The following is a 131134-nucleotide window of genomic DNA, read 5'->3' on the forward strand; positions in this document are numbered from 1 at the left end:
CATAGACCAATTACCCAGTATAGAGTTAGTTTCTTATATAAAACTCTCATAAAATCATATTTGGAATATTGTTCCAAGAGGGCTGCAAGGCTTCTCTGGTGCTTAGAAAGTCTGTTTTACAAGAATAAGCTGATTATTTTCAGCTTTGGAAAAGAGGGTTGGGGGAAGGACACTTGATTGCAGGGTGTGTTTAAAAGTGTTATTCCAGGACCTTGGGAAAGTCCTGTTCAAATTACAAAGGGTCAAGCTCAAAACAAGAGGTCAAGCTCTGAAGTTGGTAAAGGACAAGTTTAAAACTAATATCAGACGAGTTTCTTCTCCAACAGTCTTCAGTGACTGGAGCAGGCAGTACAGTTGTGTTCAAAAATAGACAGACTTGTACTTAGTGCAATTGTGCTACATATATTATGGAAGTGACCAAAGGCCCCAGCCAAGATCAAAACCCCATTGTGCTAGTCACTATACAAATATATACTAGAAGACGTCTTTGCTCCCTCCCCACACCAAAATAATTGCCATCTAAAAAGCCAAGACAGACAAAGAATGGGAGGGGAAACATGATTAGCCCAAGGTCGCACAGCGAGTCAGTGACAGAGCTCAGATTAGAATCTAGGTATCCTGAGCCCTAATGTAGGACCTAGATACTGGGCCATGCTGCTATTCTACTAGGGCTTTCCTGATGTGAGAACACAGCAGATGAACCAACTATTCTCCCTGTCCTTAGATTTCTGTGTATATATACACTCTGGAGACAATTCTCAGGCCCAGATCAGGCCAGCCCCAATGGGCTAGTCCCTCAAATGGACTTGCTCCCCTAGCAGCAGAGTTGTTTCCAAGCAGGCATACCAACCCATTGTGTCCTGCTTGATCTATGAAGTCAGAATGAACTGAGTATTAATACTTCTCTTGTGTTACTCAGCTCACTCTGCTAGACTCCAGAGGTGTAAGCCCACAGACTGAGTGCCTCTCCATGAGAAAGGGAAAGGAGAGATGTTCTTTATTCTCCTCTAAGGAGAGGAAGAGCGGATCTTTGCTGCCCAGCTCCTTTTCCCTTTGTGGAGAAGGGAGGAAGAAGAATTGTACAGTAGTACTCTTCCCAGGCAAGCGAGGAGTTCCCCACCTGCAGTTCCCTTCCTCTTGCCTTTGGAGAGAGGGGGGAAATGCTGGTGCTGTACTGACTGCACTCATAGGCACCAACTTCTCCTGGCGCCAATGGGTGCCCGCGCCCCCCCACCCCTGGCCCCGGCCCAACTCCACCCCTGCTCCGCCCCTGTCCCACCCCCATTCCAACCCCTTCCCCAAGGTACTCTGCCCCATCCCTGCCCCTATTGGACTCCTTCCCCAAATCCCCGCCCTAGTCCCACCTCTTCCCCACCTTCTTCCCTGAGCGTGCTGCATTCCCGCTCCTCCCTCCTCCCTCCCACTGCTTGTTATGCTGCGAAACAGCTGGGAGGAGAAGCAGGGAAGGCGCACTCAGGGGAGGAGGTGGAGGCGGAGGTGAGTTAGGGTGGGGAGGCAGAGCAGGGAGCTGCTGGTGGGTGCAGAGCACCCACCAATTTTTCCCCGTGGGTGCTCCAGCCCCGGAGCACCCACAGAGTCGATGCCATGACTGCACTGGCCAAGGCACTTAGGATAAGGTCTGCCTCAACGTGCCAGCTACCTTCCACCAACAGGGCTCTATAAGAATAAGGTCACCAGATAGCCACTGTGAAAAAATGGGACGGGGGTGGGGGATAATAAGCACCCATATCAGAAAAAGTCCCCAAAACCGTGACTGTCCCTTTAAAAATGGGACATCTGGTCACCCTACATAAGAATCCCAACTGCATGTTACAGCTGCCTTCCCTTGACAGACCCCCCATGGGAGAAGGGGAACAGGGCAAATGCTGTCTGCCTCCCATGGGGGTGAATCTTCTGTTGAAATCAGCCCCTCCCTGATTCAGGGGCTGCAGTCTGCAACACCAACAGCGGGGAATTCAAGCCCTCTGCATTCTCAACAAAACATCTCATAAGCATTATTCTAATGAGACTAAAAATGTATGCAATGCTTTAATTAATGGTGCCTGCCACAGTCTGAGTACTATAGCTGCCATTACCAAAAATAAAAAAGGGAAAATAAATTAATAAGAAAGCTGGAACAAGTCTGATGTTAGCAACTTTCATATATAAAATAATCTACAAATATCAGGTTTTCAGTGTAGAAAAAGAAGAGTGCCGTACCTGCCATATTAAATTACTCTCGGTCATGTTTTGATTCCTCCTCTCCCCCCTGGGATTTTAAAAATCTTGAAGAAATATGTGTGCACTCTTCAAATATTTCCTGAAGTCAGTGGATTCCATATGTTCTTAGGAAACAAATTGTTCTTTCTGATGGTCATTCTTGATGACATTTAGTTTTTTTAACCAGTACACTTAGGCACTGTGCCGTTTGCTTTTTCTTGGACTCAATAATAGAGACTTTTCCCCTCTAAAATATATTGGACAGCAGTACATTGTACATTTTAAGGGCAGGACAAAAGAAATACAGTATTTTTCTTAAACTAAGGGGGAGGGATGGCTCAGTGGTTTGAGCATTGGCCTGCTAAACCCAGGGTTGAGTTCAATCCTTGCGGGGGCCATTTAGAGATCTGGAGCAAAAATCTGTCTCGGGATTGGTCCTGCTTTGAGCAGGGGGTTGGACTAGATAACCTCCTGAGGTCCCTGGCATTCTATGATTCTATGAAATTGCTTGATATTACTTGTACTAGTGATTACATACATGATTTCTAAATTTAAGAGTCAATCATTCTCAAGGTAAAAATGATACTTTAAAAAATCATTGTCTTACCTATGGTGGTATTTCTGCATTAGAACACTAAAACAGAAAACATTTTCAAAATCTAATTTATGCTGTTAGTGGCTGTCCCCCTCTACCCCCACCCCCACCACCAGCCCCAAAAGCCCTCCTGCAACCAGCTAAAAGAGCACTTCTTTAGCTTTCAGTGGCAGATGAATGTGTTTGTGGTGCTGAAGGACGAAAGTTGCAGTCCTAGCTCCCCAACACTGTGTGATTGATTATGTCTGTTATAAATATATACAATGCCCAGTCCTGTACTGAGAACTGTGAAAACACACCCTTTTACCCATGTAGAGCCCCATTTAAGTCAAGTCTCATGCCGGACCTTTGCAGGGTTGCCAACTTTCTAATCGCACAAAACTGAACACCTTTGCCCGCCCTTCTCTGAGGCCCCACCCCCACTCACTCCGCCACCTCTCCCTCCGTCGCTCGCTCTCCCCCATCCTCACTCACATTCACTGGGCTGGGGATGAGGGTGTGGGAGGGGGTGCAGGGTCCTTGCGGTGCAGGAGTGGGCTTAGGGCTGGGGTAAGGGGTTGGGATGCGGGAGGGGGTGCGGGCTGTGGGAGGGGGCTCAGGACTGGGGCGGTGGGATGGGGTGCGGGCTCTGGAAGGGAGTTAGGGTGTGGGAGGGGGCTCAGGGAGGGAGTTAGGTTGTGGGAGGGGGTTCTGAGCTGGGGCCAGGGGTTGAGGTACATGACGGGGGGTTGGGTGCGGGCTCCAGCCAGGTGGTGCTTACCTCAGATGGCTCCCAGTTGGTGGTGCAGCGGGGCTAAGGCGAGCTCCCTGCCTGCCCTCGGCCCCACCCCCAGCCCGGAGCCCCCTCCTGCATTGCAAACCCCTCATCCCTGGCCCCACCCAGAGCCCGCATAGCCAGCCAGAGATTTCACCCCCTCCCACACCCCAACCCCTGCCCCAGCCCAGTGAAATTGAGCAAGTGAGCAAGGGTAAGGGAGAGTGAGCAATGGGGTGGGGGTAGAGTGAGTGGGGACAGGGCCTGGGGAAGGGGCGGGGCCTTGGGGAAGGCGCGGAGCAGGGAGCAGGGCAAGGGTGTTCAGTTTTCTGCAGACAGAAAGTTGGCAACCGTAGCATTCTGGGATATCTTTTTCCAAACCAGGAATTGTGAGAAGATTTTTAGAGAGGAATGTGATTTTTTTAAAAAGCAGCCTAAACTTATTTCATAGAATCATAGAATATCAGGGTTGGAAGGCACCTCAGGAGGTCATCTAGTCCAATCCCCTGCTCAAAGCAGGACCAATTCCCAACTAAATCATCCCAGTCAGGGCTTTGTCAAGCCTGACCTTAAAAACCTCTAAGGAAGGAGATTATTCCACCTCCCTAGGTAACCCATTCCAGTGCTTCACCACCCTCCTAGTGAAACAGTGTTTCCTAATATCCAACCTAACCCTCCCCACTGCAACTTGAGACCATTACTTGTTGTTCTGTCATCTGGAACCACTGAGAACAGTCTAAGATCCATCCTCTTTGGAACCCTCTTTCAGGTAGTTGAAAGCAACTATCAAATCCCCCCCTCATTCTTCTCTTCTGCAGACTAAATAATCCCAGTTCCCTCAGCATCTCCTCGTAAATCATGTGCTCCAGTCCCCTACTCATTTTTGTTGCCCTCTGCTGGACTCTTTCCAATTTTTCCACATCCTTCTTGTAGTGTGGGGCCCAAACTGGACACAGTACTCCAGATGAGGCCTCACCAACACCAAATAAAGGGAATGATCACGTCCCTCAATCTGCTGGCAATGATCCTACTTATACAGCCCAAAATGCTGTTAGTCTTCTTGGCAACAAGGGCACACTGTTGACTCATATCCAGCTTGTCGTCCACTGTAACCCGTAGATACTTTTCTGGAGAACTGCTGCCTAGCCACTCGGTCCCTAGTCTATAGAAGTGCATGGGATCCTTCTGTCCTAAGTGCAGGACTCTGCACTAGTCCTCGTTGAAACTCATCAGATTTCTTGTGGCCCAATCCTCTAATTTGTCTAGGCTAGGTCCCTCTGTATCCTATCCCTACCACTCCTACCACAGCATATCTACCACTCCTCCCAGTTTCGTGTCACCTGCAGACTTGCTGAAGGTGCCATCCACACCACCCTCCAGATCACTAATGAAGATATTGAACAAAACCAGCCACAGGACCGACCCTTGGGGCACTCTGCTTGATACTGGCTACCAACTAGACATGGAGTCATTGATCACTACCCGTTGAGCCCGGTGATCTAGCCAGCTTTCTATCCACCTTATAGTCCGTTCATCCGGCCCATATTTCTTTAACTTGCTGGCAAGAATACTGTGGGAGACCATATCAAAAGCTTTGCTAAAGTCAAGAAAAAATATCTCTTCATACACAGAGCCAGTTATCGCATCATAGAAGGGAATTAGGTTAGTCAGACATGACTTGCCTTTGGTGAATCCATGCTGACTGTTCCTGATCACTTTCCTCTCCTCTAAGTGCTTCAAAATTGATTCCTTGAGGACCTGCTCCATGATTTTTCCAGGGACTGAGGTGAGGCTGACTGGCCTGTAGTTCCCCAGATCCTCCTTCTTCCCTTTTTAAAAGATGGGCACTTCATTAGCCTTTTTTCAGTCATCCGGGTCCTCCCCCAGTCGCCATGAGTTTTCAAAGATAATGGCCAATGGCTCTGCAGTCACATCTGCCAACTCCTTTAGCACTCTCGGATGCAGCGCATCTGGCCCCGTGGACTTGTGCTCATCCAGCTTTTCTAAATAGTCCCGAACCACTTCTTTCTCCACAGAGTGTTGGTCACCTTCTCCCCATGCTGTGCTGTCCAGTGCAGTAGTCTGGGAGCTGACCTTGTTCGTGAAGACAGAGGTAAAAAAAGCATTGAGTACATTAGCTTTTTCCACATCCTCTGTCACTAGGTTGCCTCCCCCATTCAGTAAGGGGCCCACACTTTCAGTTCCAAGTTTCTCCCACAGCCTAGTTAGCAGGGTTTTCAGCATATATTTTTGGGCTTAATGTAATTTTCAATTTAGCTTTGTAATTCATCTTTACAGCTGTTGCATTTGAAACAGCATAGAAAAGCCACCTGATTTTAAGCTTGATCGACTACATTGCTCATTAGCATCACAGCCTGCATCTACAGAAGATGTATTAATTTTTTTAAATGAGTAGCACCTCTTCATATTGGAGAGCTGGATGGAAATCTCCAAAACAATGGAGTTCACTGAACAAACACTTCATTTAACATTTTTTAGTATAGCAGCTATTCAAAGGAAACTGTTAGGAATGAGAACAGAGCTGTAAAAATGAAAAATTATTTTGCAACCTTGTCCATTTTGTTCAGTATTCTAAAAATTCCCCTGGTGAAAAACATTTCTTGCAATGTATGGAACACAAGGGGGCTAGATTCACAAAGGTGACTGTGTATAAATACTTAAATATTCATTGGGCTGGCAAGTGACTGGTAATGACTATGTAGCCTAGTGGTTAGGGCACCCATCAAGAAGAGCTGGGTTCAAATCCCTACTCCCCATCATACAGAGGAGGGATTGGGCCCTGGTCTCCCACATCGTAGGTAAATACTGTCATGACTCTGCTATTAGGTAAAAGAGGGATGGTATAGCCACCCCTGTTTTATGTGAAGGGTTAGGCATGCTCTGAGCATGTCACCTGGCTCATGCCCTGCAGGTGAGATTGCGGGGGAGGGGGAATGCCTACTTTGTGAACCTCACTGGAGTTAGGTGTGAATGAGGGGCACAGCTGCTCAGTGGTGTCATGACTCTGAGATAGCTGGGAATGTGCCCAGCCACTAAAATGGGGACATTATTGGTGGAAACTTTGGTGCCTATGGACTTTGGGCACCTCCAGGGCTAGGCAACAGCTGAGTGGGGGGGGGGGGGGTTTGTAAATGCCAGTGGTGCCTAATTGTTGGACTTTGCCCCTTAAGTAGCAGTCAGGCACCTCCATCACCTTTGTGAATGTAGCCAAATCTGGGTTTGAAAATGTAGATTTGTTTTACTTATATTGCCATTTCTGAAGCTCTTGTTGTTGTTGTTTATCTGTATTGCAGTAACCCATAGAGGTCCCCTCCCCACTGCCCCGGGCCCAACTAGCCATTGCCCTGGGGGCTGTGCAAATACATAGCTAGAGCCAGTCCCTGCCACAAAGTGACTACAGTCTAAATAGGAAAATCGAGTGGAGTGTAGGAGGGGAAATGGAGGCACAGACTGGGGAGGTGACTTACCCTAGTCACACAGCAGGTCACACTGCTTTCCGTAAAAGCCCTGTTTGATAACTACCATCTTGTTGAAGAGCAATGATGTTGACAGAAGGGGAGACAAATGCTAGTGAATGAAAACCAGTCTGCTATGTTTACATTGAATTTTCAATATATAACAGAAATAAAGATAGGCCCACATTACAAAGTTCACAGCTAGATTCACAGCTCTGGGTTCAAGCGCTCCCACATTCAGAGGTATTTTCATTTGAGATTTTAGTGCTGGCTCATATCTAAACAAAGATTGGTATTAAGGAAAGTGACATAACGAGTTTTATTGCAATAAGTAAATGTATAAAAACGAGAATGATACTGAGGGCCTGATTGCAGCATATGATTACAACCTAGTGATTGGGGCAGAGCAGAAGTGCCCGACCCCTGTAGAAACACAAGGAAGCACTGTGCCTAAAGTAGGCACAATATCTCCTAGCTCTGTGGACAACAAAGGGAGAACTTTGGTGGGAGACTTATATGCATAACCAAGGACAGTATTTAGCTCTAAGTGTCTACATAAAGTGTGTTTTGTCAAGAGATTATATTCGGAAAAAATGTGCACAGAGAGTTTCTGCGAGTTGTTTAAAGCAATTGTCACATTGTCTACACAAATCATCACCAGTTACTCCAGCTAATCTTTGCAAACTATTTAAGCTTTCGATTCAAACACATCACACATGTTTATGTTCAGATCAGAAGCATTATTCAGAATTTTCAACAGGATATGAAAAAATGTCAATAAATCTGGAAGTTTGTGGGCTGACAATTCCTTCTACTCGAAGTGAAGACATGTCAGCTGAACAGACTATAATAACACAAAGAGCTGTTGAGATGCCTTCCAAAACAATAAGAAATAACGCCACCCTATAAAAGTAAACTGGGCTATTACTCAAAGGTATAACTGGGCTAGGATCAAACTGGTCTAACCCCAGGGCTGTCTCTCTTTATACAAAGCAGAGGTGTTTGTTTTTAAACTTCATTGTAAAACAAAATGACTTTGGCCCAGATTCTACAGTTGTTACTCAAGCAAAATGCCCATTGACATTAATGAGAGTTTTGCTTACGTACAACAATTAAAGAATTTGGTATTTTAATATTTGTATTGCCTTTTCTTTGTCTTATTTCACCTTTTTCATTCCATGCCCTTGTGTATTTTTTTTCTTTTTTCACAAAAGAGGACCTTTCATACCAGGAGGCTCTCTCATAGTTACAGATGTTTCCAGGCCAAAACCAAGGATCTGAAGTTCCTTCAAATCTGAGCAAGTTTGAATATGGATGCAGATTCAAATCCATGCTGTTTCTTTCTACATCCTTGTTCTATTTGTTTTATTATCCTTGAAATGTTACTTCTATGTCTTTTAAAACTTTCTTTCCATTTTTCTAAAAAAAACCACCTGCATTCAAAGATATGATGCACAGCAAATGTTTTCCTTACCTCACTTACTCTCAAATATAAAGGCCTTGGGATAGTCATCTTAAATATAAATTTCACACATAATAGTGTCCAAATGAAATAACTTGATTTCACCAGTTTCATTTATTACAAGTTTTTCTTCTTGTAAAATATCTTTTTATTTAAAAAACATCTGCAATAAATACAAGGTACCAGATCCTGCTCTGAGTTACACTGCTGTAAATCCAGAGTAACTCAACTGATACGAATGAAGTTACACTGGTATAAATCTGGAGTAAGTCAGATCAGACTCTGACCATGCTCTCTGGGTAGAGGTGCCAGAATTTAATTTTGTCATGAGGATGACAGGTTCTCCTTTTGTTTGCTTTATATTTTTTTGCTGAGCGGGGTTGAATTTGGAGCTTTGTTCTGACAATGAAGGACTGATAATATTAAGGCCATTTCCAAACAGCTCTGTCAGTGCGTCTCATTTCTAGCCCACAACACCCTATCCTGAACTTCTCCTGAACAGATTCTGCCAATCATCATAAATTGTGCAAAATTTGTGATGGATTTGTGATGCAGAAAAAAAGTCCACAAGGGACTAATTTGGCACCATCAAACTCAATTTCCCTTTATTACCCTAAGGCAAGATTTAAACTAGTTTCCAGAGGTTAGAGGTCAGTACATTAACCCACGATGCTTGCCCCAGCAGGATTCTACTTATACAGTCTTGAGCACTTTTAAAGTGCGCTTCACTACACACTTCCTCTTGCTTTCTACATCCTTTTTTTTAGTTTTATTGTAGGGTTACTGGTCTAGTCTTCTTTTTTTTTTTTTCTACCCCCTCCTGTTATATTAGTACCTAACTTTCTTAGGGCCCAATTCTGCAACCCATTTCTCATACAAGGCGGCCCACTGAGTTTGGCTTATTTACTTCAGTGGCACTATTACTGATGTAAATGGTACTCAACATGAGTCAGTGTGGCAGAATCAGGCCCACAATGATTTAGGACCTCCTCCCATTAAAGTCAACTGTAAAACTCTCAATAGCTTCAATCAGACTCGCTCTGGTAAGATAACTCAGGTTGGACACACACTCATCCCTCTTCTGAGTAGGCTTTGCAGTGGGCTAGTTTAGTTCATTGTCCTTGCGTTTTTATTTTGTTCATAAGGATTGACTATTTTTCAGCAACTATACACATGATATAGAGTTTGCTGCAATATAAGAATTGAAAGAGGAGATAACTAGAATAAACCACCTAGCAATGACAGGTGAGGTGTTACTTGTATGACATTTTGTAGTGGAAGTCTAAGTATTTCCAGGTTTCAGAGTAGCAGCCGGGTTAGTCTGTATCCGCAAAAAGAACAGGAGTACTTGTGGCACCTTAAAGACTAACAAATTTATTTTAGCATGAGCTTTCGTGAGCTCATGCTAAAGTATTTCCAGTGACTAGTAAGACCATGGCTCAATGCCATTTGGGGAGGTAATATTACTATGTTGCTAGAATGGGGGATTATCTCAGCGGGAGACAATTGTGAGTGTAGACACATGCATAAATAGGTTAAAGCCTTTAGTTTACAGAGTTTTGTCAACAAAAGGCAGCTTTTGTCAACAAAACAGTGAATGCATACACACTGTGATGTGACTTTTGGCGCAAAAATTCCCTGTTTTGGCGACAAAATAAAACCACCCCAATGAGAGACATAAGGCTTTTTGTACAAAGTTTTTGTCTACAAAGTGCCAGTGCAGACACCACCATGGGAGGTGTGTGAACCATCAGCTGGGGGAGGCTAGCCCCCAGCCCTGCCCATTCCATGCCCCAATTGGAGCCCAGAGCCCCCCCCGCATCGCAGCTGCCAGGCCCTGCCCCAGGCTAGAGCCCCCAGCCCTGGAGCACCGGGAGGGTGGGTGATGTGGTCCAAGCAGCTGCAGTGCAGAGCGAAGATAAAGGAGCTGAGGCAGGCGTGCAATAAGGCGAGGGAGGCAAACCATTGCTCTGGTGCTGCATCTAAGATCTGCTGGTTCTACAAGGAGCTGGACGCTCTCCTCAGTGATGACCCCACATCCATCATCAAGAGCCCAGTGGATACTTCGGTGGGCCTGGAGGTGGAGGATGAAGGACCTAACCCAAGGACAAAGTCCACCTGGATGAAGAGGTGGAGTTAGATGACAATGTGGAGCTCCCAAAAGGGTCGCCCGGTGGGGCAGGCAGTCAGAAACCGTTCACCACTCCAGAGGTGTCTAGCCAGTCTCAGCAGTTGCTCTCCGATGAGCAAGAAGCAGGAGAGGAGATGCCTGATAAATGGCTGTGGTTTGTGTAGTGCGGAGTTGGGTTCTGGGTATAGAAATATAGAAGGCTGGCTGTGTTTCTGTGTGCTGGACATTCCCCTATGCAGCTAATCAGTACAGCGGAACAGGGTCTTGATGCATGCTGAGATCTCATGAGAATCCTCCAGAGAGATCTCCAGGAAAGTTTCCTGGAGGTACTTGGCAATCTTCTGCCGAAGGTTCCTTGGCAGAGCAGCTTTGTTTCTTCTTCCATTGTAGGAAACTTTCCCATGCCATTAGGCAATCACTTGTGCAGGGACAAAAGCGGCACACGGGTGAGTAGCATAGGGACCCGGGCGGAAGCCACAAGTGTGTAGTAGGCTTGCCCTTGCTTCTCTGCTTATTTTCAGCAGTGAGATATCTGCTAGAATGACCCCCACCTGTGGAAAAGTGTTGGAGAATTTTAATTTTTTTTCCCCTAGTCGGTTGCAATGCAACCCTTGCGAGTGATCTTTTCCCCAAGTGGAACGTCCCCCACCACCCTCCGCAAACGCTCACCATGCTTTGGGTGTTCACAGAGATGTATGGTTGCTATGGGTCAGTGAGAAAGTGATTAAGTTACCAGAGATGTATTTTACTGAAATGTTTCAGTGCTTCATGTGAATTTAACAATCATGCTTCTGTGCATTGTTCCTTGTGCTTCAGCAGATGTGGCCTCGAGGAACACCCCACATACGCCAGCTGAGCGTCTCCACCAGATAAGAAAGTGCCCAAGATGGAGCAAGGAAGACATTGGAGGTACTGCACTCCTCCAATGCAGAGAAAAAGGAAAGCAAGGAGTGGTGGGAAGCTGAAAGGCAGGACAGAAAAGAAAACAAAGAGTTTGTTAAGGACACTACCGAACAATGGTTAAAGTCATGAAGGAGCAAACGCAGCTGCTGAAGTCCTTAATAATGCTGCAGCCTGAGCAGATGCATGCCTGCCCTCCCCTGCAGCACATTCAGAACTTTTTTCCATGCTCCACCTCAAACTCCACCCGCACAGTCCTTTCCGCTTTCCAGGACTTCTCCATTTCCCCTTCACTCCACCCCCTCGGACAACTTTCAAAATGATAGCTGGACCTACACATAGCTCTGAAAGTCTGCCCTTCCCTGGTACCTTCTTTCCCACCAAGCGTCTTCGTGTGTGTTGTTTCTTGTGCAATAAAAGCAAAGTTTTTGAACCATAACTCATCTTTATCTGTTTCCTACAAATTGAGATAGCAGGCACTACCAATACATACACAGGCAGTTTATTCATGTGCTTGCTGGAATGTCAGGCCCCAGATTTCACCATTGCTTCTTAGGAAAACTACATGTAATGTAACATTGCAGCACCAATCACAGACAGATATTCATTACTGGTTCTCATTTTCAAAGCGTTGCCTCAAAGCCTCCCTGATTTGACTTACCTCCTTCTGGGCCCCTCTGATGGCTCTGGTATTTGGATGCTCAAAATCAGCACCAAGCAGTCTGCCTCAGCACTCCACCCCATAGCAAACCTTTTGCTTCACAAAGATTATGCAATGTACAACATGCGGCTATGACCATAGGAATATTATCTTTACTGAGGTCTAGCTTGCCATAAAGGCATCACCAGCGTGGCTTTAATCTGCCAAAGGCACATTCCACTGTCATCCAGCACCTACTCAGCCTGTCGTTGAATTGCTGTTTACTGCTGTCCAGGTTTCCCATGTAAGGTTTCATCAGCCATGGCTGTAAGGGGTACACCAAGTCTCCCAGTAACACTATGGGGATTTCAACATCCCCCACTGTAATCTTCTGGTCTGGAAAGAAAGTCCCTGCTTGTAGCTTTCTATACAGGCCGATATCGCTGAAGATGCATGTGTCATACACCTTCCCAGTCCACCCCACATTGATGTCAGTGAAATGCCCACGGTGATCCACAAGCTCCTGCAACACCATGGCGAAGTACCCCTTCCTATTGATGTACTCCGTCCCAAGGTAGTCTGGTGCCAAAACTAGAGCATGTGTGCCATCTATTGCCCTCCACAGTTAGGGAAACCCATTTCTGCAAAGCCGTCCACTATTTCATGCACATTTCCCAGAGTCACGGTCCTTCATAGCAGAATGTGAGTAATTGCCCTAGACACTTGCATTAACGCAGCTCCAACGGTCAACTTCCCAACTCCAAATTGATTTGCAACCAACCCGTAGCAGTGTGGAGTTGCCAGCTTCCACACAATGATTGCTAAGCTCTTCTCCACTGATAGGGCTGCTCTCATTCTAGTGTCCTCATGCCACAGTGCTGGGGTGAGCTCTGCACATAGTTCCAGGAAGGTGGTTTTCTGCATCCGAAAGTTCTGTAGCCACTGCTCGTCAACCCAGACCTGCATGCTGATACAATCCCACCAGTCTGTGCTTGTTTCCCGAGCCCAAAAGTGATGGTCCACTGTCTGCAGCTGTTCCATGAACACCAAAAGCAATCTAAAGTTGCTTCTATCCATATCACACAGCATGTCAGGTGACTGGGAGTCTTCTTCAGTTAGGAACTTCATGATTAACTGCACTGCCATCTGAGATGTCTTCATGCCAGTTATCAGAGCATAGGAGAGCAGTGCGGGATCCATCCCTTCACACAGAGATGGTGGGGTGAACAGCAAAAAAGGCCCATTGAAAAATGCCGTGAAAGAAAGCTGGAAGCCCATGGAATGCTGGGACAGAAAACAATGCATTCTGGGACATTGAGCCACATCCCAAGATGCACTGTGATCTGCTCTGCCTTCCCACAAGACCTAGCGGCAGAAGGTGTCAAGCTGGACTGTGGCATAGGTACCCACAGTGCATTGCTCATACTGTCGATGATAGTGCCCCACCTGTAGACATGCTCTGCCATCAGAGGGAGCGAGTGTGAACATGGAATACCAATTTTTATTATAGCGCTTTTTGAGTGGCAACATCACTTTTGTCAACGACGAAGGACGAGGCCTAAATAGAGATAATGTTTGTGTGGGGTTCTGTGAGAAGTAATTAGTTAATGTTTGTAAAAGTTGTTCGAAGATTAAAAGTGCTAAGAGTTAAGACCTGAGGGTAGTTACATCTAGGGGAGCAGCCAGCCATCTAAATCAAATAAAGTGCCTTGTCACAGTGTTCTAAAGATGCTATTTCTTGGCTGTAGAAGAGGGCACATGCAGTCCATAATTTACACATGATAACACACACAGACTTCAAAGCATTAGTTGTTCTTGGACTTTCAGAAACCTAATTTATCATTTTTAATAAAAAAGGTCTTTACAAAAATACTTGCTGATCATATTTGCTGTTGGATTTAGGGAAATGCTTCATATTAGCCCAAACCTGCTCTCCACCACTATCAATGCTGATTATTTTGCAAGGCACATATATGGTCTTTCCAGTAGTCATAAGGCCTGTCTTGTTCCTCAGTAAAACTCAGTATCGTGACTAGAAGGAGTTAAGAAGCCAAGTTCACTTAAGACTGTAACTAGTTCCCTAAATCTCTAGGTATAAGAGGTGGGGGGACAAGAGCTGGTCGTCTTCCATTCCCACCACCCTCATCCAAAGGCGAGACCAAACCTGATTAAATGGTCAGCATAAACAGGCTCTGTTTCCAGAATCACATTAGGATTAATTTCTCCAAGAGTGCAAACAGTTTGGTGACCTCCTTACCCAATATACACCACTAGTAATAAAAATGTCCAGCCCATAATCACTGGTATATAAATGTCTCATTTAATTATTTTAATAACTTTTATATTTCTTATACTTTAGTGCAACATTTCTCAAACTGAGGTCCTACTCCAGGGGGTCTGCGGGCCCCACTGTTCAACTCTTCTGCATCCCTCCCTCAACTCCTTCCCCTCCCTCTCAGTGCCTCCTGCATGCCAGGGAACAGCTGTTCAGCAGCATGCAAGAAGTGCTGGGAGGGACAGGCAGGAATGGGGATGAGGCGCACTCGGGGGAGGGGGAGGAAAGAAGTGGGGAAAAGTAGGGGTGGGGCCTCAGGGAAAGGGGTAGGGCCTGGGGCTGAGCATGAGGATTGGGGGTCTTCAAAAAAAATTAAATCAAAATGAGGGTCCTCGGGTTTCTAAAGTCTGAGAACCACTGCTTTAGTGCATCTACTTTAGATTACTAGTCTCTTCCCAATGGCACTTGTATAATTGTCTTGGTAAGATAATTTTTGAGGATTTGTTTTTTTTTATATAACATTTCATACTCATCATATTTTGCTTTACAAAAGAAATAGGTAGATGCTAATGCAGTGACTGTGGTGCAAACATGGGGCCTGATCATATCCCTGAAATCCACGCAAGGAGTTTCTCCTCCCTGTAGAGATACCTGTCACCTACACAGAATGAGGGCTCAGACACTTCTGTGGCCTCCTCCTCACCCGCCTTAGACTCAGAGTGTGTCAGAGGACCCATGTGTCTGGCAATGGGGCAGGATGAAAAAGAGGCTGTGAGGGACATTCATTATTCCCCTGCAGCTCTAAAGAGATCAGAGAAAAAATGTAACACAGACTAGGGCTGTATTATTGTTCTCTGGCTCTCCCTCTGTGGAGAAGATCCTTTCTGGGAGGAGTCCACAGATATCCACCGGCTGCAGAAGCCCTGTGCTTGGAGCTCTGTTAGAACCATGGAGCTAAGGGAATCTATAGAGTTTCTGTGGGTTGATCATACAGTCTGTTCCACAGGCTGCCAAGCCCTATTTCCTCAGTGACTTGGGAGAAATCTCCATAAGGAGAACCTATGAGCATTGCCTGCCTTTAGTTCCCTGCTAATGAGCTTTTCTGCTGGATGAAAAATTGAGCCCGTAATTGTTGTTAGAGACGGTTATTTCCTACTGTTGTTGAAGTCTTTAACTTCCACCTGCACAGCTACTAAACAGAAGCATAAAAGATTCCAGTCTAGTGCCAGATGGTGTGGGTGTGCAAAGTGGGGAAAGCACAAGGAGCCATGGCTCTGCCCTCTCTGAGTCACATTCCCTCCTAAAGCTCCATCTAAGATGGTGCAGTTCTTCATCAACTCCCGCATGGGCGTGAGTCTTAAAAACACAGTAAGGTGATCAATGTCTCATCCAGAAGCAGAAACATCTAATGGTGCTGAGCCACTCTAGTATGATCAGCATTAGTTACCAAGCCATGTTCTAAAACAGGACTGGAATCCATAGCTTCTGTTCAAGAGGCAAGTGTGTTTACTGATATGATAATGTTGCCAGTTTCTATCCAATGGTAAATTAGTATTACAAATGATTTGGCATGTAATAGCTTGAGTAAATCGTAACATGGCCCTACATGGTTACATGATGCCAGAGATTAATTTAGGCTTTGTCTACACTACCACTTTTGTCAGTAAAACTTTTGTCAGTCAGGGGTGTGAACCCTCCTTCCCTGACCAACATAGATTTCACCAACAAAAGTGCTCGTGTGGACATCGCTATGTCGGCAAGAGAGGCTCCCTTGCTAACATAGCTAGTGCTGCTCATTGGGGTTGGTTTCATCATTCTAGCAGAAGAGCTCTCTCCTGACAGCAAAGAGCAGCTACACTGGAGACCTTACTGCAGCACAGCTGTAGAGGTACATCTGAGCTGCTGTAAGGTCCATAGTGTAAGACAGGGATCAGCAACCTCTGGCATGTGGCTCGCCAGGGTAAGCACTCTGGTGGGCTGGGCCAGTTTGTTTACCTGCCGCGTCCGCAGGTTCGGCCGATCGCGGCTCCCACTGGCCACAGTTCACTGCTCCAGGCCAATGGGGGCTGCAGGAAGTGGCACAGGTCGCAGGATGTGCTGGCCGCCGCTTCCCACAGCCCCCGTTGGCCTGGAGCGGCGAACCGCGGCCAGTGGGAGCCGAGATTGGCCGAACCTGCAGATGTGCCAGATAAACAAACCAGCCCAGCCCACCAAGGTGCTTACCCTGGTGGGCAGCATGCCAAGGGTTGCCAATCCCTGGTGTAAGACATAGCCTGAGTGTCATCAGGGGACAATATAGTGACTGTTTCTACCTCAGGATTAGATGCACATGAATCAGTTTAGGGGGAAATATTTTTTTTAACTTTTATTATTTTTTAGGCTCTGTAAAACTTACCCAAAGTCTCCTCAAAAGCACCTGAAAGTCTATGGCTCAATGCTTCTCAGATACTAGAGGCGTACAAAGCACTCAAGGAAATGATCTGACTCAGAAACAAGCTCTTTCTCAGTCTGTTTAGTTTATAAAACTTTAAATTTACTTTCGTTTCTTTTTTAGTCGCCAGGGTTCTGTTTAGTTAAAAGTTAAAACTGATACTTGCTGGTTTCAAAGAATATTTATTCTTAAGACAGTGACATATGTTAAATAATGCTTTCTAAGTGCCATTAGCACACATATGATCTGAAAATGTACAAATATATACAAACAAAAGCTCTATATTAATAGGCATGCCTAAAATAGATAAACAGGAAGCAAATAGAATGTTTCCAAAGAAGAAACAATGATTGAAATGTATTAAACATAAATAAGCTTTCTTAGATTTGACTCCCTCTAGAGTATTTTTAAGGAAAAGACTTGATAACAGAGATTTCTTTTCTATTACAGAAACCCTCGCACATCAGTCCACAACAATGCAGTTCTTTCTAAATGCAATCTTTTTATGGTGAATAGATTCTCTTACACAGAACGTTCCTCTCAGCACCATTCAAAGTCAGCCTCCTGCAGGACTCAGAGCAAACAACACAGGAGCAAAAAATGAAAATAAAGCAATGTTTATTTTGAATAAAAATGTGGAATAACAGCAATGGTATATGTACCCATATTTACCAGCCAGGTAGGCCTAAGCCTGCTTGTCTCAATCATGTAAGTGGTCCTACTGAAGTCAGCGGGCTGCTTCCATGAGGAAAGGGAGTAGCATTTGGCTGATAATGACTGCATTAGAATATAAAGGACGAGTTCTTATCAGTTCTTTATGTGCAAAACCCTCACTGACTTAAATGAGAGTGCCCTGGTAGAATTAGCTCCTGAAGCAACCTTTACCTAATCTTGGACAATAAAATGTTCCCAGTGGTTTCCATTCATGGTGCCTGACTTGTCAATTGTTAGGCAATGGTGCCCAACTTGTTAAACCACCAAAAAGGCCACTAGCTCTTCATGTAAATGCTAACAGGTAGCCTCTCACTTTTCAAGGACCATCTGTTCAGGACATGTTTACATGACACAGTGATAAAAATGTCATCGGCTAGTGGCACGTTGTCTTTTTAATGCTGCTATTGTTGGTACCATTGGTGGAGCTGCCATGGATATGAGCAATGGTAGCACATTTATCAGAAAAAGGCTAGTGTAGAAAAAGCCATTGATGTTGGGAAGTGGTGTTTAGCAAGGTGAGTTTTCTGTAGAATTCCTCTTTTTGTTTTTTTGGGTAGCAAAAAAAGACTAGCGTAAACAAGGTGTAGGGTCTTTCAAGGTAGATTATATCTTAATTTATAATGTAAAAACAAGCAGAATAATACGCGACACTCTTGTCAAACTTCATACAGAAGCTAAAGAGGGCACAATTTATTCACACCCCTACTCCTTGGCAGGTCACTTTGAAATGCAGTTAGGAAGGTACCCCGAGAAAAAATGCAAACATGCTATAGCTGTCTGGGTACTGAAATAAGAAATAGGATTTGAATGATGGAACGTAAGCACAATTGGTGCATGATTCACTGATTACTCCCCATCATAGGATGGATCCTCAGCTACTACTTCCTTGAGATTGGTTAACACCCAGTCTTTGAGCACTAAAGCTCCTTTTAAGGAAACACTGGGAATTTCTAGACTGCCAGACAAATGATTACTTACAGGGATGTGTAGATAGATTAATTTCTGCTGCAACTGCATTGACTTCACGGTAGTCACTCCAGGAATAAATTTGGGCCATTATGCCTCAGTATCCAAAAGGTCAACATGACATATTGCATATCTCCCTACATTAAAAAAAAATCCTTAATGAAGTATTTAAGTGCTCCTTTGTTCCCCTTTCATGTTATAGTTTCTTATGAAATATTTCAGTGGGTGATTTTGGCGGGTTTGCCATGTTTTGTGAAATCTATGTATGAATGTTTTGTTGAATAGAAGACAAGCTCTATGAGAGAAACCCTTTATAAACTGTATCTATTTTCATATAATACTTGAAATGAAACTGATTTTGTTAAAAAACTTCACATCTTGGTGTATGCTGACACAGAACTGTTATGCTTGTTAAAATGTAAAACAAATTCAATAGAAATATAAACCAAGCATTTAAACATAATCAATAAATAATAAATAAATAAATTATTGCGTACTTGTTTTATAATAGCATTAAAATACTATTATTTGATGAGCAGTCATGTGCCTCTCAGATGTGTCTTAGGTGTTTAATTCATCTAGTCTATCTGTACCTGATGGGTAGCAGCCCTTCAGATCACTGTTATTTAATTATTAACCTGACTGAGTAGCATCCCACAGTACCACTGCAGAAATGCATGAAGATGATAATGGTGTGTGAGATTATTTTTTTTTTAAATCATGAATAAAACAAATGTTTCACATTTAAACAGTTCTGACGTCAGTTGGAGATTTTTGAGCAGATTATATCTTTTGCAGGTTTATTGAGAAAACACAACTCTTGTTTCCCACAAATTGCAAAATGTGACAGCTAATCTGAATGCTATTGCAGTGGATGGGTCCGTGTGATGTCTGCTAATGGACCCTTCCTATCCCACAAACTGGAGTTACTTGCCTTTTTGTTTATTTAAATGACACTGTTGTTTGAAAGGATGGGGGCTTCTTATCCTCTTGAGTCATGCATTCTTTGTCTGGGATCCTCTGTTTAGGCACTTTTAGCACCTCATTAATTACTAACTACAACAAAGTCATGCTGTTTTGCAACTCTAGTGCCCTTGTTAAGAAATCACAGTCCTGTGTTAAAATGTGAAAGGAGACTGTTAACTGCCATATACCCTGTGTGACTCCATATTCCAAAGTAGACCTCTAGTTCCTGTAAATGTGCATACATCTACACTATATAGTAATTTAGTATATTCTACTTGGGTTAAATAGCTTGCCAAGAGCATGAGGCGAAAACAAGATTCAATACTTTGATTCCAGACATTATGAATAATGTTGTATCATAAGGATATAATTTCTTGACGACTATCCTGCAGTTCCATTATAGAACACACTCTTGTTGCCTTGTCATGAATCTGTGACCATCGAGACCCTCCCATTTAGTGAATTATTTACAGATTAAATACCTGGAGACATAATTTCAGTTTCAAAAGCAGTTTTAGACGATAATATGACCTAAGAAACTGAGAGGCCCTTCAGCTCTATGTCTCGGGTAGTAGTAGTATTTTTGTATCTATTTTGTTTTGCTCCATGAGTATGTTAGGTTGGTAGTAACTAAACGTTGTAACTGTCTGATGACTGTGTTGTGGCATTTGTGAAATTAGTTTACTGATGTCAATGCAGCCCCAGTAGGTAGGTACAGGGGCGGCTCCAGGCCCCAGCACGCCAAGCGCATGCTTGGGGCGGCAAGCCACGGGGGGCGCTCTGCCAGCACCGCGAGGGCAGCAGGCAGGTTGCCCTCGGCAGTTTGCCTGCGGAGGGTCCGCTGGTCCCGCGGCTTCAGTGGACCTCCCGCAGGCACGGCGCAGAAGGCAGCCTGCCTGCTGTGCTTGGGGTTGCAAAATTCCTAGAGCCACCCCTGGGTAGGTATCAAACTCACAAAATGCTTCATCACCATTGGCAGGCTCAGAGGAAAGGCCAAGGACTGAATGAATGTGGAATATGAGTAACTCCTCTCCACATTAGAGGGGTTCCCGCCAAGTCATAAATTAAGGATCATGGGTAGGGAGTAGTGTCATAAAACTTCAATAGGACATGCTGAGCACTCCTCTACACTTAACATTTAGATTAACCTAGCTATGTCCCTGAGGGGTGTGAAAAATTTACACCCTTGAGTACTGTTGTTAAACCAACCTAACCCCTGTTGTAGATGCAGCCAAGTCAATGGATATGCAGCCAAGTCAATTCTTCTATTAACCTAGCTACTGCTGCTTGGGGAAGTGGAGTAACTACATCAATGGAAAAAAACCCTTGTGTTGATGTAAGAGCTATCTACACCACAGCGGCATAACAGCTACAGCACTGCAGCTGTGCCACGTAGCACCCATAGTGTAGACATGCAGTGAAATTTATAACATCTTTAAGGCCCTGATTCAGGAAAGCATCCCTGTCTAGGACGCCACAAAGCACATACTTAAATCCCATTGACCTCAATGTGCTTAAATGCTATCCAGCATAAGGATGGACTTAAGCAAGGGGTGCTTTCTTCAATAAGACCAAAGGGCTTTGCTGGATCAGGACTAAGCATCAGAGCAACTCTTCAGATCTGCTATTCCAGAGTCTTTCAGGACCTTCAATTTACACCTTTAAAATAATGAAAAGGGCCAGTTTAGTAAAATAAGTGTTAATTGATTATTAAAGGTATTCACTGAGGTATGCCATATCCATTGTATAATTACTAATGACTCTATGGGTAGTGATCAATGGCTCGATGTCTAGTTGGCAGTCGGTATCAACCGGAGTGCCCCAGGGGTCAGTCCTGGGTTTGGTTTTGTTCAACATCTTTATTAATGATCTGGATGATGGGATGAATTGCACCCTCAGCAAGTTTGCAGATGACACTAAGCTGGGGGGAGAGGTAGATATGCTGGAGGGTAGGGATAGGGATTAGAGTGATCTAGACAAATTGGAGGATTGGGCCAAAAGAAATCTGATGAGGTTCAACAAGGACAAGTGCAGAGTCCTGCATTTAGGAAGGAAGAATCCCATGCACTGCTACAGACTGGGGACCGACTGGCTAAGCAGCAGTTCTGCAGAAAAAGACCTGTGGATTATAGTGGATGAGAAGCTGGATATGAGTCAGCACTGTGCCCTTGTTGCCAAGAAGGCCAATGGCATATTAGGCTGTATTAATAGGAGCATTGCCAGCAGATTGAGGGGAGTGATTATTCCCCTCTATTTGGCACTGGTGAGGTCACACCTGGAGTACTGTGTCCGGTTTTGGTTCCCCCACTACAAAAGGGATGTGGACAAATTGGAGAGAGACCAGCCAAGAGCAACGAAAATGATTAGGGGGCTGGGGCACATGACTTATGAGGAGAGGCTGAGGGAACTGGGGTTATTTAGTCTGCAGAAGAGAAGAGTGAGGGAGTATTTGATAGCAGCCTTCAACTACCTGAAAGGGGGTTCCAAAGTAGATGAAGCTTGGCTGTTCTTAGTGGTGGCAGATGACAGAACAAGGAGCAATGGTCTCAAGTTGCAGTGGGGGAGGTCTAGGTTGGATATTAGGAAACACTATTTCACTAGGAGGGTGGCAAAGCACTGGAATGGGTTACCTAGGGAGATGGTGGAATCTCCATCCTTATAGGTTTTTAAGGCCCATCTTAAAGACAAAGCCCTGGCTGGGATGATTTAGTTCGTGTTGATCCTGCTTTGAGCAGGGGGTTGGACTAGATGACCTGCTGAGGTCTCTTCCAACCCTAATATTCTATGATTCTATGATTTATCTAAATTTAACAAAGCATCATCCCTCATGACATTATAATAGTCATCTTCATTTAGCAATCAACACTATTTTACAAAATCCTAATTAAGGGCCAGATTGTGGCAGAGACCTTCCAGTGTCCCTTTAAGTAGGGACCAGCCAGTGTGTCTACAGAAAGGAGCCACTCTTACATTCTACTGTTGGCAGTAGAAAAGAATGGGGTGATGGTGGGATTATGGCATCAACACCCATGCATCAGTGAGCACAGCTTGCCGAGCAGAGGGTGGGAATGCATGCTACACTTGTTTAAAGAGCGGTGGAGTTGCTTTTGCAGTATGTGCTTATAAGAAACCCAGCAGGAATTCTGGCTGACTCAGCCAGAATTCTTGTTGAGGGCTCCCATTGCAGCACAGCTGCTCTAGCATGGGACATTGCTGAAAAGCCACAGTCTTGCCCTCTGTGTGCAGTTGAGTGCATTTAGGGACACAATTCCAAGTGTGACCCATACATTTAGATGATCCAAAAAACAGAGATGCCAACTTTCTGCTAAATGCTAAAGCATTTTGTCTACAGGCACTCAAATACTACGAGTGCTATAGAAAAGCAAATAAATAAGCAAACAGAGTCAGAGCCTGGGGTCCCCATGAAAACCTTTGCTCTATGTTAACCATATCCTGCAATCTTACTCCTTCAAAACTCCCACTACCTTGGGGGCTTGCCAACATGGGAAAGTTATACTGGTATATAGCAAGGTGTGAATTTAATGCAGTCAAAGTATACTGGTGTGTCTCCCTGCATGGTCACACTTATTCTGGTATAAGAATGCCTTTTTTTGGTCTAGCTTATATAGTTTGGAAGGGATTTAAGAAAAGCCACACACTCACAAAAAACCTGACTCTTGTTCTGGGATGTGTCCACGCAGGGAATTATAGTAGTATCATTACATCAGTTTATTTATTATTTATTATTTGTGTTATTGTAGCAACTGGGGGCCCCAGTCTGGTCCATGACTGGGGCCCCCAGTTGCTACAATAACACAAATAATAAACACAGAAACAAACAAACAAAGTCCCTGCTCCAAAAGAGTTTGCATCTAAGCATAAGAGGAGGCAGATGAGATACAGACAGATGGGGGAATACAAGGAAACAATGACTTAGCAATGGTTTAATCAGGGTAATTATACAGATATAACTAGTAAAACTTTCCCATGCAGACAAGCCCTCAGTTTTATTTAGGTACTGATAATGAGAGCTCACCTGCTTGCACTTTCTTAACTGGGCTGCTTACTAAGCATTCGTACTACAGAATCTGCCCACATTTCCTACAAATACTCTTTTATTCTTACATACCATAAAATAGAAAGTCAGCTAATTTCCAATAGCATCTAGATGGCCTGACCCCAAACCCACTGACACTGATGGAAAGACTTGCACTAACTTTAATGGGCTTTGGATCGGGCCCAAAGTGAGGGACACTCTGAGCTAACTTGCTAATTTAGGGCCCAGGGCTCCAGATTTTACACAGGCAAAACTGCCTTTGGCTTCAATGGGCTTTTATTACAATGACAGAATTGCAGACATTAGAGATGGGAAAAACCAATTAGGTCATCTAGTCTGTCTCCTGCCAATGTAGGATTGTTCCCTATTGTACATTTTTACTAATACCCTGTCATTACATCTGTTAAAATGTCTAAAGTATAAGTTGCTTCTCAAAGACTGCAGCACTGGAGTTTAAGGAACCAGTTAATTTTAAAAAGTGCAGCAAACAAACCATTGTAGCTCAAACTTACTTCAAGTAAATCATTTCTCATCACTCATTTCTTCCAGTTTATTTAAACTATGAGATCATAATTCCCTATTTGTGATATTAACAGCTATTGAGAATGCTTGCAATGTTACAGTAGATTAAACTCCTAAATTGAACATGACTCAGGAACAAATGGGTTATTTTAGGAAGCACACACACACACACACACACACACAATCCTAGTTATTCCCTTCTGTGTGCTTCCCAGCAGCATGTCCACGGAGGCTGCTCTGTGTCTGTCTTGTTTAGTTTGTAAAAAATCTGGGACAAGGACTGTTGATATTTTGGGTCTTGTGTCACCAAGCATATCGTCAGTGCTTAACAAATAGTAATAGTAGATGTGCTGGGTTGTGACTGGGAACTTACCCAAGGTGTCCTGCAGCCCTTTCTCTCTTTGGTGAGCATTGCTCACTAAAGTAGATGTGGTAATTCTGGGAGTAAATGCTCACCAATGTGAGTGTGGGTTGCACAGTCTTAGTGCAGTGAGCACACCTGAAAAGGAAAGAAGATGATGGTTCATACAGTAGGTTTTATTCCCCTTGGGACTAAGCATCAAAATTACTCTAACTCCTTCATTTCTTGTGCTCTCTTCTTCTAAAAGAAAAGATAGTTGATGATCCTTTTGTTCACTTTTAGGCAAACTGTCTATTTCCAGTGTGGCAAGGAATGACAGAGGGTCCGAATTCAGCAACCCTTGTTCAAGTGGGTAGTTTTTGACCAAATTATTTTTAAAATGCAAAATATCAATTAGTAATGGATTTTTAAAAGAATATCATGATTTTAAATTCTTATTTTGGATGTAATCTGAAATTCTTGATACTGGCTCCTTTTTATTCCAAGATAATTTGAAAATCTAATCATGCCAATATTACATAAAATGGAGCAGTTAACTGTTTTTAAGTCTAAATTTTAAATTTGTTTTATATCAATAGAAAATTCTTAAATAAATGTACAGTAATATTTGCAATTTGGAAACCAGGATGCTATTCCTCTTTTGATTACAAGATTTATTTTCATTAAAAAAAACAAAAACAAAAAAACCTACAATGCACAGCTGATGTTGGAATCCACTGCTGCTGGTGTTAATGATAGATCTATAACACAGCAAGCTAAGAAATCTTTCACTTTCCTGAAGCAATAGAGGTCCTCAGTCATTTTTTTTCTTTAATAAAGTCAAATGTACACACACACACACACACCCTAGGAACTGCATCAGTTGGTTTCAGTTGCAAAGAAATATTACATTCAACTCTCTTTGCTGTGTATTCTTCTGGCTCTTCATTACATAGGACCCTGGCAATAGCAGCCTTTTAAAAATGATTGCCTCCATGCCTGCACCCCACCGGCTCTGATTCCTGTAGGCACCCTGTACGGCTGCATAGCTGAGCACCCAGGCCGTGCATGTTGGATTTGTGATAGAATTGATGTCCGCATGAACTTTGCCATTGATAGCTTATCATGATGAGTGACATTAAGGTAAAATCTCATGCCAGACTTTCCCTCTGGCACAAACTCCTTCCACACGCGACAGCCTGACACTAGCAATATACATCTTCTCATTTTAGCACAAAACTGCAGCAACCAGTAAAAATAGTCCGTCAGAGGAGTTGGTTTGAAGCGGTAACCTGGCTCTCTGCACATTGCCCACTAGTTCAGCTTCCCTGTCGCCTGGACTCCGGGCGGTCTTTGCAAATCCCATTTCTTTTCAAGTTAAGACCCAGCTTTTTCTCGCTGCTCTGTGACTCCGAGCCTCTTTTCCCACGGCCAATCATCAGACCTTGCTCCCTGCGACTCCTGGTTTACCTCTGATCACTCGTTCTCCCCGAAACTAACCACTGAACCTCCCTTCTCTTTGGCCCTACGACTACACATGAGGATGTTGAGTCTTGCTCTGCGTCCATTTGCACCTACGGAGTGTGGTCCGCTGGGTAGGACTGTGGGATGCTTTGGCGTGACACGTACAGTATCTGGGAAATAAAGGGGAAGGGTGAATAGTCTGGTAAATCTGTGTAATGCTTCTTCCACCGTATAAGAGGGGCAGATGAGGGAATCGGCTTGAGGCAGACGAGCTCTGGTGAAAGAAGTTACTCTGACTGTCAGAGGAGAGCGGGAATGTACTCCCTGGTTGTTTAATGTTTTCCTTATGTTTCCTCGAGGATCGTTTATTTCTTGACATGCTTTCTCTGCCCGGTGGCACTAACGCTTCGGGAGTGGAGCTGTTCCTCTGGCTGCAGGTTGGCTCGAACGCGCATCCCCTCAATTCTTCCCAGGCGTGTTTACTTACATCGCACATCCCACCCGTCTGGCTCGTCCGGAGGGTTACACGCACACGAAAGCTTGTATCACAAACAAACCACAGCCGAACAAAAAGCGAAGGCCCCTTTCTTCATGTGAGTGTATGTATCCCCGAGGCTGTCCATTGAATTGCTTTTTTTTTTTATTTTATGTCTCTCTGGCAATCTCATCCTATCCGGCTCAAGTATCCTGGATTAGAAAGACTTTCCCTGGAGTCCTTTTCAAAGGGAGCCTCCCACAGAGCTTGAAATCCCCCACATTTTATGGGACAGATATTTAACAACTCTGTGAGCGGGGCAAAGGCAGACGGAGAAAAATCAGTTAAAAATGGGACTTTTATAAAGATCCCTGATTGAATCAAGTTGTTGTAACTGGTTCTCCTTTTCAGAGACCTACAAATAGATAATCTGCAAAGCGAGCAAGGGAGTGGTATGTTTCAGCCTTTCACAGCCCTGACCTCACAGAAAAAATAATTCCCTGCAGTAGAAAGTAGATATTATTCTGCTAAATAATAAAATGAGGTTTTAAAAAGATCTGTATAATCTTGGTTATGGTTGGACTTTTAGCCATCTAGTAAAGGTCCCAGCATATCTGATTGAAAGGCAAACAGGATACAAACATGCATGTTTAGTGGGAAATGGTCATAGGTATGCAAAAAATAAGCAGAGAGTAACATGTTTTCCCGTTGAGAATGCTTGCATCAAACCCTACATATTCCATGTGTTCTGTTTCCCCCCCCCCAAGCTAGCAGTCAGTCCCAGCGCGTTCCCACTGGGTTCAGACGTTGAGTGCCAGGTTATACCAATCGGTTAAATGGGCACATGAGGTTTTTAATGATGATTGTTTATTGGACTAAACCTCAACATCATTAATAAGAAAGGCTCTTAAAGGGGCGAGAGCTAAAAAAAAAACTATTCCTAAAAAAAACCCAACCAAGCAACCAACCAGTTACCTTTCCTAATCCTAAAAGACCTCTGTTTTCGAGGCGGAGAAAACTGAGTGTGTGAATCAAGTCCCTTCTTTAAAGGGCCCTCTGGGGGAAAAAAGTCTAATCCAATGTAAACTCAGTCGGATGGGAAGAGGCAGAAAATAACACTTAAATCTTGAAGGACATTTCTCTGCTACTGAAATCCTGCCAATGGGGTGCTCTGTTTTGTCGCTCTGCCAGTGTCCTCCTGGAACTGACAAAGCCAGACGCTCAGTATTTCCAGAGAGGGAAAAGTGGCATCTCTATTGCCCCCTTCCCCCGCCCCAATTATCTTCGTTTTGGGGCATCTTCTGAGGCAGGCTGTGGTGAGGGCTGGTCGCTCTGGGGAAGGAGGCAAGACACAATGGCATTTCCAACGAGAGGGTGCTGGGCGCACACCCACACCCGCGCGCATCTCTCCCTCCCTCTCTAATCTCAGGCAGAGCAGCCAGGCGGCGATTGGAGGCTCCGCTTAGGACTGCCCCACGGCCTATTGGAGTCCGCTTTCCACGCTCCATGTGGGCTTGAAAAATCCCACCGCGGAAGGGGGGGCGAGAGAGGGAGGCAGAGAGATTGCAGTCAGCCAGCCCAGCAGTGCTGCCAGGAAGGAGGCTGCAAGCAGGGCGAGTTCCCCTCACGGTGCAGCAAAGGGAGGAATTGCTGAGGCGAGCTGCAGCTGTTGCCTTTTGAACCCAGAGCCGCTGAAACGACCCAGGTTGTCCAGATCCTTCAACCCCACTGTGCTCTGGGCGGGCAGTCCCGGAGCGCTCCTCATCCTCGCACCCCAGCCTGCGGCTGCTTCAGTTCCCTATTGCGCTCGCCCTCGCCTGCCCCTGGAAGATGCTTCTGGTGCAGACTCCTCTGTGAGAGCCATAGGGGAATCCTTGACTCCATCCTCCGATCTGCGTGGCTTATTCACTCCCGCCCCCCGACAGTTGTCCTGCACGGAACCCCCGCAGCCTGTGCCACTCCCCCCGGGAGAACTTCAGCAGACTCAACCAGCAGCTCCTGCATGAGGCGCGGGGGGTTCAGTGGCAGCCAGGAGAAACGGCGGGTCCCCACCCCACCTGCCCATGGAGGCTGTAGCCGAGGTACTGAATGTGAGCTAAGCAATCCTTGGCCGTAGCGGAGTTTGAGTCCCCCCGCCTTTTCCCCCCTCGACGCCGCACCCCCTAGAACCCTGCAACATGCTGCCTGCCTTTGCAACAGCATGGACCCTCGCCGCTGCTTCAAGGCTCCTTCTCCTCGGTGACATCCCTCTGAAATTTGCAGAAGACAATTGTTCGGACAATTTGAAAGTGCAATAGAGGAGGAAGGACCTGGATGTCAGTGGGAGACATCAGTGCAGGTATCTCTACTGCGGTGTTATTCCCCACCCCCCAAAAAAGAAGAGAAGGCGAACTATCCCGGGGTTACTATGCAATTGCGACTAATTTCTTGGTTTTTTATCACTTTGAACTTGATGGAATACATTGGAACCCAGCACGCCTCCAGGGTACGGCGACAGGGAAGAAGTAAGTGCGCAGAGATTTATACCTGCTAACTTCTAGTCCCTTCCTCTGCTAGTCACCTGTTCGGTAGCCTCCTGTCTCCCCAGATCCTGCTGCCCTGGCAAAAGATATAGACAGGAACAGGAATTAAACTAACCCTCAGGTATTTCAACAGTTAGATTTACTGAGACTGTAGTCCTTTCCTGTAGCTCATTATCATTATTATTGTTAATTATTATTAATTAAGGCTGGTCGGGGAGGTGATGTAACACGTTGGAATGTTTTCTTTCTAAAGGGGGAAAAATCCCCCGAATATCCTCCCTTATTACAAGTGGATCAGATTAGCTCAGAATTAAATTGCAGTTACCTTTCTGGAGCGATCGCATTACCCCACCCCCTGCCATCACTCAGGGATGAGGAAAAGGACATTTTTCACTCCCGATATGGACTAACCCTGTTGCCTTCTCAGGCATCTTTAACACCACCGGTCCAACGGTGAGTCACTGGTGCTGGGCTGCTGATACTTGTCCTTAGTCATCGAGATTTTTCACCTGAGTTCTTGCGAGTCCTGCCGAGAAAGGCCCTAGGGGGTTTTGCACCACGATTTTTTCCTAGAGTACTGAGGAGACCCCTGGTTCTAGTGTTAAGCTCGCTATTGTGAAAACCCCTGGAATGAAGAAAGTTAATTTCTGCCTTCTTATCCCGACCCGTAACAAATCAAACAGGAGCCACATGGCCTTGGGGTGGGGTGCGGTAGATCTACAGGGAAAGTCATGGAAGAAACGCGGCTGACGAGAGTGAGTGCGCACTGCGCCGAGAGAGGATGGGTTTGCAATGCTGGGCGCAAGCAGGCGGATTTTGAGCGCTGCATTGTTCGCCCGTCCAGGTTAAACTGTTCTCTTCATTTGGTTTGGCCAGTAAGGAGCAGAGCAATTCGGGGTCAGAATCCAGACTCAAGCCAGAAAAAAACTAACCACCCAATCAACCAGAAAACCCCTAAGAAAGCAGCTTGCAAAGAGGGGCCTGCCCAAATCTTGGGCAGTGGTGGGGAGTTTTATAGTTTTCTTGGATAGTCATCTGGGCCAGGCTTCTCCCCGTCTACACAGTAGGGGCGTTAGGATCTGATCCAGAATCAAGGGGAGCCTTTCGACTGACTTCTGTGGGCTTTGGATCAAGTGTCTGATTCCCCTCAGAATAAACTCCCACGAGAGGGGGAAGGAGGGCGTGACTGACAAGTCTGGAAAGGACGATGATCGCAGAAGAGAGTCAATTAGGGTAGTAAGGACCGTTCCTCTTGCTCATTTCTGCCCAGGCTCCCTGATCTAGAGCGAACCCGGCTTCCTTTGACACTTTCTAGCCACGCTGCTTGAAAAGGGGCTGTTTATTTCTGTCTGCCCCGACAGCTCCTGATACCAGGGGGGAAGTGTCCGAACACAACGGCCGCCTGTATTTCATCAAACAGTACACGGGGTTATTTCCTAGCTTTTGCTCCGCTTTCCCCTCTCCACCTTGGCATAACTGGTCCTTGAAAGCTTCCATTGTATCACTGGCCTCTTGAATGCGAGCTTTGATTCACCTAAAGTGCCCTTGAAACGTAGCTCCGGAGTGACAGCCCCGGGGGCTGAAGTCTGCCCAGTCCCCAAGGCCGCTCAGCAAGGGAGCAGGGCGGGCAAAGTAAAACACATCGGGACGCCCGATTTATTATCCTTGGCGAGGGAACGGCTCGTGTTCTGATAACTCCCCACCCGCTCCTGGAGCTCCTAGCGGGCGCAGTCCCAAAAGGAGAGGCTGCCCTCCACAAATCAACCAGCTTCAGGCCCGAAGCAGCCTCCCTCTGCCCCGCCAGACGAGAAGGGGGCAGGAGCGATCGGTTTAGGCTGGGGTGGAAGGGGGAGGCGGAACACCCGCCCAGCTCAAACTGCCCCGACGGGCTCAAACCCCGGGATCTCACCCTGGCAAGCTCCCACGGAAACAAGCACTAACTCAGGGAAGCCCTCGGGATTTGGCCTGTGAACACCCAACACTTGGTCCTTAGCACTGTCTCCTCGGCTCCGTGCATTTGAGCCTCCTGTGGGTCACTCGCTCTGTGCCAGCAGCTGTCAAGTGGGTGGGAGGCTGTGTGCAGGTGGGAACCTCCCTGAGGCTTAGACTGTAGCTGAGTCCTTAAACTCTCCGCGGGGAGGCCTGGCCTGGCAGGGGTGGGGTCGGCTGATGAGCACAGGGCACCACAGCCGGTTCTCTTTGCATGCACTCGCTACACCGTGTCCCCCTTTGTGAGGAATGGGGGTGCTTAGGGGGCTGTCCCACAGAACTGAGGATCCGGGCTCATAGTTTCTTTCTCCTTTTGGGGTGGGGTGGGGGGGAGAAGGTTGAAGGTGGGGGCAGTAACCACCGGGCCAGTCCCAAGTGTCTTTGCCTTTCTCCCTCTCTGTGCACCTTGTCTGCGTTTTCAGGCACTCGTGTTAAGCTCCAATGCCGGGGGAGGTGCGACCCCTTGTGTCCTCTGCAGAGACAGACCCTCTGCAGGTGCAGTTTTGAGCATGGGGCGTGGGGCCAGGTCTCGGCTATCGCCCCGCAGGCTGCTGGCTCAAGAGCTACCGAACTGGGAGGCGGTAGTGTCCACAGAGCGGCCCCAGTTCAAGGGCCCGATTCTGCTCCCATTGAAGTGTTGCTGCTGATTGCAATGGGGGCAGGATGGGTCCCTAAGTGCTTGTCTCTGGAAAGAATAAAGAGGAGTAAAACGATCAGGTGAAGCAGAACAGCTGTTTACACCACATGGTGGAGATTCATTTCTTATCCTTTGGACAAACTAATCAGGGAAAGCAAATTGGGCAAAGGATTTACATCAAAGGTGGCCAAGCCCACTGGGTCTTTGTGTTTCAGTAAGGGCCCAATATTCACCAAGACCCAAAGCCATAATTTTCAAAATCAAGTGCCTAAATTAGGCTACTAAATCTCTGCTTAGGTACCTAAGTTGGAGTGGGCTTCTTTATCAAGCACCTGTAACTCCAAAGGGATTTGTGGGTGCTCAACACTGTTGAAAATTGGGCCATTTTTATTAGGAGTCTATGACAGATTCAGCTGCCTAACTAGGTAGCCAGGTTTGAAAATGTTGGTTCAGATGTTTAACTGACAGTAAAATGCAAATTATTTTTTTTAAAGAATAGATTCATTTCTGTAATTTTTCATAGGTCTAAAATACCATAGTTAAACTAGAGACATGCTAGAGAGCTCTTTAACATAGCATAAAAAGATCAGATTGGTGGAAGTTGAAGCTAGAAAAATTAATGCCAGAAAAAAGGCATACATTTTTGATAGTGAAGATAATTACCCATTGGAAGAGCTTACCTAAGGGATTCTCATTCCCTTGAAGTCTCTAAATCAAGACTGAGCATCTCTCTGAAAAATCTGGTCTAGTTTCACGACCAATTATTGTGTATAAAGGAGGAGCTACTGGGTGAATTTATAATGTATGTATTATGCAGGAGATCAGACAGGATGATCACAATAGTTACTAGCCTTAAGACCTATGGTTTGACACCAGTGAATCTTTGAACTCTAAAATGATAAGTGTGGATAAGGAAAACAACTGAAAAACCAATCTTTTTAGTCCACATAAGATTTGCTCTAGACTTGTCATCTGCTTTACACTTCAGGGAAGCCTGATCTTTAAACCTGTTATTAGGAAAGCACTTTCAAAATTCACTTTATATTTTTTTTAACAAAGGACAGAATACTTACAAACTATCAATCAAACAATCAGTATTTTCTCCTTTTATTAAATATCCAGACCACTTTATTAATTACATTTTAGATTTGCACTTTTTGAAAAACAGATAATTCAAAATATGTTCGGCCAGCTCCTCAGTTGGTATAAATTGGTGTAGCGCCACCGGTGGCAACTGAGCTATGCTGCTTTATAAACAGCAAGATCTGGCCCTGAAACTCTAACTTATTTTATTTAGTAATACAAAGCTCTGTAAAGTGTTTTTACCAACACAAAAGCTTGATCCTGCATTCCTTGCACAAGTAAAACTCCCACTGAAGTTAATGGAAATTGAGAGTGTTCAGTCTATTTCATGATCAAGTTAAATGTCCCGTCCTGCAGGCTGTAGAAAGACAAAACTCCCATTGAAGTCAGCAACAGAGTGTGGACAAGGGGCCGGGTCCTAATTCAGACATATGGCACACAATGGATAACAGTTCAAACCCGAAGACACAGTTAGCAAAGGGATCAGTTGTTTTTATTCTGATAAGAACACTAACGGTTAACAAATTAAGTTGTTTATTCAGGCTCTGCAAGAGACATTAACTTGATCAGAGTGTAGACTGACATAGATAATAAAATAACATTATAAACATGGCAGTAGATACAGAATTTGCACAAAAAAGAATAGGATTAGGCAAAGTGAGTTATAAATTCAATGATTGTTCCACCGACCCTACATATGGGACCAGGGATATTTGTTCTGTGTATAAGAGGCAGATAATGATGCACAACTGACATGCAGGTGTGGATTAGTGGGACATCCCTCCTGCTTCCTTTTTTTCTTCACTGGTGTGATTGTATGTTCCCAACAGCTAGTGATCATGTAGAATTATAGATCTCCCTTCAGCGGACCATAGTAACCATTGTTAATTGAGGCCTCAGTCCTGCAAACATGTATGCAAACGCTTAACTTTAAGTACATGAGTAGTCCCACTGAAATTAATGGTGCAAAGCACATACATTAAGGGTTGGCAGGAGCAGAGCACAGCTGCATTTCTACACCAATAACAAAATGGTGACACATAAAGGAATTGCCATTTAAAACACTCCAGCATTTTGTTGTGTATCTGCATTTTTAACTCCCTTACTAGAGGACACCATTCATGTGGAAGTAAAATGTACATTTTATGTTTTTGACAAGAAAAGACACAGCTTCTACAAAGCACAGTGATAAAAAAATGTGCAATTGCACATTGGAAGATTAATTTATTTGAATAGCTATTTCCACCCACCAAATATTGAAATACATTTAAAAAAAAAAAAGCCAGAACGTATTGCAGTTGACATGGAAATTTGACATGGCCTTCACAGCTGTAATATGCCACAGGTTCACTATGCCATAGGTGCTGTCATCATAGACGCTTTATGCTTATTAAAGAAAGAAAATAAAGGTTGTTACACCATCATTTTTAAACAGCCATTTGATGAGCAAACAGCCATCAGGCAAGCTGAATCTGTCCTTGAGTGGGATTAAATTATCCATTGTGCATTTTCTTTCAAAATATACTTTGTGTGCTCACCTGATGATGTTTTCTCCCTGAGGATTGTACCATTATATTGGCAGAGTAAATGATTTGCTGATGACAAGTCCATTTTTTTTTTTTGTGAAAGTACATTCCACATTTTGGGGGGTCAGATCCTGTTCCTCTTGAGGCAGACAACAGAATACCCATTGTGTTCATTAGAAGCAAAAGCCAACCCTCTGTGAAAGACCCATAGCAATGTTTCATCATACTTTCATGAATCACAGCCATCTTCAGCAACAGCCCCATTTAAAACAATAGAATATATTGCTGAAGTCAATAGAAGTATTTCTTCCCCAACATTCTAAGCATGATTTCTTTGGCTTGATTAGTTTCCTGTTTTATGTATATACATATATAAATAAGTTTTTAATATAGTTACACGTCATGAAATTATATGCATTATAATACTGCTGCTTTTTAAATACCAATATTTGCCCAATATTTGAGTAAATTGCCTTATCTTGGCCTTGAAATAAATTATAAAAATGTAATAGGCTGGTTAAAGATATCAAATAGCCGATAAAAGAAAAATTTATCTCATTTGCAATTTTGGAATGAGAATGAAACAGCATCGTTTTGCCATCTTTGTACCCATATTATTCATAACAAAATGCTCTTATCAGATAACAGGAGGCAGCTGAAACCATACACAGTTATATTAAAGTCTGTCTGCCTGCTGTTACCACAAGGAATGCCTCAGAAAAAAATTATTCTGAAGAAATTCCACCATGCAAAAACAGTCCACTTTTCCAAGAAATGCTTTGTAGATCATTTAAAAAGTTGGACTTTTGGCAATGGGAAAACTTTTAATCCTGGGCATTGAAAATAATTAATTAATTATTAGACACTTTGTCAAAGTAGAAAATTCCAACAGGATTTATTTAAGATTCCCTTAACAACAACATTTTTGTAGCAAATAGTAATCAGAGTCATATATAGCGCTGTTGCTCAAAAATAAATAAATAAATAAATAGAGAGAGAGAGAAACTTAATTGTATTCTATGACAAACTGGTTAATATATATATTTTTAGCTGGTGCATTTCATTACTAATTTTTGTGATTAAAAATAACACACATCGAACTAAGGAGCCTCATCATTTAAGCCCCTCCAGTCATGCAGAACAATATCACTACTAAGGAGACTGAGACTGCAGCACCAATGAAGTTAATCAGAATTTTGCTTTTGACTTTGGTTGAATGAACCCATCCTGGTCTCCACAGTAGCATTATGTTACCTTGGTATGTTACAGACTCACTGAACAAAATAATGATTGGTGACAACAGAAAAAAGTATATATTTATATTTAAAAAATGAAAATAAAACCCTGAAAGATGTGTCTAAACTAAATAATGTTAACATATAGCTATAAACTTCACCCTCCCACCACCCAGCCTCACCCTGTTGTTTGTCACCATCACCCCTTGTCATGATTTATATTTAGACTTGAAAGATCTCTAAGACAGGGGCCATGACTCTTGACATATTCTATGCGTGCATGGAAGATTCTTGGGCACTGTAAAATAAAATAGCTTATAGGTTTGGTCTAGACTAGTGATGGGTGAATCCCTTCGGTCTACAAATTGGGCTGGAAATCTCATGAATACAGACTCATGATTTCTGTGGCTTCCCAGCATATGCCAGGTTAGAAACACCTAGAGAATAGATCTCTCTAGGGTGTGGGGACTAGTGACTAAGGAAAGCTGTAGTAATCTTCCACTGAGGCAGCTGCTGAGGACAGGAAAATGCTGGATGAGGATGTGACAAACACAAGGTAGGAACTTTGAGAACAGCACAAATCCTTTGTCAAGACATAGGGCATGTCTACACTGCAATTAAAAACCTGTGGCTGGCTCATGCTAGCTGACTCTAGCTTGCGTGGCTCAGGCTAAGGGGCTGTTTAATTCCAGTGTAGTTGTTTGGGCTTGTACTACAGTCTGGCCCCTAGGATCTTGCGAGGTGGGAGTATCCCAGAGCTTGGGCTGCAGCCTGAGCTGGAACATCTACACCTCAATTAAATAGGCCCACAGAGTCCAAGTCGGCTAGCATGGGCCAGCCACAGTTGCAGTGCAGACATACCCTAAAAGTCTTTCTTTCATTTGCCCCTCTGTCACCAGGGCCGGCTCTACAGTTTTCGCCACCCCAAGCAGCACACCGAATTGCCCCGCGGGTGGGGCAGTCCGTGTGCGCGCGCATTTCCGCGGCGGTGGCAATTCCGCAGCAGCTTCTATATTTAGCTGAAGCCCCCGCGGACAGCTAAACATAGAAGCTGCTGCTGCCGAATTGCTGCCGCCGCGGAAACGCGCCTGCCGCCCTAAGGGCACACGGACTGCCCCCCACCCCCGCCCATGGCGGCAATTCGGCGCTGCTTGGGGGCAAAACAGGGACTGCCGCCCCTTGCAGATTGCCGCCCCAAGCACTAGCTTGGAATGCTGGTGCCTGGAGCCGGCCCTGTCTGTCACCCACACAAGGCCTTGCAAGCTTCATTATCATAATTCACCAGTGGTGCAGCTCTACTGGTGGTAGCAATGATGGGAAGCTGCAATATTGGTAGGACTGAAACATTTTTACAACAGTGTCATCTAAGCCAACCCTGCAAGATCAGGCCCTGTTTTAAGTGTATAGCTGTAAGTGGATGAAAATGCAAACCAGAGATGTAGGAGTAACCAGCTGGTATAGCAATACTTGTAATACATCTCTTGATGCTCACATAAAATATCAACACAAAACAAAACTGGTAAAACATGACACATTAATACTTTTATAAAGTTTATGTCTGTTATCGGCACACCCAGTAATCCCAACCAGATTGATGATAGCTTACTTTAATAACAACATTTTTGATTCATACCAGTTCAGCCAAACAGAGGGAGGAAAATCAGCCAGTGTCTGCACAGTGTGCCTCCCACACACACTTCACTGCGTTATTGCATTGCTTGTTCACTGCGGTTACAAAGATCAGTACTGGCATGTAGTTCCTTAACTTTTTCTAGGCTAGTGAAGAAAGGAGGTTTACTTATTTTTTTTCATCTTACATTGCTGAATAGAATATAAATCTACATACTCAATATAGAACTAAATGAGACCACAAGATATTCATTTCACATGAGAGTTGGAGGGAAATATTTGTATATGCATTTGCTAAACAGCAGCATTACTAGATCAGCGCAACTATTGCAATAAATATTAATATTAGAGTAGCACCTAGAGGCCACAACTGAGATCATCCCTCTTTGTGCTAAGTGCTGTACATGCTCATATTAAGAGACTGTCCCCATCCTGAAAAACTTAAGATCTAAATAAACAAGACTGACAAAGGATGGGAAGGGAAACAAAGACTGTTTCTGCAAACATTTGCTTGCAATTTGAAATGAATTGGCTTTGTCTTTAGTCATGCCGGCTTTGTGTTTGTGTTCCATTAATGTTCTAGCAAGCTAGCTTTGCTAGTGTTAATACTTGTGAAAAGTGAATTTTAAGCTCAGATGCTCCAATACAATCAGAAGTGAATATAGAATTCTATGTTGTAAAATTTGTAATTCATGCTGTGTTACGGCCGAGTGTGTGTGAGACCTGGGGCCCTGGTTAGATATGTTACTTAAGTCATCCATATAGGGAACTAAAACAATACCACATGGTGTAAGTAATTAACCAATATGATGCACTTTTTAAATATTTGCAGCAAACCATTCATGAAGGATTTGCAGGCCACGAATGATTTGCTAAAGAAAGTGACAAACAATTTTGGCTAAAGAATAAATTAAGCAAATTGCTAACTATTCCTCAACAGAAAATGTCACAGGATAAATTGTCCATTCTGAATCATTCACCCAACTGTAATCATACATTCAACGTATTATATAATGTTGCTCTCTCTGTAGGAGTCACTACAATTACACTTTCAATTACATTATTCTTCTAGAGAAAACACTAAGGGTCCAACACTGCTAAATGCTGAGTGACCTCATTTCCCAGTAAAATTAATGGGATTTGAGAGTATTTGACCCCTTCATTTCAGTTTATCATAGAGAAGTGTCCCTTTACATTTTTTTCTTAAATATTGAATATCTCAAAACAACATACATTGTAACATAACAAAATGGATGAGCTGGGATCTCAGCCAATAATGCAACAGAGACCCAAAATATATTTGAGTATTTCACAGTTGTGTGACCTCTTCAAGGGCCAGATTGTGTCTGATCCCTTCATGGATGCAAAAGGTAGGAAGGAGGTCTCAGCGATTCTCCCTTCCTGTATCTCCTCCCTAGGCAAGGATTGGTCACACAAGATGAGCACAAAAGTAACTAGAGTTGAAGGCCTGCACAAGTGGGCACGGTGTGGCAGGGAAAAGATAGTCCTGTTCCCATTTGTGTCGGCAGTGTTAGCCGGCCATCTGTCAAGATGTGGTGCAAAGACCAACACATCTCTTCCTGAAGCACAGTTCTTACCCTGGCTCCCACTGGAGCAGGACTACTCACACCAGCCTCAATGTAAGCCACAACAGAGCCCAAATTAAGTAGATTAATCTGAGATTCCTTTTTGTTTTCTTCATTTCTGTGGTTCATTTGTTACATAAAAGAGGCAGCTAACCAAAGAGAGAACCACCACCAAAGACCACAGCAGATCATGAATGTCCAGAGTCATTTCACAAACCATCAGTAAGTTATTGAAAAGGAGGCTGCAAGCCTTCCTTGATGAGTCTTCCAAGCTAATCCTACAGTTGTCTGTAGTTGCTGCTGCATGCCATTCCTGCCAAACCGGTGCTTTCTAAGTTGAACAATTTATGACTGCCTGTTTTAGTACCATTTGCCAGTAAGTATTATATTGTTTATCCAGGAGACATTGAGGTCTGCCTTTTCCAGGGAGTAGTCCTCTCCAGAAGAGGTCGGTCATAGAAATTGCAGAAATGCCCCCAGGGAGGAGAGCTTATGCAGAATGAACTCTGTCAGCCCATACCCAATAACTCCTAATTCTCTGGGCTATCTGTCTCTTTCAACCCCTAGGACCACTCCATTGACTTTCAAAGGGACTGGATCAGGATGAATTACTTCACAAAGCTGAAGAGCCTGATGCTGCTCTCAGATACACTTGAGTCCAGAAGCATCTAGCTCCACTGAAATCCATGGAGCTTTACCAGTAAAAAAAACCTGTGTGAGATTAGTGTCCTGCCCAAGTGTTCATACATTACCAATGACATGCACCCTCATAAATTAAAAAGCATGGTCGTTGCTGGGGGATTTTTGTTCACAGTCAGTGGTGGGAAGACCAGCAATGTATTCAATCTGTATTTCCTTTGAGAAAGGTGCCAGTAAAGGGAGGAAGGGTATCCACTCACAACAATTGTTTGTAAATAAGACATCTGCAAATTGTCATTAAACAGGGTGGGAGCAACACTTGTTTTGCTTTCCTCCTGCTATAGTTTCTCACCTTCCCCACACAGCACAGTGTCGATGACTACAGCACTCTCTGATCTCTCACACCTTCTCACTGTGCCACCTTCCCAGTCCTAATTAGCATCCAGCCTTTCTGCTGCCCCCAGGAATTCACGTGTTGAATTTGGTGACTGTTTCAGAGAGTGCTGATGTTCCCAGAGCAAGAAAAATCTTTTGACCTCTTGCCCTGGGATCTCCAAGCAGCCAAGTGTGTAAAGTTGCTCATGTGCATGTTTGATGGATGAGGCTGACTAAAGGACAAGGTGCAATGAGTGAATGTATCAAACAGGAGAAGTGGGGAGGGTGGGAGGGTGGGGGCAGCAATAATAGCATCACGCTGATACTTAGGCTAAATAATAATGTGTTCAGCTTGAGAGTTTTTGTTCCTTTAAACATTTTAAATTATTAAAAAAATTCCCTATCAAACCACCATTCTTTCTTAAATACCCATTACCGCCATCCTCCCAGAACAAGTGATCCTGAGTTCGCTGCTGATTAGTTTCTATTAACTAATATCCATTAGTGCCCTTCCCTCTGAGGTATTGTCCCATCATGGAGCGCCATTCCACTGAGCCCAGAAGGGATCACTGAGACAGAGACTACTGTCTCTGTTGCTGTCCAGGAGCAGGATGGAACATCCGTTGATTAATTATGGAGCACATGCACTGTAACTCAGAGCTCTGAAAATTGTCTCTAGGCCTGCCCACTCCATAACCACTCCAAATTCCTGCACCTTCCCCCGCAAGTGCCACAGAACACCTCAGTGCCCAGAACTGCTGACCTCAATGTAGGTAGCCATCTTTTTTCCACGCTTTGTGCACATCTCTATTCTCTATCATGACTGCAACTGAATAGCGTCCATTAAAGGAAAAAGCTACCTCCACTTCTTGGCCTGCTATGGAGCAGTAAAATATAACATAGTCAGTGCATGTGAATTTACTGGAGAAATGTGTTAGTTTGAAGCCACTGAAATAGTGGTTCACTAGTTCTCAGCAGGAAGTACTGTATTCAGTATATTCTGGCCAGTGTTTCTCCACTTTCTTCTAGGTAGCCTGTACTGATGAGGGGGTAGTTGAGACTCCAACCCATTCAGTCTTTGTCCTCTTGCTGAGGTAGCCAGCAAGATTGCCAGTTCTCAGAGCAGTTTTTATAGTGTGGACACATCCAAACAAATATCAGATGACAGAAATCTTAAGTCAAAACCAACCAGGGCTGGATTTCAATTGGTGATTTATTGGCAAAAGTCATCAGCTCCTATTACCTGTTCACTGAGTCATCTGGTCCTTTGGCTTCCAACAATTATAGGGAGTATTTTTGTTCCTATTGGCGTTTTGTTGCTGGCTACAGTGGGAGCTGGGGAAGGCCTTTAGCTTTCCAACTTTCTGTCCATGTGCATCCAGGTTTCCATGAGTGTCTGTGGTTCTCCTTTTAAAGTAAGTTAGACATTAACAAATTGTCTGGGCCCACACCTTTGGATATAAAAAACTGCAATTCTGATTCTGCTCTCGCTTACACCAGTCTTTTTGGCTTCAGTGGAGTTACTCCTGATTTACACTGGCCAGAGCAAGAGCAGAACCAGGTCCAATATTACTTATGCCTGTGTCATTGCTGCAGAACCCTGAGAGCATTCATGCCATCCCAGCATACATATGGATATATTGGAATTGTCTGGATGCTTTTAAGTTATTAACCATTGAAACAGACTTCAAAATTTCAAATTCTAAAGTTGAAATAACAAAGAAAAAGAAGGGCGGGGGGAGAGAAGGGAGCCAGCTGCCAGGTGAACCACCATTTTCATCAGTTCATGGGAATCTCTTGTACATATTTTACTACCTCTTGTGCACTTTCTTTGCTTCTTCAATAAATATATTCCCCATGATGTAAATGAATTGCCTGCAAGCACAGTAAAGTTAATATAGAAGAATAAATCTCAACTACCTAATGTCAGGTCAGAAATATAAATCTTATCTAATATGCCAGGTCAGAAAGGAAGAATACTTTCAGCTGAAAATAGCAAATACTTTCCAGTACAGAGCACTAACTTTTTTTCCTCTAAAAAATGTGCTGCTACTAATAAGACAAGTTGAACAGTCTCCTTTTAGAACCTCCAAAAGAAAAATAAACATGCAGAACAGAGTTAATTTATAAAATGCTCCAACATTTATCTTGGCAGCACAGTTTCAGGCAGTGAGATTTCTCTCTCTCACACATGCACACGCATGCATACACACACACACACACACACACATTTGCATACACTTCTTATAACAAGGGCAAATCCTACAAATAATGGATATTTGAGCAGGGCTCTCCTCTGCTTTGAGTTAACAGGACAAATCCCCAGATCCTTATTCAAGCAAAACTCCCAGTTTGAAATTAATGAAAATTTTACCCAAGAAAGACCCTGACCCCGCAAATACTTTTGCAAGGGACTGATCCAAAATCCACTGAAGTCTTTGTTTTGACTTCAGTGGGCTTTGTGTGTATCTTTACTCAGGCGAGTAGTCCCAATGACTCTCTGAGACTGTTCCTGGGAATAAAGTGAAACGTGCATAACTGTGTGCAGGATCGAGGCCAAAGACCCAAGGGCCCAATCCTGCAAAGTAGCAAGCACCATGGTAAATTCAGGGCACTAAGCACCTTGCAGGCCTGGGCCCTAAGTAAACATCCACAATTGTCTGGAGTTCTCCCATCTCTTGCAGCAGCTGCCTTCCTTACATACAGTTTATTTACTCCAGGGTCTGCAAAACAAACAATCACTTCCCTTAAGATTAGCAGTGAGAGCAAAGTTTTTACAAGGGTAAGATACAAAAGTGGTTCTCAACCACTGTACGTGAATGACTCTTATTCTAGAAGTACCTTTTTGTTATGCAATCCCATCGTGTTACAGAAGGCAGACCCTGAAATATTAAGATCAACATAAGAGTGTAGCAACAAAGCCGTATTTTTCCCCTTCCTTTTTTTTCCCTCTGGGAAAATGCCAGCAATTTCCAGCACTCATTCTGACAACTGTTCTGCTGTAAATATTTAGAAGAATCCTTTCCATTAGAGATTAAACAAAGTGTAAGTAACTGTTCCTAAGTGATAGCTCTTATTAATGTTTGTAGCCGTAGGCACTGTACAAACTTATATGTGGTGTACCTCAACACTCCACACAGAAAAAGACAAGATAGAAGGCAGGAGCCAGAACGAAGTGTAATTTGAGCTTCACTCTGTTATCATTATAAATAATCAGTGCAGAGACAGCATTCTGTAATGTGTGCACACGATGTTTGGAGATCTTCCTAGATAGTAACTGGCAGATCATGCTAAGGAAGTACACCAACCAGTACATTCTAAAATGATATATATCAAGCTGAAAATATACTCCTGTACAAAGATCTCACAGTCCCGGGTTGAATTTTTTCTTTATATGGTCAGCATCTGTGAAAAATAAAGGGCAAAAAAAGTCTTTGCATGAACAAAAATACCATATCTTAATGTCACACATTAAACCATAAAACAATTACTCTATCAGCAAGGTCTGTGCCTTAGGAGCACTAATCTGGTGGAATTCATTACGTGTACCATATTCCATGCTTTCCTGTTTGAACAGTGTTTGAAGTGTTTAAGGTGTGCTCTAATATCATAGACGGTGAAGTGGTAAATGGCATAAGTGGCCTCAGGATGCAAGTGAGGCACTGTAGTAGTAACATTTACAGGGTCTTCACCACACTGGAGCCAATTCGGAGGTGAGGGGAAAGACTTATTTACAGTGAGTGATTTGGCATTTGTGAAGATCCATAGGCCCATTACACTGGGGAATTTCGTAGGTGAAAATATACACAGGGCTCTGTGAAGAGGATGAACATCATGCATATTATATTTCTATCATTGCAGAATTTAGTTACCCCAAACAGTGAAAGGTTTTGATCTCGATTCTGTGGTCTTTACTCAGTTTCTTACCTCAGTTTGAAAACAATGAGAGATTGCCTAAGTAAAGACTAAGTAAAACACTGCATAAAGAAGGACGGTAGGGATTGGGCCCCAGGTTTACAGTATTGCACTCCTCACTAGATGGTTTTAGTTTTCATTGGGAACCTCCCCTTTCTCAGTTCCTTGCACTGTGTGACACTGCCATTCACTATTGGGTCATAATTTTCTCGGTAGTGCTCCAGTCAGAGGAGACGTGTGTAGTAAAGCTTGCAGAAGGTGCAAGTGCTATGTACAGAGTCTCAGGTCCCCAAGGCTGGAAGGCCTGCAGCTGATCTAGGCTATCTGCTTTTCGAGGTCAGGTATGCAGGAATCATCCATGTAAGGTATTTCTAGTGCTCATATCATCATAGTTTGTAGGTGTCAAAGAGGCAGGCTGCTCTCTCTTTTCATGAGACTCCTCTCTTTCTTAAGGAAATGTTCTTAAATATCCTTAGCAGGTCAAAACTCAAAGGTGGGCTTTCAAAAGAAGTCCCTTGCCCTCCTCTCTGACGGAAGAAGGATGTCAAGAGGGTGTCAGGCAGTGGGGGCGAAGAGGAATACAACGGTTACTTCAGTTTTGTCTATGCTGGGCACTTAGTAAATGGGGCTAATGGGGCAAAAAAACCCACCAGTGAAGGACCTGCAGCAAGTTGCTTAAGCATGTGCTTGACTTTAAGCATGTGAGTAATCTGACTTTATTGAAACCATTCACATGTTTAAAGATAGGCATGTGCTGTAAGTATCTTGTTGAATCAGGGCTGATGTCACAACTATGAAATGTGGCTGAGGTATTGCAGGGTGCAATACCACCTGCTGCCATTGAGGGAATGCCTGGTGGGATTGGAGCTACTTCTGGTGGGACTTCTGGCCCAGCCATTCCCAGACTTTAGGTGGCAGAAGGAAGAGGTCTACAGTAGCAAGGGTTTCTGTAGGGCCAGCTCCACATAGGAAGAGCATAGGGTTGTTTGATATGTTTCCTGCTGCCTCTGCTCCTGTATTATCATACCCAGCAACAAGTAAGGGAGATTTCTGAGCCTCATGGCAGTGGTGGGTATCAGGTAGGAGGGGAACAGTTTTGAGCTTGGAGATAGGTTTTCTAAGCTGGGTGGCCTATATGTGGGTGGGTGGTGTATTTGGGGTCTGTGAGTGTCAGGCAGGAAGGGTACAGAGCCCAGGTAGTGGTTCTGAATGTGAAGAAGTTACATGGGAAGAGGATGGGTTCTCAATCTGGGGAATAGATACATTGGTGGGGATTGGGTTGAAAAATGCTAAGGAGAATTAGGGTCACAGATAGCTAGTCAAAAAATGTCAACATTAAAAATGTTGGTGCAATTTTTGGCCAAAATTTTGGATTGTTGTCAGTGGAAATAGTTTCCTGTCTGAACTAGTGATCCAATGGAAATAAGGCGTATGTTTTTAACAGTAAGAGTAATTATCCGTTGGAACAATTTATGAGGGGTCATGGTGGATTCTCCCTCAGTGACTATTTTAAAATCAAGATTGGATGTTTTTCTAAAAGATCTGCTCTACGAATGATTTGGGGAAGTTCTATGGTCTGTGTTATCCAGGAGGTCAGACTGGATGATCAGAATGGTCCCTTCTGGCCTGGGAATCTATCAAACTAAGGTGATCTTCCAGCAGCAAGTTAGGCAAAGACTACATCATTCTAGAGAGATGTATTTTTTTTAATATATTATTTTTTGTAGCATAGTCAAATTAATGTATTATTTAAGGTTGAATTTGGTAACACAAACATCCTCAGTGTTACCAGTAGTTTTATAATTTATAAAAATAATTTATAACAATAATTGGTACATATGTAGCATTTTATCTTTTCAAAATATCCTGTCCAAATATCAATTAATTATTTCTCTAATTATACTCATGGCAGATTGGTAAGAAGATATTATTGCCGTTTGACAGATGGGGAAACTGAGGCAGGGAAGTTAACATCTAAGACCAACATTTACCAATGAGAGTGGCCTAATTTTCAGAGATGCTGAGTACTTACAATCCTTGCTGAAGTTAAGAAGAGCTGTAGTGCTCAGTGCCTCTGAGAATCAATGGTTTACAGATGTGACTAAGGGCCTGTCTACACTGGCACTTTACAGCGCTGCAACTTTCTCGCTCAGGGGTTTGAAAAAACAGCCCCCTGAGTGCTGCAAGTTTCAGCGCTGTGAAGTGCCAGTGCAGGTGGGTTTTTTAGAATGCTGGGAGAGCTCTCTCCCAGCGCTGTGCCATGACTACACAAGCCACATGAAAGTGCTGCCGTGGCAATGCTTTAACATTGTCAGTGAAGACGTGCGCCTAGGAACAAATTCACTATTGCTGTAATTTGGTGCGACTCCATTGACTTCAATGGAATTGTTCCAGTTTACACCATTGACTAATTTGGCCCTAATTATGGATTTAGGGCCCTAAAGTTGAAAATATGGGCCTAAGCAACTTGCTTAAGGTCCCAAAGTAAGGAAGAGGCAGAGAGGGGGTTTGAATTCTGGAGCACCTAATTCCCGGATGCTTGCCACTCAAGTTTGGCCCATCTGCCCCTCTGTAAATTGAAACAGAGGGGCAGATGAGCCACACTTGAGTGGCACTGCACCCGCAATTGACTTGGGCACCCTCTCAAATGAGGAAGCCTGGGGCAAACTGCCTTTCCCTCCCACCCCCTGGGCAGCCCTTAATGCGAGAAATGTTCTGCTGCAACAAAGATAGGGGACTTGGGGGGTCAGAGTAGGATAGTCCCATGAAATGCAAGACTGTTGGGAGGTCTGTAATACTCATTCCTGCATTCATTCCTTTAGATCTTAAACCTTCTGATCATGTGGACCACATTTTAGTAGAGATTATCTGGTGGACCAGTACCCCTACCAGTCATGATTCTGCAGTGAAAACTGAAGGGATTTTTTTCAGTGATTTTCTCTATCTCTGCCTTTTATCTTGTGCTTTTATTTACAATAGGTCAGAATGGTAGCCCTTTGCACAGGTGTAAATGACTTTGCACAGGTGCAAATGACTACACAAGGAACAGGGTAGCGAAGAATCCAGCCCTGCATTTCCATTACACTAGCAATAGCCTGAAAGAAATGCAAAAAACTCTATTAAAAGAAAGTCCAGAAAAGGACTAAAGGTAAAAAATCCATTACAATCTACATACCACACAGACTATGCTGACAGATTGTGCCACACACTCTCAAAGAAACTGCGAAACCACCTGATCAACATCCTATACAGCAAACAGGGGAAGATTAAGACTGAACTCTCTAAACTAGATATTCTGATGAAAAACCAACCTTCTACACAAACTTCCTCATGGACAAACTTTACAAAAACTAGACAAGCCATTTACAACAAAAACTTTGCTTCTCTACAAAAGAAAAAGGACACTAAACTGTCTAAACTGCTACATGGCACAAGGAGCCACAACAATAGCTCCCTTAACCCACCCAACAATATTGTTAATCTTTCCAGCTATTCTCTTAGCCCAGCAGAAGAATCTGTCCTATCTCGGGGACTCTCTTTTTGTCCTTCCAGATCCACGAATATGATACAGTTTTGCGGTGACCTAGAATCCTACTTTCGCCGTCTCCGACTCAAAGAATACTTCCAACACACCTCTGAACTACATACTCACCCACAGAATCCTTCCTACCACCGCTATAATAAAAAGGATTCTGCATGGACTCCTCCAGAGGGTCGAAACAACAGACTAGACTTCTACATAGATTGCTTCCATCACCGTGCACGGGCTGAAATTGTGGAAAAGCAACATCACTTGCCCCATAACCTAAGCCGTGCTGAACACAATGCCATCAACAGCCTCAAGAACAACTCTGACATCATAATCAAACAGGCTGACAAAGGAGGTGCTGTCGTCATCATGAATAGGTCGGAATATGAACAAGAGGCTGCCAGGCAACTCTCTAACTCCACATTCTACAAGCCATTACCCTCTGATCCCACTGATGATTACCAAAAGAAACTACACCATCTGCTCAAAAAACTCCCTGAGAAAGCACAGGAACAGATCTATACAGACACATGCCTGGAACCCCGACCAGGTGTATTCTATTTACTACCCAAGATCCATAAACCTGGAAATCCTGGACGCCCCATCATCTCAAGCATTGGTACTTTAACAGCAGGATTGTCTGGCTATGTGGACTCTCTCCTCAGGCCCTATGCTACCAGCACTCCCAGCTATCTTCGAGACACCACTGACTTCCTGAGGAAACTACAATCCATCAGTGATCTTCCAGAAAACACCATTCTGGCCACTATGGATGTGGAAGCCCTCTACACTAACATTCCACACGAAGATGGACTACAAGCCATCAGGAACAGTATCCCCGATAATATCACGGCTAACCTGGTGGCTGAACTTTGTGACTTTGTCCTCACCCACAACTATTTCACATTTGGGGACAATATATATCTTCAAGTCAGTGGCACTGCTATGGGTACCTGCATGGCCCCTCAGTATGCCAACATCTTTATGGCTGACTTAGAACAACGCTTCCTTAACTCTCGTTCCCTAACACCCCTACTCTACTTGCGCTACATTGATGACATCTTCATCATCTGGACTCATGGAAAAGAAGCCCTCGAGGAATTCCACCGAGATTTTAACAATTTCCATCCCACCATCAACCTCAGCCTAGACCAATCCACACAAGCGGTCCATTTCCTAGACACTACTGTGCTAATAAACGATGGTCACATAAATACCACCCTATACCAGAAACCCACTGACCGCTATACTTACTTACATGCCTCCAGCTTCCATCCCGGACACACCACACGATCCATTGTCTACAGCCAAGCTCTAAGATACAACCGTATTTGCTCCAATCCCTCAGACAGAGATAAACACCTACAAGATCTCTATCAAGCATTCTTAAACCTACAATACCCACCTGCTGAAGTGAAAAAACAGATTGACAGAGCCAGAAGAGTACCCAGAAGCCACCTACTACAGGACAGGCCTAAAAAAGAAAATAACAGAACACCACTAGCCATCACCTACAGCCCCCAACTAAAACCTCTCCAGCGCATCATCAAAGATTTACAACCTATCCTTAAAGATGATCCCTCACTCTCACAGATCTTGGGAGACAGGCCAGTCCTCGCTTATAGACAGCCTCCCAACCTGAAGCAAATACTCACCAGCAACCGCACACCATACAACATAAACACTAACCCAGGAACCTATCCTTGCAATAAAGCCCGATGCCAGCTCTGTCCACATATCCATTCAAGTGACACCATCACAGGACCTAATCACATCAGACACACCATCAGGGGCTCGTACACCTGCACATCTACCAACGTGATATATGCCATCATGTGCCAGCAATGCTCCTCTGCCATATACATTGGCCAAACCGGACAGTCTCTACGCAAAAGAATAAATGGACACAAATCTGACATCAGGAATCATAACATTCAAAAACCAGTGGGAGAACACTTCAACCTCTCTAACCACTCAGTGACAGACTTGAAGGTGGCAATTTTGCAACAAAAAAACTTCAAAAACAGACTCCAAAGAGAAACTGCTGAACTTAAATTAATATGCAAACTAGATACTATTAACTGTGGTCTAAACAAAGACTGGGAATGGTTGGGTCATTACACCAATTGAATCTATTTCCCTATGTTAAGTTCTCCTCACACCTTCTATGGGCCATCTTAATTATCACTTCAAAAAGTTTTTTTTCCTCCTGCTAACGATAGCTCATCTCAATTGATTAGACTCTGCCTGTTGGTATGCATACTTCCACCTTTTCATGTTCTCTGTATGTATAAATATCTCCTGTCTGTGTGTTCCATTCTATGCATCCGAAGAAGTGAGCTTTAGCTCACGAAAGCTCATGCTAAAATAAATGTGTTAGTCTTTAAGGTGCCACAAGTACTCCTGTTTTTTTTGCAGAAAATTGAAGTTAGACCCACTGAAGGGATATGCTGATTTCTTGTTTGGATAAGTCAGCTGTGCATCAAACTCACTAAACCTTTTCCCTACGCAGACACTACTTAGAAGAAAAAGATTTCTAGTGCCAAGGTGAAAAGGAACAACATACATGTGACTCAGAGAAGAAGGGATATATGTGAAAGATGTATGGCTTTTAGGCTCTTAACTAGAAAAAGTTGTTCCTTCTGCCTTTTGAAAGGACAGGAGGACTTTCGCTGTTTCCATTCCACCTATACAAAGCAGCTTTACATTCCCTCAGATAAGACACTCATTAATTAATGCAGCAAACTTACATGGTTTGAAAAAGGAGCAAACGGCAGCACAGATGTGTGATACTGAACAACTGTCTGGACAGATGTTCGGTATCTGGAAAAAATATGTAGTTTTCATTTTTCTTTCATTGTGCCAATAATTTCATGCAACAGGAAGGAAAATCTGTTGAATTGCTTCAGAGCAGTTGGTTAGACACAACGAGAAAAATTACATGAAATCAAAAGGATGGTTTCTAATCTAATTTTTGAGATTCCCCCCTTGTTCTACACTAATGTATTGTGATAAAATCAACAAGCACCTTACCATCAGTTTGCCTATACTGAGTTTCAATCAGTGGGTATGCTACATTAAAACCCTTTGAGACATGAAGATCCAATTTTGTTCATAAGGTAACAAATGTGGAGTTGGTTTTAAAGAAACTGGAGTTTATTTATGACAGAAAACTCCTGTGAAGCAAGCAGTTCTCAAATTGCAGAGAAAATAGTGAATCATTATGCCATAGTAAAAGCATTAATTTTTTTGTATTTGCTTTTATCCACAATTATTTCTTTCTCTCTTTTCTATTGATCTTCAGAGTGAGACTGATGAGCATCATAAAGCTCACTGTTAGTGACGAGTCCATAATACTGCTGATGGTATCCTATGAAAAGTGCTAATGCCATCCACTGACTCAACAGTGTATACTAGCTCCAGCCAAATGAATTATGTTGGGGAACAACATCTAACTATGTCTGAAGGGACCATAAGGATTATGTTACTGAAAACAGAAATAACCCCATTGCTTTCAATGTCTCCAAGTTATTCTGCATAGTGTCAAAGAGCTCATAGTTGTTCTATATATTTCATACATTTTAAGGCCCAAAGAGATCACTGTGATCATCTGGTCTGAACTCCTGCATAACACAGGCCATAGGACCTCACCCAATGATTCTTGCATCTAGCTCAATAATTTATGGTTAAACTACAGCATACTTTTAGAAAGACATCCAGTCTTGAGTTAGAGACTCCAGGTGGTTGAGAAGTTACTGCTTCCCTTGGTAATCTGTTTCAATGATTAATAACCCTCACTATTCAAAATTTGTATCTTATATACATTTTGAACTTTGCTCACTCCAACTTCTGAACATTAGATTTTGTTATGCATTTTTTTGCTTGATTGAATAGCCTTCTAGTAACCTATGTTTTCTTCTTGTGTAGGTACTTATAGACCTTGAGTTTTACACTGCCTAGAGTATAATAGGTTTAATGGCAAAGGAAAGGATGTGTGCAAGGGTTCATTTCATACTGGAATTGATTTTGGAGAAAACACAGAATATTAAACTGGGTCCACATTTTAATGTGATCTACTTTTTTGGTACACATGGGGTATGAAGACAATTGACTTTAATGGAGTTGTTTCTGATACTGGTATAATTTAGAAAATAATCAGGCTTATATTGTTTACACATAGAAGAAACTAATCCCAGCATTTTCAAAGTATTGTGAGGCCTATCAGCCAAACAGTTACGTCTGATATAAATGGAACGTGCATGGCTCCCTGCTTTGGAAACATAGAAAAAACAGCCTATTCTAACTTTCCAGCACACTTCTATCATCCTAATGGCTATGCCACCTGCTGTTAGGTTCTCACATGTTAAGCAGGACCATACTGTGTCAATACTCAGATGGAAGATCTTCAATGAATGTCAATGTGCTGAAAACAGTGATGCTGGTGATTCCATAGGTGGCAATTACTCTTCTGAGACGGGTCTTTAACTAGAAACACTGCTGTAACAGTTCACTATCACCATTCACAAAAGCAACGAGAGGGGTTATCCCATAGCTATAGTTAATCCCCCTTCCTGAGAGGCTGTGGCTACATCAATTGAAGAATTCTTCTATCAACTTAGCTGCATCTAGACAGGGGGGATGGGTCGACCTGACTACAGCACTCAGAGCACAAAATTTTTCACAGCTCCACCCCAACAACGTAAGTGGGTCGACTTAACTTTTTAGTGTACACCGGGCCTTAATACTGATGTAATGTCTCTGCATGGGGCATTGTCCTGCTGGAGGTCTGTCTTTCAGGCCTGGTCTATACTGGGGGGGTCGATCGAATTACTTACCTGTCCTCACGGCGCGGGATCGATGTCCGCAGCTCCCCCGTCGACTCCACTACCGCCACTCGCTCCGGTGGAGTTCCGGAGTCGACGGGAGCGTGTTCGGGGTTCGATATATCGTGTCTAGATGAGACACGATATATCAAACTCCGAGAAATCGATTGCTACCCGCCGATCCGGCGGGTAGTGAAGACGTACCCTCAGTTGAGCTGTAAAAGTGAGTGATCACTGAGTGATCAAAGCCTGATCACTTGTGGATGTTAACAATCCCATCATTTTTTAAATAAGAGTAGGAGTATTGGCAGGGCTGGTGCAAGGATATTTTGCGCCCTCCCTCCCCACACCTCTGCACATCGGTTCATTGAGGGGCAAATCCCAATGAGCCTTTATAGACCCCAGGGGCCAGTCGTGCCCAGGGGCTGCTCCCCAGACCAGATTCCCCCCTCCCCGCCCCCTGAACTCCCCTGGAGGGTGCACAGGCCCCCCCACGAGCCCTCCCCACCCCACCCCGGCAGCCCCCGTCCTGAGTCCACTCACTGGGTTTGCCAGGCTTGGGCCGTTGCAGCAGCTCGGCAGGGAGGAGCCATCTTCAGGAGGTACCAGAGAGCCAGAGTGTCCTGCTTGCGGCAGCAGTGAGCCCCATCCATGGAGGAGCCGGTGCGGTGCAGGGGGGCAGCAGCCCTGCAAAGGCGGCAACGTGGCTAGCGGGGAGCAGCAGCGCCCCCTACCCTTCCTGCCTGGCACCACCCCCTGGGGCTCCTGCAGGCTGCAGCAGATGCATGCAGGCGCCGACCTCCCATGCACCCCCCGGCTGCCCCCTCACCATGCTCAGGCTCTGCAGCTCCCGGGAGTGTGAGCCACCACCACTGCCCCTCCCGAAGCAGGCTCAGGGCACCATGCCCCAGCAGCTCACATGCCCGGGAGCCGTAGAGCCTGAGCGTGGTGAGGGGGGAGCCGGAGGCACACAGGAGCTGGGGGGCACATGCATCTGCTGCAGCCTGCAGGAGCCCCCGGGGCGGAGGTGCCAGACCGCAGCCTGGGCAGGAGGGGCAGGGGGCGCGGGTGGTCCCTGCTAGCCATGCCACCACCTTTGCAGGGCTGCTGCCCCCCTGTACCGTGCTGGCTCCTCCATGGGTGGGGCTTGCCGCCCCCGCAAGCTGACACTCTGGCTCTCTGGTGCCTCCGGAAGGCGGTTCCTCCCTGCCGAGCCAGGGCACTGCTTTTTTAGGGTTACCATATTTCAACAATCAAAAAAGAGCGTGGGGAGAGAGCCCCACCCAAGCCCTGCCCCCATCCCTCCACTTCCTGCCCCCCTCAAAACCCCCAACCCCCCCACTCCTTGTCCCCAACTGCCTCCTCCTGGGACCCCTGCCTCTAACTGCCCCCCAGGTCCCTATCCCCCACCTAAGCCTCCCTGTTCCTTGTCCCCTGACTGTCCCCTCCTGAGACCCCTCCACCCTAACTGCCCCCCTAGGACCCTACCCCCTACCTGCCCCATCCACACCCCCGCCCCCAGACAGACCCCCAGGACTCCTACTCCCCATCCAACCCTCCCCCTGCTCCCTGTCCCATGACTGCTCCGATCCCTCACCACACCCCCTCCCCCTGACAGGCCCCCCCAACCCATCCAACCATCCCCTTGCTCACCTCCCGGGACTCCCCTTACCACCATGCTGCTCCAGCTGCTGGCTCCACATGGAGCCAAACTAAACAGGCTGCGGAGCACACAGCCCCCCCCCGCAGAGTGCTGGTGATGCCACGCTGAGGCAGGGGGAGCAGGGGAGGGACTCTGCCTGCTGGAGGCCAATGGGAGCAGCTAAATCAGGCCCAGGTGCCCAATCAGCCGTGCCACACTCTGCATGAGGGGAAGGAAGGGGAGGGAGGAAAAATCCTGGACGCCCCCAACCACTTGGCACCCTAGGTAGGGTGACCAGACAGCAAATGTGAAAAATCGGGACGGGGGTGGGGGGTAATAGGAGCCTATATAAGAAAAAGATTAAAAAATCAGGACTGTTCCTATAAAATCGGGACATCTGGTCACCCTAACCCTAGGTGACCGCCTAGTTCGCCTAGTGGTTGCACCGGCCCTGAGTATTGGCCACAATGGGCTGTGCAAAGTTCAATTCAATCTGGTTGCACTCGTTCTCCCTAAAATTCCACCTGCAGTTTCAGCTGCATTCAGAGTTTACTTCCTCTCACAACCTAGTGTACTGTTAAAGAGCTCATGCATTCACCCAAGAAGTAAGAGATACTTCACCTACCTCTTGGGTGAATGCAATAGGTCTTTAACAGTACACAAATTTGGGAGAGGAAGCACTTTGCAATGATGAATTATGCATCCCAACTCTAAACTTAATTGATCATTATAAAGTGCTTTGAAAACCTCCGCTAAAGGGTCCTATAGATTTGCACATTTTATCTGGAGTATTATTACTATTATTGGGTTATACCAGGGGTTGGCAACCTTTTAGAAGTGGTGTGCCAAGTCTTCATTTATTCACTCTAATTTAAGGTTTCGTGTGCCGTTAATACATTTGAATGTTTTTAGAAGGTCTCTTTCTATAAGATATAACTACACTATTGTTGTATGTAAAGTAAATAAGGTTTTTAAAAATTTTAAGAAGCTTTATTTAAAATTAAATTAAAATGCAGAGCTCTCGGACGGGTGGCCAGGACCCGGGCCTGTGAGTGCCGCTGAAAATCAGCTCGCATGCTGCCTTCGGCACCCGTGCCATAGGTTGCCTACCCCTGGGTTATACTGTACTGTAAATTTTTAAGCAGACTTTAGGTCACAATATGGATTATGATTATTAGACTCTTTTTCTTCAACTGAGAATTTAAAATATCTTCACGTAAATTATTTAGCCTCAAATCTGTTTGATTTTCATTTAATCTGTGTTGTTAATTTTCAGCCACCTTGTTGTTATCATGGGGAAAAAGCAAGATGATTGCCTCTGAAAATATTAATAAACAGTAAACACCAGTTATAAGGTAGAAGAGATAGTTCAGGGATGGTTCTAGGTCACCAGTTTGATTCTCGCTGAAATTGTGAGTAATCAAATTCTTTACCCCTCTGAAGGTTGTTCAGTAACCCTTTAGTGAAATTAATTAGTTGTTTCAAGTAGGAAAGAATTTTGGTGTGTTTTTATGATATAAATAATCACCTGTGCTGTCTGTTCAGCAATGAGGCCCAGGCATCAGTATCACCAAACCGAAGCATTAAAAAAATTAAGAGTCAAGCCCTGACCCTCTGCAACGAGTAAGACTAGAAACCTATATTTATAAAAAAGAAAGAAAGCTGAGATTTCCACATGGGAATCACATGGTTGGCTCTTACCACTGCTGGGTTCCAGCCTTTGGCCTGAACAGGGGGCAGGGCCTCCAGGGGAAGAAGAGGAGCAGGGGCGGGGCCACGGAGGGGTCAGGGCTCCTGCATGTGTCCCCTTTTAGCATTTTAAAAAGATGGTCATTCTGCACAAAGCCCTTTTAAAAAATACATTGTAATTGGTCTTTGAACTAGTTACAGGGCTTGGATATTGTTTTTACATTTATATGCAGGCAAATTCAATGTAAGGATTTTTGTTTGTTTGTTTGTTTTACAGTTTAAGAAAATGTGTTGGTTTTAAGGACAGGGGCCCTTATTCAGGAAAGCACCTAGGCATGTGGTTAATTGTAAGCAAATATTTAAGTCTCATGGAAATCAAGGGACTAGAACACATGCATGAAGTTAACCATATACTGAAGTACTTTTCTGAATAGGGATGGGTTTAAACATGTCTGAATTGGGGCCAGAGTGAGTACTGGTAAATGTAAAAGGGAGAGTAGACATAAGGAAGTTTTTCATGATAACCCAGTAACTACAGCATAAATTAATACTGGGCTGGCTAATGTTGGTGCTCAACATAGGAAATGAGAGGGACCTTTTGATTATAAATTCCTACCTCTATCCCTGAAATTTCTGACCCTTTTTGTTATTTTTCTTCTTCCTTGCTGCTCTTGGCTCACCAACCACAGTTCTAGTTTGCTGGAGACAATTCCCAAAGGGTACATTCCTTGTTGGAGTAATTCATCCATCCTTTTTGCTTAATTTACAGGAAATGCAGCACCCCTTGCAGAGGGCAGAACAGATTCCTTTGTCTGTATGCCCAGTCATAACAACCTCTTTTCCAATAGTGTAATCCAGTGGTTCTCAATCTTTCCAGACTACTGTACTCCTTTCAGGAGCCTGAAGTCCGAGTCACGTCACCTGAGACTGAAGCATGTAATTCAGCTTTGTGGGGTCCCCTATGGCATGGGGTCCCAGGCAATTGCCCGCTTACCACCCCCTCATGCATGTGAAAAATAGTGTGCGCCAAATTAGAGGCCACTTTTTGAAAATTTGGGTCAACATTTTCAAATGAGGCAGCCTAAAATTAAGCACCCAAATCCATATTGTAAACATTAGTGTATTAAGCATCACAACATTTGTATGAGACAGGTGTTATTCCTATTCTGAAGATGAAAAAATCAAAGCACTGAGAAGATAAGGCCAAAATTTTCAATATTGGGTGCCTGAAGTTAGGCACCTAATCTCATAGAGCAACCAAGAGGGAATGCCCACATAGCCAGGCACAATTCAACTTTTCCTCTGTTTCTTTCCTCTTTCTTGTTCTTGGAGCTGACTGTGTCATCTAAACACAACTCGACTGCGGCAGCCCAGTGTTAGGAGTGGCGATGTTGCGGTCATTTCAAATACAAGCTCTGGTTCATGGCAGCCCAATGTACTGCCGCAAGCCACTGGCCACCATTCAAGCTGCCAAACATTAATCATGTTGGACATTTTAAAAATAGTTGCTGTGATTTAATGTTTTTCTAATATCTGGGGGGTGGTTGGTCTTCACCAAAGCCCTATTTAATTGTTAATTAAATTATATTGGACATGATTCTAATACTCTGTGTGGTATACTTCTATCATTCATTCTGCATTCTCTGAAATTAATTATTTGCAGCACGACAAATGTGCCAATTTTTCCAATACCATTGCTACTGGAAAAAATGCTCCTCCACAGAGCCCAGTTAGGATACTTCTGAAGTGCCAAGAATATTTTGTAAGTTGGCTGAGTATTATGTCAACTGAAAAGTCGTTATCTCATGCTATGAAATATCCAATGTACCATTCCATCAGACGTGTTTTGGGCAGGGAGAGATGTTTTTGAAATGTGCACTTACCTAAATGAGCACTGTTAGATTATAACTCTCTGTTCTTAGTGACATTGGTGTAATTCTGGATAAATTATTTGACAAATATTGTAATTATTGGTCAAATAATGTATTAAATGAATAGTTTTTAGCCAGCTAGTTAAATTGGCAAGAAAATTATTTGTCACATATATTATTCAGTGTATAACAGCAATATTCATTAGAGTATCTAACAAATAAAATTCAACCACCTTTAGGAAACCATGAGCTTAATGCATAGAACAATGATCATGGTAGTTAAGTGTTTATGGTCTGATTAACTTAAATTGATTTTTAAAGACACAATAGCTTTTTTCCCCTATTTTTCCTCCTCGTGGTGTTACTATAAAGCAAAGTTAAGGTTATTTGGATGCCTTAACTGTGCATTTCTTACCTTAAAATATTTTGATGTCTTCAAGTATAATCTTAACTCTGAATTTCCTGGGTTTGTAATGCTTGATTGTAGTATGATTACAATATCCTTGTAATTTTTTTTTAACCTCTGAGTTACCAATGAATACTCTCAACCTTAACTCCATTTTAATTTTTTTTCTTCTTTGACTTTCCTTGTTTTTTAAAAAAGAATCACTGAAAATGTTATACATGAACTCTAAACGAGGACCCCAAGGAGAATTCTAGCTTGTGATACTTCTAATGATTTGAAGATACATCTCTACCCTGATATAACACTGTCCTCAGGAGCCAAAAAATCTGACCACATTATAGGTGAAACCATGTTATATCGAACTTGCTTTGATCCGCCTGAGTGCGCAGCCCCCCCCACCGAAGCACTGCTTTACCGCGTTATATCCGAATTTGTGTTATATCGGGTCACGTTATATTGGGGTAGAGTTGTATGTATTATCAATTTAAATCATGTAAAAAAATTTAATTAGAGCTGATCAGAGAAATTTTGATGGAACCATATTTCATCAGAATATACGTTGGAGTAGGGTCAATTTTTCCAGAATTTCATTTTGGAAGAAAAACCGAAAGAATTCTGACAATATCAAAATGAATTTTTTTCATTTTGAAAAGACTTTTTGTTTCATTTTTCTTATGCATTATATATTATTACACAAATTTTCAAAAAGGTAGATAATCAAAACCAGAATATTTCAATCAACCTCAAACATTTTAAACAAAAATTCCTTCATAGAGAATTTGTAAAATTTTGGTTTGTTATAATTCAGAATAAAGCAAGATTTCAAAATCTCAGAATCCTTTGTGAACTGAAATGTCCATCCTCTGCACAGCTTTACTGTTCCCTCTTAAGGTCAGACTTAACCAATATACCAGAGTAGTGCAAAGCGACCAAAGCACACTAACCAATTACATTGTATTTGCAGTTGCTTCATATTGCCAGAGTCGCACAAAAAACCTGAAGTATACTGGAGAATCTGGTTCTTAGTTTGTAGCTGATGTTGGTTCAGAGAGCTGGGCTTAAAGGGTAGGGGGAGGAGCCCCATCTGAGTGTATGCTCCTCCTTCAGTTCCCCTGGCAGTGCTGCCACTGAGCCATCAAAAGTCAAGGAGTCTGTCAAGTACCAATGCCCAAGCTGGCATGCTGCCACAAAACCTTTGAAGAATAATGACAGTTGGGTTCAGTAGTCTACTAATGAGAATTTTTGATACTTGGGTCCACTGACTCACTACAACCAACAGAATTGTTGCATGCAAATTAACTTTAAAGGAAGAGTGGTGGTGTAATTAGTAATCTCTGATGTTATAATGGCCCCACTTAAGAGATGCCTGAGCTGTTTACTTGACTCTGTTGTCTCAATAATAATAATAATTAGATATAATAGTCATTAATAATTTAGTTTAATTGCAACTTAATTTCTCCTAATATAGCTTATGAATAATATTTCAATTAATGTTAACTACATTGAAAATTTGATGTCACCATCATTCTTTTATTAAGATCATTCAGAACAAAGAAAGAAGGACACAGCTGTTGAATTTCTTAAGACTCATTTTAAATCATTTTCATTAATAAACTAAATAAACAGAATTGATTATGAATTTTCAGAGCGATGATTCTGGGCTCAAAGAGTAAATGCCATAAGTTTGGGGAGGGCATGCTGTAATTTTCATACAAAACAAAGGATTTCAATCCTTGCCTTCAGTGCAAAATGGAACCCAGCTTTAACTATGGAATTGCAACTAGCGCCTCCAGAATTCAGCTCTGTTGAAAATGAATGTATTCCAAGTGGTGTGTTTTAGCATGATTGTAAACCATCTGGCATGGTTTTGTGCAGTGATAGATGTGTTACAATCATTTATGGAGAAATAAATGGTACTTCATGTACTAAATTTCTCTCATGTAGAGAATCTCACTTCTTCAGAAGCTCTTTACACCAATATTCCACATGAGGATGGACTACAAGCTGTGAAGAACAGTATCCCTGATAAGGCCATGGCACACCTGGTGGCTGAGCTTTGTGACTTTGTCCTCACCCACAACCATTTCAGATTTGGAGACAACTTATACTTTCAAGTCAGCAGCACTGCTATGGCTACCCGCATGGCCCCACAGTATGCTAACATTTTATGGCTGACTTAGAACAACGCATCCTCAGCTCTCGTCCCCTAGCGCCCCTCCTCTACTTGCTCTACATTGATGACATCTTCATCATATGGACCCACAGAAAGGAGGCCCTTGAAGAATTCCACCTGGATTTCAACAATTTCCCCCCCACCATCAATCTCAGCCTGGACCAGTCCACACAAGAGATCCACTTCCTGGACACTACAGTGCAAATAAGTGATGGTCACATAAACATCACCCTATACCAGAAACCTACTGACCGCTATACTTACCTACATGCCTCCAGCTTCCATCCAGGACACATCACACGATCCATTGTCTACAGCCAAGCTCTAAGATACAACCGAATTTGCTCCAATCCCTCAGACAGAGACAAACACCTACAAGATCTTTATCAAGCGTTCTTAAAACTACAATACCACCTGGGGAAGTGAGGAAACAGATTGACAGAGCGAGATGGGTACCCAGAAATCACCTACTACAGGACAGGCCCAACACGGAAAATAACAGAACACCACTGGCCATCACGTACAGACCCCAGCTAAAACCTCTCCAGCACATTATCAACGATCTACAACCTATCCTAGAAAACAATCCCGCACTCTCACAGACCTTGGGAGGCAGGCCAGTCCTCACTTACAGACAGCTCCCCAACCTGAAGCAAATACTCTCCAGCAACTACACACTACACCACAGAAACACTAACCCAGCAACCAATCCCTGTAGCAAACCTTGTTGCCTACTCTGTCCCCATATCTACTCTAGCGACACCATCAGAGGACCCAACCACATCAGCCACACCATCAAGGGCTCATTCACCTGCATGTCTACTAATGTTATATATGCCATCATGTGCCAGCAATGCCCCTCTGCCATGTACATTGGCCAAACCGGACAGTCCCTACATAAAAGAATAAATGGACACAAATCGGACATCAGGAATGGTAACATACAAAAGCCAGTAGGGAGAACACTTCAATCTCCCTGGAATAAATTCTATAACAGATTTAAAAGTAGCTGTACTTGAACAAAAAAACTTCAGAAACAGACTTCAAAGAGAAACAGCAGAACTAAAATTCATTTGCAAATTTAACACCATTAATTTGGGCTTGAATAGGGACTGGGAGTGGCTGGCTCATTACAAAAGCAGCTTTGCCTCTCCTGAAATTGACACCTCCTCGTCTATTATTGGGAGTGGACTACATCCACCCTGATTGAATTGGCCCTGTCAACACTGGTTCTCCACTTGTGAGGTAACTCCCTTCTCTTCCTGTGTCATTATATAATGCCTTGCATCTGTAATTTTCACTCCATGCATCTGAAGAAGTGAGGTTTTTTCCCCATGAAAGCTTATGTCCAAATAAATCTGTTAGTCTTTAAGGTGCCACCGGACTCCTTGTTGTTTTTGTGGATACAGACTAACATTGCTACCCCCTGATACTCCTCATGTAGAGAAGTATATGTCTGAGTGGGAGAGAGAGAGGGAAGGGCACGTACCTCAAAGGCAAGAGATAGTGCACAAAGAGTGATGGAAGAAGTCCCAAAGTGAATGCCAAACATATTTGCTTCATGAAAAGATCAAGACATTTGGAAAAACAGAACTGAGTACATTTAAGATGAGTAAGAAAATTATTTAAATCATATTCATCACATCACTAAAACCTAGCAAAATTGATTAGCTAATGGAGTTGGTATTTAAAGTCAAACACTTGTATTGGAAACCACTGGCTACTTTAAAATGGCTGATTTTAAAAAGAGGGTGAAATTCTGGCCCCACTGAAGTCAATGGGAGTCTTACAGTTAACTGCCGTGAGCAGTGGATCAAGCTCAGAATGAACAGCAATCAAGCACAAGACCAGAAGGTAGGTACATTACATAGAGCTTCAGTGGGATGTGTGTGTGGTTTTAAAAATAACAAACCCCACACCTCTGGATGGGGGACAAACCCTGTGATTGGCTTAATGGAAAAATGTATGTTGAAGAGTGATCTGAAGGAGGAAAGGGTGGGTTCCTGCCGGAACAGGAAGCAAGAAAATTTTGCTTGTACAGTACTGTAAGGGGCAACATAGAAGTCCAAGAGAAGAGACTATGAGATTCATAGGTTCTAAGGCAAGAAGGGACCCACTGCATTAATCCAGTCTGACCTCCTGTATAATACTGGGCATAGGATTTCCCAAAATTATTTCCTGTCTGAACTAGAGAATATTTCTTTTGGAAGAACATTCAGTCTTTGATACAAAGAGAGTAGGTATTTCAGACGAGTAGGCAGAGCAAATGGCAGAGTATGAAGAGATGAAATCAGAGTTGTATGCTGGGATAGATTTGCTCAGACCCTTGAAGGTGAGGGCCTGGAGCTTAATCTAGATGTGGAATGTGAGGAGCCAGTATGAGATACTGTATGTGTAGTGACTGGTTGAGATGTGACTGTGTAAAAAGTGAAGCAGCCATTACAATGCTTATGTCCAACAACACAGTAGAACACCCTTTTTACGAACTAATTGGGGAATGAGGCATTCATATTATCATAAAGTTCATAAAATTGAACATCTCAAATTTATAGTAGATAAAGTGCATAAATTGCAGTTTGGTGCACTGCACTGCTTTCTTGCCTTACAAAGCACTGCACAACAATGTGAAGTGCATTGAAAACATTAGACTGTGAAGGGATTTCAACTTGTTCTTCATCAACATCATTTTTGTTATGTGATTTTTTCCCCCAACCCCAAAAAACTTGATTTTTGTAACTGGTTGTTTGTAAGATTGGTGTTTGTAAAATCAAGGTTGTACTGTAGTTGAAATGAGGAATCTTGGTCACTAGAACTTATTCACTGGAAGATGGAATGTTGACTCAACATTTAGAATGTTCCCGTGTCTTTTAGAAAAGTTTGATGAGATCTTAATTGCCCCCGAGACAGAAAGGAACTCAGTTTAACAGTATCTCTAATAATACAGTATCTCTTAGAATTACACTACCAGCATTGCATAGAACAGGGGTGGCCAAACTATAGCTCGTGAGCCACATGTGGCTCTTTTACCGTTACCTCCATGCCCCCACCCTTTCTTCATCTACCAAAGGAGGGTGTGTGGGGGACCTTGGGACCTCTGCTTTGCAGCAGGGTAGTGGGGTAGGGGCTTCTGCCCAGCGGAGAGGGGAGGCTCAGGGCTTCAGCCCTGTGGGGAGGTGAGGCTCACGGCTTGCAGCTTCAGCAGGAGCATGGCTGAAGCTTCAAGCCTCATCAGGCACCTACTACAGTGCTGAAGCCCCCAGCAGATGTGCCTCAGCTCCTGAACTTCTGAAGATTGTCATATGTGACTCAGATGGCCGGTAAGTTTGGCCATCTCGCACCCGTGACATAGAAGTTCAAAGGCTGATGTACTCATGGGGTAGATTCTGATTTAATATATACTGTGGTAAATCCAGGATAACTCCATTGAAGAAACAATAGATTTTGATTTACATTGATGTGAGTGAGATATGGATTTAACCCATAATCATAATCTTCTACTTCAGAGATGAGAGTGCTACTAACTGAGCCATACTCCTGATAGTTATTATACAATATATTATACAATTAGATAATGTATGGAAATAGACAGATGTTTTTACCTATATCCTATAAGGATGTTACTCCTGTAAGGATATTATTGCACAAGAAAACACTATTCCATTCACTTTAAACATTTGATCCATGCCACCGATCAGAATTTACACACAGGATTGGGAAGAGGGTATTGATAGAAAACACATCCGTTGAGTAAAGCCAAAACAGTAGGCTGGCTGGCTACATGACTCATTAATTTTTTTAACATTGCAAGCAGGGTGGTAGAAAATCATAATTTTTATATGGGGCTATGAGTTCTTGCTGTTTATGCCCTTCTCACTATTCCCCAGCATGTGAAGAAAAATCTGTTATTTCCTGCTGTTCTTTCTGTGGTTTCTGAAACAAACGGAGAGAGAAAAGCTCTGGTCTCAAAAGACCGTGTGGGAAACTTTCAAATGCTACTGTAATTGTGTAATGTTGACAGTCTGAGCCGAGTGATCCTTGTACAGCTTGCAAGTAAATGAGCATCTCTTCAATGCTCAACAATAAAAGTCTCTAGTGGGGTAAAGTCACAGACAAGGAAACAGAGCTCTGGGGCCAGGCTCTGCTTTCATTTCTTCCTGTGCAACCCCACTGACTTAAAGGTACTTTCTCAGAATTGGCAAAGAGTTCTGTGGCACCTTATAGACTAACAAACAGTAGGTACCCGACGAAGTGGGTATTCACCCACGAAAGCTCATGCTCATGCTCCAATATGTTTGTTAGTCTATAAGGTGCCACAGAACTCTTTGCCGCTTTTACAGATCCAGACTAACATGGCTACCCCTCTGATATTTCTCAGAATTGCAGTCTTTAATACCGGGCATAATGTTAGAGGCACATAGAGAATCCGACAGTGTATTTATGATTCAGAGGTTCTAAGGCCAGAAGGAACCATTGTGATCAGCTCCTGTATAACACAGGCCATAGGATTTCCCTGTATGAATTCCAGTTTGAAATAGCACATGTTTTTTAGAAAAACATTCAGTCTTGAGTATATATACAGTATGTTTAGGCATAGAGGAGGTAAATAAACCTTCTCTTTTGTCCGGGAAAGAAGGCGGGTTGATGGGGGACACATCTCCAAATGGCATTCTGTGGTCCATTTTGAGTTTTATATGTGCACCTTTTAGGGTGACCAGACAGCAAGTGTGAAAAATCGGGACAGGGATGGGGGATAATAGGAGCCTATATAAGAAAAAGACCCCAAAATTGGGACTGTCCCTATAAAATTGGGACATCTGGTCACCCTAGCACCTTTGAACTGTGTAAGGTGATTGGGTATCTTCATCTTGCAGGATTAGGCCATTAAAGGGAAACCCTCAGACTAGACAGGTTTCAGAGTAGCAGCCGTGTTAGTCTGTATCCAGTGATGAGCTGCCAAAATATTAACAACCGGTTCCCTCCTCCTCACCCCATGAGGGGTCATGCCCCCCCCCGACTCCTGTCCCATCCAACCCCACCATGTTCCTTGACAGCCCCCTGCTACCCATGCCCTATCCACCCCCCTTCCCTGTCCCCTGACTGCCCCTTGCTACCCCATCCAACCCCTTCTCTCATTCCTGATGGCACCCCGGGACCCCTACCCCTTCCAACTACCCCTTCTCTCTGTCCCCTGACTGTCCCTGGAATCCTTACCCCTAACTGCCCCCCACCACCCCATCCAACCCCTGCTCCTTTCTGACTGCCCCCCCCAACCCTTACCCCCATTCAATCCCCCTGTTCCCTGCCCTCTGACTGCTCCAACACTAGTCCACCCCCCTCAACTCCCCTGCCCTCTTCCAATACCCCCTCCCTGCTCCCCTTACCTTGCTGCCTGGAGATGGGGGCCCAGCTGGGCTGGGGCTGGAGCTGAGCCGCGCCGCTGGGCCGGACCCGGATGCGGACCCCGGGGCAGCAGGAGCCGAGCCCCCGCCGCGCCCTTCCGCGCCGCCCGGACCCCAGGGCAGCAGGAGCCCAGCCCCCGCCGCGCCCTTCCGCGCCGCCCGGACCCCGGGGCAGCAGGAGCCCAGCCCCCGCCGCGCCCTTCCGCGCCGCCCGGACCCCGGGGCAGCAGGAGACCCCGGGGCAGCAGGAGCCGAGCCCCCGCCGCGCCCCACCGCGCTGCCCGGACCCCGGGGCGGCAGGAGCCCAGCCCCCGCCGCGCCCCGCCGCGCCGCCCGGACCCCGGGGCGGCAGGAGCCCCGCCACGCTGCGGTGCCCGGCCGGACCCGGACCCAGAGCAGGAGCCCAGCCGGACCTCCCCTCCCCCCCCGGCCCAGCTTACCTGCCTGCCTGCCTGTTCAGGCTTCCCGCGAACATCTGATTCGCAGGAAGCAGGGGCGGGGGAGGAGAAAGGGGCGGAGCAGGAGAGGAGGGGGAAGTGAGCTTGGGCCAGAGCTTTTGTTAAATGTAGCAGCCCTTATAGAACTGCTGGAACAACCGGTTCTAAAAGGGCTGCTAAATTTAACAACCGGATCGCGCGAACCGGTGCGAACCAGCTCAAGCTCACCACTGTCTGTATCCACAAAAAGAACAGGAGTACTTGTGGCACCTTAGAGATTAACAAATTTATTTGAGCATAAGTTTTCATGGGCTACAGCCCACTTCATCAGATAGACAGGCACCAAAATGACCGCCTTCCAAGACTTACATTTTTCCCCGATCTGATGAAGGGCTCTGTGTAAGCTCGGAAGATTGTCTCTCTCACCAACAAAAATTGGTCCAATAAAAGATATTATTTCATCCACCATGTTTCTCTAGTATCCTAGGACCAACATGGCTACAAACACATTGCATAAAATTTTTCCTTCCTCTTTTTTACCTCGCTTAGCATGAACACTTTCCCTACTAGTAGCTGAGAGACATGAACTGGCTGGATTTTGGCTGGTGGTGACATTTGTCTTCCTTATTATAATAGCTTATAAATTCCACACCGCCTTTTCTATTATAGACCATCTTGTCTAGAAATAAGGGGAGGTAATAGACCAGCTGCAGTCTGTTATGCTCAGGAAAGATTTATGGACCTCTTCTCCTGAGGGATAGGGTCAGATAGGGATTTGGAAACAAATACAGCTACCTATGACAGTGATATCTGTGAGTGCTTTGAAGGACTTTTCTAATATTACTGCTTTATGTAGGGAAGATGGTTTTTGACCTGGGTTTTCTGTTGTCAGAACAACCTTTTACTTAATCTAGTAATGTAGCTTTACCTTGTAGATCTACTTCAGCCCCTGCACTGCCTGAATTTCCCATATCCCTGAATTTTGATGGAGATATGTAGCGTGTATGGGAAAACAACAACTTTCATTCCATCTCCATGCAAAGAATTTTTCAGTTTATTTACAAAACTCCCTGGAATGAGAGTGAGCCGTTTGTGGTTCCTGTGGCTGATTCGGGGGTTATTTCTGCTGTGCTGAAGATGCTAGTCAATAGAATTAAACTCTCTGCTCCCCCCTGGTGAGGTTTTACAGTCTGTTGATCCTGTTTCTAACCAAACTGAGGGGAAATGTTTCTGGCAGCTAGAGTATCTAATGATCAGGCTCATTGTGCCAGACATGTTTAATAATGCTGAGGCATTCCCCAGTGAATTCTTGGCCATGTGTGATGAAGGCCTGCTTGTTGGTTGATACCACTATAAAATGGTCATGGATACTTTCTGAGGCTGCGGTCCAATCCCATACTTATGTTTCTGTTGCTCTTTGGGCTGGCTGACACTTGATGTGCAAAAGCGGTTGGTTTCTTTGCCTTCAGATGCAGAGTACCTCTCAGGGGAGGAAATGCTCTGTCAAGCCAGACAGGTATCTGAGGAGATTTTTTTCCATCCTTTTGGGATCTCTTTGTGAAACTATTTTAGTAGTCTTAAGACTGTTCACCCTATGCTTTGCACCATGAAAGGCAGCAATGTTCTGAAGACCAAAACTTCTTAGAGTTGGTTGGGCAACTCCCACATTTTCATGTTCTCTGTATGTATATATATCTCCTCACTATATGTTCTAGTCTATGCATCCGATGAAGTGGGCTGTAGCCCACGAAAGCTTATGCTCAAATAAATTTGTTAGTCTCTAAGGTGCTACAAATACTCTTGTTCTTTCTGCGGATACAGACTAACTACTCTGAATCCTTTGACTCTGAGGAACAGACCCCTCCTATACCATCCTCTTTGGAGGAAATCTTCAATTGATTGTGGATTGTGGCGAGGAAGGAGAGAGTTTATCCTGAACAAGGGGACCTCCAGACATTCTATTTTTGTGACTACATTTCCTTTCCAAGTAAGAGTTACTAGGGTTTCCCCAGAAGTGGTCAAGTATGAGGTTTGGTTTATATGGAGCTCATAGCTTCTCCAGAGAAGAGATACATAGAGGATTCCAGATTCCAGTATCCTCTAGCTTGGTGGGGGATCTGGTCCATTTTGGATCACTTGTAGCTGATCAAATTTAACATTTGCCTCACATGAGAGATTATTGGTCCAGGAAGCCATGAGTAACCATGTCTCCCTAGTGAGGATTGGGACTCACTTCAATAGCATGTCCATTTTAGGAGCTGGCCTTTACGTTTACATCTTGGAGTTGAAGGTGATAGGCTCAGTAAACTGAAGGGCAGAGAGACTAACTGATTTGTCCCAGGCTATATTCCAAATCAACTCAGAGAACAGGAAAAGAATACAGAAATTCTAACTTCTGGCCTTTTGTTCTAATCACTAGGCCGCACTCCCACCCAAATTCTATCTATCTATCTATCTAATCGTGGTTTTTTGCTAGATTCCATATATCTATAAAATCAAATGGCAAATCAAATTATGGGCAAGATGTAAAATTTTATTTGCAAATGTTGTCTGTCTAGTTTAAAAATCTTTTTTGTTTTTCAAGTTTTAGTTGCTGCATATTGTTGAAATCTCCACATATCATTTAAAATTAGGATTAAATAATTTCTTGTTCTTAACTCTCTATTTTTAATAGGCAGATTTCAACTCACTGTTTCCAGAGTACAACTTTGGAAAATACTATGAAAAAGGGAAATCCTAGTGATTTTATTTGCTAATGATACTCAAAAATGATCATCTGAACAAACATCTTGCACTAAAAAAGCCCTTCAAGGCAAAAAGGCTCTAAACTAAGAAGAGAAGCTGAATAGTTCACAAGCAGTTCAGTTTCTTCTCTGGTTTGTTGTGGTTGAAGTTTCACAAAATTAAAAACAGAAGGCCAGATTCTGCCTCAATACACAAGCTGGTGGGGTTGGGGCAGAATTTGAATCTCTATGGTGGATATTTCATCCTGTGTTCCTTCCTTGAGGGTGCAGGATTTTAGTAAAGGGTCAAACTAACCCGTGTTCAGACTGAAGGGGAGATGAGAGCGTGCTCCTACCTCTAGTGGATACACCCCTGTCTCTGCCCTGGATTACTTTTATTCTGGCTTGTAAAGATAACTCTGAGGAGTGTGGATTTTCTTTCTTTCTTTCTTTTTTGTTGTTGTTGTCTGTTTTGCCTTTGGAATGAATTAGATTGCACCAGATGCCATGTGGTTTCACAAGAGAACATTTCTTGGACTGGTCTACAAGGCTAAAACCCAAATCTCTTAACTCTGCAGCCAGGGCCTAACCAACTAGGCCACAGCACCTCTCAGCCATGACACTGGACCTCTCTGTGCCTTAGTCACCACAGCTCAACATTGTGGTTCCTAAGAATGCTTTGCCCTCACCTAGCACTTTTTCACCTGTAGATCTTGAAGCACTTCCCAAGGCACATATACATTATTTGCTCATTTTTACAGCTGACCTAACTACAGACACGAGATTTGAAGCAATGTTTGTGTCAATGGCATGGTGATCAGGTTGTTCCACATTAGGATTCTGTTCCCAGCTTTCCTGTGGCAAGTCACTCTGCTGTGCTGCAGATACCCTGTCTGGACAAGAGATACCCTGTCCCCGTAAAAGTAATGGTGTGAGGTCTCACTAAGCATTCAACTGCAGCTTTACCACAGAGGCAGAGTAAGGGGCAGCGCTTAGCTTCACAGTCCCAAGAGCAGACCAGGAACTAGAGTGTGACTAAAGGGTCTAGTCCCTAGTTATCCTGTTGCTCCAGGGGAAAAGTAATTTCTGCCAGTTTTATACCTAGTGTAGATTATTTCCCCGCTCCCATGCCAGCTCGGCTATACTGGTCAGTGCTTTGGAGGAAAAGGGGTATATCAGAGCCTAAGCTTTGACAGCTTCCTGTCTACTCACTCCCTACCCCAGTGTGCTTCTCCTTCGCATGTAGGCCATTGACCAGGGTAGCACATGCAGAGGAGTAAGGTGAATGGAGAGGAGGAGACCAAGCTTTACCACATTCTGGACTCAGAGTGTCCTTTTAGTTTAGTTTTTAAAAAAACTTTTTATTAAGGCAAAGCTACAATTAAATGTTAACATCCAACATAACTTGTTACTAATTCAGGATCAGTTAATATTCAAAGAACCCGGATAAAGATTCTGGCTTGCTGGCTGGGGAACTCTCCTCCTCTGAGTACGCTAAACGGGGTGACCAAATGTCTAAATACCGAGCCTCTTTTTTGGCATTTCTCTTGTGTACGTACTTGGCGTGAAAGCTTTTCCATCACAAGGACAGTCCATATTTTACCCTACCACAGCTCCACAGGAAAAGGAGTCACATTTTTCCAATAAGTTTAGCCCCTAACAATAACAAATACATGAATTTGTCATTCTGTTTAAAAGATAGATCCTTTACTGGAGCATTAAGTCAGCAGGTCAGGGGATCTCATTTTTTCATAAGATGACTCTAATAATTTCCTCCCAAAACTGTCTAATTCCTGGACACAACCACCACATGTGCAAGTATGTGCCTCTTTCCTCACAACCCTTCCAACAGAGCACCTCCCTAGTAGCAAAAATATAACTGGAGTCAGATGTCATCTATACAGTAATTTATACAAATTATCGATATGAGCAACACAAATTGAAGATGTAAATCTCCTTTCCCATATAGACACCCACTCATGCAGATCAATTTCTTTGTTCAAATCCCTCTCCCAGCTTCTCATCTGGGTTGTGTTCTTATCAACATCTTTTTCAATCAAAATTGTATATATCGAGAAATTAAACCTTTTGTTCCAGTTTGTTCCTGTGTCAATTCCTCAAATATTGTTAAAGATCTAGATACAGACACGTTGTATCCAGCTATTTTTGACTTATAAGGATTTTAATTACACAATCTTTGTATTATTTACGGTATTATGTATCTCTTGGTGTGATTTCAAGTCAGGACCCAGGAACAGCTGTCCGAATTGAGTAATCTCAGCTCTTACCCATAATGAAGAGTTGCTTTGATAGTGTCAATTTAGTTTTGAAAAGTATTCCAGACTGGTTTGGAGATCAATGACAAAAATAGCCTCCCTCCTACATTTCTTTTCTCCATCTGGTTCCATGGCGGAGCATAGTGTTGAGTTTTCAAGTAATATTAATTTCTGAAACATTTTACTGAACCTGCTCTTAAATACTGCCTCTTACATAAGCCATTAGAACAATCTACCTCTGGTTCTAATTTTGAGATGTAATGCAATTTCATTAGGTAGCTATAGGGAAGACAATAAAATTAAAAAAGGATCCATTTTAAGGTGTTTAAGCTAAAAAAAAAGACTTAGTTTATTAAAAAACTTCCAAGCATCTTCTTTTCAATGGATTTAACACTGTATATTTGAAAGCAGGAGAGGTTTCTTTGTTTTTCTGTTGTGTACAGTTATATCAGGGTTCAAAATCGACATTATAAAGCAGCCTGTGTTACAGCCTTAGGCTCTGTCCACACTTAAATGCCACAGAGGCACAGCTGCAGCTGCTGTAGACCCTTACTACAGCAACAGGAAGGATCTCCCATCGCTATATGTAATCCACCTCCATGAGAGGCAGTAGCTAGGTTGATGGAATTCTTTTCTTGATATAGCACTGTCTACTCTGGGGATTAGGTTGGCTTAACTATGTCTCTGAGGGGTGGGGAGTTTCCACACCCCTGAGGGTTGTAGCCATGCCGATGTAACTTTTCAGTGTAGACCAACCCTTGGGAAAACTATTGGGGTCTCTTCATGCTAACAACAATATGATTACTTGTGCATGCTTTTATCATGCTGCTTGTGTAGCTGATACATATGAGAAAGAGGAAGAAAATGAGGAAGTGGCGATGCATATTTTTCATAATTGGAGTTAGTGGGGAGCCTTTTAACGGATCTTATCTTAATTATGGATAAATTATTATCTCTGCATAATAAAACTTTTTCCCTGTCACAAGGGTTCACACATATAGGTTTCCCAGAGTGGAGCTGCACATAAGGCTTTCTCTGTCAAGAGAACTTATTCATAAAGATCTACCTGTCAGTAGTGCTCACACATATTTCCTGTCAGAAGTGCTCATGTATTTTAGACATTAGCTGTGATGACAAATATTTCATATCTCAGCTTCATTTTCTTCTCTTTGTTGGGTTCAGTGAAGGAAAATCATGGATAGTTTTTAAAACAATTTCAGTTTCTTAATCACTTGACCGTTCCTGCCTTTGAAAATGGACTCTTTATGCATAGTCACTTTTCAGAGTAGAATCTCATTTTAAGTATGTGCCTCAGAAAAAAATTGAAAACATGTAAGTGCTTCTAAAGCAGGGGTTGGCAACCTTCGGCACGTGGCCCAACAGGGTAATCCCCAGGCGGGCCACAAGACATTTTGTTTATGTTGACCATCTGCAGGCACTGCCCCCCGCAGCTCCCAGTGGCCACGGTTTGCCGTTCCCGGCCATTGGACGCTGCGAGAAGCGGTGGCCAGCACATCCCTGCGGCAAGCTGCAGGGGGCCATGCCTGCGGACAGTCAATGTAAACAAATTGTCTCGCATCCCGCCAGCGGATTACCTGATGGGCCGCGTGCCGAAGGTTGCCGACCCTTGTTCTAAACTGTTGAAGGATGCACAGTGCCGTGTTCTCCTCCCCGCCCCGCCCCCCTCCACTGTTACCCTGTATCACACTGAGAAATATTTCACTGACATCTCTCTACTACTGAAAAGGTATGATACAATATCTTCCTATTGTCTATTTTAAAAACAACTGGTGCATGTAATACCACAAGAACCAAATATTTTTAAGCAGAGTAAACACGTGTATGTCTTTATAGTGTGAGGCAATACAGTTTTTCTCTCTTTTTCCTGAAGAAATAGAATGATACAATTGAAAGAGGAGTAGAACGCCTACCTCTGTTCCATGCTGGGATGGGGGTAGTCTAAATGTCACAGTTAAGCCCAAACATCAGGTTGTAATTGCTAGAGAGTAAACATGCCAGAGTGAACATTCCAGTGTAAAAATGAAAGTGAGCAGGATGGTTCTTTGTGTCTGCTTATCAAGGCAATTTTGCATCAGATCTAACACCGCCACATTCCTGCACAGCAGAATTCAATTAAAAAAGATACTTAAACAATAAAGGAAATTACAGACTAGAGTGGGTTTTTTTTAATCATCTAACTATGAAATAAAAAGCACAAGTAAATTAATGCACAAAAACTATTTATTTTTGCTCTGCTGTCCAAACACATACAAGGCCTACACAAGCACAATCAGTAAAGCCATTACTACTGAAGGAAAATCCTGATTATTCCCCAAGTTGCTGCTGTACCACAAAATCAATTTCAGATGTAATTTACTGTTAGTTATTCTTGCAAGATATGAACATATCATCTGAGCTTCCCATTTTAATGTGTATGAAGGCAACTAAGAATATCATTGAAACAAAATGTCAGGTCATGAGAGACGGAAGCAAAAATGAACCAGCCCTTGAAGGCTGTCACATAAGATTTTAACACAGCACTCAGAGTACAGAAGCATCATCATACCACTGGCTTGTCTAATCTCTTCTTTTCTCCTTTTTAAAATAACTTGTCTTTTCAGTGCATCCCAATGTGAGCCAGGGTTGCCAAGGAGGGTGTGCCACATGTTCCGACTACAATGGATGCTTGTCATGCAAACCCAGACTCTTTTTTGTTCTGGAGAGGATTGGCATGAAACAGATCGGAGTATGTCTTTCTTCATGTCCAAGTGGATACTTTGGAACGCGGTATCCAGAAATAAATAAGTGTACAAGTAAGTGCTGGGGAAAGCAATGCTGTACCTATATATTTTCTATTTCTGATATGAGACTAAACCTCATATTGTGTATCCCTATGAATCAAGGAAGTTAAATATTAAATAGCTAGATTCTTTAGTTTGTTCAGCCTTTTTATGCTGGTACAATTAATATTCAACTGAGTGGAATTTTAGAGTGGCAAAGCTTAAGTAAAATATCTTTGTATGGATGACCTATCCAGGCACTGGGGATGGACTCCTCTCCTACATCCTTATTCAAAGGTAAAGGATACCAGTATAATCCACCAGTGCCACAGCTACAGCTCAATGGCTGTAGCAGCAGACAGGGGCCACTGCAACTGCACAGAGTGGAACCTGTGCCCATGAGATCCATGCCGTTTATAAACTCATTGACAATGCTCTTGTCAATCCCCCAGCCTGACCTCTGTTTCCCCATGAGATAGAGATTGATACTGAGGAGTACTGCTCCACATTGAGGTTTCCAGAGCTACTTTGCATGACCTCTCTGTAACTATATACTATGCATGGCATAACCACAATGGTGCTTTTGCAATTTAGGCGTGTTACTATATTCTGGTCAACTGTCAATCTGTGGGGAAATGCTGAACTGTCATTGACTTTCAGTGGGGTTAGATGCCTAACTTGCATCTCTTCCTTCCTCCGACCCATCAATACTTTTTGAATTTTGACAAAATTTGACATTTTGAAATCTGAAACTAAAACCTGGAGAAAAACCCTTTTTTGACCAACTTTATTTACTAGTCACCTACGTGACTAAATAAAACATAGGAATTATAGCTAAGTAATTCTCCTTACTTCTTGACGAGTGGACGCTGGAGCATAATCCTATATTCATATAACCTCTGAGCCACTAAACAACTTCAACTAACTGTGCACTTTTCTCTAACAGTATCTCTAGAGTAAATGTAACCATGTCCTTTGTATATCACTTGCACAATAGTATATATACAAGTTTTATCATAATGTTAAAAATCCATGGCTGGTAGCTGGCTTCTGTCCTGTATGAATGATATAAACATAGTAATTATGGAAAATGCTGTGGGACTGCAACAAAAAGTAATGGAGCAGAAATCAATCAATCAATCAATATGAAAAGAAAAAATAATAATTCTAAATTCTGAAATACGTTTTTAATTCTTCCAGAACGAATGGCGATATACTTGATGGACCTGATTCTCCACTGACTTGCATTTTAGCCAGGGCCGGCTCTACAGTTTTCACCGCCCCAAGCAACGCACCGAATTGCCACCGCGGACGGCGGGGGCAGTCCGTGTGCCCTTAGGGCAGCAGGCGCGTTTCCGCAGCGGCGGCAATTCAGCGGGGGGGGGCTTCTATGTTTAGCTGAAGCCGCCGCGGACAGCTAAACATAGAAGCTGCCACCGAATTCTCATATCCTGCAGTGTAAAGGGGACTTCACATGGATATGAATAAAATGTACTCTGACTGGAAGGCCCTTATACATTGCCAGAGTGGCATAAAATATAAACCTAAACCTCGGCATACATGTAAATCAGGGACTTAGTGTCTAACTGGGGTGAGTGAAAGTGACACAGGATGTAATTCTTCCCGTTTTGTATTACAGGATGTAAAGCTGACTGTGATACCTGCTTCACCAAAAATTTCTGCACAAAATGTAAAAGTGGGTTTTACTTACACAACGGAAAGTGCCTTGAAAACTGCCCTGAGGGGCTGGAACCCAACAATCACACGATGGAGTGCACCAGTATTGGTAAGTAGAGTCTCCAGCCTAAGCCCCAACCCAGCAAGCCCTGCACTCGTATTGACCACATGGAGTCCGCGCAGGGGAGGACTTGCAGGAATAGGTTTAGAGTTAGGAACAGGAAACCCAACACTGCATCTGAATTATTTTAAAGAAAGTTTCAGTCACAAGAAGTGTTCTCCAGTGCCATAACCTCAAGGTGTTTCCTGAATCTACCCTCTGGCCCCTTCAGAACAATCCATTGCCCTCTGATGAGCAACTTCCAATTATTAGGGACTCTCTTGTGCCAGTTAAGCATAGGCCAATGTTTGGGATGATATGGACCACCTCAGGAATTCTACCTCAGGGATTCCTCCCCAAAATCTTCAGCATGCTGGTGAATATCGGTTGTACTACACCCCTTCAGGAAATGCAACATGCTTCCTCTTCCACACCGGGCCAGCTCTGCTAACTGATGCTTGGGGGTAGAGGGCAGAGCCATGGCTCCTTCCCCAACCCGTTGAGGTGTCTTGCAGTATTGACAACTTCAAATGTTAAAAAATCATGAGACAGCCCCTCTTCACCTCCCCCTCAATCATGAGATTTTTATACAGATGTTGGGTTTTTTATTTGTCTTCTGGTTTATGAGCCTTTAAGGTGCCTTTAGGACACATTTTTTAAGCTTTTGTCCACAGCCGTGAGGAGTAGAAGCTCACTTAAAAACTAATGGAAGCTGAGATTCTGATGTAATCACTTGACTCCAGGAGCTGGGGCTTTAATTGAAACTTCAAATATTGTTGCAAAGCAAGATAAATTCATGGGAATAGGCAACACTGATCCTGTCACTCAGAAAGTGCACAGAGGGAAACAGTCCTTATGCTTCTTGTGCTGCCTATGTTGTGCAGCCACAGAACTCTGTGCTGCCACCTGGCACTGGTAGAAATCTGCTCACTCCATGAATGTGGATGTAAATCTCATGGTCCCAGTGGAAATTGTGTGCATATTTTGAGAGGGAAGCAAAGCTTGAGCAGATTTGAAAGGAATAAAAATAATATACAATAGTTTTGCAGCTCTCTTCCCAAATATATATTTACCTCAGGTGGTGGTGATGGTTTTCATAGTTTGATTTCCAAGCAAGGACTTTCATCACAGCTAAGAAACCTGAAGAATCATTTCTGCTTCTTTGGTGTGTGTTTCAAGCTGCCTAGGACCTAGCTGCTCTAACAATGAGTCAGTCTTGACTAGGAGAAGTCATTAAAAGCTGCAGAGAAAAAACAGACCTTTGCTGTGCATGTAAAGACCTATTATTTTAACAGGAGAGCCTCACATGTAATACGAAAAGCAAAGTGAGCCACATAACAATTAAGTGGAGATTTTTTGAGATCAGCTGTCTTCTAGGGTTTGTAAAATTTGGAAATAAGTTGCAGAGATGGAAAAATCTATTAGGCCATTAAATCCATCATCCTCATATTGTTGCAGGGTGTATTGCTCTACACCAGGGGTGGCCAACCTGAGCTTGAGAAGGAGCCAGAATTTACCAATGTACATTGCCAAAGAGCCACAGTAATATGCAGGGGTGGCTCTAGCTTTTTCGCCGCCCCAAGCACAGCAGGCAGGCTGCCTTCGGCGGCGCGCCTGTGGGAGGTCCACGGTCCCACATATTCGGCGGCATGCCTGCGGGAGGTCCACCGGTCCCACAACTTCAGTGTATCCACCGCTGAATTGCCGCCAAATCCATGGGACCAGGCATGCCGCCAAAGGCAGCCTGACTGCTGCCCTCACAGCGACCGGCAGGGTGCCTCCTGTGGCTTGCTGCCCCAGGCACGTGCTTGGAGCGCTGGTGCCTGGAGCCGCCGCTGGTAATATGTCAGCCGCCTCTCATCAGCTCCCCACCCCGCTCCCAGCGCCTCCCACCCACTGGCAGCCCTGCCAGTCAGTGCCTCTCCCTCCCTCCCCGCACCTCCCGATCAGCTGTTTCGTGGTGTGCAGGAGGCTCTCGGGGGGAGGAGTGAGGACATGGCAGGCTCAGGGGAGAGGGCAGGAAGAGGTAGAGTGGGTACAGGGCCTGTAGAAGAGCCAAGGGTTGAGCAGTGAGCACCCCCTGGCACATTGGAAAGTTGGCGCCTGTAGCTCCAGCCCTGGAGTCGGTTCCTACAAGTCTAGGAAGGCACTCTTTGCTAAAGAATTTACAATAATAAGAGAGCTGGATCCAAATGTCCCTGGTCTGGGCTTTGCAAAAGCAAAATCCTACCAATGAAGTCTTCCAAACCCAACGTCTCTCCCAGTTTTCCCCACCTTTACCTGGTATGTGTTACAAATAGCATCCCTTTCATGGCTCTTGACTAAGTTGTTCAATACCAAGAGAGTGAACAGCATGGGCCTGTTTCTCCTCTCACCCGGGTGTGAATCAAGTTTGATTCCACTGAAGTCTGAGGAATTATGCTTCTGTAAAAAGCAGTGTGAGATCAGAATCAGGCCTAATGTCTCATTTTGCCAAAACCTTTTTTTTTTTTTGCTATAATTCTTGAATGGAATTGGCAAAAGCAGTGCAGCTAGTGTGAAATAATCCTACTTGTACATAACTGATTAGCATTATTTTACAGTTGAGAGCATCCTGGACAGGCCAAATTCTCCTCTCAATTATACCTCTGTAGATCCAGAGTAACTCCATTTAGGTAAACAGAGTTACTCCCAATTTGGACCCGGGAAATTGAGAGCACTATTTGGCCCAGTTTCTCATCTGAGACTGGCCTTAGAAAGAAGATTTATTTGCTCAAGGCCAGCCTGCTTTTCAGTTTGAAGATGAATTCATTTTTCTTACATTTTGGTTGATGCATAATAAAATGAATATCCTGTATGCATTGTGTGCTCCTAAAGCTTCCGGTCTGGCTCAGCATGTCGTATGTTTGTTACAGTGCATTGTGAAGCTAGTGAGTGGAGTCCATGGAGCTCCTGCACAAAGAAAGGAAAAACATGTGGCTTCAAGAGAGGAAATGAAACAAGGGTCAGAGAAATTGTACAGCATCCTTCAGCACAGGGCAATCCGTGCCCAGCTACAAGTGAAAACAGAAAATGTATTGTACAAAGAAAGAGATGTCAGAAGGAAGGAAAAGGTACCATGTTATCACCATCATATGAGCTTGACATTGGGTTTGTTTAATAATTCACTTCTGAACTCCTGGGCCTGCATTTCTTAAGCCACCAAAACTCCCACTGGCATTAGTGTTTGTTTGGCCTGAGTGAGGAGATGTGGAATCGTGTCCTCGCACAGAGTAAAAACTGCGCTGACTCCTTACGAAATCTGCCTTCTGTCTGATCAAACTCTAGAAGTATCTCCTCTCAATGGGTTCTGCAGGCAGAACTGCCATTGGCATTAGTGCAAGACCTGGGTGCGTAGTTAAAGGAAACCCATACAGATAAATAAGCTGAGGTCAAAAATGTTAGCCCCATACTCTAAGCTGTGAATTTGGTGGGGAAGTGCACTGCACCAACCTCATACCTGGCACAGCATTCTTCCCCCAATGCATTGCCACAGCTACTCTGGCTGTCACACAGGAGGGGATGGGAACCCATGCTTCTCCTAGTTCCTGCTCCTTCCTGCCCACTCCTCAACCACATGCAAAGAAAGGGTCACAGCCCCATAGAGACTGCTCCCCCTTCTGCACTGCTACTCATGGTATGGGTAGAGCACTGGGATTCAGGGAGGGCCTTACACCCCTCACTCCCTGCCTGGACACACAAAACGGGCCATGCTTTGAGTCCAAATTAGTTAATTAGTATTTAACTAGTAGCTGAAAACCTGTCCTGTATACCACAGGTATAATTTGTCCTGTATACCACAGGTATAATTTGTAGTCATGTGTGTAAAAAAGCCCAAAATGGCTGCGAAATGAAAAATTGGACATTAATTGGACATTAACAAGTCCATGGAAGATTGAACCTGGTGATTTTCTGAACAAGAAGAGCCCTCATCAGGCTTGTAGCTGTTTCCATCGCTTCACACTAACTCAACAGACACTGTAAGCTTCAGAGTGATGTTTGGGGTGATTGTGTGCGCTAGCTGTGTGGTTGATTTGTGTCTGGGGAGCCAGTTATTGTGTGTGCTGTGAGATTTGCAGTGAGTTGTGCAGGTGCCAGTTGGTCACATGAGTACTCCACCAACTGGGCAGTTTCCCTCATATAATCAATGAACTTGTTGCATGCAAATTAGCTGTAGAGTAAGGGTAGTGATTGGCTGAATTACCTCTGATATCACAACGCTCTAGGACTTTTAGTATGACATAGACACATGCTTACTGTCGCTGTACACCACACGGGTGTAATTCGTAAAATCAAAATGGCTGAGAGCTTAAAAATTGGATGGTAATAGACTGTGAAATCCAGTGATGAATCAACCTGGTGATACTCTGAACAAAGAGAGCTCTCAGCCATGCTTGTAGCTGCTTTCATCACTCACATTAACTCTACAGACATTCTAGGCTTCAGAGTGACACACAGAGTGACATTCTCAGAATCCTGTGTAGGTTGTTATCAGTTACCAATGGTTTGTTGCAAGTTACTCATAGAAATGGACAAACTTTTTGCTACTATTAATATTTTTAGGGCTGGATTGTTTCATAAGGCCACAGGCAACAATAAAAGATGGGGTGTTCCTGCCCCACGCAGGAGTATGACAGGGAAGGAGTGATGACTCAGGGCACTACAATTTCCTTCCTGCATCCTCTTTGCTGCGGGAAGTAGTGATCAGGGCTGGCCTATGGGAGCAGCAGATTGTACTTTCCCCCACCCCATACTAGCTTAGCTTTGCTGGGCAGTGTACTGAAGGCAGTGGAGCCAAGGCTCCATGCATTCCCCATCCACACCCTATCCATCTTATCTGGGGACAGCAAACAGCAAGAGTACAGCATTCATTTATTCCTATATACCAGCAATTCGCAAACTGGGGTCCACGCACCCCTGGGGGTTCGCGAGGGCACTCCAGGAGATCTGCGAATCAACTGCATACTGCGGAATACCTGTGGAGTAGGGGCGGGTCCTGGGGCTGAGCACTTCTCGTCCCACCCGAGCCTGCATGCAGAATTCACACTGTGTTTTCAGACACACTGGCCAGCTCTTCCCGTGTTTTCCCTCTGCTGCTGATTTTCACAGCTCCAGGCAGTCCACGAGTCATGGCCAGGGCCACCGGCCCTGCTGATCAACTCCACACTCAGCACCAGGACCCACCCCCACTCCACAGCTGTTCCGCAGTGTGAAGTTGATTAGCGGGGCCAGTGGCCCCAGCTATGACTCGCGGACCGCCTGGAACCGTGAAAATCAGCAGCAGAGGAAAGCACAGGAGAAGCCAGAGCAAAGCAGCCCCTGCCAACCGGCGGGTGCATCTGGAAGGCCGGTGTGAATTCTACATGCAGCCCTGCTGGCTCGGGGGGAACGATCCTGCCCCTCTCGCAGCAGTGCTGATGCTAGCTCCAAGAGAGGTGCTCAGCCCTCGGACTCGCCTCCACTCCACAGCTGTTCTGCAGCATGCAGTTGACTTGCATCCAGAGACATAAATAGGTTCTTACTTCCTCTGAATGCTGCTACGCAGTTGCACAGCTCGAGAGACAATCTAGCTAACCTTCAGTAACTAAGGGTCATAACCAGTTTTTTGGTTTGGGGTTTTTTTTTTGCAAGGAGGGGTAGGGGAATTGTTTTGTTTTGTTTTTTGCTGCCAAAGCTTGAGCAAACAACACAGAACTGAACATTAATGCTGAAACTGTAAATAACATTTTTCTCTGGGTGATGATGATATTGTGCATGCATATGGTATTTTGGCAGCATCTTCATATTGGTCAAGACATTTCATTTTGAAAAATGTCTGCTGTTCATGTGTAGTAAGTACTTTAAAAGAAACTCCTCACATATTTTATTGTCAATTCTTACTTTGTGCTTTATGGGACTTGTGCCAAACCATATTTGCAAAATATTGTATGCCACAAAAAGTCCTTTAAGGTAATAAATCTATTTTTGCAAAGTGCATAAAGTTGTTTCTTTTGAGCAAGTAATGGACCATAGTCTGCCCTATTTTACACCCAGTGCTCAACCCCTTTGAAACTAGTGTGGTTGGATGAAGTATAAATTACAACAGCATCTTTCCCAGTGGGATTTGTGTGTGTGTGTATGTCTGAAGGCAAAATGGAGCCCTTTGCTCTTTTAAAAGTTTTTAAATCCACGGCTACACCTAACCCCTGTAACAGTAGCCATGATTCTCTGTCATCTCCGCTTTTATATACCTCCATAAAGGAGATGGATTATTTTTTAAAGAAAATCTTTAATAAAACCAAGGAAATTCACACAAAAAGCCAACTAGGTTAAAATAACATTAAGGACTGGATTATGGTGACACAAGCCAGGAAACTGAGACTTAAGGCTAAAAGTCTACACTTACTTTTCTACTGGAAAAGGGGAAATGAAGCTTTTCACGTTAATCTCCAGGCCACTTCTGCCTCCTCACTCTGACCTCCCCCTCTTCCACAAAAAGAAAGTTTTGTTCCTTCGTGAGTGACACCTGAAATATACAATACAAGCTCCACAGGCTAAATTCATTCAGCAAGCTACACAGTAAGAAGCAGGGGGAAAGAAAGATCTAGAAAAGAAAAGAGAAAACAAGCAAAACTGGGTTCACTGTTAAGAAAAAATGAAAACCACACTTAAGTAACACAGAAAGCTATTTTGCAATGCATATGTTGTTACATCTATTATATTAAAGGCCACTGATAGATCTAGTAGTATCAGCACTGATGTTGGTCATTCCTCCATGGTCATAAGCAGATCATTAGCTAGTTCAGCAAGTGCTGTTTCCATGCTGAATCTAAGTCTGTATTCTGACTGTTAGGGATTTAGAGCATTGGCAAAGGACAAGTGATGATGAGTTTGTTTGCCACAATTGTCTCTGTGACTTGGCTCAGGAAGGTGAGATTAGAGACAGGGTGTTAGTCAGCTAAATTGCTGGTATCTCTCATAGGCATTTGCCTGTGGTGAGTAGGCAGATTCAGATAAAGCGCATGGAAAGATTCTTTTGTTTCATTTGTCTATTGTGTCCTTTGGTCTGTCAAGATGGGTTGTAATTCTGTTTCTGCTTTCTCCTCACTGAAGCAGACTGAGAGGTCTGAGTAGAAGGTGCTAGGTTCTGAGGCAGAATGCAAGCAAACCATAAATAGTTCTTCCAGCCTTGATTTAGCAGGCTACAGCTGCCCACATTAGCCTAGATGGACCACTGTCTAATCCAACATGGCAATTCCTATGCTCTTGTGTCCCAGGTAGGACACTCTAACACTTCTATCCTCAGTTAAACCTTCTGAGGGTTTATTTTGGTATTTTCTACCCGTTCCAAGCCATGATGTCCAAATTGATCCAATCTGCAATATACTTGATCCTTTGCCTAGCAACTGATCCTGCTTCCCAACTGATCCCTTTCCTTTCTTTCCCTCATCTGTGTTTTCTGTCTGATAATCCATTCTCCAAAACACAAGCACCCTCCAGTTTAATAAGGTGCTTCTTTTCCCTACCCATGTTGAGATCCTTCTTTGATTTTGACCTTTGAATGAAAATCCCACTGCATGAGAGTCAACTGGTGCACTAGTTTGCTGCGATCACTGTCATGAGACAGATGATGATACCAAGTACTGCTGTGATTTCCAGAGGTGCAAAATGCATTATGGGACACAATGGAAAAAGAATTGAGCAAATACTGTGTATTATCCAAAAAGATTTGCTTACAGTTTTTTCATAAATGTGCTTTTGGCCATACTCGTGACCTTTCAGTGGTTGCTTTCTGCAAAGGTACATGAGATTGGCTTTTACTGGCAGGAAACCAAACGTCAAAGTTGCATGCACAAATATTTGTGGAAAATGAATTTTAAGTTTTCATACATGAGTACCTGTATTTCTGCCAGAACAGCTCATCCAAATGTGGAAAAACTATACCATGTGATTTATCTGACTAATCACAACTAAACAATACACTTGGCCTCGCTAGTATTGAATGCTATCAAAGAACATTTCATCATCAATCTGCCAAGATTAAAATAGTCACCAAAAATGGTCTAATAATTATGAATAAGGAATATATCATGGGAAACAGAGTTTATTATGCAAGAAAATATGCAGGCTAAATGTATCAAATATATGTACTTGTTGTGGAACATTAATTAATGTATTAATTATTATTATTTATTTGTATTACTGTAGTGGCTAGGAGCCCCAATCATGGACCAGGAACCCGTTGTGCTCGGTTCTGTAAAAACACAGGAAAAAAATGGACAGTCCTTGCTCCAACATGCTTACAATCTAAGTATAAACTAATAGACAAGAGCAGATACACACAGACAGATGGGTTCAATTATTTCTAACTGCAGTTTAGTGACCATCAACTCAGGGCAGCCTGGAAGCATGGCACAACTGTGCTGAGAATTGCTTTTGACCAGGCGGAAGAGAGAGCGCTCCTTGGAAGCAGGTTAGCCCAGTGGGTTTGATAGGTAACACTTTGCTATGGAAAACCAAGTGGGTGCTTTGTGATTCTTCAATACACACCAGAAATGGGGAGGGAGAAATCTCCTTGGGCAGAGAGTGATCTCTAGGTGAAGAATGGAAGAGACAAAGGAATAAGGGGGGGAAGAGAAAGCTTTGGACAGGAGTAGTTTTAATGAAGATGGGATTGTATTGAAATAAGTTGATGGAGCTAGATAGATGGAAAATGTTCCTATTCTCCACTTCATATATCTGAATCTAAAGGTTCATGTTTGGTTTGAATAGCCAGGAAGGCCAAGATTCAGGACAGTTCTGTTGTTTTATTAAACTAGTTCATCCATCCCTAATTAGTGTGTGTCCAACATATTTCCAGACCGGATCTGATAAATATGCAGTTGGCTCCCATAGATATAGTTGGAGTCCTATCAGGCTTTCATTAGATTTCCAAAAACACTACTCAGCTAAAATTCTCAAAGCCATTCATCAAGGTTAGAGTAGCTGTTACTTTAGCTGAAGACAATGTAACATAATACCAACAGGCTTAAAATATTAAGTGATAAATTCCCCTTCCTTACACTCACTCACACGCCACAGAGTCACACACATCAATGGAACACAAAGGGGTGCTAAATAAAGTAAGCTGCTCATTTAGTATTTCTCTTGAAGAAAAAGTTGTGTAGCTGATCTCTGATCACTTTCTTTTGTTTATAAGCCTGGCTTTCATTAGCATTCAATTAAACTGTTCCAAGCAGAACTGACAGAAAAATCACATGAAGTTTGTAATAAAAGATAAACAAAACAGGAAATAAAAAGAATTATATTGTGTATTGAAAATACAGCTCTCTTGGAGTTAATGGCAAATTCTCTGACATCATTGGGGCCAGGAATTCATCCTTATTGTTTAGTAACCAAAAGGAGCACTGATGAGGGGCCCGATGCAAAATCCATTAAGGTCAACACGAGTCCCCCCAGTCATTTGATCCTATCAGTGTCAGTTTGCATGTACAAATGTAGTGTTGGGCCTGCATTGTGAGGGCCTCACTTGTGGAATAGGATGTTGAAATTTTGGCCCTTAATGTCAGAATATCCTAGGTTGCATTGATTACACATAATCTTCTTTCTTATTAATGCAAAATAAAGAAACACGCAAATACGTTTTAAGGGGAAGTTTGCCGTTTGAGAAGTTAGCTCTATAAAATGGGTATATTGGAATTTCTGGCTGGGTCTTTCTGTAGGCTTAGCAAGAGCACCTGGCTAGTAATGAACCCTTCTGCTAGTATCTAGGCCAGTATTGCCTAAACTGTCAGGCTGGCCTCCCTGGCAATACTGTAGCTTCTTTCAGGAGAGTCACAGGCAGTCCAACAAAAATTGACAGGAGAGGGAAAGAAATAGTAGATTCTGTTCTCCTTAAGTCTTGACAAAACAGTATTATGTATTAGTGCTATTGTATTTGTTATTGTAATGGACATCCTGCAGTAGAGGAACACCTGCTTAGTCCAAAGTGGAAGCAACCCATGAGTAGGGCTCCGTGTCTGTCACAAAAGTTGTGGAAGTCGCAGATTCTGTGACTTTCCGTGACCTCCATGACTTCTGCAGGCACCAGTGTAGCTAACTCCAGGGCTGCCCAAGCAGCTGGCTCTAGGGCCAGCTGCTCAGGTGGCCCCCAGAATAGCCACACCAGTCGCTGCTGGGTGGCCCCGGGGATAGGCACACTAGCCACTGCCCCGGCGGCCCTTGCAGTGGTCCCCAGGAAGCCGGCCAGAGCAGCCACAGTCCGCGGCCTGAGCATCTGGTGCTGCTGGTCACAGGTGCCCCCCTTCAGCAGCAGCCCCCCCCACCCCCATGTCACTCCAGCAACCACCCCCCACAATTTAATTACAGGCATTTTTAGTAAAAGTCATAGATAGGTCATGGGCCGCGAATTTTTGTTTATTGCCCATGACCTGTCTATGACTTTTACTAAAAATACCCCTGACTAAAACGTAGCCTTACCCATGAGGAATGGGAAATTAAATAGGTTGGCTGTCCCTGTCCATTCCACATGTTAAAAATGAAAGGCCTGATCCAAAGTCTATTAAAATCAATGGGAGGCTTTTCATTGATGTTACTGGGTTCCGGGTCAGGCCCATAATTCTCAAATAACTGCTCCTCATCTAAAAAAAGAACAGTCCAGGAACTCTGGCCACGTTTGGTACTGACTGCTCAGCAAGGTTACTTTTTTACTTACAACGTTTTACCTAAAGGTACATGGGAAGGTGTGATAGTCCAATCGAAGATAATGTTAAACCCCTCCCACTCTCCCCCAGACATATATAGGCTAGTGACATTTAAAACAAGGACCAAAATGCTCAAAGCTGAGACATCACGGTAATACATTTCTCTGGTGCGACAGTAATGAAGCGCATTCTGTGTGAAAGAAACCAGTGTGGCTATGGTTAATGACCTTGCTGCATGATTAGTCACCAGGCTTCTGAAGCTTCAAAATTAACGTGAAGCTAATTACTGCATCCTTGTGTTTACATTGTGTATATGCCACTGGGTCATAGCTTTGGCCTCTTGCGAGTCCAAGCTACTATAATTGAGGAATCTGTCTTGTGAAGAGTTTGATTGTTTATTTTCTGTTTGTTTCTGCCAAGAAAGCCCTTTGTTTCCTTTCCTGGCTGGGGTTTTGACTCTTTAACTTTAACACATTTCTATCCTTCATTAGTAGCATTGCTGAGACTAAGGGTCCAGTTCTGTGTCCCTTTTACAGCGGCTCAGGGATTGCAAAACCAGTTTAAACGGCCTCCTGCGGTTTTCTCAAGCAGAGAGCTAGTGTAGACTGCATTATGTCACTCCCCACTCATAACCCCGGGCACATACAAAGTTAGGTGGGGAAGGACTGGCCTGAGTAATTCCCGTTCTGGCTAGTCTAGACTGCAGAGCAGCCTACAGAAGGCTAATGGGAGCTGGTGTAAGTTAGAGCAGTGGCTTGCACTGCTGTAGCTTACAACCAGAGCTGCACTGGTCCCTGGACCAGCCCAGAATCTCAGAGGTGCAAAGCTAGCACAAAATCACCTGTGACCTGCCAAACCTGAAAGGTGTAGTATGGAATCTGACCCTTAAAGCCAGGGGTTGAATGCTCAGAAGGAGTTAAACATCTAAATCCTAATTTAGGGGTTTTAGTCCCCATTTTGGTTCCACTTAGATGCACAAAACTCTTGCCTAACCCTGGTAGGTGCCCAAACGGTCAAAAATTTCAGGGTAAAAGTTCCCTCCTTACCTAAATTTCTGCCTCTGGGTATGCACACTGCTGCTTCACTCTAAGGGTGTCTGCACTGCAATAAAACACCCATGGTTGGCCCAAGATCTTCCCCACTCATGAGGTCCCAGAGCCCAGCAGGCAAAATCAGAAGGTGACCACGTTTTCAAAAGGCAAAAGCAGGACACATGCAGGACCTCACCCGCTCTGTGGCCCTGCCCCTCCTCCTCCCCTGAGGCCCCACCCCCTGCGCCACCTCTTCCCCCTGAGGACCCCCCTGGCCAAGCCAGAAGCCAGAGCCGGACCGTGGTAAGAGCTGCCCAGGGAGCCTGGGCTGCTGTGGGGAGCCCTGGAACCTTCCCCTGCCCTGGACGGTGGCCAGGGTGCTCAAGAGCAGCCCCCGGCCCATGTCCCTGCTCCTTGTGGTGTGCCACCCAGGGCAAGTGGTGTGTCCAGGACTCCCCACACCAGTCCAGGCTCCCTGGGCAGCTCTTATTACTGCTTGGGGAAGTAATACTCAGGGGGGAGAGGAAGAGCCAGGGTGGGGCCCCGGGGAAGGAGGAGGAGCAGGGGGCTGGGGACTTGGGAGAAGAGCAGAGGCAGGGACTGCGCCTCAGGGGAAGAGAAGGGTCAGGGGGCTGGGCCACATGGTGAGGGGGAGGGCTAAGGCCCACCTCAACCAGCCCCTTCTACCAAGAAGAGGCTGGCGCCACCCTTGAGCCTCAGGCAGGTGCAGAGTGGTGCCACAGGGAATCAGGGACAAATGCTGTCTTGGAGTCATTCAGCCTAGCTCAGGACTTGAATTCTGCATTTTCAGACTGTCCCACTCATTTCTGGGTGGGTGGTCACCTAGCCCGAACGCCTATATTGCAATTTTATAGCCCTGTAGCTTGGTCCCCGCAAGCCGAAATCAGCTGACACGGGCCATCCAGGGGTCTTTTATTGCAGTGTAGACATACCCAAAACGTCTGGACACCTATGTCCCACCTAAGGCCCAGAGCAATTCAGGCAGACAGGCATTCAGACATTTAAGACACATACATGGCCCAACTCAGCAGCCACCTATAGGATCAGGTTCCATTCAGAACTCAGCTGGAGGAGGAGGAGCAACAGTGTGCCTTATAAGTGTTAGCCCACTGGTTGCAGGAGTTGCCTGGGAAGTAGGAAATACAAGTTCAATTCCTCTGCTTAGGCAAAGAGGGAGAAAGGATTTGAACCCAGGTCTCCTGCCACTGACCTATGGGATTTTCTGACATCTGTCCTGTTGAAGCTGTTCCACTATGGCTTAAATAATCATTGGGCCAGAGAAAGAGAGCAAGCAAAAGACAGAATGACTTGGTAGCCTGGTGGGCCCTCTACTCTAATTGTTGTTTAGTTTTATTATTTAGCCACAGTAGAACAGCTTTAGCAAGAGAGATTAAGGAAGCCCTGTAGCAGAATATCCCATAGCTCCGTAGTTAGAGCCCACACCTGTGAGGTAAGAGATGCCTGTTCAAATCCTTTCTCCCCCTCTGTCTGAGTGGTAACTGAACCTGAGTGCCCAACATCCTATGCAACTGCTCTAAAAGTTATAAAGTGCCTACCACCATGAACCTGTGAATTGCTATGAAGAGATAGATACCAGCCTGCAGTCTGAAGTTAGTTGCCCATCTCCGAAAGAGAGAAGGGCCTTCGTATATAGCCTGCTTGTGGGTATCTCCCAGTGGCTAGCTTAGGCAGCTTCTCACGTAACATGCTGGTGTCTGAGAATCACAGTCTCATAGTATATGGATCCTAGTTACCAAACTCAAGCTTTATGGATTGCAGGGTAGTTCTTGTGATTTTCCAGGTGCCTAAAAGTTAGGTGCTATGTCACTACACCAAGCTCCTTTTCATCATTCAGCCCCAGGTTTTTAAAAGCATTTAGGCACCCAAAGATGCAGATAGATGCCTAGTAGGATTTTCAAAATTGCAAGTAGGTGCTAACTGCATCTTTATGCACCTAAAAAATCTAACCCTAAGAGCCCAATAAAGATTAAAACTATTTCTTATGACAACTAGACCTTTATGCTATCTCTTATTTTCTTATGTGAGCATTAATTCCGCATTATGCCTAATAACTCCAAGAGGAAAGGAGACACAGGCCAGGGTTGGGCAACTATATTACACACAAAGGCCCACACTATCAAAGACCCTTTGCATATGCAGCTGAGCTATTCTGTATGCACAAGAGAACACATGCTATGCACCTAGGCAAGCTGAAAATGGCTGCTTGGCTGGCCACTGCCTCTGTGCCTCTTTTGGAGACACTCACCTCTTCCAACTCCTCTCCTTTGCCTTCTTCCTCTCTTCTCTGTTCTGGCAGGACAGAGAGCAGTTGCCGGGGTCACTCGGCTGCCCTTAGCTCTTCTGGAACATGCTCTAAATTGTGCTGGACTCACTGCGAGTAAACAACCTTGATACTTAGTTAACGAGGACATAAACCATTTTGAAACTTAAAAACATGAAGTGTGTGGTCAGCTGCTCCTGTGAAGGGAACAATTCAGAGAAAGCTGTTAGTGTTTGCATGTTGAAATGCTGACTGCACTCTAGCCACCCTCCCCACATCACTAAGCTAAATAAATGAACTAATTAAACTGCTTTTCTTACCATTAATGAGTCTTTATTGTGCCCCCTTATGTTCCCGGAGGACTTTATCCTAGATGCCTCATCTCCGCAAGAGAAAACAGCGGGTGAAAAATACAACAACCTGCTGTACCACAAGCCCCTACCCCTCTGCCCACCATAAGCTCCCTTCACCTTGTCTGCCATCCCATAATCACCAACACTTCTGAACTCCTCCTCCCTGCCACAAAAATAGAACGGGGCAACTTGCCAATTTACCCACTCTCCACTCACTAGCAGAGCGCTGCAGACAGGTCAATAGTGCCTGGGTAGTACTGCCACATAGTGGTGATGAAGGGAACTGGCTACGCTGGCAGGAAGGTTAACTAGCACATTCTTTCTCCAGACCTGGGCCCTTCCCCATTTTGATCTTTGGGTCTTGGAAAGAAGCATGAGAGAGAGAAAATAAATTCATTAGGACATCTAACAAACAGGGTCAAAGAATGAAAAACATTTGGAAAATGTTGGCCACAGAGTAAAAGAGGCAGTGGATGTTTTGAAGTTTAATGGTGACGCATACAGCACTGTTTAATCAGAGTTAAATCCTGGTCCATGGAATACTTCCATGTATAGCAATGCTGTTATGGCATTGTAAATCAGGGAAAGCTATAGTACTCACTCACTGCTGTATAATTTGCCATATTTGTGATGGGCCTGATCCAAAGCTCATAGAAGTCAGTGGGATTTGGACGAGGCTCTACAGGGTTATTTTCAAAATTCCTTTATTATAAAATGAAAACAAAGAAAGACTTTCCAGCTGCTGTTCCTACTCATCCTGCTGAATCATTGTCTATTCATCCCCACCCAGGCAGTTCCTCCTACTCCTTCACCCTCAGCTCTCTGCATCTCTGGTCCTGTATCTTCTCAATGAACTTCCCCAGCTACATCACCAGGACTTCCATCTGCTTTGCTCAAGCCAGCACCCCATCCCTCACTTCCAAGAACCTTCCCCACAGCTTTTAAAAAGAAAATACCTTCAGCTACCATTTTTTTACAAAGCTCTAAGAGGAGCTTTAGAATGCTCCCCATTAGGTGTCAACATCAAAAAATATTACTATAGATTCATAGGTCTTGCAGCCAGAAGGAAACATTATGGTCATTTAGTCTGTCTTGCTTCATAGCACAGGCTATCAATGTCATGCAGTCAGGGGCAGCTCTAGGCACTTTGCCGCCCCAAGCACGGCAGGCAGGCTGCCTTCGGCGGCTTGCCTGTGGAGAGTCCGCCGAAGCCACGGGACCAGCAGACTATACGCAAGCAAGCCGCCGAAGGCAACCTGCCTGCTGCCCTCGCGGCGACCGGCAGAGCGCCCCCCGTGGCTTGCCGCCCCAAGCACGCGCTTGGCGTGCTGGGGCCTGAAGCCGCCCCTGCATGCAGTGATTCCTGAAGCTTGCCAAACAACTTGTGATTGAGTTTGAGCATACCTTTTAGAAAGACATCCTCGCTTGATATAAAGATTCCAAACAATGGAGAATCCACTACATACCTTGGTATTTAACCTACTGAAAGTCACAGCTGAGTAGCAGTTTAAATTTGGCGTGTGTGTGTGTGTGAGTGAGAGAGAGAGGTTTAGCACAGTTCATTTGACAATCAGGAATTTTATATTACACCTTTACAGTTCCTTAGAATTTAATAGAGAGTGAAAAATATTTCTACAGATTTGTTAAGCCAATCTATGGAATTATATACAACAGTAGGGGCACAGTAGATGCTATAGATTGATTTCTATATATATATATATATATATATATATATATATATATTATATATATCAGTATAGTTAAATAGATGTGTGTGTATAATATGCATACACACATTCCTATGAAATACTATAAGCAATTATAATAATTTCTACAGAGCTCTATTAAATTTCCATAGAACTCTACTGTTTTCATCCCTAGTAAATTCTATAGGACTTCTCCGTAAGGGCATGCTTGATCCACAAATAAATGTAGAGCCTGATCCTCTGCACACTAAGGTCAATATCAAAACTCCTGTTCTCCCGGTGCAACCAAACTTGCTCTTGGGCCAGACAGCCCTGAATCAGGGACCTACAACCAGCTCCCTGTATCCCATCCCCTCATTCCACTTTGTCCATGCAAATAGAGAAGCAAGTTATGTCTGGCTCAGTTTTCTACAGCTCTTCAGAAGCCCAGGATCGCTATGGTAGGATGCATGCAGGACTTGGCTGTATGCCTGTATTTCACAAAAAGTTTCAATGAGGCTGGTGGGCCAGATCCCCAGATGGTATAAATTGGCGTCGCTCCATGGTCAGTTTACAGTAGCTGAGGGTCTGACCCACTGCGTTTGCATATTAATATATGTTAAGGCCATGGAGAATTTAATTACTTTTTAAATTAATTGCAACAAATAATTTTAATGTTTAATTCTCAGTATTTTTTTTAGTTTGTTAACATAATTTTTTGCACTAGTGGGAACTTAATAAAAAACAACCCTAAGAACTAATTATTGATTAAAAATTCAGTGACTGCAGAAATCATGATTCATAATATATTCCAAAAAATCAGTGTTAATAATCATACCATTAGTTCCTTGCAATAGAGAATGACAGTTGTCTACAAGTGAAACATACAGTCCATGATTTTAATTCCCCCTCTCTGTAGATTTTAATTATTAACTATATAAGGTTTTTTGTCCCATTGGTTTTTTGGGTAAAGAGTGAAATCAGCCATTAGTGACATTTCAGCCAATATCTATGGCAAACAGTAGCCCCAGTAGGAAGATTTACAGCTACATTCATGTCTCTACTTTGTTCTTAAGCTTGTATTTACTTTTACCCATTTGCTTTCTGAAATTCTCACCCCCCATTTGTCATCTGAAGAACTCTGTTTAAAAGGAAAACAGGCTTCAGACATGAAACACAGCTACATTCCTGAAACATGAGATGCATAACCTTTAATTCATGCAACCTTTCATTTACAGTTATGTTCAAGGGATGGCATAGTGTCATTATGGACAATGCCTCTCCTTGTTATTAGCCTACATAAAGGTCTAAAATGTTTAAACGTTTGAAGGAATACCCTCCCAGGCTTCATTTTCTTTCCCTTTCCCTTCCCCCATTTCCCATCACCCTTTCGGGTTGCTCTTGTTCTAAGTGCATAATCTAAATGCTGTGCACTGCAAACTGCACTTATTGTTGGCTTCAAGCTTAGAAGGATCCTTCTGAACACTTTTTATACAAACTCTAATGAGGTCAGATTTGGAAAAATCTCAGCTGCTGGACTTGGATCCCATGCAATAGTGACCATTTATAATTAATATTAATGAATGGCAGATGTTTATTGCCTAAGTAGAAATGTGGATTGCTAAACCAGAAGGATTTTGTTTAAACCCAGAGGAACTGACTTTATTTCTTCAATAGTTTGGTGTGTGGGTGCATGGGGAGTATGCCAATGGGTAATCCAGCCACTGCTACCTTCAAGCATGAGCAAGCAATGACCCTCAGGAAAAGAGCACCATGAGTTTCCTACTCCACTTAATAATGATACTTGTCTTCTTGTGGGGCCTGATACAACATTAATTGCGGTCAGTGAGAGTCTTTTCATTGACTTCAATGGGCTTTGAATCACACCCAGTCATCTGTAGATCTCAAAGCACTTTACAAAGGTAGGGAAGTATTAATGTCTCTGTGTTAGAGATGGGGAACCAAGGCAGAGATGTGACGTGGATACTGTATTTTAACATGGTTCACACATGGCCAAGGCCATACTCCCTAATGCAATACATGTTTTTGTTACTTTTTAATGGTCTTAAACCAAACTAAAACCATCAAGCATAAGACTCAGCAAAACCTGACATTGGCTCAGATGGTTGGCTCAGCCCTGCAAGGTGCACTGTGTGTCAATGGAGTCCCCCTGTGCCTATATGGCTTTCCATTGACTTAAATGGGCCTTCACATGAGTACAGGGGCCCACCTATATGAAGCACTTTGCAGGATTATGGCCCTAGGGTGCCTACATTTTCTCACTGAAAATCACTCTCATCCCATCAGGTTTAACTGAACCCTTCACCTTTTCAAGATAGATACAGTCCATTTACTGTGTGTATGGGGGGTTTCTCTAGAAAGACACCTAGGAAATGAAAGTCCTAGGTAAAATTTCAAAAGTGCATAAGTGTCATAGGAGCCTAAGTTCCATTTTCCAAAGTCACTTAGGTACTTCGGGCTAGACTTTTGAAGGTATTTAGATGCCTAACTCCCACTGATTGTGGTTTCTAACTGACTTAGGAGCTTTTGAAAATGTTATTCTCTGTCTGCTCTGCCTGTACATTAAAGACTCCCATAGCACTTGCTGAAGAGTATGGAATTCTTGGCCAAAATGTCCCATTCCTCTTACTATCATGAAGTGTGCTGTGCATTAGATGGTTGGTGTATTCCTACCCAAGGGTGCCTACATATCAGAAGGGATGTATGCATACAGCTTACAAAGCACTATGGAGTGAAATACATATGAAAAATATTATCATTCATTATTATCAGCCACTGGTGACTAAAAGAGTTAGACTGGTGAATAAAGGAATAATGTAAGTGTAGTGCCTGCCCCTAGCAAAAGCAGCTGTGGGACAGGGCATTATTGGTGGCACTCTGGTCACTAAGGTTGCTGCAGCACTGGGTAGAGTGCAGGCATAATTGAAGCCAATTAATCAATTACTGTTGGGGAAATACTGACACTTGGGTTCAGTACACTGGGTAGCAGACAGAGGCACCCTGCATAGGCGCTGACTTCACCTCTGCCTGGCGGGTGCTCGAACCCTCCCAGGCCCTGCCCACACCCCTGCCCCACCCCCATTCCACCCCTTCCCCAAAGTCCCCGCCCCACCCTGGTCCCGCCACCTTCCTGCCCCCATTCCACTCCCTTCCCCCAAGTCCCTGCCCCTGCCCTGCCTCTTCTCCACCTCCTCCCCTGAGCGCTCTGCGTCCCCGCTCCACCCCCTCCCTCCTGGAAAGTTCTAAGCACCACCAAACAGCTGTTAGGCAGCGGGGGGGGGCGCTGTGAGAGAGGGGGAGGAGTGGGCATATGGCAAGCTCGGTGGGGGGGAGGAGGCGAGGAGGGAGGAGCTTGGCTGCCAGTGGGTGAAGAGCACCCACTAATTTTTCCCCGTGGATGCTCCAGCCCTGGAGCACCCACAAAGTCGGTCCCTATGGCACCCTGTGAGATGCAGGAGCTCATCTGGGAGCATTAACCCTCTCAGCTTAGAGAAGGAGACTTGAGGGATGACCTGCGCGAAGGCCAGGGATCTGCACACAATGGACAAGATGTTGCGCTGGCTAGTGGAACAACAATAAGAGATGCAGAAAACCTAGCAGGTAGAGAGAAAAGCACTTCTGGGTTGACAGGCAGAACAGCAGCAAACATTACAAGAGTTCACCAAAGAATAAGCCCAGGTACAGCAACAGCCCAGGGACTGGAAATCAAGTGGTGAGCCTAGGATTATGTAAAATGGCCCCAGAGGATGACCCCAATGCCTTTTTACTAACTTTTGAGTGGGCGGCTATTACCACCAGATGGGATAAAGTGTGTGGGAACTTTGGCTAGCCCCTTATCTGGCCAGCGAGGCTCAGGGGTCCTATGTGGCCCTGAGTGAGCACCATGCCAAAGATTATGATAATTGAAGGCTGCTATTTTACATAGGGTGGGCTTGTCAGCAGAGAAATACCACCAAAAATTCAGGGTGGCAAGAAGGAACTGCAGGATATATCCCTTTGCACAGAAATCGTCAGACTGGGCTACTCTATGGTTACAGCCAGATAGCCAGGACATTGAGGCCCTAGTGGACTCCATTATTCTAGAGTTTACAGAGAGCCTCCCTGAGACTACATGGCTCTGGGTCTGGAGACATCCATCAGAACCATTAGGGGCAGCAATAAAATTAACAGAGGAATATGTGGAGGCAGATTTCCCATGGAAAGAGCTCTGTACCCCTATGCTCAAGAACAGGGGGAAAGAAGGTTGAAGAACCTCATGCAATAAAGCTTGGGAAGGGGATTCATAGGATGAACAAGGCTGCCCCAATTGCCCACGCAGTAGCTTGCTACCAGTGTGAGGACAAAGGGCACATAAAGAGATACTGCCCCTGCATGGACTGAGGGTTTGCAGAGTTCTGTAAGTGGACAGATGTAAAAGAGGCAACCTGGGATTAGGACAATTCCTGTCAAAGTTGCCTGAAGAATGACAAGGGGTATTGTGTATTCAGTGGAAGCATGTTCCCTTGTACGAAGCATCCTGGTTAAACTTCAGTGGCCACAGGAGGGAGCGATGATAATGATTTATTGTATACAAGGGGAAAGAGCACTTACGCCCCCTGGTTGTCATCCTCTTGGAAGTAGAAGGAAAATTTAAGGGGCAGAAAGTAGGCATAGTAAAGTTGCTGCCTTCCTCAGTAATTCTAGGAACTGACTGGACTCCTATCCCCCTTATGAGAAAAGGAGAGCTGATGGGGGAAGGACCCCAATCAATGGGTCCACATAAAAAACTCATGAGTGTAGACCCTCCAGGTAGTCCTCCAGGTGAAGTGTGTGATAACTGTAAATATATGGCAACAAGCTCAGAAAGATGCGACACATTGGAAAATTTGTGGGGAGGAGAAAAATGCAAGGAGGAGGCGGTGGTGAAGCAGGGAATGCTAGATCAGGGACACCTAGAGGAAAAGGAAGGCAGCAGCTTGGCCGACTCCCAGGAAGAACAAGCCCTGGACAAGGCATAGGATCAAAAACAAGCCAAAGAGAGAGAGGGGTCCTGACAAAGAAGCCTTGGTGGGCAAACCTACCCCAACAGTCCTGAACGAGGGGCAAGATAAGTCAGGGAAAGAGAGGATCCCTAGACTGTGGCTCTAGAGGGACAATTCACAAGAGTAGAGATAAGCCAGAGGAAAGACCTGAGGGATATGATTGGTGTGATGACCAATGGGCCAAGATGGAGATGTGGAGAAACCTCCACCCTCTAGGTGTACCTTTTTCAGGTGGAATCCAGGAGCCCCTCACCAATGGTCAATAGAATGCAAGCCCCAAAGGGCAGGAGAACCTCCCGTAGAATCCAAACTCCGTAAAGAGGGCAGGTTCTGGCAGCAAAGAAGACCTCTTTCAGAGGCAAGAAAAGACCACAGGTGAAATAAGGGGAGGAGGAGGTGTGTGACAGGGCATTATTAGTAGCACCCTGAGTTCCTGAGCAGTAGCTGAGGTTGCTGTAGCACTGGGAAAAGTGCAGGCTTTATTGAAGCCAATTAATCAATTGTTGTTGGGAATTACTGACACTTGAGTGACAATACAATAGTCGGTATTGGAAGGATATAAGTGGGAGCGTGGGAGCTTGGGCTGAGTAGTGAAGGCTGTGGGGACACCTCCTTTTGTGGTAAGCTTTGTAAGGAAAGAATAAATGCACAGGTGGTGAAAGGGTAACAATGGGGTATGTATTTGTGCCTCTGAGGCCACACAAACTGACCAGGTAGTAGCAGAGATACCAGGTAACAGGCTAATACACTCACATTTGGGGGAATTGTTAGTGGTTTCTCTTTTTTACTAGGCCTAAGGCACATTCGAGAGTGGGATGGGAAACAAATTACCCATATGTAGCCCAGTCTATAGATTACATATATATTATATTGATTACTTAAGAATTCCCAGGGTTAACAGGTTCTTGTCCAAAGACCAGGCCCAGTATTATTCAAATTATTATATAGTTAAGAACACCGATGTGCACAGTTGCAAAACTCACACTATAGGAACTCCTCTGTATTTACAAACAGTTTATTAATAAGTTTCAGAGGGGTAGCCGTGTTAGTCTGGTTCTGTAGAAGCAGCAAAGAATCCTGTGGCACCTTATAGACTAACAGACGTTTTGCAGCATGAGCTTTCGTGGGTGAATACCCACTTCTTCAGATGCAAGTCGGATTCTTGCATCCGAAGATGTGGGTATTCATCCACGAAAGCTCATGCTGCAAAACGTCTGTTAGTCTATAAGGTGCCACAGGATTCTTTGCTGCTTAATAAGTTTAGCACACAAACACCCCAACTCAGTTAGGTAGATAGAGATGCTACAGAATGTACATCTGCACGTCCATATACCCACACCATTCCTTGCAGAACAACCTGATATGCTAGCCAGCATCGTCCTCATCACCGTCACCTTCTTCCCATCACCAGTAGCCATCATTCTGGCCCCTTGCAAAGACTACATCTCTTTCTCCTACTGCCCCTAGGCTGGAATGCAACTTTTATAACATGATACGTTGACACCACTATGTTTGATGCATATTCAGTAGGAGTATTTTTCCTTTTCCCTATTTGTGTATCCTCACCTTACTAATGTTGCAGTGTCCTTCTCCTTCTCCATTAGTATATCAATGATTTCAGCTTATTATCATATACATCCATTCGTTACCATGGCCCTCTTGTGGTTAGAAATCTGCAGATGTAGCTGTTTTGTTCGTCAATTTGTTGCTATGACATTTTTATGGCTGGACTCTTGGACACTTTTGTGGTTGGTTGTTCTTGTGATCAGAAATTCCCCTTAAACACTCTGTTTTCAGCTCCCCAATACTTGGGGTTTCCTGTTGGGCCATTTATCTATTCTAAGTTCATAGGCCTCAGCCTTACGTTAACTTGCTGAAGCTAATGTCTTACAGGATACAGGCCTGTAGGTTCCTTGCACTACTGCTGAATATAATGCAAAACAGTGAATATAATAAAGCCAAGCTAGTCCTATGGGCTACACATAGCAGTTTCAAACCTGGTTTGAAAATGCTTTTGTTTATAGATGGACAGTGAGCAAACTTTGCTTAAAATTGAGTTAGCTTGGCTTGGTTTTAAACTGGTTCAGGTAACAGTTTTTGGACAGGTGTACATGGGCTGCAAGAAGAATTCAGCAGTACAAAAACATGGGTGACTTAATGAAATTAATAGGCAGCAGGCTTAATACAAACAAGGAACACATAAAGCGCACAACTAATCTGTGGAACTGATTGTGATGGGATGTTGTGGTGGCCAAAAATATAACTGGGTTCAAAAAAGGACTGGATAAGTTCATGGATAGATCCATCTTGGCTAATAGTCAGGGATGCAACCTTATGCTCGGGGTAACCCTATACCTCTGACTACCAAAAGTCAGAAGTGGAAGATGGGTGGATCACTCCAACTACTCTGTTCTGTACACTCTCCCTGAAGCTCTGGTATGAGCCATTTAATGGGGCAAGCTGTACCAGGGTCTGATCCGGTATAGCCATTCTTATGTTGCTGTGAACATTCTCACATTTCTTGCCCCATATACTCCTTCATTGTGCTTCTAAGGATAAGGACATAAAATAATAGCAATAATTCACTTGTATTGCAATAATACCCTGAAGCCTCAATCAGGATCATGGTGCCCTACTGCTAGGTAGTGGACAAACTCTTAGGCCTGACCTATACTAGACTTTGGAGGGAACCTCCGACCTTTGCACTGCCATCCACCATTCTACCACCCACTGGTGGCAGTGCGAGTGCTGATAGGCCGCCAGCCGTGTTTCAGCTCAGCCTGCTCCAAACAGGTCTAAGGGACATGATTTTAAATGTCTAGTACAATATTAAATAAACTGGACTGGATTTTTATGTTAATATGTGGATTAATGAAAGTATTCATTCTTTACATTCCACTATGGTCTATTCATAAAAGCTTGCTGTTAATTACAGTGTACAAATGCTGTTATTACAAACAACTTTAGACCCAGTGCTTGTGCTTTTGGGAATTTAAATAGAATAAACTTGAAAAATCCTGGATAAAACCTACATTTAGGAAATCCACTTAGTATCTTGGGTTCATTTTAGGTTGCAGACTTCCACCCTCGTGCAAAAAATCCTGATCCAAAGTTTCATGAATAATATCCCTCAGGATAGCATGGAATACTGTTCCATTAGAGGGGGTGGGTAAAATGACTCTGACACTTAGGCTCGTAAGTCTTTTAGGTGTTTTTTAAAATTTTACCCCATAAGTCAATGAAGAATTTTGGCCCTAGCACATCTACTAATGTTGAATGCAGGAAGTAACAGTTGGGAGAAGAAAAGAGGAGTAAATGTGTAAAAGAGGATAGTATGAAAGGAGAGGTAGTAGCAGAAAGGGGAAGTAGAGTAGAATGGGGTGAGAAGACGAAGGAAGAGCGAAAAAGGAGAGGAAGAGAAAACTAGAGATCTAGAGACTTGAGAAAAGAAAGACAAAAACTATTTATTACATAAGAAATATCACCTTTTTGGGGGCATAGACAGAAACCCCTGGTTTCAGAAAAGTCAGTCCAGGTCAGGGTGACCAGATGTCCCGATTTTATAGGGACAGTCCCAATATTTGGGGCTTTGTCTTATATAGATGCCTATTACTCCCCCACTCCCTGTCCCGATTTTTCACCCTTGTTAGCTGGTCACTCTAATCCAGGTTTCAGGGAAGGCAGAAAAATCTGCCCAAAAACAAGAAAAAAAATATGGCGTATGATCCTTACTGTTAAAATGCTAGTCTCTCTATTTTATAGAGCTGGTTAGAAATTTCCCCATGGTGCAGTTTTCCACTGGAAAATGCCGATTAATCAAAATCGAAACATTCCACAGGAACGTGTTGATTTTGATGAAATTCCAGCAGAAACCAGGCAAATTTCTAAACCTCCTTGCCAGGTAAGTTTCCATCAGAAGTCTGCCTGGTTTCCTGCCAGCTCTCCTGGTTCCTCAGCAACCGGCCTGGTGAGCGGACGGGGAGCCAAGAGCCTGGGAACCCCAGTCACAGCTCCTCATCAGCCAGGACTCCCAAAGTCCCAGCCTACCAGGTGGACTGTCAAGGATCCAGCACTTCCAGGCTCCTGATCAGCAGTCTGGGAGCTCTGGCTCCCTGGCTCCCCATGCTGCCAGGCTCCCGGGTTCCCTGTGCTGCTCGGCTTCCTGCTGGAGCTCCAAACAGCCAAGAGAGCCTCATAAATATTTTTGAAAATGTAGAAATGCCGCTTTGACTTTCTAAATGAAATCTCAGAATTCCTGTTCCAGGGGAAATTTCAACTTTCATTCCATTTTGGAATGCTTTTGTTTTATTTTGGAATCTCCCTCAGAACAGAAATGCCTGTTTCCAGCCAGGTCTAATATTTTACTCATTTTGGTGGAGGAGAGAGAGAGAGAGAAACTGTCCCACTTCAACCCATTTCTGAAAAGAACCACCAGGAAAATTCCTCATGTGTTTACACCAGTGACTTCATTGGGTTTGCACAAGTGTAACAGAGGGCAGCATTTGGCTCTTTGTGGCTTTAAATAGTCTACTATTTAACAAAACCCAGGTGAGTCCTGAACTGATTATTTTGATGAAGATGTCCATCAGAGGACAGCTTTCCCAGAATCTATTAGGCACTGACGACTGAGTGACTAGTGAGAAATCAGTCAGATTGTATTGGTATACTGGAAGCCAGCCAGCCACCAATCAGCACATGCTACATTTGATGTGAGAGAACAAACAAATTAGCTTAGAAGACCAAATGAATGAACCACAATGAGACAGCCAGAGACTTATCCTGATCAATCTGCTCTGTGGCACTCTAACATGGGCAACAGAGGTTCCCCTTTGGATAAGGAAAATGGCACAAAGGGCTTGTCTACACTTGAAACCCTACTGTGGCAAAAGCTGTGCTGCTGTAGCACTTCAGTGTAGACACTACCTCTGCTGACAAGAGGGGTTCTCCCATCAGTGTAAGTAGTCCACCTCCCCAGGACGCGGTACCTAGTTGACAGAAGAATTCTTCTGTTGACCTAGTGCTGTCTACACCAGGGTTAGGTCGGCTTAACTATGTTGCTCGGGGTGTGGATTTTTCACACCCTGAGCAATGTAGTTATGCTGAGGCTAGTTCCCAGTGTAGCCAAGCCCAAAGTCTCAAGTGTCATAAAGTCAGTGTAGCCAGCTCCACACTACACATTTCCAGCCTCCTTGGTGTAGGGGACATGTTGGGAGCAGAAAGGGGTGTGGCTGGAGTGTTTTTCATTCTGGAGAGTCTTTCTGCTCCCCTGTGTAGCAGCCTCAAAGGAGCATTTCAAACAGGTACAACGTAGAACAGACTTTTAAGCTGCTCTAAATTTGCACTAGGAGCAGAAAGTTGGTGGAAAGCCACCTTCCCTCCCCGCTCCTGCCTTTGCACCAACTCTGGCACACCTGACGATTTGATATACAAATTTTATCAAAGTTTAATCATCACAAGCATATATACCATCAGTCCTAAATTAAGCCCCCACTCGTGCAACAGGATCTGATGACTTCTCTGGGATTGGAACAAGCTTAAGGGTCTGCATTAGCGACCTGCCTTCAAGATCAGGTCCTCCACCAACTAAGGGTACTTGACACATGCCTGCGCCAGACCCATAGTCAATTAGGGAAATAGCATACAGTTGGTGCTATAGCACTCCATGTTTACAGATGCATTGGAAATTTTTGGCTGTATGGATATTCCAAGAATTTACACACTGGTTTATTGCAATTATTTTAAGTCAAAGTTTTTTTTAAAAGCTGCCATTGTTCATCCCTCACTTAAAAATTATTTGATTACAAATTTGATAAATCTAAATGAACAAAAGTTTCTTTGGTCGTTTCTCTTTTTTAGTATTGTACTAGAAAGAGTTCAAATATCTGCCGAGGCAGTAGCATCTGTCTCTTATCATGTATAACTTTTCCTGATTATTTCTAGAAAGGCAGACTAAACATGCAGTTCTGACATAATGCAGCATCACATTTTCATTTCTGGTTTGCTCAAATGCCTGCACCAGCTGAACTAAGTCTCTGAAAAGGGCAATATCCATGACCTCAAGCAAGGCTAATGGGAGGCTTGGATTATTCTTGCCTGAAACAATAGGATAAGCTATTACGGATTCCTGCTAATACTTTGAAACCACATTAGGGTGAGAGGTTTTGTGCCAATAACACATATCTCCATTTTAAAAAAAAGTTGTGTTTTCATATAATTCCATTAGTCTTAAAAATGGTTATGCAGTGGATCAACCCTAAATGAACTTATGTCTAATTTATGCCACTTTGTACGTAAATATAAAATTGCTATTGTCGTCATACCATTGGTCATGAGCCAAAAAAGGGGGGCTAACACATTCACTTGTCTCAGCATAATAAAATAGGCCCCCAAATGCTCTAGTGTGCAGATCAACGTATGGCAATAAAATGTAGATCGAGGAAAACACAAATAGACAGAGAAATCTGCCACTACTAATTGAGTACTTGACAAGAAGTTACTATTTATTATTTTTTAAACTCTGACAGTGTGTGTGTGTGCGACTTCACAAGACAGAAATATCCAGACAGTCTACATTAGGATTAGATTGTGACTTTGCAGCGAACCCTGTCCATGAAGAGGGTGTATAGCTGCGCCAGCCCACAAGCAGCATAGGGAAGGAATTATGCCTGAGAAAAACACAATTCCCTCCCTGCATCCCAGTCACTCGAGCACTATAGAAACTTGCTGCTTGCTTATAGCTGCAGCAAATTGACACCCCATGCAATGGCTCAGCTAAGCCAAGGTTTCCCCCACTCCCTGCCCCTTTCTACCCACCTGCTTGAGGTAAAAAGAACAGGAGTACTTGTGGCACCTTAGAGACTAACAAATTTATTTGAGCATAAGCTTTTCCACAAGTACTCCTGTTCTTTTTGCGGATACAGACTAACACGGCTGCTACTCTGAAACCTGCTTGAGGTAGTGAGTAGTTGGGGTGCAGTGTCTGATGATTCCTGCCTGCTCACTCCCAATGTCTTTATTCTTCCTAATATCCCTGCATGGCCATGCAGTCAAAGGGATGATTTAGCCCAAAAGCTAGACAAGGAAGACAAGGGGCAAAATATTCAAACGCAAATAAGAGACTTAGAAGCCTAAGTCCCATTTTCACAAATGCCTAAGTAATTTAGGAGCCTAAGTCTCATTGAAAGTCAATGTGACTTAGGCTTCTAAGTCACATAGGCACTTTTAAATTTTTGCCCAAGAGCCACTTCAGCAATAAGTGCAGCTTTAAGAGCGATTTAAATAAGTGTGAGAAATGCACAACATGCTGAACCATTTAATATTTGGGTAATTCGTAAACTGTGACATTCATGCGTTCTCTGCCCATCAACATTTCTAGTGGTTATGTTGACCTGTGACCCTGTCACACCTTTGGTAATAACACTATAGGGACATAATATTGATAGGTTTGAATTGCTTGAAACATGCTGGTAGGGTGACCAGACACCACAATATTATCGTGACTGTCTCGATATTATGGGCTTTGTTTTATATACGCAACTATGCCCCTCCCCCTCCTGAAAAAAAAAGTTTCCCGATTTTTCATACTTGCTATCTGGTCACCCTAGCTGGGAGGAAGCAGGCAAACACAACTCATTGGGTTGTTAGGCTTTGCTATGACAAAGGCCTATTTTATTAGTCCGAGGCCTAGTGTGATATGCTCATGCTAAGGATTTATTTTAAGTGAACCAAGCAAGGCCCAAGAGCTTATCCCTAGTATATGAAGTGTGCCTTCTCATTCTGTGTAACAAGCAAGTGACTGCAGAAGGACAGGTACACCACAAGCTTGCAAAAGGTTATCTTGAAATAGGGAGACAGTTGGGGGCAGAGGATTTTGCAATATTGTAACAAGGCAGTTAGACCATGTTCTCATATATGATGTATTAAGAAACTGATGGATGCAAATGCTTAGGTTAGTGATCAGAAGCATGATTATGGATACCTGGAATGTCACTTATGGATAATGGGCCGGTTCAAACCTTATTATTGTCACAGAACATCGGCACATATGGTTATGTTTCTGAATAATTACATATATATATATATAAGATCTGATTTAGTTCCCTAAATTTGGGGTACATTGGGCTCCTGAAATGATGTCAACTGATTCATGGCCTTCAGAGGTGCTCCATTGACTGTTATTTCTATCTTTGTTTTCTCATTAATCTTGTGTGAGTATATTATGCTAACAATCTCAAGAGCAATTGCTTTGTTTTTTACTTTTTTTGGTGGAATATTATAATAAGTAGACTTATTTTGTTTTTATGTAATGACCTTATTGAGAGCATACAGCTCTGTCACAAATCATATCAATCCAACAATGAGCAAGAAACTTCTGTGTAGCCAATCTGGGAAGAACCTGTGATAATCAATAGTTATGAATGTGGTGAATTAACAGTCCCATTATTTGACAAGTAATAACCCATAACTTGGAATAAAATGATCACTGAAGAGAAAGTTGAGCTGTTTAAACTTTGAAGGCGCTGAATAGATGAGTCATTTGCTAATGGGTTGTGAATGAAAGGATGATCTCTTTTGCATTGCACAGGATCATTTGGACAGGAGTCCTTAATATTGTTTTTTTGGCAGACATTTGTGAAGTTCAGTGGGCGTATATTTTAAAGTTTCACTGTTACAGAAAATGGGTCATGCTTCTTGGAAATGAGAAGGGTCCTAGGAATTTACATAATATTGCATTAATGGATTGTAGGTGACTTGAAACTGACCCAGGAACAAGCAATAATTGGCAGCAAAGATTTTTGAGAGGTTGGCTCTTCCAGTCTCAACTTTCTCCACTGGGAATTCCTGATCGAATTCACAGCACACATTCTTTCTCCTATCCTGATGATGTTTTTCATGATTAATTTTTTTAACTCCTTCTATGAAGGTAGAAGGATTCAACATAAGTTAAAACGGAGTTACAAGTTTAACAACTGTGCTCATGGACAAACATAAAAGAATGGTTTGTGCTGTGATTAATTGGCAAATGTGCCACAAATTAAAGTATCATTCAAATGACTGAGATCCTGCACTCCAGTAACTTTGGAGATATCAAGCAACAGCACCTTGAAACAGTTCTACCTCTGATCCAGCCAATTACTTAGGTATGTGTGTAACTTTACGCCCATGAGCAGGCCCACTGAAGTAAATGAGGTTATTTATTCACTTGCTTAAAGTTACCAATGTGCTTCAGTGCTCCATTGAACAGTGCTTTGCTGTATCTTGCATGAATTCCCCCTCTGTGACATGAAATATCCCGTGAGGAGGTCTTCAAGGGCAGCCACAGTCAGGGAACTCCTAGCAGCAGTTCTTGCAGGAACTGTACAGACCAGGACCTACAGGAAGCTAGGAAAAGGGGGATGGGGCATCAGTGCAGAAGTAAATGCCTGTGCTCAGATGTCCTTGCCTGTGATGAATCCCCCCAGGTTTGCACAGGTTGCAGGGGATCTACAGGTATAGAGGATGGACAATCCAAGTCTCATCATTAAAGGATAGAACTTTATCCCCAACACAGAGGACATTCCATAGAAACTCAGTCAGTTGAAATTCATAGGTCCAGGTCCTCCAGCTGAGGATCCAGCCCCTGGAGTTTCCATAACCTTACAGAGGAATAACCCTGATAGTGGAGACCTAGATCTGTGATGCAATCACCAAAGCAAGGCAGTTCAAAGGATGAAACTCTATTCCTAATGCTTCCTGTTGTGTTTAGGTATTTCAGCCCATACTTAGGAATATGTAAACAGACAAGTGCTCTGAGTCACCTGCAGTAATTACAGGTGAGTACAACAGGACTGAAATAGATAGGATAGTCAAGTTTCCATCTTTGGAACCTGCATTGCTTAGTTTGCTTGTGTCAGCCTTGATGTTTTTGGTGTGGGGCATTTTCTTAAATAGTGTTTAAAATACCAGTTCTACTCACTTCCCCCTCAGGAAATGAAAATATTTATCACCCAAAAGCACAACAGTGGATGTAATAATGTAAATGCTTCTCTGGAACAATCTATGACGTGGCTACATATTTAAAGATGTTTTCAAATGTGGATTATATAAATATATGTTTAGGGATTTCTTAAAACATGGATTACAAATGAGATTTACAAAAACATAGCACCTTCAAGCAGTAAGATCTGTTGTGTAAGCAGATACACTAGTATACGCTAAATTTCATCATCAGAATTCGATCTGAAGTATTTCTCAAATTGGTAGCTTATTTGTAGACTTACTTACTTCACTATACAAAGTCATTTATTATTAGTAATAACAATCTACACAGGGAAATGGACCAGAGTAGCTATTCTGAAATAAACTATTCTGGACTAAAACTCCTTTTAGTCCATAATAGCTACTCTGCAGAACTTTTTTAGATTTTGGTGAACTGGCATTTTCAGATGGAAAAATGTCTTTAGAAAATTTCAACCAGCTCTAATTACAATTATTTATTCTTCTTGTTTTCATCACATGGATTTATTAACCAATAAGACATACTAAGCTATGTTGTGTTAAGGCCTCGCTACAGCAGCATGCTGCAACTAGCTGGGAAGTGGTGATATCAGTATGTCCCAGCACAATACACCACCGCCTCATATCCTCCTGCTGGAGTTGTAAAACTGTCCCAATATACATACAGTACTAAATAGAAAAGGAAATATAATAGTGAATATAATGCTGGGGAAGGGTTCTGGATTGGAAGCATTTGAAACTGAAGTCTTCAATTTAATTCAAGAGCAGATATAGCTTAGGCAAAGAAGCTTCCTCTATACTACCATGCCTACTTCTTTCAACCCTGGCCTGGAGGGACCCTCCTCTAGGAGTAACAGGATTATTCTCCTTTTTACAATTAAATTCCTCTTTTTACAACCTAAAAACTCTTCCTTTCAGCAGCCAAAAGAACGACCTAGGAAAGCTCAAAAGTGCCCCCAAGTGGAATTTTACTTGTAGTTCACCAAAGAAAGTGTAACACAACTACTTGATTAATCAAAGCAGTTCTCTATTGAACTGAAAAATATTATTCTCTCTCTCTCTCTCTCGCTCTCTCTCTCTCTCTCTCACACACACACACACACACACACATACATACATACATTTGAGCCCTAGCAGTTTGTGGTGGATGCTCCTTTTATTTCACTCTATCTTCCTTCCACAATTTGTATACATATGCAAACATGCGTATATAATTTTGAAAGAGCTGTGAAAACGTTTTTTGAGGGAGAGTTTCTATTTAAGTTACTAATGCAAAATGAGCCAATAGGCAGATACAGGCATGCCGTTCATCAGGAAATTTCTGCTTACTGGAGCAATCAATCTGTCAGATGATACACCAGCTCCTTGCGGGAACCAGTGTAACTTCCTAAAGAGATAATATTATTTAGCATATGTATACTACTACTTATCCCTAGATCTTAAGTGCTTTACAAAGGTGGTAGGCATTATTATCCCCATCTTATAAACAGGAAAAGAAAGGCACAAAAAGGTTAAATGATTCATCTAAGGCCCCACAGTAAGTTTAGAGGAGAGCCAGGAAAAGAACTGAATTCTACTGATTATTAGTGTAATGTCCTGTCCTCTAGACCACTCTTTGTTAATGCATCAAGGGAGTTTCTGTACAATGAAATAATCTGCATACCAGAAATTGAACATTTTCTTATGGGTTTTCTTATTCATTCTAATGTACATCATTATTCAACATTAACTTTTTTTTTCCCCCTGCCTTTTGGTTTTCTTTAGATGCAAATAGGTGCCATAATACAAAAAGCTGTGCATGCCATCTATAAAGACAATATATTTCATGTAGCATCTTTCGTTTCATAGAATCCCTTAAGCACTTTGCAGCTATAGATACAAAGCTCTAATGCAATGCCACCACTTCTGGGCTGGAGGACAGTGCATAGTACACTACATAGTATCTGGGGAGGAATTTTTTTTCTTGGGCATAAAAGCCTTGTTTTCACCAAAAGTGTCACAGGATGTTCACACAGAACAGAGAAGCTATTGTTCTTGTTCCTTGTCAGTGTGAGAATGCAGCAAAAAGCATCAACTTGTGTTTTAATAAATAAGTGTCCAAATATCAATACCAGCTGTTGCCCATGTGACTAGGTGGGGGGAGGCTTAGGGAGGGAGTGGAAGGGTTAGGAAGGCAAAGAGAAGGGCAACAAGCAGCAAGAGGCATTCACAGTAGAATTCAGCTCAAACTCCTCCCAATTACTAGTGGAAAACTAAGGGAGGAGTAACTTTCCCCTTCTCCCCCTAACCTTTAATTGCCACAAGAATCTATACCCCAGAGAGGATGGAAACAAAGTAACACAATTATATACATGTTTATAAAAAGAGTAGTTAAAGGAGCTAATGAACCAGCACTTCATGATGAAAGATTAGTGCCTGCTTTACAAAAAGCGCAAAGATTAGTCTTTTTGGTTGAATTGTTTTTCTAGAGCAGCAGAATGCAACATTCTAGTGCAGAGGCTCCTTCACAAAAGATGGCAATATGTGAGCATATGTGGTAGGCTGTGTTAAGAGCTTCACGTGAAGAACTATGCAGAGGAAGCCATTTCCAGTGCAAAACAAGTTTAAAGGGCCTACAGAGTTAGGGTGACCAGATGTCCCAATTTTATAGGGACAGTCCCGATTTTGGGGGCTTTTTCTTATATAGGCACCTATTACCCTCCACTCCCTGTCCTGATTTTTTATACTTGCTGTCTGGTCACCCTGTACAGAGTCCAGGAATCTCTTGCTGTGCGAAGGATGGAAATTTCATTTTGTGAAGGATTTCCAAATTTGCCTCTGTTCTGAATCGGGGTGAAACCTGAAAACTTCAAAATTGCCATCAATGAAAATTCCAAAAAAAAATTTGGTTTGGGTTGATTTCAATGTTTTTTGTTTTGACAAAATCATTTCATTTTGATTTTGACTTTTGATCTTGTATTTTAAAATATATAATAGAATGCAAAATAAATAAAAAACATTCAAAAGAAAGTAATTTTAAAGCAAAAAATCAAAACATTTTGTTCCAAATATGTTCAAAGAGACTGGTTCGACATTGGTGGAACTTTTTTTCAATTTTTCTTCTGAAAAGAAATTCCAGTGAAAATGACTCAGTTTCACAAAGTGTTATGATTTTGATGGAATTGTGAATTCTGATGTATTATGTTTCCATTGAAATTTCTCTGACAAGCTCTACCCAGGAATGATGGCTTAGTTCCTAAAGGACTGCTCTAGCCAGCTTGATTTAGATCAACTCTTACATTACACTGGGAATTGCTGCAGCTCCTAGTCAGGCCAATGACTGGGGAACAGGAAGTTATCTTAGATCCACCTTCTCCCTTACCCTGGGTCCTACACCAAGTGCAGGGTGGCTGGGCCCAGCAATCTGCCCCACTGTGTGCTAAGGGGCACCAATGCAGGTTGTTCTCAGTCATTGGCAACACTGGCTTTGGTGTAACGCATTAAGCGTTGGATTGTAGCTTTTAAGCAATTTCCCTCTCTGGAGGGGTGAGCGGAGTGGCTGGGCTGCAGAAGGACCCTCCAGGTATAACTGGCTGGCTCAGCCTGATTTTTCTCCTAGTGCTCCTGCAGAGTGCATGTTGATGCAGCAGCTCTACCACCCTTTCAGTAGATTCCCCTCCACATCCAGCCAGCTTTAGGCTCTATCTACACTAGAAATGCAACTGCTGCTGTAGTAAATCCATCCCCTTAAGAGGCGATAGCTAGGTCAAGGGAAGAATTCTTCCATTAACCTAGCACTGTCTATACTAGGGCTTAGGTCAGCTTAACTACATCTCCCAGGCATGTGATTTTTTTCACACTCCTGAGCAACATAGCTGTATCAACCTAATTTTCTAGTGTAGACCAGCCCGTAGGGTAGTGAAGCACTCTCCACTGGGAGACAAAGTGCATCCGACGAAGTGGGTATTCACCCACGAAAGCTCATGCTCCCAAATGTCTGTTAGTCTATAAGGTGCCACAAGACTCTTTGCTGCTTTTACAGATCCAGACTAACACGGCTACCCCTCTGATACTCTCCACTGGGATTGTGCCAAGCCCTTCCACAGCAGTACAAAAGGGAAGACGCTCCATGTGCCCCTTACTCCTCTTGTGCATCCTACAGGGCCAGTCACAAGGGACACTCCCCACCCCCTTGATTTTTGTTTAATGCTATGTTGTGCAGGACTAATATGTTGCACAGTAAACTCATGCTGTTACTTTAGAGCACTTCTCAGACCAAATCCTCATTCTTTGGGTAACAGGAATATTACTGAGTTTCAAGCTCTTTCCAAAAATATCTCTGCCTGTCTTAAGTAATAATTACATCAGTTCACTTTTTAAAAAAAAAATCCCAGGGCTAAATCAGTGAGTTGCCATGAGCAGCTAAAAAAAATCCAAATCAATCAGCGACTGAGGAGGAGGGGAGGGAGTGCCTTTCCAGTGTGTCCAAAGCATTGCAGTTAGGAGGTCACAGCTGTATGATATTGGACCATCACCAAGTGAACAATGTCAAACATTGAACGTCTGGATGATTTCCACCATTTGGGGTCACTAGTCTTCACAGAGGTTTGGAACTGAATTCAAAATGGTCACTGACATATAGATATATAATATTAGAACTGGGCTTGATGCATGTTCACCTCCAGAAAGGAACTCAGCATGGAAATGGTATGTAACCCAACGCTTTCAGACTTCTCTCTCTGAGAACTAGGCGCACAAGCCACAAGTCACCATTTCATTTCTGCTGTCCTTCACACTGTGTGCTGATCTGCCATTCAGGGAGCACCGGTGCTGCTAACGGTTGTATATTTGTTTTGTCTGGCTATCTGAAATCATTTGGAGTAATTTTGGATATTTCAAGTTTCTGAAGTAATAGAAGAGAGACTCAGTTATTCATCCATATTTAAGTTAGGAAGTGTAAATATCTTAACTTTCAGCTGAATCTTTTATCAGCTAGAACCTGTCACGAATGGACTGGTTGGGAAACAAGCCAGGAAACTATGCATAAGGCTGCGTGACTTTCCACGACCTCCGTGACTTCTGTAGTGGCCCCGCAGCCAGCCAGACTGGCCGCTGCTGGAGCAGCCCGTGGCCAGCCGTACCAGCTGCTACTTGAGTGGCCCCAGGCAGCTGGCCCCGCGGACTGCCTGAGCAGTGGCCAGTGGGGCTATCCCCGGGGACCACCTCAACAGTGGCCGGTGGGGGCTGGCCCCAGGCATCCTCAGAGCAGCGGCACCCCAGATGGCTTCTAGAGCAGCACCCCCCTGGGAGCCCCCCAAGCATTGGCACCCCAAGGCCACCCAGATAAGACTTAGTCATGGTATTTATAGTAAAGATCATGGACAGGTCACAGGCCATTAATTTTTGTTTATTGCCTGTGACCTCTCCATGACTTTTACTAAAAATACCCCTGACCAGCGGGGTATTATCACCTAGGCCAACAAGGCCTAGACTAGGGCGGCAGATTTGCAGGGGCAGCAAATTTGCTCACACCCCCTCCCCAACTCTGCCCCTTCCCCAAATCCCTGGCCCGCCTCCTCCCCCAGGCGCACCACGCTTCTCTCCTTCCACCTCCCTCCCAGGGTTGCCACGCGAAAGCGCTGGGAGGGAGGGAGAAGCAAGTAGCAGCGTGCTTGGAGGAGGCAGAGCAGAGGTGAGCTGGGCCCCCCGGGCACGGGGAGTAACCCGGGGCGGGGGGGGTGGGAACCGCTCCCAGCTCACCTCCACTCCACCGCCGACATCCCCCGAGCACGCCGCAACTCCCCTTCTCCCTCCCAGGCTTGCCGCGCAAAAGCACTGGGAGGGAGGGAGGAGAAACGATAGCGGCACACTCAGGGGATAGCGGAGGTGAGCTGGGACCGGCAGGTGCGGGGAGTAACTCTTGGGGGGGGGCAGGGAAGTGCTCCCTGCCCCAGCTCACCTCAACACCACCTCCATCCCGCGAGTGCACCACAACTCTCCTTCTCCCCGCTCCCTCCCAGGCTTGCCAGGGGGGAGAAGAGGTGAGCTGGCACGGGGTGAGGGGCGGCAATTTTTTGAGGGCCTAGGGACAGCAAATTTGTTAATCCGCCACTGCCCCTGGCTAAATTGTAGCCTTAACTATGTTAAGGCTTTGTATCAAGCATGGGCTACAACATACCCCTCCTCCTTCATTCTCTAGCCTTACTCCTTGCCTCTCTCCCTAATCTCCAAGAAACCTTTCATGCTGTTCTGTCTCCTCCTCCCTTAGTCTGACACTGCTGACCTTGTTCTCTCATCTTTCCTTAGACTGAAACTACTCCTTCCCTCCTTTCAATCCCCCACAAGTTACCAGAGACTCACCTTTATTTTCATGTCTGGGCTGGACTTAGTTCCCTATATTGGTCACCCTCTCCACTGTAGACAACACACAGATCTATTACCTAGTAACTGGGTTTGGTTGACTCTGTTTTCCAGATACAGATGTCAGGAAACCCAGGGTATTTCTAATGATATACAATTATGAGACCTGGACTAAAGTATTTTTTGCTGTAATAAGCAGTGATTGTTGTTTTCAGCATACAATATTTGCCATGATGCCATAAAACAGAGTTAACTAGGTGTTTCTCAATACTGCACAAACAGTGACATTCTCCCTTGTGTAGGCAGCTAGCACAAGGCCCGTATGCTACTTACACCTCAGTTAAAATACTGTTTTGAAGCATACGTGGGATTCTTCTGCATATGGGTAAATTTCACTCACAGGGCTCAGTATATGGATCAATTCTCTCATACAAAAAAAACACTCAGCTTTAAGTTAGTGTGTAAAACCAATTTTAGCTGTCAGTAAATGTAAGAAATAGAAGAATAAATGCATTGCACATCTAATCCACAGCAATAGCAATCTTTAAATATTCTTTAAGGGAACAAAAACTTTACTCATGAGACCCTTGATGGTAACAAAAAACTCAGAGTTCTACCCTCAGAGATATTTAAGGAAATAAAGCAAAGTGATTGAATTCATCAGGTTTGTATCAATGGGTAAAAGGTTCAGCACTTAAGACGTTAATATTTTGTCTTATTATGATCACATACCAGTGCTGGAGTCAATATTATTCAAGGGAGTTCTCCCTGCAGGGAAGGAAATCCTTTGCAGGAGAGGGAGAATTTTAAGACTGTGGATCCAAGATCTTCTCCTGTGCTGAGCAGAGCTCAGAGATGGGGAATAAGCAGGGAGCCAGTTACAGCTCCATGATTTACTAGCCACATTTGCTCAGGTTCCCGGCTCAGGCATAAGTTATAGCATCCTAGGGAGTGCTTTAACTTACATCAGCTGGAGCACACACCAAATGAGAACTGTGGGAGTGCAGGTCATTCTGCCATGCTCACAATCACCTCTGTTGGGGGGCAGTTGGCATAGAAACCAACTATGCCGGCTTTGTACCAGCTAAGAACTTCCCCCACACAAGAGGAATTCTCAGCTGTCTGGTTATGGCCAGACTCCAGACACTTTGCTCGACTCAGGGATAGAGAATCTGGCCCTAGGTCAGGACTTTACCCGATGACTTGATTCACAGATGGATACCTATGATTGCTCTCCAGACAACTGGGTTAATGTTTGGTTTTAACCCTCAGCATCATGAGCTTGTAATAAAGGGTGATTTTTCAGGCTGTTGGCAAACTGACGGAATTCAAGGACTGGGATGGTCTGAGTATTGCTTATAATGTGCCATGTATTTTTATTTCAGGGAAAAAAAATAGAGATGAGAAAGGGAAAAGGCCAAACAAAGAAGAAAGTAGGGAGACAAGGCAGGAAAACAAAGGCCGAGAATCCCGAAGACAAAACCGAGAACAGCGGGAAAACAAAAACAAAATGCAGCCGAAGAAAAGAAAAGCCCAAGATAAACAACAGAACCCAGTACCCATCAGCACTGTTCACTAATGGCCTTACCTGATTGTTTTAGACTTATGATGCTGCTATCTCAACCAGATCCCCGTGACAGATGCTCAAGCCATTCAAACCACAAATGGACAATGCTATCAGTGATTGTTAAACCTTAAACAACATTCCAAATAGTTCCTATATTCTCCAAGCAATCATAGTTTATTAAAGAGACTGACATGAGCCAAGAATTAAAAAAAAAAAATCTAAAAAAGGGATACTTTAAAACTGTTACATTATATGCTGCCATGCATCTGTAAAAGGCAATTAAGAAATTTTGTATATACTTATTAATAGGGTATAAAATATAGCAATATAATGAATGACATCTGGATGAACAACCTGCTTCCTCTGTAAAATATTTGTCAAGCTATTGTTTAAGCAAAGTATGAGACAAGAGAGATGTCTAAATCAGAGACAAAGTATCCCATCGTATATCGTACATAAATATTCAGAGAGGGGCAGGAGGGAAACCATTTTTCAAGAGCCAGTAGGAATCTAAGGTTTTGCACCCTGTGGTGGATCCGAACTGGATTACCCTGGGGTTCCCCAGTACTTGTTCCAGACTCATGTGAGAAATACCAGGGGGAATATCTGCAGGGTGTTGAAAGTTAAAGAAGGAAAAGAAGTGGAAGCAACTGCAACTTCAGAGACCGAAGTTCCTAAAGGAGAAGTGGTGGCGCTTTGCTCGTATAGCATTCTTAGCTATGGGACAACACAATGTTTTCTGGTCTAAACAGTGGTACAGTGCGTGCTGTTCTATGCTTTTTATAACTATGTGTAACTTAAATCTACGTTTCAAATCTTCCAGTGAATGACAAATCATATTTGTAGGAGACAATGATGAGTTAATAAAGAACAGAAAATAGACCATGGAAATATGTGTCTTTCACAGTCGTGGGGGTTTTCTTCTTCCTTTTTACTGGAAGAATCTACTGCTTTATAATCAGATTTATGAAAGTCACGGAGAGAAAGGGATACTACATCTTTAACAATGTATATGTAGTGAAAGAGAAGCCACTACAATAAATATATTTGTGGATAGAGTGGATAAAGTTTGGTCCATTTTTGTTTGCTTGAAAATCATGATACAGATGCCCCACTTATTCCCTCTGACATAGCCAAAGTGAAATTCACCACTTGTCAGAAGGCCAGAAAAGGCCCAAGCACCACTTGTGTCCTGCTTACACCCTAGTTTGAAGGCTATAGTGATGTGTAAGTGGTGGGTAGGCTTTGTGCTGGCTCTCTGCTCAGGAATGGATTTTATCCTTATAGAATAATATAAAGATGGAAAATACCTAATAGGACATTAGTGAAATCCTTACCCCATCAAAATCAATGAAAAAACTCTCCTTGATTTCACCCCGAGAGTCCAATCCAAAAGCATATTGAAGTTAATAGAAAGATTTCAGTGGCATTTGGATAAGGACCTTGGTAATGCAGGATTATTTCCTACATTTTCTTTGGGGCAGGGACCACCCTTTTAATTCATGAAGAGTCCCAACCACAAAGAGGCTGTGATTCCTGACTGGGGCCTGTGGGTGCTAATACAATGCAAATATTTAATAATAATATTTTCCCGTGCTTTGTCCAGTTCTTCAAGTGTCCCAGCTGCTGGCACTTCCGCCATTAATTTGGAAGGTTATTACACAGATTATAGAGTTCTTTATTAGGAAATGTTCTCTGATATTCAGCCTGAGTAAGGCATAACGCCTCAAGAGATCCTACTGGAGCAGTGCATCTCCATAAACCTCTACCTTGAGCAGTGGCTAATGAGGCACAAGTTAACCTATTGGGTATTGTTGCCTCTGTATCTGATGTCAACCTCCTAGTTGCCTGTTGTTCACTTACATTCCAAGGGTTATCTTGGCGCTACTGCTTTCCCAGTGTCTCCCTTTCATCAAATATCTATTTCATATTACTATTCCCCAAATGTGCTAGCTTCCATTTTTCAGGTGCAGGCTAATCCTGTTATTTCTGTTAGACATTTCTAACCACTGTGGGTGCCAAATTCTGCCCCCTCCTCTGTAGCCAGTGCAGAATGGGAGTCAGGATTTGGAAAGCACATGTGGGATGTATGTGTCTCTGCCAGTCATTCTCTCCTAGACAGGGGAGCACACAAAACACAGAGGCTAGCTCTGTGGCTTGGGAAGGAGGATTCCTTCCCCCATAGCCAGTCATTGTGGATACCCCCAGATAACAGCCTGACTAGTTGGGTGACATAATTGTTCTGAGATTTGACAATAGGCCCCTCTGTATTATTCTCTGTCTCCACTGGTATTTGGCTCACTTCCTAATATAATGGCGACTGGAATAAACATGCGGTTTAGCTTTTCTTCCAAAATACTAACGACAATGTTAACTAAGGCTGAGTCACTTACCATTCCCTGTGACTCCATACCTAGCACCTCCCCCGTCTTGACACATCCCCTTTATAGTATGTTTCATTCACAGCCCTTCAGATAATTTTCGTGCAAGCAAATACTCTACTTTATGTGGGTTCTTATACCATGCTCATCACCATTGTATCTGAGCTCCTTCCAGTAGTGCATTAAACGCCAGGACTAATATCTATCATGTGTGGTTTGTTCTCACTCTCTCTAGACATATTACATTTGCTGCTTAGATGGGAAGAGAAGAGAGAACCTGGTACATTCCTCCTTTAGAAATTCTATTCAACAGGCAAATCAATGCTTTGTTTTGTTTAAAGAGGGAAATTACCAAGTAAGCCAAGTTCAAGCAGTTAAGAAAAGAATGGCATTTTAACAGTAAGAGTTATAAAAAGTCAGGTGGGCACCATAAGCCAAGACCATTGTTCAGGGGTTGGCAACCTTCAACATGCAGCCCATCAGGGTAATCCGCTGGTAGGCCTCGAGACATTTTGTTTACGTTGATGTCCGCAGGCACAACCCCCCACAGCTTCCAGTGGCTGCGGTTCACCGTTCCCAGCCAACAGGAGCTGCGGGAAGCGTTGGCCAGCACGTTCCACACATATCTTTGTATATTCAGTCAGACACAGCATCAATCGTTATCACGCAACAGCTTCTGTTGAGCCAGCAGAGGGAGCACAAAACATGCTTGAGCAGTTTTCCCAGAAGTTAGTTCATTTTATTTACGTATTTCTCAGTGATGGAATGAGAAATTTTAGACAACAGAGATATTGAGAAGCCTGAGTATTTTCCATTTTGGGAAGGCAGCTCAAATTTTGAGCCTAAATCTGTTGACAATGCCCCTTTAAATAATAATAATTGAAAAATTAAGAAAACAATTGGATTTTTTTTTACAAGATCAGTCAAAACTTTGGTTTCAAAGCTGTATTGTTTTCAAATAACTAGCTTAATCTGAGCAGGGTACAGTGTGCTAGCATGCTTTCATGAGTCATTCAGTCAGGGATGAGGAAACTGATAGATTTATACCTTTGAGCAATAGTTGACCTGCCATAGCATGGTTTCACCTCAGCAATCTAAAATATCCAAATGCCTCTATCAGCACTAAGTCCCAGATGATACACCCTCTGCTAAAACATGGGCTTCTTGAAATAAGACCATAGAATATAAATTGTAGAAGAGATCATACCATACCCTAGTCATTTAATATATATCTGGTTGGAAAGCATACTTTAGTACGATATTAAATAGAGTTGGTCAGAAATTTTCCAGTGAAGTCATTTTTTCCGTCAGAAAATGCTGATTTGTTGAAACTGAAACTGTTCACAGGAAAGGGTCAGTTTCAATAAAAATCCTGATTTTAAAAAAATCAGTATGTCCCATTTTGACATTTTCTAAATGAAAAGTGTCATTTTTTTCATTTGAAATTTTAGTTAATTTATACTAAAAAGGGCAATTTTTTTTTAAAAAGGCTGAAATTTAAATTAAATGTTTTGAAATGATCAACATGAAATGCTTCAATTGACCAATCTGAATGGTTTTCCAGATTATTGGTGTGTGAAAAGTTTTTGGCTTTCTTGTTCTGATTCAGGAAAGGAAATGTTTTTTGAAATCTCAAAACTTTCTCACATGATGGGAAACCCATTTCCCATCTAATATTTAAAGGAGAACTTCACTGTTAGAGGGTTCTCATTCAGTTGAGATGTTAAACCAAGTGTCTCTTATCTTTTCTCAAGTGGTTACCCCAGTGGAAGTTAAAGATCCCATGAGTGTTTTGAAAAAGAGATGATAGGTAAAATTTTCAAGAGCACCTAATTTTGGAGCCTAAATCCCATTTTCAAAAGTGACAAAAGCACTTTGGAGCCAAAATCTCATTGAAAGTCAATGAAGCAAAATTTCTAAGTGCCTAAGTCACTTCTGAAAATGGGACTAAGGCTCCCAACTCACTTTGACACATATAAAAATGTTACCCTAGAATTACATAGTAGTACTCCACTAGACAACATTGCAGCCCATTGATTAAACAGAATCTAATGTCTAAGGCTGAATGTGTTTTAACTATGGTTGTGCATACAATGCCTAACCATGTTTGTCTACACAGCCATTGCACTACCAGTATTATGAGGAGATGATAGAATACAGTGAAGAACTGTCAGTAGCGGGGGCGACTCTATGTTTTTTGCCGCCCCAAGCACGGCAGTCAGGGAGCCTCTGCCGCCAAAGTTCCGCTGAAGCCGTGGGACCGACGGACCTCCCGCAGAAACGCTGCCAAAGGCTCCCGGACTGCTGCCCTCATGATGACTGGCATGCCGCCCCCCCGGCTTGCCGCCCCAGGCTGCCCCTGGTCAGTAGCCCTGGATGCATCCTGCGAGGAATGGGGTGAAGAATTACCACTATTCTGGTCTCCACACTCCTCAGTTGGAAAGGAGGGATGAATAAGTTCAGTAACCCTGGCCCTGGCACTAACACGTGGTGCAGCGGCATAGAATGCTGCCCAGGGGAGAGATGCAGCCAATAAAAGGGCAGCTTGAGCTAAGGAGGGGGGCATGGAATCTGCCCAAAGGGGGCAGTTGGAGAAAGCTGTGAGAGAAGGAGGGAAAGAGAAGAGGCTGGATGTTGAGCTAGTGGATGAACCAAAGCTGGGGTAAGAGGCAAGGGGTTAAAATAAAAGAAGAACAGGAGAATGAAAGTAGGGGATTGGGAAGTGAGGAGGAGGAAAGAAGGAAAATAGGAAAGATTTCAGGTCAGGAGAAGCAGGAAAAAAACAGACCTGGGTATGTGAGCAGGCACTATTAGAGAAGAGAAGTAGTAGTGAGAAATAAAATCTACAGATGTGCTGGAGAGAGAGTATCAAGGGAAAAAAATAAAAGGAAATATAATCAGCGAAAAAGGCAATTGATCAAAAAGCTGTTAGATGAAAACAGATCCTGAAAACAGTAACTAGATACCTTCCCACCAAGGACCTAAAGTACATGGACCAAGAGAATGACTGTTTGAACATCTATTGAAGAAATACAATTCAAAGGTATCTAATAGACACGTGAGGGCCCACTAGGAGAAGAAACCCCACTTGTGGATAAACTTGGTGCAAAGATGTGAGCCACAGGAACATCGAAGCTAAGGAGCACTTCAAGCCAAAGAGAAGCAAAGAACAGGACACCAAGCAAGAGTGGAGCAGGACTTACAGCCAAGGAAAGGAAATGTTGATTCTTCTCTGAAGTGACAATATATTGTTGAGTAATCTCTTTTGTTCTTGTTTATAACAATGCATTTGATATTAACTGCACAGAGTGGGGAAGAGTAGCATGTACAAGTTTGTAAAGGTTATCCTATAGTTTATTATTATAAGTAATAAGCACTTGGTAACATATTATATTATTTATGCACCTGTTACAATTGAGGTTTTCCCTTATAAAGTTTAAAAAATTTAAAATTATTCTTTTTGTCTTGGTTTGCCTCTGTCTTTCCTCACAGTTAGCATAGCCTAGCCTAGCTGGGTCAGTGCATAAGGACCTGATCAGGAGGAATGGAGGACCAGGAAGAAGTACATGCCACAGGTGGGATAGAAAATTTGGTGTGAGCAACACAGATGAGACTTTTTTTATGTGGAATTTTATTAACATTTAACATGGCTGATGATATTTTTTTTCTGAAAATTTCTATTACAAAAAGAAAATCCTAATTATCATGCTTGACTCTAACCCCCAACACCCTGCTATGATTTTGGCAGAATCACTCTTAGCTTTAAATCCAGGCCTGGTATCTGAGCAAGTAATTATAAATTATAGGTGTTATACATTTCTTTTCCTGACACAATGTAGTTGTATGTAGTAAAAATATGCTGTGCTGGCAAACCACACACATGTTTATTACATTTACTCCTTATTGATTAAGCACAGACTAGGCAATAGTGCACGTAGCCCCTCCAATAGCTTACGTAATGTCAATGCCCCTGGTATGGGAATTGAATTTGGAGGAAGAACATCAGTGGGAGGGGGAGTTGCCCATGTTAATGCCTATAGCGGCAGGAGTCGATGCACAGGGCAATGCCGCCAGAGAGTGGACGGCGCTACCGTATACAGTACTGAGGGAGGTGAGAAAAGCTATCACGGAGACAGGCATCAGGTCTAATTTCGTGGCAGGCATCTTAGAAGGAATTGGAAATGGCTACATTATGGCTCCACAAGATTGGAAAGACTTATTTCGTATGGTGCTGATGTGGGACAGTGAGTTTAGGTTAGCTGCTGTGGGATACTCAACCCCAGGATACATATATTCGTACTAAACTTAGTGTTATGAGAGCTTTCAGAAGGGTTCCCGTAAGTTTTTAATTGCAAAAAACTGGGACACTTTAAAAGCCAGTGTAGGGCACCCGGAGGGGGAGCACATAAAGGCCAGGAAGGGTAGGCCCTCCAAAAAATGTCCTAAATGCAACAAGGGGTATCATTGGGCAAATCAATGTCGATCAGGACTGGGGCAGGGAAACCAATAACCGGGCCCTCCCCGGGCCCTGGAAAAACAATGGGGGCGGAAGAATTGACTACAGCGCAACCGGCAACGACCGGCAGTGCTGGAATAGATTTGTATAATCAAGAAGAAAAATCCTCATTCTTACCGGGGGAAGTTCTTTTAATGCCTACTCAATTAAAAGGGCCCCTTCCTGAAGGGACGGTGGGCATTATACTCCCTCGGTCATCAGCAAGCAAACAAGGAATTATGGTAGTTCCAGGAGTGATTGATGCTGATTATCAGGGAAAAATATATGTTCAGTATTGGAGTCACCTGCCTTTTACTTTAAGACGAGGGGACTCCTGGGCACAAATGATACTGTTGCCATATGAGCTCCCTGGAGAAAAATCACAGGTAACACGTACAGGAGGCTTTGGATCAACCCGTACTGAAGGCGACAGCGACTCTTCCTTTCACCCACAGGTGGCGGCGTTGGTACACCGAATATCCCTGCACAAACCTCAACGTAAGTATAACCTCCAAGGTAAGTGGCTGACCGGTTTGTTGGACACAGGGGCGGATGTTTCTGTCATAGCTGAAAAGGATTGGGAACCTAAATGGCCCTCTGAGATAGCCCCTGCGGTATTCGGGGTAGGAGGAAGCCAAGCATCTAAAAAGAGCTCTCAATGGTTACCGGTAAAATCCCAGGAACAAGGTCCCATAATAGCATATATTCAACCCTGCATATTGCCTTTACAGTTTAACATTTGGGGAAGAGATTTGTTAGAACAGATAGGGGCGAAACTGATTTTGGAAGATGAGTAAGCCTCAGGCTCTTCCGTTACAGTGGAAAACTGATAAACCAGTCTGGGTAGAACAATGGCCATTACCTAAAGAAAAATTAGAAGCTTTGCAGCAATTAGTTAAGCAACAATTGAAAGATGAACACATTGAGCATACTACAAGCCCGTACAATACTCCTGTTTTTGTAATTAAGAAAAAATCAGGAAAATGGAGGCTCCTTCACGATTTGCGGGAAATTAATAAAATATTAGAACCAATGGGCCCCCTGCAGTGTGGCCTCCCCAATCCAAATTTAATCCCTTATGACTACCAGGTGGCAATAATTAATTTAAAGGATTGTTTCTTTACAATACCGTTACAGGAAAAGGATAGAAAGTATTTTGCATTCACAGTGCCAGTCCTGAACAACGCCCAACCCACAACACGTTATCATTGGAAAGTGTTACCCCAGGGCATGTTAAATAGCCCTACCATGTGTCAGTATTTTGTAAACACTGCTCTTCAACCTTTCAGAAATAAGTTCAAAAAGCTACTTGTATACCATTATATGGATGATATCTTAATAGCCGGTAGGCCCCTACCCACCACATGGAAAAGTAAGTTAACGGATATCTTAAGTCAATCGGGTCTGGTAGTAGCCCCGGAAAAAATACAGCAATCCGAACCTTTTCAATATTTAGGTCATAAAATGCTTGCAGCATACTCCATGCCCATACTTCCAAAACTTACCTTGCCAAACAAATTAACATATGTAGTACTACAGCAAATTCTGGGATCCATAAATTGGATAAGACCGTATTACAAGATTCCCACTTCTATGTTAACTCCACTGTTTAATGCCCTAAAATTAGGAAAGCAACCGACATAATATCGAGTGGATGTATTTACCACACACACAAAAACACACTATGTTTGCTCAATTAATCACTAAAGGACGCAATCGAGCACGACACGTGTTTGCCATGGATTTAGTAAACATTATTATCCCCATCCCCATCGCCACCTGGGAAGTTGCATGTATGCACTCGGAGGAGGTGCAAATAGCCCTAGCCAATTATGTTGGGTCCGTAACTTACCATACTCCCAAGGATCCTCGTCTCCAAGTTGCTCAGCATATTCCACTGAAAGTATTCTACTTGGTATCTCCCGTTCCCATAACAGAAGAAGAAAAATGACCAGTGGAAATCCCAGTTTACCTTACCGCAACGCTCTTTATTTCTTTCCCTACAACTGATATTACGTCACCGACGACATCTATTTTTTATTGCACATGTTAGAAGTCATCAGCCTTTCCCTGGAGAAATCTCGCAAGGCAATGCCTATGCTGATCACGCCTTAAAGGCTTTCCCCTGCTCTCCTATGGAAAGTCACTCCTTACATCACCAAAATGCTAGGGCATTGGCCAAGCAATTTTCCATACCACTATCTGATGCACAAGCGATTATTCAGCAGTGCCCTGAGTGTACTGGAAACCTCGCAGGACCCGCTATCGGGGTAAATCCTCGGGGGCTAGGTGCAAACCAATTGTGGCAAATGGACGTCACTCGGTTCCCACCATTAGCTCCCTGGTCCTATTTGCATGTAGTCATAGACACTTATTCTGGCTATATATGGGCAACGCCACAAAAAGGGGAAAAAGCCAAACACGTCTGTAATCACCTCATTCGTTCCTTTGCAGTGATGGGAAAGCCATCAGCTTTAAAAACTGACAACGGCCCAGCCTATTGCTCTTCAGCGATGGCAGCGTTCTGCACGCGATGGGGAATCACGCATACCTTTGGCATCCCATACAATTCCCAAGGACAAGCCATTGTAGAACGAGCTAATCGCACATTAAAAACTGCCCTCCTGCGGCAAAAACAAAAAGGGGGAATTGTCCCCGGCAGCCTGACAGAAAAGGAAGAATGGCTGGCTCAAGTACTGTTTACACTCAATCATTTAAATCTATTACCTTTCAATTCTCAATTTTTCACCAGGGCACAACGGCATTATCAGACGACCGAAGTTCTTCCTGCTCCAAAGGTAACCTATCGTCAGCTACCTGGCCCGGAGTGGAGCGGACCTGTGCCACTAATCACCTGGGGGCGCGGTTACGCAGCTGTATCAACACCAAGCGGCCCGCTCTGGGTACCTGCACGATACGTTCGACCATACAAGGATGGCGTGGCATCAGGGACTGAGCAACCCCATCCCTGACTTCAACATACACTTATATGATGAACAAGGAAAAGTGACAACAGGCCGACAACGAGGGGGCCAACGAAATGCACCTGTCACATGGGGCCAAGTAAAGAACCTAGCTAATCAGGCTGAACAACTGTTGGAAAAAACAGGACAAGAGAAAACGGCAGAGAACTATATGATGGCATTAATAGCCTCCTTAAATGCCAATTCTGTACTTTTGTTAACAATAATTATTTTCAGTTTAACTACTGTCCCTACGGAAGGGGGGCCGATAATGACTGGGGGGGTTCATCTTAATATATGGGAGGTATTTGCAAAGACTTTAAACCAAAGTACCTTCTGCTTAACGGAGCAGAGGGCGGTGGGGGAGGTGCTAGAATTATGCCTGCAAATTGCTTAAAAACAAAAAGGGGGAGGTGTAGTAAAAATATGCTGTGCTGGCAAACCACACACATGTTTATTACATTTACTCCTGGCTTAAGGTAAAGCAATGCTCAGGTTATTGATTAAGCACAGACTAGGCAATAGTGCACGTAGCCCCTCCAATAGCTTACGTAGTCCCTTCACCAATTATGATATATTGCACAAGGGGAGATGGCTATGGGTGAACCAATCAATATGTTACAAGTAACTGTGATCTCATGCTCTTTGTTCTAATTACTAATAAAAACCCAGCTCAAGAGAGCTCGGGACGCCTGCTTAACAAACCTCTTGACTCCGCGTCTCCTTGATCCCAACAGTTGTATATTACAAAACTAGTGGGCTTTTATTGGTTGGCTTTGGCTTTTTTCTTTAGTGGTCAGACATGTTAGTTTGTGATACTGAATTCCTCAGCTACACATCTCTCAGATTTTTTTCCTTGGGGTCGTCCATTGAAGCAGTTCAAAAGATGCTGAAGTCTCATCACAGAACTTCCGCCTAGCTTCTGAAATCTTTTGTGGAACCCGTTCATCCTAAAAATGCCTTATTTTCCAGTTTGATGACAGAATCATGTCATATAGAAAATGAAGGCTGTAAACTTTTGATATTTGTAAGGATTGGATTAATCAAATTTTGATCCATTTGTGGCAGGGTAGATAACTGTCAACAGATGTCCAGTCACATACAGTCAGCAGGGAGCTTACACCCCAACTGCTACAGTCTCTCTGGGCCGGTCTACACTACGGGGGGAAATCGATCTAAGATACGCAACTTCAGCTACGTGAATAACGTAGCTGAAGTCGAAGTATCTTAGATCGAATTACCTACTGTCCTCACAGCGCGGGATCGACGTCCGCGGCTCCCCATGTCGACTCCGCTACCACCGTTCGGGTTGGTGGAGTTCCGGAGTCGACAGGAGCTCATTCAGGGATTGATATATTGCGTATAGATGAGACGCGATATATCGATCCCCGAGAAATCGATTGCTACCCGCCGATACAGCGGGTAGTGAAGACGTAGCCTCTGACATCTAACCCACAAAAGAGGTTTTGTCAGAGTCCTTTGGGCTACCCTGGCTCCCAGGGCAGTTTGACCTCGCACGCAGGGTAGGTTTGGCTGCCACTCAGGATCTCAGGACCTCAAGCAGGGTACAGCAATAAATCAACAGTCTGTGGTGTCCCAGCCCTCAGGCAGGGCAAAGAAGCAAACAAACAGTCTGGGGTGCTCAGGCCTTCAGACAGGGCAGAGAAGCAGCAAACAGTCTGGGTTGCTCAGGCCCGCAGATAGGGCAGAGCAGCAAACTCACAGTCTCAATAGTCTAGCATTCTGACTCGGGTGAATCGTAAATAACCACAAGCCTCTAGGCCTAAGGTAGGGAGACGCTGCCACGCTGGTGTGGGGTTGGCAGCAGGGGAAGAGGGGCCCAGGCCCACCCGCTCCACCAGGGCCCAGTCCAGGTGGGTCCCATCACTGGGTCAGCAGGAATCCCACTGAAACATGCTGACAAGTCTCCTGGTCCTACAACCAGACTAGCATCTATTTCCCCTTCCCCTGGGCTACTTCCTACCCAGTTTCCCAGTACAGCAGTCTATGGGGTTTCCGGGGTCATCTGGAGGCGAAGTCCACCGTGGCTCAGTCCCTTCCCAGGTCTCCGCCGGCGATGTCCATATGGAGTTCAGCGTGACTGGCCTCTTGGAACTGGGGCTCCCATAGCTTGGGCGGGGGGGGGAGGGGGAGGGCGCTAACAATATGCATCCACCCTCCTCAGCGGTCCGGCCCAACTGAGCTGGGCTGCTTCCCTTTATACCTTCTCTCCAGTCTGAGCATGCCCAGCAAGGATGGATGGCCATGGCTTCCTCCTCCTGCAATGCACAGTTAACCCCTGTGGGGCCAGTGCAGGATAGATACACCCCATCACACCATGTAACAATACAAATAATATACGAAAATCGTATATATGTCAAATATATCAAATTGGAGATGGACATTTAATGATCAGAAAAGCTAAAATTACTGCATTTGCATACACACAACTACGATCAGCAATAAGCAACTATATTCGCAGGTCAAATCTTGAGCTCCTTACCATGCAGACTCCTAATGGAACTAATGCCTTAGTGAGGACTGAGGAAGAACTCAAGGTAGATCACTACCCCTATGGGAGAAAAATGCAGCTGATGAGGAGGACGAAAACTCCATGAAATTCCTCTCATGAGTTCACATCAAAATATTCCATTACGGGTTGGGGGTGTCCTACCCATCCAATGGTACGGGCAGACCCCAGAATCTGAAATCCTCTGAAATCACTGTGGATATGGGTGGATCTGACACAGATCAGGGCCATCCTTATGTAGGCCTAGTATTCCTTCACTTTCTCCCACTCCCCTATCAGCACAGCTCAGTGGAAAAGTATTGACAGGCTTTCCTACTTGCCACTATCTCAGGAATCCCCCTTAAAGGGGAATGGGATTCCTAGCATGGAGGGGTTCTGTGGAAATGGTAATACAGCCTACGGCTTATTACTTGAACTTAGCAGTATTGTTGACTTTTTCTGTTACGGAGGTAACTTTTAATACTTGTGAAAGTGAGAAACTAGTATCACTAGGGAAAGCTTTATGCAAGTTTCCCCATACAGATCAGTCCCAGCCTGGAGTACTTCTGTCCTGAGCCTTACTAAAGGCCCAAATCTTCCAGGTGATCACTTCCTGACAAGTGCTGACTATTCTCAAATCTCATTGCAATCAGCAAGAAAAGAACTCAGCCCCTCACAGGATGAAACCCTGAAGCACAGAATGTCAATAACAGCAGATTCAAGTGTGGGAAAAAGTCCAGTCAACAAACACATTTTCTCTCTAGTGTAAGCCAATTTTTGCAGTTGTAATGGGTTGTACCAGATCTTTGTGATCCCCTATTGGATGCCCTGCTGCACCCTGCCTCAGGAAACAATTATCTGTGAAGAAAAGAGAAGCCATTTTGGAAACCAGCGAGATCTGGTCTTCTAGCAGACCAGCAATAGTGAATCAAGGCCCAGTATGCTGAAATAAAAGCAGCTACCTGGTTGCAGCTAGTCAGTTCCTAGCTGAAGCCACAGGAGTGAGAAGGGGCCAAGCCTATTATTGGCACCAATCAGTGGCAGGGACTAAGAAAGAACCCTGCTCATTCAATCCCAGAGAGGGAAGTTAAACCATAAAGGATAAGAAACTATTTTGTTTAGAATTGGCCCAGAAGGGCAAGATCCTGTTTCTATTTTTTGTTTGTTTTTCCCCGGAAGGGGTTTGGAGTGTATGACCCAACTGGAAGGCCAAGACCCACAGAGGCCAGATGACAGCCCTCAGGGATTGCTTCTAGCTGAAGAGAATGGCAGCACCATGAGTCAAGGGCCAGGGGTGCTTAAGAGGTGAGTACAACCCACCACAATAGGCTAGCACACAAAATTCCTGTTGTGCTTCGTTGACTTCCTGTACGCTCAATAATATCATTGGCAACTTGGCCCATCTTTTCTCAACAGGTACAGAGGATTGAATCTGAAGGGACAAATTAAAAGGCAAAGAGCAAATGGAAGTGAAAACAGTAGTGCATACAAGCCATGTCCCCTAATAGTCAAGGAAACAGAGCTCAGTCCACCCCAAAAGCATTTTTTTCTCACCTCAGGGCACAATCTGTCTATCTGCAAGATGGCTAATATATCTTGAAAACATTAAGCATCTTGTTCTGTCATTAAATAAGGGCTAGACCCTTCTCCCACTGAAGATGCAATGGATCAGATTTTCAGCTGAGACCAAAGGGTGCACAGTGCAACTCAGGAGAAGAGTGCAAATTTGGCTTTAAACCATTTTTATTGATCCCCCAAAACCTGGGACCACTTTGCACCAGGCTGACGGCTGCTTTAAAATACCCTAACTGCCAATAGCACCAACAAAGCAACTGAGAACCTTTGTGATGGAGAGGAGTCCCAAGCATGTTCCCTCTCCCCCAACCATGCCTCTTACATGGGAAGGGGGTGATGTAAGAACTATTACAAAGGCTTCATACCACTCACTACACTGGGTGATATTCCCATGGCCAGTGGAGTTGTGCAAAGCAACCTTAACACAGGGGAAAGTGTGGACTATTGATTTAGCGGGTACAGGATTGGGCCCTGAGACATCGAGCTAAATCATGGCAGTAGAAGGACTGACACTTTGTTTTGTGAACCCATAATAATGTTTTAATTAGATTTTTAATTTTGGAAATACAGATGATTGTTCTCCAGTGCATAGGCCAGACAGATAATGATTTCTTTGTTGTAAGTCTGCCAGGACACAATGCTTTTTGTTTTATAATAGCGACTAGATAATTTATTTGCACAGAGGGAGGTAGTTTCACTGGCTAGCCTTTAGCCCTTATTCTTCCTATTGTTTGGAAATAGCATCATATAGATAGTACAATAAGCCTTCTATTACTGGATAAATCAGTTTAATCAGGCGTGAACATGGCTCATGCACAGCTACAATTACCTATTAAGTTATGGGCACTGGCAGTTCACAATACTGCCCTTTCATTGTGTTTTGAGAAACTGAATTCCTTAATTTAAATACATTCAGCCATCAACAAGACTTCCATTGTTACAGAATATTATGGTAATTATTCTATTACTGTGTTATTCCACCTTATTGCACTAAGAGGGACAGTGGCCAGATGGGAATTTTAGTGTCCCTTGTGTACATTGGAGAATGTATGAATTCCCCTCATCTTCAAGGAATTTTCATGTGTAGTTCTCATTAACTCTAATGGACATCTCAGACATGTAAATGCACAGGACCTGATCCTCCACTAGGTACAAACTTAATAAGCAGCACCAAAGGGTCTTAGCAGCCCTGTACAGTGCATAGCAGTAACAGATCCTATTATCAGCAGCATCTCTCTTACTTACAAATACTTCGAAACAGTATTGCCCCTTCTCACTCCTTACCCCCTAACAGTTTTCTGATGTGTAAGTATCATTCCCACTAGGAAATTACATTAAAATATTATCAGATCACTTCCATCATCCTACTCCACTGGCTCCATATTTATTTCAGGGTCCCATTCAATTATATTACTTTCTTGTTTTTCAGACTGGTCATGGCTTCACCCCAGTTTAGCTCAATGACCCTCTTTCTTTCTGCTGCTCCTGCTGCCAGGGCTGGCCTTAATCAAAAGTAAGACCAATCAGGACTTCAGGCTACAACAGTAGATTCAGTAACTCTTCATCCAATCTTTTTCCTCCAGCGGCAGGACTGAAGTGGGTAGCCTCATGCCTTTGGGACGTCAGGATGTGCTGTTGATCTGATTTAACCCCTTTGTGTCAAGTATGAGTGGAAGATTATTTTAGCTCACTGAGCTCTCTCCTCCCCATCCATACAGCACACATGTACATGGATGCCAACAAGGTTGTGGAATTACAGGGAGGTAGCATCTGTTAAGAAAGATTCAAATGATTTGTTTAGAGGCCACAAAGTGACAATTACAAGTTCTGGCAGATGCCAGGCGGGAAGGAGAAGGAATGTTCATTCCTCCCCTGCAACTAGACCTGTAACAGTCTGAAACTCTGCCTCCACTCAGTGAAAACAACTTCCAACTCTATTAATATTGTACACTTCTATACCATCTCCCACAGAAAGGGTTTTACACACACTAATTTATTAGTCCTCACAATATCCTGGTGAAGTAGGTAGGTATCCCTATTTATTAGATGAGGCAACAGGCACAAAGAGGACAGAAGACTTGTTCAAGTTCACAGCTAGGAACAGAACCCAGATTTCATGATGCCTAATCTTGTGCCTTACTCACAAAACCATCCTTCCTCCCCGAGTCACTCTAACAAGGATAATGGAAGCTTTGCCAAGTTCTTATGTGTAACTTGGTTAATGAAGATGCTTGACAAAATTTGGCAGTTGTTTGCAGGGGCGGCTCTAGGATTTGCACCACCCCAAGCAGGGCGGCACGCCACGGGGGGCGCTCTGGCGGTCGCCAGTCCCGCGGCTCCGGTGGACCTCCTGCAGACGTGCCTGCGGAGGGTCTGCTGGTCCCGCGGCTCCGGTGGACCTCCCGCAGGCATGCCTGCGGATGCTCCACCGGAGCCGTGGGACTAGCGGACCGTCCGCAGGCATGCCTGCGGGAGGTCCACCGGAGCCGCCTGCCACCCTCCCGCGGGACACCGCCCCAAGCGCGCGCTTGGCGTGCTGGGGTCTGGAGCCGGCCCTGGTTGTTTGCACAGTCAAGTATGTCTGGTAAGATATTTGCCTGCTGAATCTACTGTCACCTCCATTTCTTCCTTTTGGTGATGCTGACTTGTGCACAATGCATTATGGAGGAGAGGAGCTAACATGGAGCCCTCAGCAGCTCTGTGCTGGGAGGCAGGGCTCTGGGCATACAGGCAGCTGTCTTGAGGCTGTCAGACCGCTTGCTGCTCATTTACTGAGGAGTAGATTGATCTTCAGGAACTGACTGTAGAACACTGAGGATGAGTATATGTGTCCTCAATGTGCTAAGAATGAAACGACTGTGCTTTAAAAATAAAGCATATTATTTAAATATTGGACTTTAACGGTCTGCTGTAAACATTGATTTAGTTTTCCAATAAACTCCAGTGTAGTGACCGCTTGATCCTATTAGACGGTGCTCCGGTTTCATTTATCCATTCTGGATAGTGCGATCAATGGAAGCCCTTTAACCAGGTTTATAAATTGTCTTGTCATTTTTTACTGCTTGGCACCAGTTCAGTTCTTCAATTAGAATTTTAATGTCAATACCTTTTCTTGGCTGATCTATCTATAGAGATACGCTTTTCCGG

General features: G+C 43.8%; 1 protein-coding gene across 1 annotated transcript; it reads left to right on the forward strand.

Annotated features, from left to right (window-relative positions):
- The first annotated feature begins 27936 nt into the window (after window positions 1-27936).
- RSPO3 (R-spondin 3) lies at window positions 27937-114946 on the forward strand. Its single transcript, XM_045011825.1, has 5 exons — window positions 27937-28892; window positions 73114-73305; window positions 74912-75058; window positions 77944-78141; window positions 113883-114946. The coding sequence occupies exons 1-5, from the start codon at window positions 28796-28798 to the stop codon at window positions 114074-114076; spliced, it is 828 nt and encodes a 275-aa protein (XP_044867760.1). The 5' UTR covers window positions 27937-28795; the 3' UTR covers window positions 114077-114946.
- The last annotated feature ends 16188 nt before the right edge of the window (window positions 114947-131134 follow it).

This window comes from Mauremys mutica, chromosome 3 (assembly GCF_020497125.1).
Source record: "Mauremys mutica isolate MM-2020 ecotype Southern chromosome 3, ASM2049712v1, whole genome shotgun sequence".
NCBI classification, from domain to species: Eukaryota; Metazoa; Chordata; order Testudines; family Geoemydidae; genus Mauremys; species Mauremys mutica.

What these genes read in the sequence shown, in the direction of transcription:
- RSPO3 (XM_045011825.1), top strand. Translation starts at nt 28,796, where the DNA reads ATGCAATTGCGACTAATTTCTTGGTTTTTTATCACTTTGAACTTGATG. An exon ending in AGAAATAAATAAGTGTACAA is followed by an intron (nt 73,306 to 74,911) that starts GTAAGTGCTGGG and finishes TTTGTATTACAG; the next exon opens with GATGTAAAGCTGACTGTGAT. An exon ending in ATGTCAGAAGGAAGGAAAAG is followed by an intron (nt 78,142 to 113,882) that starts GTACCATGTTAT and finishes TTTTTATTTCAG; the next exon opens with GGAAAAAAAATAGAGATGAG.